General features: G+C 48.8%; 1 protein-coding gene across 2 annotated transcripts; it reads left to right on the top strand.

Moving 5' to 3' along the window:
• Window positions 1–67,184: 67,184 nt before the first annotated feature.
• On the top strand, window positions 67,185–121,204 carry LOC149353650 (LIM/homeobox protein Lhx9-like). Of its 2 annotated transcripts, none has more exons than XM_089582698.1 (5): window positions 67,185–67,316; window positions 104,873–105,180; window positions 115,054–115,454; window positions 116,500–116,711; window positions 117,187–121,204. In XM_089582698.1, the coding sequence occupies exons 2-5, from the start codon at window positions 104,948–104,950 to the stop codon at window positions 117,397–117,399; spliced, it is 1,059 nt and encodes a 352-aa protein (XP_089438824.1). In that variant the 5' UTR covers window positions 67,185–67,316; window positions 104,873–104,947; the 3' UTR covers window positions 117,400–121,204. The 2 variants fall into 2 exon arrangements, with proteins under 2 accessions (XP_089438824.1, XP_089438825.1); XM_089582699.1 differs by lacking the exon at window positions 67,185–67,316 and adding an exon at window positions 102,767–102,841.
• Window positions 121,205–144,179: the final 22,975 nt, after the last annotated feature.

Genomic DNA, 144,179 nt, shown 5'->3' with positions numbered 1-144,179 from the left:
GTTCATCCTTACCTCCTCTATCTCGCTTTTTACTTCTTGTCTTTTTTCGCTCGCGATCAGCACCATTACACGATGAACCGAGCCGAAAGGAAAAGCGACGGCGGAAATCGCTCGCGGAAAAAGGAAGGAAAGACGCGCGCCATAAGTTGCGAGCGAAAATCTGCTTTGTCAAGTTTGTTTTTTTTATTTCTTCTGGCAGAACGGACATTTCCCTTCTCACTTGAGATAAATCTACAGAGAAACCGCCCGTGTCTCCCCAGTTCCCAGAGTGCCTTCGGAATCCGCGTTTTTGAGATCCACGAAGAGCTTTGCGGCGCAAAGAAAGAAAAAGAATTCACCTGGAGCGTTTGTACCTTTAGAGAATACTTTTGAAATTCTCCCAGCGCTTGTATTTTTTCTGGTTTGAAACAGCCAACATCACGTTTAAAATGAGACTTCCGTTCTTGTGCTTCTGAGCTGCCATTCCGACGTATTGGCACAGAGGTCTACAAGTTGGCAACTGCAAAATAAAAGCGATGACAAAAGAAAGCAATCACAGTAGCCTGCAGTATTCGCATATGACAAACTTTTTTAGGCTGGCTAGTTAAATCATGTCACATATCTCTAATGTACTAGAGACTCACTCTTTGCACAATCGATTTGCACACAAGTTGTATAATCAAGAAAAGACAGTAAAGGATAAGCACGGGTGTTTGCAACGCGGCACTTCAAGTTTTGTATCAACCGGCCAAAACCTCAATGTAGTCACGTAAATAATCGAAAGCTCATTGTAGTTTGAAGATGCAATGAGGCTAGTGAAGAACGAGGTATTCTTCTTGGATCCTCCTTTTGTAACGCCCCAATCTAAGCCATGTCACTTAGGCATGCACCACGCTATTTTAATAAAATAAAAGGGGAGGGGGGATGAAATCTCCGAACTGCCTGAGCAGTATGCTAGCCTGCTCCCCTTAGCCTACTTGAACCTGCATATCAGGTGCAACGCTTCGAAAGTTTGAGACGTAGCGAGAACAGCCTCCGCTCTTACGCGCGGTAAGCAGAAGATACCGCAACCTCAGCCAGGTACTACATCGCCGCACATTGGACGACGTGTTTGTGAATGCGGCTCGCAAGCTATCCAAAATTTCGGGCCCTCCCCTGGATGCACCTTTTGAGAGCTTTGCGGTACCTTAACGAATCGGGAGAGTTCTTTGGATTACTGAAGCATCAGCATTCCAAGTACTACCACGTTGTCAGTATATACACCTTGTTTGGTAGTCTAGAGAAAGTTTTAGAAAAAGGATTAGGGCCAAAAATACATAGAATTTTGCAACCGAGCCACCCGCAAGCTTTACTTCACACACAGCTTCTGAAACTTTTCAGTTGTTAAAAAGGAACAAAACTTTTGTCGCGCTCCCAACTGCTGGGGGCTTGCATGGCGGTTTCAACTCTTTCTTGTTTTTAAAAGGATTTCTTGTTAACTCCATGAGCCTAAAAGCTTTTCTTGTTTTTTTGAAATGCCGAACCAGAAGGAGATCACTGGGACTGGACCCGAGTGAATGGGTAGCTTAGTATATATATACTATATATATACTGGGTGGCGCTGATGAACACTCTCAAGGTTAGGTTACTTGTAAAACATAAATACCCCCGAAAGCAGAAGATTTGACAGCCGTTGCCGTAGCTCAGAGGTAGAGCACCGGACGCGTAATTCGGAGGTCGTGGGTTCGGATCCCACCGGCGGCATGTGGTTGTTTTTTCTTCTGCTTTTCTAATCAATTAGCATTAAGCGATAACATGTTCAGTAATATTCTAAATTGATCAACACCACAAATTAAATAAATAAATAAAAAAAATCCCCTGTGCCCCTTGGTTTCTGTGGCTGTTGGCTTCTGTCGTATTTATAACGAGCCCCTCATTCCCCTTCCCTTGTTTGCTTAATTGCATAGCGAGGGTCTCGGTTCTGGCAGCCTTGACGCCATAGGAAGCATAAAAGGGTTCTCACGCAGCTTCCATCCTCTTCGTTCGATGACGTTCTACGTCACACCTGCGGTAACTCAGGACGTTCCACGTCCGCCGCCTATGAACGTGGGTGGCGCTGATGAACACTCTCAAGGTTAGGTTACTTGTAAAACATAAATACCCCCGAAAGCAGAAGATTTGACAGCCGTTGCCGTAGCTCAGAGGTAGAGCACCGGACGCGTAATTCGGAGGTCGTGGGTTCGGATCCCACCGGCGGCATGTGGTTGTTTTTTCTTCTGCTTTTCTAATCAATTAGCATTAAGCGATAACATGTTCAGTAATATTCTAAATTGATCAACACCACAAATTAAATAAATAAATAAAAAAAATCCCCTGTGCCCCTTGGTTTCTGTGGCTGTTGGCTTCTGTCGTATATATAACGAGCCCCTCATTCCCCTTCCCTTGTTTGCTTAATTGCATAGCGAGGGTCTCGGTTCTGGCAGCCTTGACGCCATAGGAAGCATAAAAGGGTTCTCACGCAGCTTCCATCCTCTTCGTTCGATGACGTTCTACGTCACACCTGCGGTAACTCAGGACGTTCCACGTCCGCCGCCTATGAACGTGGGTGGCGCTGATGAACACTCTCAAGGTTAGGTTACTTGTAAAACATAAATACCCCCGAAAGCAGAAGATTTGACAGCCGTTGCCGTAGCTCAGAGGTAGAGCACCGGACGCGTAATTCGGAGGTCGTGGGTTCGGATCCCACCGGCGGCATGTGGTTGTTTTTTCTTCTGCTTTTGTAATCAATTAGCATTAAGCGACAACATATTCAGTAGTATTCTAAATTGATCAACACCACAAAATAAATAAATAAATTTAAAAAAATCCCCTGTGCCCCTTGGTTTCTGTGGCTGTTGGCTTCTCTCATATATATATATATATATATATATATATATTGTTTGAGCGCCAATTTTCTTGGTTGTTTTCATTCATGACGCCATGCACCTGTGCCAGCACTAAGACATAATTGGTCTCGGCTCTAACTTAGCTTTAGGTATGCGTGTTTCACAAGCAGAGCACCATTCTCCAGTAATGTCGCCTTGTCGTCTCCTGAATTGTATGGACAGAGTTAATTGTAATATTTCTAGCTCATGACTTTTGTTCTCTTCCAGTAGTAGCTACACGAATTGTTTAGAATACATAATAACTCATTAAATAAACTCCCGCGAATAAACTTGTATCAGTTGGCTACTCACTATCAGCTAAGGCTGGCCATGTACTGGGGTCTAAAAACACATAGCGAAACACTAACAGCGCTACTGCATGCCTGAAAAGATTGAGTGGTCCCTATTCTTACTTTCCGCGAGAAATTCGCCGCATGCTGACGTGAGCACAAACTCTGTCACCTCGTCACTCGTAAGCTAAGAAAGCGGCATTAAAAGCCCAAGGTTCCAGCAATAAATGGGGCCTGAAATTTTACCGCGCCCCACAGGTGGTCGAGTTGCTATGAAATGGGAATACATGTCAGGCCGAGGTCGTTTGATCCATGTATCTGGGCAGGCTTCTAACAATGATAGAGGAAGACCAACGTTTCATGCACTATGAAAGAAACGCTCTCGACACTGACGCCGTTGCACTTCGAACTTGTTCACACACACACGCACCCATACGTACACAAAGACACGTCATGAAGCGCTGCTTTACAGTGGTCGACAGTACTCAAGGGTCTTAGAGGGAGTGCAAATGACTAGAGAGAAAATTTAAACAAACTTTCGATGTACAGAAGTTGCTCTACCTCTTCTTTGCGGTGTGCATTGATGTTTGTGGTGTCTAGCGGCTTTAAGCGAAGGCCCCTTTTTGTCTCCTTTTTATGAAAACAAAGCAAAAGTTGTTTCTTTTCTTAATATTTGACGAAGGTGGCACAAACATCTACGTTTTGTTATTCTGAACCTACCGCAGTGAGAGACAAATCCTCTTCATGGGGTTAACTGCGAGGTCACTTAGCCGAGTACCTATCAAGCCTATCAGGTGGTCTTGTTTTTCGCAGTTTTACTGGAGCACAGTGTTTTGGGCGTGGTGATATATTCGTACACAGGACAGCATAACAGGTCTCTTGGAGCGTTGTCAAATGCTTTCAAAGAATGCCTCTCTTACGTCAACGTTAAATACAAGAAAACGCCGTTCCGCTTCCAAAACGCGTATGTAGTCAGCCGTGAGGACGACATCGAATCTCGCTCGAAATTTCGGAAGTTTTGTTTAAATCTTGAAAGGACCGTTTTCTCGCCCCTCTGATATATACACCATGAAAGCAGTATGGTTTTCAGTAGGATGATATAGCTGAATGTGGTAACACAAGTTCAAACGGGTTTTGTCAACTTTACATATTGTTTAAAAGTGCTCTAAAACAGATTTGCGGTTTGAAGCTATGACCCTTTATCTGCCAGTCCTCATATATCATGCGAACACTGTTAAATGGTGTAATGCTTCTCGGCATTGCAGTTTTAATCTGGATCATATAACTGATATTGTGTTTCTCCGCTGTGCTTCTCGCAAGTGGTTCATTAACAGTGGGTTAAGCGCAGTACGAGTATTTTTTTCTGGCTCTTCAGTGTATTTTATATCCGTAAAGAGTTTGCCGCGCAGAATTAAAACCAGATATATTGTCATGCAGGCACTATTATTCCACGTTAGAAGATGCCATCTGGTTTGAAAACTGGATACGCGAACAGTACTTTCGCCGAGATAGAAATAAGCATGAGAAAACATCGCATGATGCACAGGGTTGTTCCAAGTGAGTTTAGCCCTCCACAAAAATGCCGAGGCACTAGTGTAGTAGTGCCTATAACGTCGCAAACACGCGATGTGATGACGGTAAACTGTGAGAATGATTGGGCTTCTCCGAAGAGCAACAGCGCATGGCAGTATGACCTTATTTAGGTGAGGGCTTAATCCGTTTGAAGAGGATACCTGGAAGGCGGTTCATACAGCCATGTTCAAATATAGCCGCAATCTTGTTCCAGGTACGCGCACGTAGAGCACTGTTCTACATAAAACTACTTATTTTACCGTAGTTCCACATATCTTATTAATTTCTGTATCTGGAGCGTTGCTCCACTATTTAAGCAGAACCTTTTTTTTTTTCAAGTTCGAACAGCGTTCTGACAAAAATCGTTTTCACTTTTCTTTTGTTTATTGGGTTCCCGTGAATAAATAGTTCCTCGCAGGCAACATAGACAAATTAAGCGCGCGGAAATAAAATTACGCGTGGAATATTTCGATGCGCGACACTCAACCTCATTACTCTGGAATGGCCAATGAAAATGCTACAATGAGTGAAGACACTCAAAGTAATTTTTATTGCCCTTTTTGGACGCGACACAATAGTTTGATAAAAACTGTTATATATTTGTGGTTCAGAGAACATGTCACGGAAAGAACAAACCCGAAGCAAGAGGAATATGTGATGCGCCCGATCGTCTGCCCCGGCTCAACATAGTCCGACCAGCAACCCGCACATTTTCGAAGATGACTCCGGGCATTACTCCGCCAACGGCAGAGCGGCACGCAGCCACATGATTAGCTGTCGGGCACGCCGCGTGCGCTTTTCGCCATGGCAACCATGTTCGTTGTTTTCTTCTACCCTGCTGAGGCATTAAAAAAAAAGGCCTGAGCCGGGACGTTTAATATGATTTAACAGGAAATCGGCCGTACAGGATAATATTTAGAAGTTTATACGAATTCTCGGAGCACGTTCATCGAGTTCCGGCGATAAAATGACGAACTCAAAATCCTCTTTAGCGCACCTTTAAGTTCCGGTCATTAACTGGAATTTGTGTGGAGCCAGATGGAGAGTATGTTAGTCATAACCACTTCTCCCACTTAGCACCGTAGTTCTTTAAGGAGGATTTCAACTTCGCAAAGGGCACATGGAAAGTCATGCAAGGACGTCCTGCCGTTCCTTGAGACAGCTGCTCACTCTCTGAAGACGCATATGACGGTGAACTGCCCCCCCCCCCCCCCCCCTGCCCCCGAAGACATCCGCCATGGCCCCCATTGAAACTTTACGATTGCTCCCTGTTTGTAAAGATTTGACCCGGGCACCATGCGTGACCCTGCATTTCGCTTCATGTACTGGCACTTACTAACAATAAATTCAGTGCGACATCAATTTGAATGAGAGAGAAGATACACATGACATGTACAGTGCTTATTACTCTTAAAAATAATGTAACATGCATGCAACATCGTAAGCTAACAGCGTGAAAGACGAAGACTGAATGAAGGAAAGGCAAGGGTTGACACAGTTGTTCATTCAGAGGGACACGTACAATACACAACTGCCTACAGGTGCAAATATAAAACATAACGATAACGTTAAAGAACACTTATGCTTGTTGCTATGTGTCATCCAGAAAAAAGGAGCACCTTGTTGTGTAAGGTTATCGTTCATTCCATCTTCGTCTTTCCCGCTGGTAGTTTACAATGCAGCACCAACTCATTCGTTTCGCCCTGTGTTAAGTATGCGGCGTTGCGGGATAGCAGGAAGCTACCACAAGGACGAAGCTACCCAATCTGCCCACAGCTAAAGTCTTCATGTAACCATCCCTACCTTGAGGGTTGATGCGACGTATTGTAGGCTTCGCGCGTTAGACCGGAAGCTCACGCTTACCTCGTGTATCTAGGGCAAGTTTTCGAAACTAAGCCTTCATTTTCCTGACACCTAATGTAAATCTCTGTCTTGCACCTCGTCTTTCGCGACGTGAAAGGACTTTGCTTTGGAGTCTATGGCTCAGCGTTGCTTTCATAAAACACTACTCATCCCTCATCTGTATGGCCGGCAGCCCAGCCTGTAGCGTCTGCCCACTGATGGGACATAAGAACATCTCTCTTGTCGATGTTTTTGTCCCGTGCTGCAATGCCAACGGGCTTTGCACTACACCGCCCCGATCCCCTCCCGCTGACGCAGAGCAAAATAATCCGACGGTGGCCACATCGATTGTCAACCCTAAAAGCTTGACATGAACTGCACCCCTTCCTGACAGCGTTGTATTTGCGCAGCAGGTTGCGATTTTGACGCACGAACGTCCATAATTGACGTCATCCACTGGTACTCTATCCCTATCGTTCCCCTTTGCATCACATGCCAGAGTGTACGAATTCAGAACCGTCTTCTGGTTGACCTCCCAGCCTTCCTTATCATTTTCTCTCTCGTATAACGCCGCAAAACTATTAGCCACCTGCATCATACATAGTCCTCCAGCTTATTGAACGTTCCTTCTACATAGGCAGGCTGGAACATGTCTGTTGCAGTTAAATGGTCTAAACGGTTTAAAGGCGATAAAAAATAGAGGTAAGCTTTCCATAAAATAAAATGAAGCTATCGAAAGCGAAAATACTGACGTACAGCTCGGTGCAGTGTGCACGTCTGTAGAGAGAGAGGAGAGAGAAAGGAATTTTAATGAGAGAAAAGTAGGAGAGGTCGGCCGGTGGTAGAAGTCTATTGGCAGGATATGCTCCGTGGTATACACTCAGTGGAGAAATCTGCTAACGCGTTCCGGTTGAATACTAATGCTCGTGGTGCCTGTGTACAGCTTGCTTATCAGATGTTTAGGATACACGCCAGAAAAGTAATTTCGCACAAATCACTTGGTAGGAGTTACGCTGCCCCTGTCATTGAATGCAGCTGTCATCAATACACTATGAATGCCGTCGATACGTCCAATAATAAAGAGGTCGGGCAGATAAAAGATGTTTATTCATATTGTTATATTATTTGGTGTCTTTGATGTACTCAATTCATGCTTGTTTGTGTCATATTGTTGTTATATTATTTGGTGTCATTGTTTGTCCTGCATAGGCGCTAAAGGTGTGTACTGCCGCCTGTATCAGGGAGCCAAGGCCTAGTCAGGCCTACCGCCTTTTGCTTTGGCTTCCCCTTTCATTTTGAAAGAAAATAAACACCAAACCAAACCAAACCAAAGGTACCAACCTTCGGAGGTTCCTGGTGGCGGATCGAAAGAGAGCGTACAGGGGCTTTACTGTTGTTTTTTTTTCTTTTCACATTTGCACCCTCCTCATGTATAATGCGTAATAATGTATGTACAGCCTTTCGTAAAAGTAATCTGCTCAGTGAGTTTGCTTTTGGGCCAAGTTGTACGGCTGGCTATGGATTGCCAGCGTTCTAGATCTCCAGAAGGTGAGAGGAGCTCCCGTCTTGACTCCTCCGAAGGTTAGGACCTCCACAAATGCTACCAAAGCCCCACTGCAAGGCTTAGATGCGAACCCCTTGGGCTCTTTACTCTAGACGAACGCTGTACTTGGACCATCTTTTGCAGGTGTGTGCGGCTTTTATTCACAGTGAAACTGCGAACCACCATAAGTGGGAGCGAATAAGCTGATACCGGCTTTTATATATACGAATATGATGTATAGATAAGGTTCTAGCCCTGTACAACGTTCTCCATCGTTTTGTGCTTTTTTTTTTGCCAAGTTCCTGAGGGGAAGTGATCCCCCGGAAATGGCAGCTACATAGCGGCTGGTGCTGCCGTCGGCGGCAGTATTCGCTTTGGAGTAAGAAAGGCAGCGTAGGCCTGCACTGGTAAGAATATTCTAGGCGCTCTGAAATGAAAACTTCTTGCGCTTTCCTTAAGCACTTTTTGCATTCCATTTTGAAAGAATGTGATCGGGGATCTTAGTTTCCTATCGATTCTTGCAAATTCATTCCTCGACTCGAGTACGACTGATGGCTACCACGTGTGACGTTATGTCTGATAGTTAGCAAGTAATCTATGCTCAATCACTCTCTTATCAAAGGTGGCGCTTATCAACAGCGAAACAGACAAATTAGCTATCGCCAGCATAATCCCTGCAAAACGCCAACGCAGAGTGTGCTTTTGGTCAGTGACCACACATAATCTATGCCAGATGACGGCTGCTTGCTTCAGGATATTCATTTATTTGAAGCGCCTATTTGCTTCCAGTAGGTTATGCCGAAAACAAAAAGAGTTACTTGGTTTACTGAGCGTTTTCACTGTTCTCAACTTACTTGCCTAATCTTAGAGTAGTTATTCCTCGATGGCTTTGCGCAAGAGCCTGTTGACACCGTCCCGGTCAACGCTTATGAAAGACTGCTTTTTACTAATTTTTTACTAACTGACTAATGTTTAACTTCACGCAGCAAATCTATACCATCTATAGATAATGTGGTTTGACGAACGCTTTCAAAGAAGAACGCCTTTCTCCTCCCTGCGCCCAATGGTGCCCCCCTCAGAGACCTCGCGTGTGTTCACCGCACCACATGCTTGCTTGTACTCACGCCGAACCTCATAAACCAGCCGTACGCCTTGCGGGACCAGGCGCGGTGCACGCACAGAGCGCGGAAAGGACGTCGGGTGTCGATTTCAGACCGCGCACGTCCCGATATGACGTGCCGTCCCCGCGAGAATTGGGACCAACGCGCACTCGGTCGCCGCGCCGACGGGCCGTTCGGAGGCGGCGGAGTCACCGGAGCACCACAGCGTACGCAGAGAGCGCACAAAGGAAGGCGGTCGACGGAGCAAGCGGCACAATTAACCAGAAATTATGACTTCGCTTGCGCGGCTCGGCCGCGTAACGAGAAACGGAATCCCGCTGCGCGCCGTTTATATGGAGACACGTGGGGCACAAAAGAGAGCGGACCCGCCGGGGCCTCAGCGGTTGCGGCGAAATCTGAGCGGCCAGCCGCGCTTTGCGGTTTTTTAGCGAGTCCGACAGAGGCAGAGGAGGGGAGGAGAGGCTGGCGTGGAGGGAGGTGAGGTTGTTTAATTGCGTCTCGAGTTACGGGCCCGCAGTGCCCCCGAAGCGGGAGTCAAGCGAGACGAGTTCGACTGCGGATGTTCGGGTGACACCTCTCTTATTTTCTTTCGAGTTTTCGTATTCCCTCGCTCTTTGCCTAAATTGTGCTTTCTTATTGCTCGTTCTTGTTTCTTTGCTGTTTCATTCCCTCGTTTTCTTTCTTTATCTCTTTCCTGCGCTTTCTTTTTCTTCAAGCCTTTTCATACGCTTGCACATATGCTCTGCGCAAACAGGGCACTATTTTAAAGTTTTAGTCCCTTCCCATGTTTTTATCCGAAAAGGATGGCTTCGGGCAGTATCTCAAAACAGGGATGAAGCTATTGGATAACGGGTACAAAAGGTTTCTTCAGCCGAGATCTTGGAGTAGCCGGCTCCCCGAGAAAGTGCCCTGTTCCCTCTATCCGTCTCCTAGAGAAAGCACTCGCAGGGATTTGCCGAAATTGTACAAAAACCTTGCTCGAACGATATAAACGAATGACTTAATATTTCCGGCTGTGAAGAAGTAAACTCCCATTCGGGGAATTTTCCGTTTCAGGGAAACTGAAGTATAAAATGTGGCGAAACGGTAATCCTTTCGAAGCTTCAGGGAATTTTAATAACCATTGTCGTCTCACTTTCTCTAAATTGACTGCATTTTCAAGCTCTCCAGGGAAACAGGGCCTGGAATAGGGAATTTTAGATCTAACTGAGGAAATTTTCGCTCACGACATGGAACGTCGTTACTGTAAAACTTCAGTAGCATAGAGTTCTAACGCCTAAGGAAGGGGCGCCATCATGCGCTCGCCATTTTGAATGCAAGACGAGATGATTTTACAAAACCCAACCAGCAGCCATTGCACTCTCGTTGCAATTCATGCGCTGTTTCTCCTGGCGGTGATGTCGCCAAATCACGTCGTACGTTCAGTTTTCTTTTTTGTTTTTAGTCTGAGCGTGTCAGACAGGCGCTTATGATTTGCACTTACTCGCCTTAGTTGATGAGCGAACCTCTCCGTTCCTCCTTTTGTTACGTCTGTAGCGTGGACCACGCGCACTGCGGTATTCACTCGTTGGTCGAGTACTACAAGCAAGAGGAGGAAGAGGAGAAGGGGAAGCATTTATTTTTTAAATATTTGGGCCCTGAGTTCCGGGCACTCAGCTCTGTTATAAGGGAAAGTGTAATAGAGAAACAGAACTCAGTGCAGTGATGTCTGTGCAGTTTGATCGCCAGTGATGGCGACGTCGGGGTCAGTAACACCTGCAACTGTAGGCTGCACGCAGAGGCAGCGTTGAATTCAGTAGCCGCCGCCAGTGCACCGTTGATGCTATGCTTAGGCAGCCACGAATGTGGCGGGCAAATGCCGTGGAGAACGGAAGCGGACCGCAAACCGAAACCGGAATCGAAACCGAACTCATACTTGCGGCCGCAACCGACCTCAAGTGATTTTTTTTCCCGCCATCTGGGAACTGCATTCGAACAGAACGAAAAAAGGGACAGTTGTGAACTGGTTCGGGGCAGGGTCAGGGTGGCTTTGGTGCCGAACTTCAGTCATTGTTGTCGCGCCTTCTAATAACGGAAATCCACGAACCATAGACTCCCGCACGGCGAATAACACACGACAAGTGAGGGAGGGACAAAACATTTGTAAATAATGGGCCAACAGCATAGGCTATCACATGATGTGATGCGACGAATCTACGTTCGCAGTGTTGGTTGCACACTTCGCTTCTGCAGTGTTCCATTTCTCCTCTACAATGTTCGCCTTACAACTGCGTCTTTCGATTTGATTTCGCGGTCTCCTTTGTTTCGCTTCTGTATGGCCTTACCCGAAGGTGCATCCTCGCCGCGGTGGCTCAGTGCACGGTTACGGCGTTCGACTGCTAACCCGAGAGGCGCGGGTCGCGGGTTCGATCCCAGCCGCGGCGGTCGAATTTCGATGGAGGCGAGATTCTAGAGGCCCGTGTACTGTGCGATGTCAGTGCACGTTAAAGAACCCCAGGTGATCGAAATTTCCGGAGCCCTTCACTACGGCGTCCCTCATAGCCTGAGTGGCTTTGGGATGTTAAACCCCCATAAACCATGAAACCGAAGGGGCACCCAACGAAGGGTGCCCCGTTCCGCTCCAATTCGCTTGGCGCACTGGGATTGGAGGCTTTACATAGACTGCGGCTTTTGAACAGGAGGAGGAATATACTGCTAACACTGTAAAAACTCACAAAGCTGCGACAAAGCCATTGTACACTTTAAACAGGACAGCGAGGCACGCTACTGTTAGGCTACTAAACTACTAGGATCCCTAATTCGCCTTTAGCGATTACGGAAATGCTTTAACACAGCACAACGCACTGCAATTCAGTATAGTAATGTGCCTGCAGCGGGCGTCCAGACTATTCATCTACATATTGTGACCATGCTGGCAGTGGCGCGGGACGAGCGCTCGCGCTAGGCCAGCGGCCATTAAATCATCTCTTGTTCATCGTTAATCGCACTTCATTCTTTGGCTGGCCGCCACGTAACAATATGAACTTACTTTTTTATGCCAGCGCTTCCGCCGCGGGAACGTGTTATATAAAGGAACGTAAGTTACAAAGGCAAATAAACAAGTTGCGAACAATGCCAAGGAGAAAAAAGTATTTAGACCTGCTCGTTACACTTTAATGACGAAAGCTCCAACGCATGTTTTAAGCCCATATGGATCATATATTGCCACTTTTCAGGTAGCAGGCGGTTGTACTGAGCAGCAGCTTTCTCCTTTTCTCTTTTTTGACAGTGTTTTGACTCCGTCATTAGCGCTGTTCAGGAGCAGCCGGCTCCGTCGATGTCCACCACCTCACCATTACTTTTCCATAAATAATTTTGTATACGTGAGTAGAAAGCGTGGCGGTAGTGTGGCTGTGAAGGGGCTCCACTTATGGTAATGATGGTCTGTACATGTAGGTATTTTCAATGGCTGAGAAAAAAAGTTATTCTAAATGTTGATTGTTAAGGCGCAGTACGTATTACTTCACAATGATAGGCTACCGCCATGTACCCACCGGTGATGCAATGGTCACAGGCTTTCCCGTGGCCTGGTGATCGGCTTCTTTGCGGTGGAATGCTTGGGAAAGGAGCTCTTTGACTCTACCTTGAGTGGACGAAAAACACCCTGTGCCGTGGCGCTTTTTGGCCACAAATTCAATTGCGCATCAACAGTTCATCACAATTATAGGTGACCAATATCCAGCGTGGAAATTTTAATGTCGCTTTCATAGATGTACCGCTAGATAACGACGCGTAGTTGAACTTGCTGACAAACAAAAAAAAATGTTGGCAAAACATCTTGTTCAAATATGTGAAAGCGACCCTATAGGTTGCCCCGCAGGGGTGGCGGTGCATGTTTGCTGATTATGATACTTATGGGCTGAACGAATTTGCCGTCAGAAATGGAGCCTCGCAATGTTAGAGGCAGCTTTCGTCCGTTGCGCAAAATAGCGGAGCTATAAAAAGTGAAATGCTTTGGCTTCGAGCCCTCCTTGGAGGCGAAGAGGTCAGAGCGACAACTTCAGCGCATCACCTCCTCTACAGGAGAGCCCGCTGGACGCTCACGTGAGTCAATCCACCGAATTTAGTTTTTCCCTTCACTGACTCGTTTTATTGTTGAAAAAGTGTCGATATTCTACGACTCCGATCTTTTAGGGCACTAATATTTGTGCCGTCATCACGGCAATTGTTATTTTTTGATGCTATGCTGGCTATTGAATTGATCTTTGTTGCCTTTACTTTATATCCGTGTTATTGCACCCTAAAATGCGTACATTTACTTTTCTTGCATTTCTGTAGCTAGTACTTCCTTTCGATAGTATTTTAGTATTTAATGGTCTACTCAGCGCTGGAAATTTCTCTTTTTTCAGCTTTGAAATCTTTCTTCATAAATATGTTTAACACAATGTGCGGTAAATAACTGCGCAAAAGATAAAACTTCAGTCCTTAAAGTTGTAACAGAGCCCGAGATAACGTCTGTTTTTTGGCTACTGCGAAATGGTCGACAAACTTAGGCAGACATGAGACCAGTCCTCCCTTTTACCGCCTCCTGGTTTGGTTTATACACTCCTTCGTTAGCCGTACTTTTTAGGCTTCGTTTTTTAAAAGTCAGGGCCGATAACACTGAGCACTATTTTCTGGGTTCAAATTAGCGAGAAAATCGGGTTGTTCAAGAAAAAGTTCTATAATTCAGGCTTTCCCGGGTTGCTATTCTCGTTTCTTCTAAGGGAACATAATTTTTCGTTCGCAGACATGTAATGCTCCATTTATTTTTCTTAAATTATTTTTGTGAACAATCTATCTGGTAGATTGCAAATCTGGCAGACTACACCTGTAAACTCTTCGTCACATATATTTTTTGGGGTATTGATTGAAATTAACTTCATCGCATACATTAGCATACTCACGTGCAGCATTTCCGCATTTGTGCTAGACCTGTTTTCCTTTCTTTGCAAGCTGCGAAAACATTTGCTCAACTCCACAGCGGCCATTTTAAACTCACTAACGGCCTTAAAGCCGCACGTCGTTAGTGTGGGTAGCGCTTGATTAAATGGTCATATGTGACATATGGTCGACACCTGTGCTTTTACCTCTGGCTTCTAAAACGTGCTTTTTGAACTCATATTCAGGCTAAGCCACGGCATGAATAAAAATCATGAAAATAACGTACAACATCTATCAACAATAAAAAAAAATCACGTACTGCTCAGAAATAAATACAGTATACCCGCTAGCTTTCTAATGGCGTCACCAGTTTTGCGCACTCGCAAATAGAACTGCATTTGCTTGATTTCGTATTTTCGGGTACGTGTCGGGTTTTCGTGTTAACCCGATTTTCGTGTAAGTGCTCAAGATGCAAGAACCGAGAGAAACAGCGGATTTTACTCCAAAAACGAAGATACCTATTTCTATGCTTCACTTTCAAATCAACTATACGAAGACCGGCAACCATAAGCCTCTTTTCATAAAAACACACAGTTTAAATTATGAGTCATTACCCATTAGCATCAACCAAGGCAGAGCCACACGGCTACAAAGGAAGCTACAGAGATTTCGCGGAAACTTCGTAGTTAGGAAATATTCGTCCTGGCCCAGGGATAGAACGAGGTTCTTGTGAAAGCTGCATATTGTCACGTAGTGGTGACTGAAGTCCGGCGAACAGGAACACAGCGAGAATGTCTTCGAAACGAAACTCTTTATTCGGGCTGACTTACGCCCGCAAAGAACTGAATCACTCGGCGGCGGCGTAGCAGCAAGCGTGCTCGGCGATCGTCGAACAGAATGACCGCCGCTGTCGGCCGTGCTCTTTTTAAAGCTGATAGCGAACCTTCGAGATAAAGCTTTAGAAGTTACTAGAACATTCTGACGCATCCGGACGGAGCCGATTCTAGTTTCCGCCAGAATGTTCTAGTAACTTCTAAAGCTTTATCTCGAAGGTTCGCTGTCACCTTTAAGAGAGCACGGCCGACAGCGGCGGTCATTCTGTTCGACGATCGCCGAGCACGCTGGTTGCTACGCCGCCGCCGAGTGATTCAGTTCTTTGCGGGCGTAAGTCAGCCCGAATAAAGAGTTTCGTTTCGAAGACATTCTCGCTGTGTTCCTGTTCGCCGGACTTCAGTCACCACTACGTGGCAATATCTTTTCTTTTGTAGACATGTGGCTGCGCTTGGATCGATGCTAATGAGTAATGTCCCCTTTATTTGAAGCATACTTATTCTGTCTTAACGCAATGGGCAAATGTGCAGCTCGATGGAAAGCATCATGCGCTATCAACAGTACAGTTCACGAAAGCAGGAATGCAAGTGAAATCGCAACAGTATACTGGAGCACTGGTAGGCTCAAAGCTAATTTCGTCTCGAGAAGCCTGGTGGGAGGCAGTGCAAAGGTGCTCTCGTCCAAAATGCGGAAAGTTATTTTCCATTGGGTGTGCCTTTTTGGTGTTCTTACACGTACCAAAAAGGGCCGCCGCCTCACTTACTCGTTAATTTTTCTTGACATCCGCGTCGTGCTCCTGGTGGTTTTGTAAAGGATATGCATTTGTCACTTCGTTTTTTGTTTTTTGGTTTCGTTTTTCTTTCGTTAGACTTACTCAGCCATGACAATTAGATTTCTGGTTCAGTGTTAAGCCGATCCTTCACCTGTGTTGATGAGGAACAGAGAGTCGGCATTCATGTCAGTGTTTGTATGCGGAATCATGGCTTTCTCTAGGACATTTTTTCGTGTGTTTTCCTGTTTCGTCAGTTCGATCTCACGTAAGGGGTCGTGTGCTTGGTTGTCTTATATTACAATTGAAAGTTGGCTCCTGAGTGTGTCGTCCTCATGTACTGTCGGGGACAAAGGTGACTGACCCTCCATCCCCCCCCCCCCCCCCCCCTGCCCTTCCCAAGCGCCACCTGATGATGCACTGACGATGCCTCCCGCTTTGTGCGCCGGTGCACCGTGAGCCAAGAGTGCGTCACCAGGTGGCGCCAGCATGCAATACGGCAAGGTTCGGAGCTTGGGGGTTGGAAGGCATTTCCCGATGCGCCAGTCGTCCCATAATCCCTTACACATCACAGCTTCTTACATAAATCATCAGCCCGAGCCGTCCAGGTGCTCCAGTTAGCTGCGCATTAAAAAGAAGCGATGTTTCTAGCATCCGGTGCTGCCGAATGTCGGCAGACATTCATCATCCCACTCCCGTTCGCTTCCACGTCGGAAAAGTTCAGATATCGCTGCGTTTACAGTGAGAAAAACGGTACACGAATATAGCGGTCGCCTAGCGAAAGCGAATTTCTATCGACATTCTCGGGTGCTGCTTCCTCGATCAGTGCACTTGGGCAAGCGACCTCCGTTTTTCGCCTCTCGTATGAGGGTGGCACTGGCCGCCCAGTAGAAATAGCAACAGCTAGTTCCGCGCGTATTTCGCCAACGGCGCCTTCGCCAGCAACAGGCTCAGGGCAACTGCATGCGCATCGGGCAGCGCGCACGCGTAGCTTGGCCGGAGCGCCAGCTGAGCCAGGTGTGTGTCCCGCCGGCTCACCCGAGAGAAGAGAGAACGTAGGGGAGGGCGCGCCTGTCTGCCTGCATCTCAATGTAAGACCTACGGGGTTTTCTTCGGCCTGGACTTTTGCAGAAGTCGGCAGTAAGTCTGCTGGGAAAGCCGACCCGCACGCAAGGTACCTGTGCTGTGGCGGCGAGTACTGCGGAAAACTGCGCTGTTTTTTAAACAGAAAAGAAAGTGAGAAGTGTCATTTGTATAAGAAAGAAGAAACATAATTCCTTGATGTGCGATGATGTGAAAGCACTCAGGGAGGGAGGTGAGGGATTTACGTAGAAATTTCGCTAAACATTAGTACATGTGCCCCACATGGCCGACATTCTTGCCTGCAGGGCGTAAGTAAAATGCCAAGGTACTTTTAGTCTTTGGAAATTAAAACTAATGAGCAGTCAGCTTAGGTACTTCTGGCCCTTCGTCGCAGCGATTAAGCTCAAAGAGGGTGACAGCCGTGGTCCGCAAATATGCCATCGCTATAGAGAGTGCCCGACTCGTTAAACACCCTGAAGAGAGATCTGTCATAAATTACATTCACTCCAGATATGCTCCAATGACGGCTAAGACCTCCGACCAAGAAAAGGCGTCCGACTTTCTCGCAGACTGCATGCTGCAACCCAAAGCACTAAGGACGCAGCCTCACGTTCCGGGGCCATGCCCTGCTCCCAAGTAGATAGATGCGTACCTACGCAAGCGGCCCAAGTTATTTGCCGAATTCATGACGTAACAACCGTCAATAACCTTGGCCCCGAGGCGCCCGCCCTGCTGCCCAAGCGAGCGGCCAGAGTTCCGAGAGTCACCGTCGTTCAGGAGGCCCGGAGAAAGACCGGAGGTCCTCCTCCACCCAACCGCCGCAGCGCTGTGTACTCGAGCGCGCAATCCGCGCGCGGCGTTTCCAGCGTGCGCGCAGCAGTGCGGCAGCGGCTTCGCGTCGCTCTCGTGCCTGAGCGCGCGCGATAGCAACCGCGCGCCGCCGCCCGAAAGTGGAGGGCTTTTAGAGAAGCGCCGGGACACCATTCACTTCGGCACTCTGCGCCGTCGACGCGAAAACCTTAGCACAGCTCTGGGTCTGAGTATCCCTTCTTTTCTGCTCTTTCGTGCCGGTGCGCGATCGCGCGTGTCTGCGCGCGTGCGTGAGCGCTCGCAGAAGGGTAAGGAAGACGCGGCGCCCGAGAGCAGTCTCCGCGGACGAACGCTGGCGCGCGTTGCTAGGCAACGGGATGTTCCTGCCGGAGGGCGTCGTACCGGTAGGTGCCCCGCACGGCTCCTGCAGTATAGAGAGCGCATCCTGGAGGCGGGCAGAGACGCGTGAGCGCGTAAGTCGCCCGAGTTGAGTTCACTGCATTAGAGGAAACGTTGTGCTCCGAAAGGGAAAATGCGGGCGAGAAGGGTTGTTGAGATGGCTGGGGACAATTCATTCTGCAGCTGCGGTTCCTTTGTTTCACAGTTTCTTTGCTTGTTTCAGCGTTACACGCGTGCTTCAATGAAAAAGAAAAAAAAAATGAGCGCACAGATGATGGGTGAGAAGCGGTGGCACTTCTGGCCCAGATAGGACGCACCTGGCATCGTGCTCATATACCTAACACCTCGAAAACATGTTTATAATGCCTTTCCAATGTGTAACAGCTGCTCCGGTGTAATTAAACAAGACTACGCACCGCAGGAACGGTTGTAACAAACTTAGTTGTTTGGTGGTAGGATAACGAGGCACAAGTGGACTGAGGAGCGAACGAACGAGCTGAAAACGCGGAAAGCGAAGCGCAAAACTTGAGGGAACAAATACGCTCTTTCTGCGTTATGGATACATGAAAAATTAATTAGATCAAATTGTCAGTTTATGTGAAGAATGCGGGAACCTTGTACGACGAAACGTTCCGGCTATGAAGAAATGTCATCTCTGAAATTGTTTTTTCCTGCTGCGCAAGGCCTTCAAGGAAACTGTCTGGGAAAATTTAGTCAAGCATTGATTATTACTACTTCGCAGTTATCGTAAGAATATCCCGCATTGATAACTTTAACACGCTGCGAGGTGTAGAAGGACGGCAGGTTGGGCGAGTTGGCATTCCATGGTGGCAAGAAAATTCAAACAACGCTAGACAACAGGAACAGAAAAAGGGGGAGACAAACACGGCGTGAAGCGCCGTGTCCTCCTCTTTCTTGTCCTGTTGTCTAGCGTTGTTTGAATTTTCTTGTCGCGAGGTGTAGATGCGTTTAGTGCAAGCACAGAGTCGGCGTACATATTTCTGCACATTAATACAGGAAACAGGTCACCAGACGACAAGCGCTGCCTTTTGCATATAACCTGTGGTTAGCTCGACGATGTGACAGATCCCATCCTCTAGCCCAACGAGAGGATGGTGCCTCGCGATCCCGGTTTCGTTCATAAAACGTTGGAAGACCGGCTCACAAATAGAATTGTACCGTTGCTCCGCACCGATGCCTGTCATGCATATTCGTCCCTGCTTCGGGTTCTCAAGCTTATGCAGGGGCATCAATTAGGATCATGAAAGCCTTTGTGCGCTCGCGAAGCTTTTTATTCTGTTGTATTTTCCTTTCTGCCTATTTGTTTCGAGCCGCGTGCTCCGTTTTTTTTTTTTCTCTCTCTCTTTCGCTGCAAAGAGGTTCGCCTTTGAAAACAGCCAAAATAAGCAAAGCCGAGCTCTTCAGGGAGGAGCTGGCTATGGGGAAGCTCCTGGCCTTTAATGAACTATCGATTCACGGCCGAAGGATTCCGAAGAAGAAAGGCCGCCTCCTCGAGTCCCACGTCTTTCGCTGTGATCTTTTATTTTTTTCTGAGCCCGCTCTCATTTTATTCGGTAACCTCTAGCGATGTACGCACGACTCTCTTCTTATGCAGACCGAGCTTCTTTTCGCGGCGCACGTGTGTACGAAGCCTCCACTTCGGGGACTTTTGTTTGAATATTCCGAATTTTATTATTTGTGCCTCTGTGTAGCACGGTGCATGAAAACTACCAGATGAGCATCCCTGTGCAAAACACTGAACAAAGGTACAGCATGCTGTGTGTCGCATTCCACAGCTGTTTTCAAGAACTGCAACTTGTGGGTGTCAGGCCAGCTGCAGTTCTCCATAGATTTTTTTATTATTATTGAGAATGCGCTATAGATCTCCTAATCTAAAAAGTGCGGGTGTACGGTGAAGCCTCTGAGGTTAGTCATGTGACGCGGGAAATGGCGAGAAATAAACGAGTCTTTGAAAAATTCTGGCCTTGGCCAACTTGGAGAAAGAGAATAAATATTGCCGCGACTGGGTTTCGAACCCGCGACAGCGCGAACAGATCAGCTTCGCTTGGACACTGCAGAACAAAACTATCCGATCACGCTGCATGTTCAACTGCAACAAGGTCGCGCGCTGTGCATTGCACGTTGTCGTTTACATCAACTTCCATCTGTGCGCAAGTCACGAAAGGAAAGGAAACGCGCTTTCAATCGCTCTTTCATGTACTTGGCGCAGGTGTCCACCTGCAAAAGCCTGCTTTCGCACAATATTTCGTGGTTAGAATGCTGTAGCGCCAACAATTTTTTTTTAAAGCGAACGCTTTACTACTTGCACTTTCAGCCTTTGCCGTGGCGCGGCGGTGCCACCATTGACCTTTAGTTGACCTCTGTGTGACGTCATGTGTGACATCACGCCGAAGAGAAGGGCGACCGACTCGCGCCGTCGCAAGCCGCGGCGGTGCCACCACCGGCGCCTAACTCCTGCGCTCTCCGCTAGGAGCGCAACAGGTGCTTTGTGACGTCACGCCGAAGAGAAGGGCGACCGACTCGCGCCGTAGCAAGCCGCGGCGGTGCCACCACTGGCGCCTAACTCCTGCGCTCTCCGCTAGGAGCGCGATTGTGGCGTTACGCTGAAGAGATTAGGCTCGACTCACGTCGCTAGAAAGCAGTAGCTGTGCCAACCACCAGCGGCTTAATATTGCTTCGCGATCTTGCGCCGTCCGTGTGCGACGGCGGTGCACATGAACGGCGGCCTGATTGGACATGACTGTACTGGACTGGATTGGATTGGATTGGATTAGAATAGATTAGATTACATTAGATTACATTGGATTGGATTGGATTGTATAACAGATGCATCGCCACAAGTCTAACCACAAGCACCGCCACCAGCTACACTACCAGCTGAACCATGGCGTAGGTACGGATACTGCTTTCGCAATTATCGGCCTTAACCAAGCTAAGCCACAGCGAATTTTTTTCTTACAGCCAACGACACAAGCGCAGAAACGCATAATTACACGACCAACAGTACGATTTTCAGGACCACTATTCACAACGAGTGGGTTCAGAGCCCGCATAGGGTTGATATGCATCCTTAGGAGGCTAGGTTCGAATCCACGTTTTATTTCAGCATCAGCATTTGAAGCCTTCGTGCCAAGAATCCACACAAAAAAAAGAAATAAAGGAAGCTGTCGATGACTGAACAGTACTGCTAGGAGCGCCCATGAGTATCTCGCTCCTTTTCTTCAGGCGGCGCTTTAGGTGAAATTAACGCCAGCGAGCCGTTCGAGTCGATTCCGGAGCTTAGCGCTGTCGCTCGATTTCCAGCGCTTAGCAGCCCACGTCTCAAGACGGGCGTCGCTGAGGTCGTTTGTCGAGCAGCCAGCACCAATTATTGGAGACAACACGGAGAAGCTTAACAAAATGTCTTTCGTTGGGAAAAAGCTCTTCTGATACGACTCCTGAGAAAGTAAAAAAAAAAATGGTTCTTACCTATTCCAAACTGTTCAAGTTCGCTACACAACATAGCAAAGGTTACAAAATCAGGTGTTCGTTGACTACGAACAAAAGGCAATTAAAGCTGAGAAATATACTGCAGCCCGCGTCGGCGTGAGAGAAAAATCGATAAAGTCCAGTGCCCAGCTTGGAGGCCATCGACACACAAGCGCAGAACCCCAACTCAGGATATCTGAGGACGGCTAGTAAAATCTGTGCTTGATGCTGGGACGCCGTAGTGAAGAGCTCCGAAAATTTCGAGAACCCCAGGTGGTCGAAATTTCCGGAGCCCTTCACTACGGCGTCCCTCATAGCCTGAGTCGCTTTGGGACGTTAAACCCCCATAAACCGTAACCTTATATTTTCACGATTCTTTCTAAAGCAAGCGATGAGCAGCATGCACAGGAAAGCCGTTTTGGCACGTATAGGTTATGCGATCAAGAGTGCATGCTGTTGGGCGAGTCGGTCATGCGTGGTTAAGCAAGTGTACTGAGCAAAAAACAAAAAAATGGACGAGAAGATGACAAGGACGGGCGCAGACTCGCGATTGGGTTTATTCGGGACGACATCGATATTTATATCGTCATGTCTGCCAAAACATTTACAGCGCGCATGCTACAAACCTGCTTTCTTTCTTATACAACTTTATCAAGGTGTCGCTGACGCAATCATCCTTTTTGTTCTTAATAAAAAAAAAAGCCTCAGCAAGCTCACGTGCCATCTGGTCACTACTCCGCCAACCAAATTTCGGTTCTTCCCAGCAAAGGCAGGCACGGGTTATCGTGAGTAGTCAAAGGTAATGCGCCGCAGTGCAACGGTAAATTATGCGATCAAGTGCACACGAAGCGATCGAATAATTATCGCAGTCGATATCCGAATTAACTAAAATCAAGTAATAAATTTGAGTGACCGCAATTAGGGAGCAAAGTTATAGTTCAAGAAGAGGGCTTAGTAAGGCTGGTTGGTGCATGCCGATGGAAACCGACTGAACTGAGCTAACAGACAGGACGGAAAAGTCCTTCTGTGTTCAGAGATATTCTGTGCGTTTGTGTTATTTTTTTCCATCCTGTCCGTTAGCTCTGTTCAATCGGTTTCCGTCAATGCTTACAGTGGGCACTTATATGAGGCCATAAATTCATAAAAATGCGGCCGTGCGGAAACATGGACCGAATTGAATCGGCTATAGCGCATTCCATACTGATACGATTCTTGCAACACGCACGCGTGTTCCGAGATATTCGGATCCGAATTTCTTACTTAATTATGCATGCGAAACGGTTACGAGAGACACAAAACTCGTACCTGGCGCGATGCAGCGGTTGCATATGGGGCGTTCCCAAGGTAACTCTAGCCGCAAATGAAAGAGAGCTGTCATCGTCTTCCGCTGTTGACCTACGCCGTTCACAGGGAAAATGTTTTATACATCAACTGCGTTAGTTTTGCTGCCTGCATACGCAATTACGCGGATAGGTTGGAAATTAAGAGGCGAATGCCTCGTAAACAGGTGTGCTGCGAGAATTCTACAAAATGGACAAGATTAGGCCTGCAATATATCCTTTAAGGTTGCAATAAAATCTTGCATGCTAACTAAAGTTAGTGGAAAGTTTATTGACGAACTGTAGCGAAATAGATGATTGCCGATGACAATTATCCTCTCAGTTTGCGTCATCTTGTCGGAGGGCGTGTGCGAGAAGATGGCTACCACTTACTAATCATTTTTTGTATTTTTCGTTTCTTTTTAAAGAAATCTTAAAAACCGACTCTGAACACCTCGTATACTGCATGCAGTTTGGAGAACCACTGCTTTGCTAACATATTTGGCTGGCTTACATAGCATGGGCGGTACTGCACAGCGCTCTCAAATTGTTTTTTTTTGTTCCATTTCCAGGCTGATATTAACTACTTTTCTTTGACATCGACCGCCGTAAGCAGTAAAAAAAAGGTAGGACTTCGCGACTAAGACACGACAGGAGACATAGAAACGAAAACACCATTGCACTCGTGGTTTCGTTGGTGTCGCTTTCGTTTCTAGCCCATGGTGTCGTTTTCGTTTCTATGTCTCCTGTGGTGTTTTAGTCGTGCAGTCCTACCTTTTTTTGACATCAATGAACTAGCCCACAATAACGTTTTACTAACCCTAACCAGGTCGTCCACCTTCATATTTACCAACACGTATTGGTACCGAAGGGGACAATCCATCAGTTTGCACTATGATAGCTGCTGTTCAGGTAAAACTGAGCACAGTTCGTTTGAGTGCACAGCATTTATAGACGAGAGAAAATCTTATTGGTTTCAAATGGAAGCATCTACAAAAAAAAAGGGTTCTGACAATGAAACGGGTATTCGATTCTTCGATTCTCATGCTGTTTCGAGAGCGCCGTGCATTGGACATTTTGTTTGCCTGTCATCAATATATCGGCCCCTTTGACACAGTTTAGAAACCTTTGGAATAGGCCCTTAAAGTATCTGGGTACTAATTTCATAACCAAAATTAATGTTTTTTTTTTTTTAGTGACCAAGTGGTTTGAGCATCCGCCTCGCAGCGGGAGGTGCAGGGTTCGATCCCCACTGCCGCCGGGTACCCACCGGTGATACAATGGGCACAAGCTTTCCCCATGGCCTGGCGCTCTGCTTAATCAAGGTGAAATGCTTGGGAACTTGGTCTCTGACCCCACCTCGAGCAGACGAAGAATGCCTTGTACCATGTCACGCTTTGGCCAAAGCTGCCGACGCGCCATTAAAAAAAAAAAAAATCAGCATCGTTATCACTAAAATGCATGGTTTACTGGTCTTTATTTCATTTTACAATTTTCTATACTCTCTAACGCTTTTCTGCACCTACAAAACCTAGTCCCAGTTTTTTCATTAGTTTTCTGTCTCTTTCTCCCTCTCTCTCTGTCTCTCTTGCTGTCTTCCAAGTGTCTTAGGGAAAAAAAAAAAAACGAAAACATGCGTAAAATGAAAACATGAGGTCTTTCGATTGACATTCTCAATGCGCGGTGGTATTGCGCACTGAAGTTATCATAATACTCACCGCAAAAGATTGCGTTCTGCGCATTCGTCGTACAGAGGCGCGGAAGTGCCAAAAAAATGGCCACGCACCAAGAAAACGCAATGCATGTCCAGTCCATAAGAGCGTGAGCGCCTTTGCCTATGACAAGCTTTGCATAAATCGCAGTGTGGCCTAAGCATACCTTTTTTTCACCGGAGTGCTACTCGCGAAGCAGCACAAGAACGCATCCTTACACGACAGAAGTTCGTAAGCACACGCAGTGGAATCTCGTCAACTCGTACACGCTTAATTCAAACATGCACTTTATTGATACTGATGCACTGGTTGCTGCAACATCGAGAGCCTAAAAAAGCTTCCCTAAAATGGGAACGCGGTAGAATTCGAGCAAACTTTTGGTCCTTTTAGAGTACACATTGTCAAAGTAAATCGCCTGCTTTGCATCGCATCGCGCACCCATTTCATGAGAACGGTGCGGGAGAAGAGGGTACAGACGAACCGCAATCGGTTACCTTTCGTTTCAAGTTAGCCCTGCAGCCAAAAATGAAGTATCAATGCTACTCCTATACGGGCAAAATAAGTTTCTTTGTTTTTTTTTTATGTTCTGTTTCCGGTTCGCCGCCGACGGCTATTCTCGTATTCAGCTCCTGTATAAGTCGCGGTTACGAGCGGCTTCCTCCAGCATGCTGTCTAAAGCGAGAGTTTTAGCAGTCTCCAAGTCAAAAATTATCCGTTCTGCCTTGTAAGCGTCTTTCGAAGTCTAAAGCACCCCATGCAAATGGCCCTTGGGTCTATGTATAAGCCAGCGCAAGCACTTCTACACGCTTTTTTGTCCGGTCGGTTAACATGGACTCGGGACAGCTCCCAGCCAGTGTCGCTAACCCTAGATGCTATATTACATTCTGTTGTGCATCAACTCGATGATTCAATTTCTTTCCTACGTACGTCACAGATGATGTAAACGCGTTATTTCGAGCATTCAAAGTCATGTGCACCGCACTGGCAGCCAGAGCAACTAAAACGCTGGTCCTGAATTCTTGGTAATGTTGCAAGAAACCGGTACCAAGTTGTGGTAAGTTGACGTCATGAGAGCATATACACGTCCAGTTACAATATGCGCGGGCTTAATTTATAGCATTCCACACCCTTTTTCTTTCTACCCCGCTGCGATGTTTCAGTGCTTACGGCGCTCGGCTGCTGTCCCGAAAGACGCGGGTTCGATCGCGGCGGCTAAATTTCGATGGAGGCGAAATTCTAGAGGCCCGTGTACTGTGCGATGTCAGTGCACGTTAAAGAACCCCAGGTGGTCGAAATTTCCGGAGCCCTTCACTGCGGCGTCCCTCATAGCCTGAGTCACTTTGGGACATTACACCCCAGTAAACCAATTTTTTTCTTTCTGTTTTACCCATTGACGCAATGCGCATAGAACACCAATAATAAGTGCGCTCACCATGGTGCACCGTGGTGCTGTAGTGGTTACAGAATGCTCGCTTTGTACAGTCGTGAGCAATATTTATTGATTATCCCATAATTATGCGTGACAAGGACTGTTTTGTTTGCTTTATAATTAGTTTTTCTTCTGAAGTATATTGCCTAAAAGTCGTTCTCATGTTTACTAGAGAAGAAACCAGGAAATTGGCAATTTAGAGCAAAATGTTTGTTCCCCCTCGTATTGCTCACGACTGTACCTCATGTTTTCCGGTTTCAGTCCGACCTGAGATCTCTGTCGGCATATGCTCTGTTCGTCCCTGATCAAATAAGCGTGAGTTCGAAGTCTTGAGTACTATATCGAGTGGTCCGCAATCTCCCCATACTGTGCCTCTTCTCCGTGAAGTTTGGCCAACGCCATCTTACACGATGGTCCGAATATTCATGACCACCTTGTAAGCCGGAAAATTTGAAATTTTATACCAGATGAAAAATGCCATGTTTAAGTTAGAGACTAGATCGCGTAGACAGTGAGCGGCTTAAACGAATGGCCGCTTATGCTGCAATAGCGCATGCACAAGCTGTACGTAACCAACAGAAATTTGCCCCGGTTTCCTGCTCAATGTGCAGATCATGATTACGGGTCTATAAAAAGTACTTGCAGTTCCTCTTGGATAGATGCATACGGAGGAAAAGCATTCATCACGATGTCTAAGCGCTTAACGCCTCTCAGAAGAGTCGACCAATCCCTCCAGTAGTACAAACAGAGGTGACCGTCCAGACGCCCGTGTAATCCACGAACGCGAGAAGAAAAAAAGCGCAGCGTCCTTAATCAAAAACCAGCACATGCACATGCAAACCAGCTTAATTGTTTCTCTGATGAACCCTAATCCTCGTACGCTTGTTTTCTTTTGGCACCGCTTCGCGACGTGTTCGGAGCTTGCGATGCACGCTAGTTTCCAACCTGTAATTACGCACCAAAACCAAGACACACGCACAACCCCTCCTTCGCCACCCTCCCACCTCCTTTCGCTTCCCGAGGGGAAAAGGATCTAAATGTAAGCAAGAACTGCGGATCAAGCGCGAAGTAGTTGCAATGCAAGCCTCGTACGTTTACTCACCCGCATGCAAGCGTCCGTTATTCCCGGGCGTGTGCACATAAGCGCCGTTTAAAGCGAGGAAGAGGGAGGGAGACAGAGCCGGTCGGTCGCGGAATCGAGCGGACGGCTGCGCGTGTATCAAATGCAGCGATGGGGGGGAGCAGCTGACTGCATACATTAAAGTGATACTCCGTCGCGCCTCCTCGCTTCCTAGTGCGCTTTCTGTCCCGCTGGCCTCCTCCGCGCGCCGAAACAAACGCGCCGAGACCGGACACGCTGCTGCTGAATAATGCGCGAATAAAGAACGCGGTCCGCAGCACGTGTACAGGCAGCCACCGGCTGCGGAGAACTCTCCGGGACGCAGCTGGTGCGGCTAGGCGCGGAGCTGCTTCCTCGGGGCGTCGCGGGCCTCGGCGAAACGCGCCAGTGCCTGCCAGGCGGGGGTCGACCGTGCAACGCGCGACCTCTGGAGACGCCGTTATTAAAGATATTCCGCCGTTACGCGATCTGCGAAAGATCGTAAAGCGTTTCAACGTCTGAGAGCGAGGGACTGACAGAGAGAGATTGTACGACATCTAGCAGGCAGATAACTGGTGCACGAAAACTGGATCACCGATTCGGTGGTCATGTCAGTGACACCGTTGTCAAAGGGTAACAGATCGGTGTTAAAAAAGAGGGGGGGGGGGGGGGGGGGGTCAGTATGCTAGTTCAAAGGGACCGTAAAATAGCCTTCGGCAAAACTGCGAGTTCCTCATCTTCCAGACTGTCTTCCCCGTATGTCAGCAGCCTTATACTGCTGGGAGGTACTGTGCCGATATAAAATTTCTAGTTCAGAATCGGGCGGTCCCGGTGTTGTTCCCTTCTGAGTTAAACACTTAAACAATATTTTATATTTCTTCTATTTTTCTTTCTGCAGTAAAACTGCATCACAGTGCCCATAACCTCTCTGTGTCAATGGTGTGGTATGTCGTACGGGGTTTAACGCCCAAAATTAGCTTCACACATCGGCTATAAGGAGAGCCTTAGTTACGGATTGGCTCCGGATTAATTTCGACCCTCTGATGTCCTTAAACGTGCACTGACATCACACAGCACGCAGATGTTTTTATATTTTGCTTCCATCAAAATGCAGCCGCCTCGGCCGGGATCTGATCCCACGTTGTTGAGCTCAGCAGATGAACGCCATAGCCACTGAGTCACCGCAACGGGTCTTTGTGAACAACAAAATGAGTGCACAGATGATATTTAATCATGTGGCTCGGTACACCCACGTGATTGCCACTGGTCGCCATTAAATAGGCTATTCTTGTTGAGTTCGCCATGCGTAAACGCACGAACACGGCATACCCAGAGAAGCAGACATGTCTGAGCGTGAAACGTAGCGATTATTCAATCAAGGCACGTTCAGCCTGTGCTACCCGGTTGTCAAGGTCAGTGCACTATTACATGTGGCCGTAGAGGCTTGTTACACGAAATCAGCTTGCTCGACAAGCTGAGTGCGTGACATTCGGCTAGCGCACGGCAACGTGACGTTTTATCAACTGAGGCACTATGCGGTAGCAAGCCAACACATTAATAAAGAGTACACTGACTTTGACGAAGAGGAAACGTAGTCTGCAGGTGGCTTTGTTTGATTAATGGCGGACAGTCAACTTGTTCGTTTCAACTATGCGTCCTCGTGAACAGGTACCACTCTCTCCTCGTCTAAATCTCCCGTCAGATGCTGTGGCATTTATACCTCAGTAACGCAACGAAAACAACGCTGTCCAAATAGAAGTCTCTGAGTGTGGCACGGGGACTCAAAGAAAGCAAACAAAGGAAACAGTTGCTAAGGCTTTTTACGGCCCTTGTGTAGCGACAGAGTGCTGCTCCAGCCCAGCAGGCACTGCTGTGACATCGAGTCTGTGCAGTGCCCAAATAGGAACTACTGGTTACAGATACACAGGGCGTGATGGACCTGACACACGAACAGGGACACGTATACGGGACGAGCGCTGTTCCGTGCCCCTGTTCTTGTGTCTTCCTGCGATGTGTACTTCCCTGCGCTGTGTACTTCCCTGCGTCATAAGCTAGCCCAAACTGCTACATTGACGATGTCTGCGTTTTGGGGGATAGTGAAATCACATACGAACGATTTCGTCCACTGTGTCAAAGAGCTGTAGACCACAAGCTCAAATGGCACGTTACGCTGCAGTGTTCCAGAACAAGATCTCTGTTTACCCCGAGAAGATGTCATAAGGACAGCCGTTATTATCTACTAATTCGTACCCATAAATCATTAAGGCGCAGAAGGCATACAAGGGGAAAAAATAAGCATTCGCGCCTGTTATGCTAGGTGTCCTTCCAATTATTCGAGTGGTGTCCCTGAACATAGTGACAACTATACGTAGGCGCTTGTCGGATAAGTCGCACGAGGACTGTGCGCTTTGCTACGGCATAATTTTTTGCCATGCGCTGGAGGACATAAATAAAAAAGTACTTGCGTCGGTATCTTGTTGTTAGCGTTCATTTGGGTGCACGTTGACAAAATTCCATTTCAGAATAAATACAATTGTAATAGACTAAAAACCGACACCACGAAGGGTGCATCGAGACAAATCACAAAGTTCACCTGAGCGCAGCTTTGTGCGAATTCGTAGGCGTGCGGCTCTACTGAGACGCACGTTAATTTTATTCTCGTCTGAAATCAACTCCATCCAGCAAGGTTTCCGTGAACGTACTCAGCTACTAAGAAATGATGAAAGGTATAGTTAACACACAACTCGGGAAAAGGCGACTGTAATGAGAGTGCGGTGGTTTTGCGCGAAAAAGGAATAAAGAAGACTACTTTGACTGCTGAAGCATGGCTAGCTGCCGCTGTTTCTCGAACTTTTATGGTTGTACACGCACGCATGAAAACGGCAGCCTGTTACTGCTAAGCTTGGTGCGGGCTGTAAACACAACGGGGTCCCGTGCGACAAGCTATAGGAGGTATTCACATGACGTCATCCGCAAGGGGCGCTAGCGGCCGGCGCGGCATTCGCCATGTTGGTGGTCGCGCGCGCGGCCGCCGCAGCCAGCCGCAGCGTTTGAATAGCTGGTGATGGGTGAAATGTGAGTGTATTTCGCGTCTCGCCGCACGTAATTTCTGTCCGACCCGTGCCGCCGCGTGACTGAGTGAATATTCCGTGAACTGTGCGAAGCAGAAAAGAGCGGGCACGCTCAGAAGGTTCTACTTTGTGAAAAGGTCGACCCCCCGTAGGAATGCGGAGGCACCGGCGTGGTGTGCGACGTATACAAGACTGCTGCCCCGCGTTGAATTCACCGGTATCGAGGCCCACCTTGTGCACGGCTTAAGTTTGTTGGCAGGCCAAGGAATTAAATGATATAAACCTATGAGAGGGTGCAATTACTTGACAAGCGGGTGAGTCCAAGAGCCGTGCTGTGGGTGCCGACGGCCGCGTTGCCGACGGCCGAAGTGCCGTTTTTGAAGAGGTGAGTAATTCGAAGGGTCTGTTCACTTAGCTTTAGCTTAACTTGTCATCTCTACCTGCTGAAAGTGACGTGTTACAACTGAATCTAGCGGAATGGCTGCACACTGCGTTGCTGCGAAAACGGTCTTGTGCATACGAAGCAGCGCTACGTAGCTGCAATCAAAACTGCAAAACATTCTCGCTGGGTCTGACGTTCGTGCTGCGAGCGCATGGCAGTATTTGTTTGGCCGTTCTGTTGGGTAAATAAGACAGCTATGACGCTTTGACTTTCTGCTGAAAGACCGTACGTCTGAGAAGCGTCAGCAGTTTGCGGACTACAGCTAGGCGCTTGAATTATCAATTTCTGCGGTGGCAGTTCTGGAATTTCGGTAATTAATCGTGCTGTTTATCCACGATGTGCCCTGCATGACTAGCTGACAGTTATCAACTGATATTAAAAGCTGCAAGTCGTGTACGTTCTTGCGTGCAGCGCAGCCAACCAGTTTTGCTGCCGAGTTGAGGCAGCTCGGTTATATCACGGCGCAGAAGAATTCTGCTGCAAACTTCATGCACAATACGCGCTCCACAAAGATAAGTGGTCGCTGATGTATTCAACAACGTACAAATATGTTACGGATAACTAACAGTTCAGGCCGGGTACCTCACGGCGCACCGTGACACTGCGCGAGCTGGCCTGAAACGACCTCAAACATGGCGCGCCTGCCGCGACGACGCTTGCGCCGTCTGGTAGCGCGGCCTCAGTGAATACCTCCTATACGCAAGGTGGCACGCGCGAGAAAGAAACGTGTTCACGGAAGGCGTTCGTGTTACCGCGCTGACTGATGACGCTCGACGCGTGGACAAAACAGAATGTCACTTTTACAGCCGACGCGACCACCAGCCGGTGCAGATCCACTTCGGCTCGTTATACGGTGACCCGTATGCAAAAAAAAAAAAAAAAATCAATAAAGAAATTTAAGCTGTGAAAACCTACACTTGTACACTCCGTGCCCCGGCGTCTAAATTATTGCCGGCTCCTCCAAACGCGGAGGTCAGAGGTCGTGGCTTATCTCAGATCGGCGTTCATGGTTCCGCGCTGGACCCGAGCGCGAGTGCGAGGACCTGCTAGGGGGCACCACTTATGAAGCGGCGCTCGTGTGGCGCATTTTTTACGCCCCCGGCGCCATCTGCCTCGATGGGACGGAAATGCAGTCGCCGTGGGGAGTCAAACAAATTGAGTATACGGTAACCCAGAACAAGAACAAATCAGCTTCTTACCCAGCCTGCGTCATTTGAAAGCCTGCAGGGTGAAAGGCGAGCTCAGTATACTTCCGGGATCCGCCCTCTTTCTCAGTGCCGAAGAGCAATCAAATTTCAACTTCTTAATCCCGTGTGCGTTTCTCTGCGGGAGTCCTCAGTTTTCGGGCAGGCATAGACACACAGGCTTATACGCAGTCGGCAAAATATTAACGCTGCAGCAGACGTACTATGCACGCCTGTCATGCTGAGAAGATACCGAACCCTGTCGACGATGGTCGAAGCTAATCGAACAACTTAACGGGCCCGCCTAGAAGTATATAGAATAATTTATTTAGAACATGAAACCTCTTTGTTCTCGCCACCAGCGATCACCTCACAGGTCTGCCTCATTGCTTGAGGCAATCATCGCTCTTAACTCTGCACGAATGCGTCCAGCAAGAGATGTTTGTTCGGGCTGAGCAAAATTTCACCGTAATGTCGCTGAAACTTCTTTGTCACATCTGGAAAAATTAAGGAATGAATGGATTGGTGCGATAAAAAAGAAGGTAACAGTATCCGCAAGCAGTTAGCGCTAGTGTAGCACACAGTTTGTTATGTTTAATTAGATCATCAACTGGCAAACATTTGATTCAAACTCTGAGGCGACGCGAGCGTAATACACAACATGCTGCGGCGATTTAACCTTTCTCAAGCATTACAAGCAGAAATAAGGAAAGCTATCATGCTTATTCAAGTAAATACCGCTGATGCGGCTGCTAGCAAATGGGAAAGTCGTCCCATTTTCCTCTGCATATAGCACGTGTGGAGATTTTGAGTGCTCTAATGTACTCCGTGCAATATTCTGGCCACGCCTGCCTGCATACGTAAATAGGGAGCAGGTTACAACTCCGTACCCTATAAGATTGTAACCAGAGGTTACAATCCAGAGTGCATGTGATTTAATCGCGTCATTTATCTTGGACAGAGAGCGTTGGTAGCTAACGTCATATCATTTTTTACTGAAGAGGTGGGGGGAGGGAAGGGGGGAGAGTTAAAGGGTGTTAAGATCGGCGAATACGTGACTGGGAGGAATTCCCAGCAGACATGAGTCATCGTGAAGCAAAGATGCGGCGAGGACTGGCGACGGCGGCGGCAGCGGCGACGGCAGCGGCACGGCGACGGCATCAAGTGGCCGAGTCTGCCCTCTGGTCACCGGACGCAGTGATGCTGCGAAAGGTCAAGCTGCTGCTGTTGATTGAAAGACGGCTGTGACTTCGACAGAGGTCTCGTATTTCGGACATCCGGCGGGGCAGTACGAGGTCGTTCATTCACTTGCCGGGAGACTGCGGGAAATTCCTTTCCCACGGAGGCAACGAGCAGAAGACTTGCCGCAGTGCTCAAATTGACGCATCAGCGTTTGATGACTCTGCCTCTAACCCTGCGAGAGAGCATCAGCACTGCCCCCTGCCGGGGGTGGTACCACCAGTGTCCACAAATGCCCACCTGATTGGACATCGTTTTCCGAACTTTATTCCCAAGTCAGGAATGTGGGAATACGTAGGGTATTTAATGGGATGTTGATTTGTGACCGAGACACTCCTATCTCGTCTGTAAATATATACAAATAAACCTGTTGTACAGTTCCCTCCATATCGGAGTTCGACACCGTCCTTCGGAGCAGGGACCTGCGGGGCTGAACGAGTCAGTCATCTCCAGGCCCCCTCTGTCCCCAACAAGGGTGAGCGTCATCATCAGTCTAGCTACGTGCACTGGAGGACAAAGGCCTCTCCCACATCTCTCCAATTAACTCTGTCCTGTGCCAGCTGCGAGCACTTTATTCCAGCAGACTTCCTGGTCTTCCTGATATAAAGGGTAGCGGCCGCTTATGCTGCAGCGATATGCTGCATGACAAGCCTATCGGCGCGGCGTTCTATTAAATGCCAGTGCTTTAGTTGAACGTGAAAACGCCAATGACGTTTCTAGCTTATGCCGTGCCGCAGTTATTTCGTGTAAATGGGCACCTTCAGCCATGTTAATGCATATGAATCGTAGATGCTTTCTAGTTTGCTTCACGGCCAAAAACATAGGCGTTTTGTGGTACGCAATTTGAAGTTCCGTTATGTCAGTATCTCTCCTCTTTTAACGTAAAGGCGTTTTGTGACGCAGTTTCAAATTTACAAGTGTGAGCGAACTGTGAGCTAAATGTAGTTTTTGCAAATTTTAACTTAAAACTCCAGATAATGCTAATTTTATTGATTTAGTTATTCGTTACTTGCTGCGATATTATCAGACCTCGGACGTAGGCAAACAAGGAGTGGTAACATCATGTGTATCAATGCTTCGAGGAGGCATGCACAAAAGTCTCGGTGCGTAAGAAGCAAAACATAAATTTTACTGACAAAATAGAATGACTTACATTGACCATCTTCAGATCCCAATAATCATACGAAACTCACTTTAGCCGTGTATCAGCCGCTGTGCACAGCGTTCTGTTGCTGAGACCGACGCCGCGGGTTCGATACACGGTTGCGGAAAGCACGTTTCGATGCATGCAAAATCCAAGAACACCTGTCCGCTGCGGCTTCAGCGCAGGATAAAGAAGAACACAAGGTGGTCGAAACTGGCCCAAAGCGGTACCCTATGCGTTCGTCATTAGAGACATCTATTAAAGAAAGAGATCCCATTAGGCCTCAGAAATTCTCAATCGCTTAAGTATGCTTTGCGAATATTGATAGTTAGAATATGCATTGCCCACTTGGAACCCGCATCACGCCTACCTCATAAATGCACTTGGATCACTTCAAAACAGAGCGGCCAAATTTATTCACTCTTGATATTCATACGACGTCAGCGTACCATCACTAAAAGCAGAATCCGCTCTATTACACCTTTTACTCCGTCGCCGTAAGTTTTCCGTCCACGTGCCAGCACTGTCACCTTCGCCGCTCCATTTTTTTTTCCCCCGTGCTGTTGCAGACTGGAACGGCCTATCCAACGACATCACTGCCATCATGTGCTCATTCGCGTTCGCCGAAAATGTTGCCAACCACCTTTCGTTCCATTAACACTTCGTCCACCCAACGTTTGTTTCACCTCTTATGTAATAAAATGAAATGAAAAAATCCCCGGAACGAAAGATGCCGAGAGAGACGGAGGAAAAGGAAAGGCGAGGAGGCTAACAATAAGAAGGTACGGCTAGCTATCCTGCAATGGGGGAAGGGATGGAGTGATGTACAGGAGAAAGGGGGGAAATATAGCTGAGTTAAAAACGAACACTGAAGTCGGGAAGTAAGGAGGAAGTGATTCTGCGCTCGGCAAACTAATGGTCTGTCGAGCAGGCACAATGCCCTCAAGAAACGGAACAGTGCCTGTATGGCCTTCAGAGCCGACGCGGACACCACCCAAGAATTTTCATCTCCGTCAGCGGGCGAGGATCAAGGCGGTCCACTGCCCAGATAGCCCCGAGCTCTAGTTTACCGACAACCTGAAGGGGCAAAGGCGCGCGTTGTTCTCTCTATGTGCCTATACTCAGCTCTCCTCCTCGTTTGTGCGAAGCAAAGCTCTCGATGGCCAGCTATCCCCGTCCAAACAACGCACGCGTCAACACGGGCTCGGGGGTGTCTGTGTGGCTATCGACTGGGGTTACGCTGTGTCGTTGACCCTCGAAGTCGTCAATTCGTCCGCGGGTGTGTGCGCGTGTGAGTGCGTGTGTCTCCACGCGAGCATACAGAGCGGCGGGACGCGGGAGAACCGATAACGAGCGGAGAAAGTAAAAGGAAAATATCAGAGAAGCAGGAACGGAAGAGAAGAACGGGAAACCGGGCCGAAACCTTTTTCCAAGCGGCGTCAAACTATCCCGGTTGTTGTCGAGTCGCTGCTGCTGTTGCTGTCTGCCACTGTCATCCGGCGCGCCATCTCTCAGCAGATCAAACCGGCGAGGCAGAGAGAGGCCGAAGGAAAACTCCCCGCCGCGCAATCCGGCCACCTGCGTCCACGCCGAGCAGAGATGCCGGGCGAAGCAGCGACGCCAAAGAAAGGAAACAAGAAAAAAGCCACCCGACGCACAAATAAAGGGAAAAGCGCCAAGGACAATGAAAGAAGGAGGACACGGAGAGAGAAAGACAGCAGCAGGCCGCATTAACCGACGCTGCCGCCCGGCAGAAACAAGCAAGGAGAGCGGCGCGTGTGGCTCGTGCCAGCCACGCGCCCGGCGGCCGTTGTCTCTGCCTTCTGTCCCGCCGCTGCCGCCGTCCCGCTGCGCCCTGCCCGCCGAGGGGTCAAGCGTGCCCGCTCTGCTTCTGTTCTCTCGGAGTTTTTTATCCTTTTCTTTTGTCTTCTTGTTTAGCATCGCATCGGCTTGCGCAGCGCATTTACTTTTTTTTTTCTTTCAGAACGCTCGCGGGAGTCTGAAACATTGCGCGCGCCCTCTCTCTCTTTAGTCGGGGCCTCTCCGTCTTCGTCACTCCCATTCAAGCGCCGGAGTGAAGCGGAGAAAACAAGAGCCGGCCGGGGTCGGCCTTTTACTACTGCCGTGTAGCGCCTGTCCGCGCCCGGTATTGTCAGGCATCGCAGGTCTTCGCTCCCTTCCTTCCGTTCTTTCAATTACCAAGTCTAGTCCTTGTTTGTTTGTTTATTTGTTTGTTTTTTCGTTAAAGTTCTTCGTCGTTGCGACTCGACCGCCATTGAAAAAAAAACTTCTGAGATCATTTACTTATTCGTGCTGGCAAGGGGATCGGAAGAAATGCGGTTATTCTCGTCTCCTTGAGGTTAATACACTTCTTGGCAAGAAGCAAATTCGCCGTCTCTGGACAACCTACCCCTCCGTGAAGATGTTCTGTGTCAAAGTGTCTCGCAGTTGCGATATGTTTCTGTCGAAACATCAAGCGTTTGTTCAGCATGAAGGGATTGAAGCGTGAAGCCAATTTGATTTGTTTGAAATGACATGAAACGATGACGGCAAACTTTATCACGCTACCGTTGCGCAATTCAAGTCAAATCAATCTCACGATGCTATGAAACTTGCACTAGAGTACCGTAATATGTCAGTCGCACGTCAAGTTAATGCGTCATGCTAAACTGATGAAATACTAGTATGCCGGCGTATAGCGCGCTGTCACTGATTAAAGCATGAGCGACGGTCGTTGCCATCTTCGAAGTGCAGCTTCATGATCCGGCTGTAGTTGAGTAGAAATATCATAGCTGAATAACTAAAGAGAAAATATATGTCTGCTAAATACGATATCGCCCTTTACCTGGCGGCCTTCGAGTGCGTCATAATAATATCCTGTGTTCACGTGCCTAAAAATTAGGGCAGTTAATTTTTCATAATATTTCAGCCCTCGCCGCTAAGTACTCATGAATGTAACATGGATGAGACAGGTCACAGACAGAGCGCTACTGTTCCAACTGTATTTCAGAAATGAAAGCCGTTGCATGTATACATAATCAGTATGACGGCTCTGACGAAGTCTGAAGACACTGACTGGAGAAGGTGAAGAGCTATTTATGAGGCGTTAGAGAAGCCTTTCTCATAATACTTTTCGACAAGGGCATCAACAAATTTGTCTCCGGAGAGTCAACGAAGCCAAGATCACTTACTGAGGGTCCCAAACACCCTCAGCAAAAATCAAAACTTTTCAAAGCCGATGAGCCGTGCGTCACATGTCGCCATACCAGGCAAACCTCCAAAAGGAGGTTTCACTCAAACAGGCGAAGAATATATATGTTTATATTCTACAGCGATGACGTCGCTACCGGCCATGCTTACATTGTCTCTCCTAAGATGAAATCGCAGTAGAGAGGATATTGTGAGGGAGGTCGTTGGAGCAGCGTGCATCAATTCTTCCCCTGTTTGGGCAAAACCTTCAATTGAAAGTTAGTGCTTATTCACTCTTTTCATTTCTCTTCGCTCTTCTGCTCTATGAGCTAATCACCTTCCCATCTCGCCCAGCTGTCCGTTCTTTTGGGAAAACCTGACCGTCTTGAAAAATCGCACGATGCTAAATGTGTGTTAGCTATATATTGGTACCACCTTTCATTTCGAAAATAAAGGCGCACTCCTTCGGTGTCCCGCTTTGTGGTTGTGTTTGCGTGGTGCACGTAGCGCAATACAGACATGATGTAAGTACAAGTATCTCAAGCAGCACTTGCAATTGGCCCAATATTGGAAATGGATGGTTTCACTCTGGTCCTTTGTAGGCTTGGTTTGGTTTATTGGGGTTTAACGTCCCAAAGCGACTCAGGCTATGAGGGACGCCGTAGTGAAGGACTCCGGAAATTGCGACCACCTGGGGTTCTTTAACGTGCACGGACATCGCACAGTACACGGGCCTCTAGAATTTCGCCTCCATCGAAATTCGACCGCTGCGGCCGGGATCTAACCCGAGTCATTTCAGTCAGCAGCCGAGCGCCATAACCACTGAGCCACCGCGGCGGGGCGTTAATTTGTAGGACCAGCATTTGCCAATACATTTCTAATACTTGGCCGATTAGTTGTTTATTGGTTTATTGGGGTTTAACGTCCCGAAGCAACTCAGGCTATGAGGGACGCCGTAGTGGAGGGCTCCGGTAATTTCGACCACCTGGAGTTCTTTAACGTGCACAGACATCGCACAGTACACGGGCCTCTAGAATTTCGTCTCCCTCGAAATTCGACCGCTGCGGCCGGGATCGAACCCGAGTCATTTCAGTCAGCAGCCGAGCGCCATAACCACTGAGCCACCGCGGCGGGGCGTTAATTTGTAGGACCAGCATTTGCCAATACATTTCTAATACTTGGCCGATTAGTTGTTTATTGGTTTATTGGGGTTTAACGTCCCGAAGCAACTCAGGCTATGAGGGACGCCGTAGTGGAGGGCTCCGGTAATTTCGACCACCTGGAGTTCTTTAACGTGCACAGACATCGCACAGCACACGGGCCTCTAGAATTTCGCCTCCATCGAAATTCCACCGCTGCGGCCGGGATCGAACCCGAGTCATTTCAGTCAGCAGCCGAGCGCCATAACCACTGAGCCACCGCGGCGGGGCGTTAATTTGTAGGACCAGCATTTGCCAATACATTTCTAATACTGGGCCGATTAGTTGTTTATTGGTTTATTGGGGTTTAACGTCCCGAAGCAACTCAGGCTATGAGGGACGCCGTAGTGGAGGGCTCCGGTAATTTCGACCACCTGGAGTTCTTTAACGTGCACAGACATCGCACAGTACACGGGCCTCTAGAATTTCGCCTCCATCGAAATTCGACCGCTGCGGCCGGGATCGAACCCGAGTCATTTCAGTCAGCAGCCGAGCGCCATAACCACTGAGCCACCGCGGCGGGGCGTTAATTTGTAGGACCAGCATTTGCCAATACATTTCTAATACTGGGCCGATTAGTTGTTTATTGGTTTATTGGGGTTTAACGTCCCGAAGCAACTCAGGCTATGAGGGACGCCGTAGTGGAGGGCTCCGGTAATTTCGACCACCTGGAGTTCTTTAACGTGCACAGACATCGCACAGCACACGGGCCTCTAGAATTTCGCCTTCATTGGAATTCGACCACCGCGGCCGGGATAGAACCCGCGTCTTTCGGGTCAGCAGCCGACCGCCGTAACCACTCAGCCACCGCGGCGGGGCCGAGTAGTTGTGCTGCGGTGGATATGGCACTTTGAGCTTTTTTTTTTTTAATCTGTACAGATTTTTCTTTAAGCCGAGGAAGATATATGACCGTGCGGTTTTTGCAGTTGGATTATGCGGCATGGTGGATATTACGTCTGTGCTAGTAAGTGGTAAAAGTCTATTATAGTGGAATACAACTAAAGAAAACAGCAGTTGCTAACCCGTGGCGTCTTATATTACACCACTGGCCAATCGCAGCAGTAAACGAAATCAGCTTTTTAATGTTTGACTATATCAAACGAATCAAAATGCAATAGCTCACAATTTTTTTCCTTGCGACAAGCTTCTTGTTTAGGTAACAAAAAGCGTATAAGCAGCGGACTACTTTTTTATCGTGGAGGGATTCTGTGCACGGAGGCTGAATGTGGGCGGAGCTTCACTGCAGACTTAAGTTGTATGTGACTATAGTTAACCATTGTTAGCTAATTAACTTTCTAATTCTTGGTTTCAGGGCTCAATATTATATTCCGGTGTTCGAGACCTTTATCGTCGTAGACGAATCTAGTTTTTAAAACTGCGATATTGGCATTGCGGTTCGAGATAGTGAACGTGGAATTCTGAGTGCGAAACACGCCGATACCAAAACGGACGCGCGACAGGCGCCGTAAGAGGTATGGTCCCACTGGTATGATATGTAGAACTGTGCCACGCCTGATGTGTAGAAGCGGCAGCTAGAGTCAGCACATCACGGGCAGTGCGCTGAAATTTGGGGGGCTAAAAACTGTTCGTGACCGCCTCACACTCGTGGCCTTGGCAACATTCCAGTGCATAAAGACACGGACCCTTCTGACTTCTGCATGGTGTTTAGAACCCAGCATTTGATTTCGCTAAGTCGCATAGTGGATGCGAAAGTTACAGCTATATTTAATACGGCCCTCTTTTTCTAATACGCTCCCTCGCGGTAGACATTCCAGCGAATAATCAAATATTACGCGTTAGCCGTTTGCACTCGGCGTGAACAAAACATTTTCGCCGGTGAAAACACTCAATGCGCCGGTTGTTGTTTAATACTTTTATACACGGTTTTCATGCGTAAATAAGCACGGTCGCAGTAACTTCGGGGCCAACCCAAACTGCTGTCACTGATGGCGACTTCACAGAAAGAGCAGCAAGCTCATCCCCAATTGAAATCAGTTTAATCTTTGTTTTCCCTTTTGTTTTCACTTTTGAGAAACAGCTGGTCACAGACGTGTGCATACAAGACACCCTCTTGCGTAGTTGCACGAGTCCACGAAAGCCCCCGACGCCGTCAAACTGTCTGTTACACCTTCTTCTTCATTTTTTTCCTCCTGTCCTGGTTTCCGAACGACCAATCTCTCGCCCTCGTTGGAAGCGCTCCATCTTTCGAGCGCGCGGGAGGGGGTGGAGGGAGCGAAGCCGCACGGTGAGAGAGGACGAGACGCTCCTCTTGCGCCGAAAGCGAACACGCCGAGTTCCCATCGAATGAAGGGTACGAGAGAAGAGAAGCGGCGGCTGCGCGCGTACGCTTTGTTTCACCTGCCGCCTCCGGAGAAGGTGCAACAGCAGTAGCAGCAACAAGGACGGCTAAGATTCCAAGTCGGCAAGGAGGCTCCAGGGAACAACGAGTAACAACCAAAAAGTAAAGAAGTAATATACGCGACGGACGAAAGGAGGACGGGGGGGGGGGGGGGGGGGGGTTAGTGCCGCGAGCCTCTCTCTGCTCGACTTGCTCTCTGAATACGCGTATCCCAGGCTCCGGAGAAGGAAGGAAGGTCGCGACGGCGAGTCGGCGCATGAAGCTGCAGGCTGCCAGGCAGGCGGGCAGGCACGCACGCGCCGAGTCCGGCGCGTTTATATATCCCCGCAGGTGTCTCGGAGATAAGCCCGAATGCCTGCATCGTTGCGTGTTCCAGACCACCGGTCTGCTACGCGGGGGCATGCCCGCGCCAGCAGACGGAGGGTCCCTGTCCCGTGAAGCTCCATGCATGGACGCGTTTTTAGGAATGCTTTTCGCGGCGCGCGGGCGTTCCCTCTCCATAACGGCTCCGCAAGCAAAGCGTGTAAACGCCGGAAAAAGAGCGAAAGGATGGGAGGCCGAGAAAGAGCGCGCCGTTCATGAAATGCGATGGAGGTAGTTTCAGCAAACGAACCACAGTTGCGGGTGAAAACGAGTGTTCGAGGTGTACAAACCGCCGACTTCGATGCCCGAACTTTCCGAGTCAGATTCGTGCAGCGCATATTTTATCGTGACGCCCGAATCGTTGAAGCCCGAAGGGGTGACGGTGTCGAGCTAGATACGTCGTTTAGCACTTTCCAGATGGCCCGCCCGTGAGCCGTTTTGTGGGGAGTGTACAAAAATTAGAGAACGGCAGGAAGCAAATAAAAAAAAAAGATCGTTTGATTAAATTAAAATGCACAATGCGCTTGAAAATGTGCACAATAATCTGATTACTAATTGCGTTTACGGTTTGCAAAGCTTGCAGAACGGTAGCAATGAGGAAATTTGCATTCTGGTAATTAATTCTTATCTGGTTGTCCTTCCTGATAAGAACTCTGTGATGGTTTTGCGAGGAGAAGAAAAAATATGTTTAGCGAGATGTTCTCTACTATTTGTCTGAAACCTTGGCAGATTTTTTAAGAACCTCACGCGTGTTCACAAATGCGGCAAAAGAGCCAAAGATCGTATCAGAAAGTCTTCCGACAGCATAGGTTTCATTCATACGCCTATTCGTGATATAAGCATTAAAAATTCAACGCATGATCATCTAATATTGCGCCGTCTCCTCCTTAACCCGATTTTACCACGGCATGAACCTGCTTACATTGTTAGCGGGGGGGGGGGGGGGGGGGGGGGGAGACAGAGCATCAGTATAGATAGAATTTTGAGGAGTGTTTGAAGGCGCCCTTGATGGTGTACCGGCATTTTTTCTTTTGTTCTGTCACTGATATACTTTTATTTCTAGTAACAACTTGAGAACAGGGTTTTAAGGCGGAAGCCTTTAATGCCTCATCGTTGTAAGCAGGAGCTGTCGACAGAAATATCACGCTTTTCAGTTGGTCGAAACGGTCGTGACGACACAGTGCGCGAATTTCAAACAGGGCCAATTATACTTCGGCTACTAACCATGCAACCAATTAAAGGGATCGTATAGTGATGCTCCAAGTAAGTTTGACTGAGTTTAGTTAATTGCTTACGTAACCAATTAGTCCAATTAACCTTTCCAGTCAGACCAGATAAATAAATAAAACCGAGTAGGAAATTGGCCGAGCTTGGGAATCGAACCCCGGTCTCCGGAGTGCGAGTCGAGCACGCTACCACTCGGCCATGCCAGCTCGATGGTTTGGAATGAACAAAGGTGCGTCTAGTGAATACGGTATCTCCGTTCACTCCCATCTTCCTCCCTTCCCGTTACGGCGAAGTTTAGGTGTCCACCGAGATATGCAAGACACATTTCCTTTCCTCAAAAACCAATTTACCGACGAGCAAGTCGTATTTGTCCGCGTTTCTGATTGGTCCAAATTGTCGTGACGTCACCACGCGCGAATTTTGACGGGTGTACACCGAAATATGTGAGACAGTTACTGCGCAACTTCCTTTCCTCAAATACAATTTTCGACTATTGTCTACTGAGATATGTGAGACAGTTAATGCGTAATTTCCTTTCCTCAAATACAATTTTCATTTTCTTCACTGCGGCCCCTCTTTCTTCTTTCACTCACACTTCCTCCCTTCCTGTACGGTGCGGCTCAGGTGTCCACCGAGGTGACAGAGATTTACAGCGCCATTTCCTTTCCTCAAAAGCGTTGCGTTCAAAGGGCAAGGCATCGCGCCGAACGGATGGTGGCGTTCCGTGGACTCCCTGGCAGCGCTGCAACACGCTGTCGCGTTCCACTCCTAAAGGCGAAGCTTAAGCGTCATAAATGAGCAGTTAATTAATGCACCAACAAAATGGGAAGTGAACAATCGCGTAGCAGAATGCAGCACTCAGGCTTTCGCCTTTCACCACTTTAGCCGCTAAAGTTCCTCGTAATTTTTTCCTTATCCTTGTCAGCGCGGATCATCAGCTCCGTGAACTGTTGGGACGAAGAGAGAGAAATTTTTCTTTTTGAGATATTTTGGTTTCAAGTTGTAATTTGTTATATTGTTGCTCCTTGTGATTAATTAAGGCATATAAAATATATAAAATGCCGATTCATACTGCAGTGATGATGAGAGGCACCTCTAAGTTTTTCCGCTTTGCGTTTAGCTGTGTGCTCCTTCTTTGTCACCACTCGGCCTCCGCTTAGATGATGCGTTCTTAGACTTCGCGGTGTCGGCATCCCTATGTGTCAGTACCGCAGAGTTTTCCTCAAAATCTCGTGGCATCCGTAAAAGGAACGCTTATTGAACACTTCTTTGCCTCCTTGTAATTCAAAAGAGCACTATTTGCCTCCTTGTAATTCAAAAGTTAAGACAACAGAACATGAAACCAGCCGCATAACAAGCGATTCCTTTGTCACTACACTGCATGTAGTTTAGCCGCCGCGGTGGCTCAGTGGTTATGGTGATCGGCTGCTGACCTGAAAGACGCGGGTTCGATCCCGGTTGCGGCGGCTGAATTTCGATGGAGGCGAAATTCTAGAGGCCCGTGCACTGCGCGATGTCAGTGCAGGTTAAAGAACCTCAGGGGTTCGAAATTTCCGGAGCCCTACACTACGGCGTAGGGCTCAAAACCAAACCAACTGCATGTAGTCTAACTTGGCTAATATCCCCGCCGCACGCTTTGGATGATTCCCGGAAGATAGAGGAGCTACCAGAAGCCGGATAAATTGATTGAAACTGGTTATGCGTGCGGTGCGAGGAAATTGAAGGGTGGGAATTTGAGAAACACAGAATAGTGGCCAATGGCCACGCACCCTCTAGCTGGAGATATTGTACGTATGTCGGGTAATTCACATTTTCCTACTGCACAGCCCGCGCACGCGCGCGCGCACGCACGCACACACGCACATACATGACACACACGCACAGAAAACACCACTACTGTCAGTGGAAACTTTCACTAACGTCTAACAAATACAATTTTCAAGGAGCAAAAACAGTGACTTGGAGATTGTAGAGTCACCAGGGGCGGTTGTGAGAAGACATTTGAACCAATTTGAACTGTGTTGACTATTAAGCCGGCTAAAGAGGTAGCTAACTTTCAGGGGCAAAAAGTAACTGCCTGCTTAGTTGAATCTTTAGAGTTGACCCGCCACTCACTGTCACGCCCACTTTCGTGACGTGCTGCATGTTTTGAGTGGAATCTGGGCGGGAGGGTCAAGACACGGTGTCTGCTGCATCGCAGCCACTCAGTCAAAAAGGTTACATTGAGAGCTTGAGCTGTCATGATCCTTTCCGCGACGCTTACTGTCTCCATGGTGGCGCGCCGAAGCAGAAACAGACGCCGGACCGCGGCTCACCGCTCCGACCCAGCGGGGACGCGTGCCATGTCTATGTGACGTGCGCTCCTGGTTGTGGCAAAGTGCTGTCTTCTGTCGTTCGGTTTCAGTTTAACGTCTTCGCTGCAACCACAATTCCAGAAACGGATATGGATAAATTTCTCAGAGCCAGCTATCAATCTCTAACTGCAATAGCAACCTGTACTGCACTGGTTTTAATATGAACTATTCGACATAACTAACCAGTCTATTTATTGACATCGGTGCAATATACATGAAGGTGGGTCATCTGTTCTGTTTCTTCCAAGATCAGCATAACCATCATCACCGTCAGCCTGACTGCGCCCACTGCAAGAAAAAGACCTCTCCCGTGTCCTGTGTCATCTGTGGCCACCGTATCCCTGCAAACTTCTTAATCTCATCCGCCCACCAAGCCAATTTCTTGCTCTTGATTTGTACTAGGATGTCATTAACCCGCTTTGTTCCCTCACCCACTCTTCCCGCTTCCGGTCTCTTAACGTTACACCTATCATTTTTCTTTCCATAGGTCGCTGCGTTGTCCTTAACTTAAGCTGAACCCCTTTCGTTAGCGCCCACGTTTCTGCTCCGTCCATAGGTGAGTACCGGTATAATACAGCTGTTGTATACTTTCCCCTTGAGAGATATTGGTAAACTGCCATACATGATCTGAGAGAACCTGACGATGCATCTAATTTGGCTGAGTTGAGCACGAGTGCCATAAAGTCGCGATAACTCCACACATTGTGATGAGGCGCACGTTCCAGCTTGTTATTCGCTTGCAGTAGGCAATGTGCACCGCTGGCGATGGGCTTCTATTGTTCCACCAAGCGAGCGGGCCTTTGCGGTTCCCACAGCGCCATTCAGCACGCGGCCACTACATGCTTCCAGGTTATCGTCGCGTGGCAAGCGATAATGCCTTCAAAGCGGAAGCTGCACCTCCCGTGATGGCGGGGATCCTCGTTTTCCGTGAACTAAACAATCTTGTTGCACTGAAGTATGCTTTCAAAAACGCCGACACAGAATGGGAAAGTCGCCTTTTAACCGCCGCCAATCGGCTCCAACACACACTGTTCGAGTCCGAATAACGAGAAGCCATACATGTTTCCATCGTACTTGATGCAGGGCTTGTTGGTTCATGTTACAATATTTTAACAGCGCATAAAAGGGCACACACAGGAAAGGACAGAAAGAAACGGACAGTAAGAGCGCCTCTTACTGTCCGTTTCTTTCTGTCCTTTCCTATGTGTGCGCCCTTTTTTGCGCTGTTAAAATATTGTAACATGTTTCCATCCGCTGTTTCCGTCTGTATTTGGGCATCGGTATTGGGAGCATGGTCGGGACAGTATACGGCAGCCCTCTTTGTTTTCACCGTGAGGCACGCTATGACAAACACAGTCCTCAGGAAACACATAAGAAAAAAAATCCTTATGACACCGGCGTGAACACATGCTCGGAAATGCGCTGACAGCATGTTCGTGGTAGGGGAAGCCTGCAAATATACATACGTGTCGCGAATTTATACCCTTCATATACGTTGATGCTCCCAGATAGAGGTTATTTCGTTTTTGTTCCTTCGTTAAATGCTCGTCAAATATTTTGCGTGGTTATTCTCCCGCATGCATGACTATATACGTGCTCACACGAACTTATCAGGAACAACCTGCATTCCTCCCCGTTTGAAGCTGGACTTTGCCTGCGGCATTGGCATGCAAATATTAGCCAAATTTATCATTCGGCAGAGACGTCAGTGACCGTTGCCTACACGGCCTGTACACGCGGACGCTTTGAGCACGTTTTGTACTGGAAGACAAATGCGTCGCACAGGAGCGTGCGCTGGGTATAGGTATAAATCTGGTAGCTGGTCGTGCCTCAAGCGCGACGCACGTCTCTATCCTCCCGGGAAGAAGTCTCAAGGTCGAGGGCAGCACGCAGAAGGCCAAAGCTAGCTCGGCGTCGCTGCGATGCCTCCTGCGACACAGTGTGCAAAGGCTGCGTGATGCGCCATCAGAACTGATCGTTACACTTGATCGAAAAAACTTGTTCTCCCTACTTATTTATGCGATGCTTTGCTTCTAAATGAACTCTCCACTCTTCCTTCAAACTCGCCGACAAATCTTTGCACAACTGACTTTCTCACACAACAACGAAAGCACAACTTTGTACGTAGTCGGCAGGAAAGACAAATTCTGGAGTGTTAATTTCTTTAGCAGCTTTTTTGCTATACTGTTCGGAGGGCTGAGTGCGGTGCATACCTTGAGGAAAGGAACGGGGCGAGAAATGAAGGGCACTGTGGAAATACTGAAAGGATCTGGAACGATCTCGTTCTACTTGTGTGTCATAAGATGTCACTTTCAAAGAGCAGGGAAATAAATATCAGTAATACGCGACGTGTTATGTCTCTAGCTGACTATAATGCCTGACACTTCAAGTGTGTGTAATTAAAAATTGGAGAGTAACCAAATGTCAGCTGTATACTCGGAACTTCAACCCCTAGCTCTAAACGGTACAAAACTTCAGTTTGTCGTCGGTCTCGCTACTGCTTAGGTGACACCTTAGTCTATCCGTCCTGTCTTCATCAGCTCGTCTTTCCCGCGGGAGCGGATCTGTCTACTATGTCAAGTGACAGCAGACAGTTTTAAATGACCGGTTTTACTGTCCGCTCCATGGCTGAGCGGAGCGGGCCGCTGAAGTGCGCATGCGCAGTACGTTTTTTGCTGATGAGTAGATGCTCGTTCACTGATATGCAAAGGGCGTTCACCTCGACACGCTGCAATGTTTGCAACTCGAGAGATCGTCAATTCACATCCGGTTTAGTCGCGACAAAGAGAACGTACATCGCCAGAGTCTGAATTCTTGTTGTGGGCAGCGTAAGAAGCAGGAAAACCACTGAAATAGCGGCTGAAAGCGGCCACTCCCACGAACAAAGCAGTGCGGCATTGATCTGGATGGATCACACTACCAATGTATGTCGTTTTTTCTTTAATTCAGCTGCCCGATCAGTTGTCCTTCAACTAAGTATGTTCACTTGGCACCAATAAAGTACCAGTGAAGCAACAACAAATAGATATAAACAAGAAAAGATGCCGCCGCGGTAGCTCAGCGGTTATGGTGCTCGGCTGCTGACCCAAAAGACGCGGGTTCGATCCCGGCCGCGGCGGCTAGAATTTCTTTGGAGGAGAAATTCTAGAGACCCGTGTACTGTGCGATGTCAGTGCACGTTAAAGAACCCCAGGTGGTCGAAATTTCCGGAGCCCTCCACTACGGCGTCTCTCATAGCCTAAGTCGCTTTGGGACGTTAAACCCCATAAACCAACCTAAACCAACCTAAACAAGAAAAAAAAATATTTCTCAAAGTGGTTCTAATTTTCACCGGCAGATGGCGCCACATGTCGAAAGCACTCCGTTTAGCTGTACCAGCGGAACGGTTAGCTAAATCACGCTCGCTGCGCCTCCGCTCCGCTTATGCTGAGCGTGTCAACGTAAGCGGAGCGGACCGTAAAACCGGTCAACTAAAACTGTCAAATGATTCGAAGCTTTCGAAAGCCAAAGCTACACCTTCGCTATCAGGCTCGTGAAAGAGAAGGCCTCACTCAGCACTGATTCTTCCCAGATCGAAGTACATGTAGCCATTCAGAGCACAAATCTTAACCAAGTTCTCGGCCACAGAACTCCTTAGCCAATCGACCCTTCGGCAAGGCATTCTGGGGGCTTCACACGACGAACCTACAGCCCGACTCCGAGAAACTGTTCCTATCTTCCACCGAACTCGAAAAACCGCACGCAACCAAGCTTTCCTTACGGCGTCCTTCCGCCTGTTTTGTACTCGGTTCTTTCTGTTTTGCCAGTAGATCTAGCCTCAAGTCCGTGGTGTGAAATAGGGATCTGACTCCTGTGTTGTCATTTCGTTTTCCAGCCGCCGCGGTGGTTTAGCGGTTATGGTGGTCGTCTGCTGGCCTGAAAGACTCACGCGGGTTCGATCACGGCCGCGGCGATCGGATTTTAATGGGGGCGAAATGCTAGCGGCCCGTGTATTGTGCGTTGTCAGTGCACGTTAAAGAGCCCCTGGTGGTCGAAATTATCCGGAGTCCTCCACTACAGCGTCCCTCATAGCCGAGTGGCCTTCGTACTTTAAGCCCTATAAAACCAACCATTTACTCTTCCAGATCGTCAATAGTGTGCGCTGCACGTGACCAAGGGTCCCTAAATCGCATGCGCGCAAGTGCTGTTTCCGCAACCTAAAGCGGCATCTTGGACACGTTATACCTCTGATCGAATGACGACAACGCCTTTTTTATGCTGCTGTGGATTATATTGCTTGAAAGCTATGTTTCTTTTTTTTAGTGACAGACGGGGGCTAATTTGCTCAGATCCCCTGCATAGCCATGATGCGCGCATTGAAGGCAGGTCACTACAGAGAACCTGCGCTGAAGGTTTCCATTCCAGCCACAGCCCCGTAACACATAGTGTACTAGGCTATAGTGAACGGAGGGAGAAACTTGGGTAAATACGCGGTATCTCGAAGCAGGAGCGTCCACGCTTTGTCTAAGCCACACGCAGCGTGTTTCTACGTCACTTTAGGCCTTGTAACAAGGGAGTAATTACTCACTGACATCCACCCAAGCCTAGCCATACGGCTACAGAGGAAAGCAATACAGCTTTCTCAGAAACTTCGCAGAAACTTCGTGGTCAACACAGTTCCCACTTCGAGTTATTGATCAATTCGCTCTCGCCCTACCATAAGCTTGCCGTCCCGGTTAGCTCAATTGGTAGAGCGACTGGTTCGGTGAAGCGGTGGTCCCAGGTTCGAGCCCCGGACCAGGACGAATTTCTCTTTAACTGCGAAGTTTCTGAGAAAGCTGTATAGCTTTCCTTTGTAGCCGTATGGCTACGCTCGGGTGGATGCCAATAAGTAATTACTCTCTTATTACAAATCTACTCCACCTTGGGGGATTCACCTAAACATTTGACCAACACTTTAGGCCTTGATGAGTTAAAACCCCTGGGTATAATTTCTTTAAGGCTGGCATGGTGCCGCCAAGTGAGGAACGGTACAGCATTCATGCGAGTTCTTGTCATATTAGCTGAGAATTTACTTCGCATTAGCCGCGATTCAAGTCCCTCTCGGCTTTATAGTATGTGGTGGGGCTCTGGAACAGCAGCAACATGCAGCAGCGCAGATTTTCTTAGACAACCGCAGTGAACTCCCCGCCAGCTCGCTGTCAGCTTAACGGTTAGTCTCAATAGAAATGCTGGAACGTGTTTCGTGTCGCGTCCATGGGACGATACTTATTTGCCGTAACGTGCGCAGCCTCAATGGTCAGTGCTGCTTCATGTAAGAAACCGCCTGTGCAGATAGCATCTCTGAAGCCACTGCAGGAAAGTATGCGTGCAAGTCTGTGTACTACAGGCGCGAGCAAAAGTGGAGAGACTATGCGGACTGGTAGAACTGCATGCCAGCGATGTCGGAGCGCTGTGCCTGTTGTCGGCACAAGGCGCCCTCCCTAGCACGCTAGTCTGCTCGCACGTATAGTTGCATCACGCTCAGATTCTTTGAACTTACTCGCATGCGACAGGCAAGAGATGCAGCCAAGCGACTGCCTGCAGCCCTTCAAGGTGAACTCAAGACGAATCTGAACTAGTCTTTTTAACCGCCTTCTTTTGAACTCACCGCTGACGGTGGGACGAGTCAATCAGCCTTTCAGCCAGTCCCGTGGCGGCTTGCCACTATGGCATCGGCGGAGTGATGCGTAGCGACCGGCAAAAGCAAAGAGTCCACTCGTATTTTTGTTTCCGTGAGCCTAATTTGGAGCTATGTAGCCTATAACTGGATCTATTTACTCACGGAAACCTAAAAAAATAAAATAAAAGCGAAAGCGAAGCTGATACGCGACTGCCTGAAAGGCACTTCACGCATTAGTTGACTCCACCTACCTTCAGGGGTGAGTTTAAAAAAAAGGCGGGATCCCGGACGTTTGATCCGATTTAAATTAGGAAATCGGTCGCACAGGACAATAATTAGAAGTTTCAAAGAATGCTCGGAATCTCTAGATCGAGTTCCCGCGGTAAAAAGACGAGCTCAGATTCCTCTTTAGTGCATCTTTAACGGCCGCGCATACGCTATCCTGAGTGCAGCGTGAGAAGCTGGATTTAGGTTCCCGGTCGCAGGAAGAGCTTTTATGGATAAAGATGCAAGAGTTGCAGCCTGCATCGGAGAAACTGTCCGTCCGAGCAACTTTAACTGCGCATTAAAGAATGCTTAGGACACCTTTCACAACCTATTCGCACTTTGTTACATTTAGCAGCAGATGAACGGGAGCACGTGCTACTCCCAGGCACGTCGCCAAGATTTGTTTGTTTTTCGGCATGGAGAACCTGTTAATAGGTGAGAGGGGGGGGGGGGGGGGCGCACCCTTTACACCCACCTGATACGTGCCTGACTATACTACTAATATTTTTGCTGATGATGATGATTCTGTTACTGGATTCATTCCTAGCTTTTAGCTAACCTCAGAGCAAAGGAAGACAAACGCTTGAGGTCTACGAGCGTGGAACAAAAGGACCGAGCGTGCATAACAAACAAACACGTGGTCTGTACGTCCGAAAAATAATAAATAAAAAAGAATAGGGATAAGAGTAGGCCCAAAGTCGAAGTCAGTGCGCTGCACATGAGGACGCTGAAGCAAAGCGAATGACGGCAGTCAGAAATAAACGAGCATCCCAGCCCAATGCGCAGCGCAGTGGCGAGTGGTGCGGGCCAACTGTTGCCGCCGCTGCCTCCGGTCGCGCCACGGGTGCGGCGATAAACCGAGCGGCGGGGTATCACACGCCGCCCATTTGTCTGTGACGAGTCGGCTCGGCCGACCCATTATGCATTTCGGCGGCGCCGGACGACGACGAGGCACAGAGAGGGGGAAGGACAGCGTCCGTCCGGAAAAAGCTGCGCCGGGGCTCGACGTAGTACGCGCGCGGGCACCGCGCAAAACAGAAAAGCGGACACAGCGCGCGCGCAACTGGCCTCGGAAAGCGTTCGCCAGGTGAACGGCGCCCGCGCGGCCGTGAAACCGCAACGCATGCAGCGAAGCCCTCTCCCCTTCCTCCCCCCCGGCCCCCTCTCGCTCTCCTCCTCCTTGCAGCGCCAAGCTGTTTCTTCCTCCGCGCAGCAGAACAACCTGAAAGCGCCGTCGAACGCGCTACGATAAGCAACCACGCGCCGTCGCCGAAACAAAAAGGGACGCGACGAGGGAGGAAGCCAAAACAAAAGGAAGGTGCAAAATGAAAAGAAGGCTCGGGAGAGCGGCGGCCACAGTTGTCGCTCTTCTTTAATGCTTCCTTTTTTTTTTCTTTTTGTGCGTTCAAAACGGCGTCATACACCGGTGCACTCTTCCCGTTCAAGCTTCCCTTCTTTTTTTCTTTTATTAACCGCCCCGCGCTTTCTACTGCTCAAGCGGCTGCTCTCCCAGCGGCGTCGGCGGCAGCGGCTCACCTCCCTCCACCGCCACCACCCGCTGAATGGTGCCGCTGCGCGGGTGGTGAGCGGAGGAGGAGGCCTTGTGTTTTAGCTCACTGCTGGCTTCACTCGCATTTGGCTTCGGTATACAGCGGCGCAGAGATGAGAGGAGGGGGGGGGGGGGGGGTGCAGCTTGGCTGCTGCCTGTGGCACTCGCAGCGGCGGTCGCTTTCATGAAATGGCTCACGGTGGCGTCCGCTGGACAGGTGGTTATCTTTTTTCTCTCGTTCTGCTTCTTCCCTGTCATGCGCCGCGTGCGCCAAGTGCTCGACTCGCTCTCTGTAGTACATTTTGTCTCTTTTTAATCGCCGCACTCCCAGGGTTACGGTGAAACTGTCCTCCTTGCTCGAACTCTCGCGATCCTTCGCGCTTCCTTTCTGGCATCGTTCGACGGTGAAACCTCTCGAGTTTGCTGTGTGCGCTAGTGACCGAGGACCCAACGGCAACAACGGAGAGGCTGGACATAGCGGTCCTTCGCTCAGGGAGCTCGCGTCCCGTCCTACCCTTCATCCGGGGCCGTCGACTTTCCGAGTCTTCGGGCAGAGGTTAACGAGACATGACTTCCGGCCTGCGCTCGTGGGAGCTTCGCAGGGGCAGCGCTCTCTCACCCCGGGCGGTTTGAACCGTTGTCACCATAGCGCGCTCTCCTCTAGCGCTGTTTGACCCGCTGTTTCCCGTTTCCACTACATGACGCAGGAGCGTAAGCGGCGGCGCGAAACCCACGAGTATTCACTACCCTGAAAAATAGTGGCATAAATCACTGTTAACCCGTTTGTTTACTGAGAAATCCTCCCTAAAAAGTGTACGTAGTCACAGGGATGGTTTTACGGGTATACATCTGGGCGAGGGCGGCAAGTGGGGGGGGGGGGGGGGGGGGGGGAGTCCTATTTGTGCAATGTGTTTGTGAAAAATGGGGGCTATGGTGATTTTCGCATAGGAAGTTTATCTCTCGGGGGAATCAAGCAAGCTCAGTACTGTGCTGGAGCTCGGCATTCGCGATCTTTCGGCATAATCCTTTCAATGTGCGCCTGCGATATTCGCCTCTCTGTAGGATCACCAAACATGCCCTAAGCGCTGGATCAGGGACTTCCTAGGCAGCAGATCTCCATGCACAAATTGAGCGTCACGAGCGCAGAGCGCAAGCGTACAGAGGGCAAAACGCATGTCTAGAACGACGGAACTCTGTGTTATGCAGCTCCCAAAACAACTGCGACCAGGAAGGCAAAAAAATGACGATGAAATCTCTATGACTTCAAGTGCGCATGCTTACATTCAGACCGTTTTAAACCAAACGTTATCACTAGATATCACGTGTTCAGCCCGAAACACGCCCAGAATGTGTTCTAGACAAGCGTTTTGTCCTCTGTATCACGAAGCTACTTGTGCACGCTCTCATTTTGGCTAAGCACATGAATACGTAGCGTATAGAATGTTATAACTAGGCATTCGACTTTCCGGTTTTTATTTTTTGAAAGTTTGGCGAACTTTTTGGAGGTTTTTATTTCAGAACGTAACTTGCAGTTTTTTTGTCGGCGAATATTATTTTAGACGAATGAATTACTGACTTTTTTCGCTGATTAACGTGCAAATGATAGTACTTAAAGCTATTCTAGAAGAAATTGCTATCATCATTAAAACGGTAGGTCAGTTTAGTTAAATGAGATAGCCGGGAGACTAAAATGCTTTCAACTTCCATTCGCGTTTTTGAAAGTTTAAACTTCTATTTGCGTTGGAAGTAATTACTACGAAGAACTAGGCTGACATGTTACCATTGGGATGTCCAGCTGTGTCGATCGAGTGTGGGGGCGGGCAACGACATGGTCTGCGTGGTAATGAGAGCGATGGAACTGCTACTCAATAGTGGTGGTAGCCAGAACATGATACTTTCTTTGTGGCGCCCATGCATGGTTTTGTGTCAGTTTCCTATATGCAGCTGGTTAACCTACTTAATCGGCCAACTGTTCTAAGCAGGTGATGATAGTGGACAGTAGTTAGCAAGCAAGCTGCGAGAAGGTGAGCTTCCCGGTCTTCGGAGGTAAGCTAGCGGAGCAATACCTCAAATCACACAACTGCGCTGCTTATCCGACAATATCATCGTAGCATCATGCCCCTAGCTTCCCTACTTAGTGCGCTTTCAACTTTGACTAAGTGTAACTCGTACTCAAAAGCCGGCTAGCTACACATGTCTTCCATGCCACGAATACTGACCCTTTTTGGTTAAAACCCGGTTCCGAAAATTGAATTCGGCGGATTTTTATCGGCTTCTTTTTTTGGTTTCAACCGAGAAGTCCAACCCTTAGTCATAGCCAAAAGGTAGCATGATGTACGGCAATAAACATAATTGTGCTATTCTTTTGGGTTTTCTGTACTTTATAATGCTCTTTATCGCAATAACGCCCATAAGGACCCTTCAGGTATCGAATGAATAAATGCTGAATAAGTGCGTGCTGCTAGCCCTCTTGAAAGCCCAGTAGAACAAGAGGAGAGACCAGCGAGGCTACCCACGGGGGAGCGTAATTTGAGACGCCAGGTGAGCAGTGGTATTGTGTTCTGAGACTTGGCCTTAGCTCTACCTTTCGCACTATTCATGAGTACACGCCAGTGTGTCTCTGCGTCTATTTGGCCACTGCGAAAAAACAGCTCGAAGCCAGAACGCATACGGGAAGCTCGGTCATGTCTCTTTTTTTTTATTCTTTGAACAGCTCTGGCTTGAAAACGAGGACAGGAATAGATGGGAAACACACATCTATAGTCCCTCTGTATATTCCTTTTCCTGTTTTCAAGATAGCGCTGTTCAAACAAGATGAAAAAACAAATTCGGGGGACACTTAAGCTCCGCCTTTAAGGGTGTGACGTGATGGCGCCTTTAAGGGTGTGACGTGATGGCGCCTTTAAGGGTGTGACGTGATGGCGCCTTTAAGGGTGTGACGTGATGGGTCCCTTCAGCGTCCGAAGGACTTCTTTGCACGTCACTCCGCAGACACGAACACTGTCGGGCAAGGCAGTTAAGGCCTCCCTTGAAACAAGTCGAAAGAATGTGCCTCGCTGATAAAGAAAAAAAAAAGCCTCGATGCCTAACCTGGGGGTATAATTAATTTACTTTGCATTCTTACATGTCATAATGAAGTTTGAGTCATGTTGCGAGCTTATAATCACTATTTATGTAATGCTTCAATCACTTTTAAATTCCACAGCTTCATGTATAACGTCACAGCCCTGTCAACCAATCCGGGTTTTCTCGACACATACGACGGCGAGCTCTCCGCTTAGTGGGTCCCTTGACGCTACCGCGTTAATGCTAACTGGCCCCCCCCCCCAGTTTTAGCTTTTTTGTCTTATCTCCGAACTGTTTTCCCAACACCATCTTGCGCTGGATTTCAATGGAGGCGAGAGGCAAAGCATCAGGTGGTCGAAGTTAATACGAAGCCCTCTACGCTGGCGGAACCATGTGGTACCTCAAGCGGGTAAAAATTCATATAGTAGTATGTTATGAGCGATGCTAAGGCAATAACATGTTCAATAACGTCTCGCTTTTTTTTTACCAAAAAAAAAAGATTTGATCCTTTTTGAAAAAGCAAGTAGTCGTTAGTAATGCATGCAGTATCTTCCGCAGCTGGCTGTGTTCTCTGAACGGTTTCAGAGCGAATGCCACGCCGTAAGACAATAAGTAACGTTTCTGTTGAGGTCGATGAGAAAGATGCTGATCACTCTCCTAAACTTAGCTGGGGCAGAAGGATGCCCAGATCCCTTGAAATCCATAAATGTTTTCCATAATCTTGGAAAAGTTCCTTGGCAAACTTATTCGACTGCCTCGTTCTCAGCACGGTTTATTTCTTTATTTCAGAATACCCTCGATGGTACTGCAGGGGAGGGGTATCCGAGTGTGCAAGAAAGAGAGAATTCACGAGTACCGCTGAGAGAAAAATGACCCGATGCCGATGAGCATGATGGATGTATTCTTGGTACAGGTGCCTCCATTATGAGAGGAAAGAAATGTTGCGCATTCGTTTAATGATTACACTATAGTTATGCTGAACAAGCCCCTTTTTTCCTGCTTTCGGACTAGTTTTACTTTTGAAGTATACTATCCAAAACTCATTATCAACTTTAGTAGGGAAATAACGAAAAGAAAAAAAATCGTCTTTTCGTACACACTATAGTTGCCGTTCATTTTGGAGGGACCTGTACACGGTGGCGCTCAGTTTCAGCCATACTGCAATGAAATTTACTGACAAATTTTAACCCCGCCTAAGTTGAAAGCTGCAAGTTAATTTAGCTCCATTATGAGACAATTCGCAAGAATATAATAATCGCAAACGGATAAGTAAAAGCGTGCGGACGTACGATAGAGCTCAGGTTGATAGATCCCTTTTTCAACGCTTCCCTGGCTACTTCAATCTGCTTCAGTGCAAGGGCGCTTATGAAGTGAGCGCCTGTAAACTCGCATGTTTCGTTTCACAGTAGCCATCTCGAAGCAGTTCGACGACTGGATGCAGTGCAGCGATGAGGTAATTTTTTTCTTCTCTTCTGACGAGGTTATTTATTATCATTGTCATCTTTCAGGTCTCTTTGTTGCATTTCTATTATTGCCGCCTGGAGAATCTACCTCCTGCGTGAAAATGACACGTGCTGCGAATGGCTCGCATTTTTATTAAACTATTCTTGAAAGACATTGAACAGCTGATGCATGAAACTGTCATATAAAGGGAGGAGGGGGGGGGGGGAGCAGTCAAGCTTGCCACAGAGCAGCTTTCTGACCCTGCTGGATGCATTTTATCTGCATAAAAATGCAAAATAAACATGGAATTTAATTTATCCATTCTACTTGGAATCCCGCTGTAAAGAAAAAGTCAACGGCTCGTTTCTCTCGGGTTGAGAAGATCGGGATGCCGTCGGGGGTTATGTCGAGCATTAGTTTTATCCCTTCTTGTTCTTTTCTAATGCGCGAAAGTTCGATTGTAAATGTTTGCATTAGTCAACAGCCGAGACGAACGTCTGGACCATGTATTCTAAAGAGGGCCAAATAAAGAAGACCGAATAAGAATGGTGTGTTCTGTGTCGATGCTAGATGATTACTCAGATTCTCTTCGTGAATTAATCCGGGTTTCACGAACAACACCGCAACGGGACGCAGAGTTTACCGCAGTTTCACCGAAGCTAACTAAAGTCGGCGAAAAGGGAGATTTTATGATATGCTTTCGTCGGAAAAGCCTTTTTGTCCATCTACAATTGCCTTCTCCTTGCCATTGCCTTCTGCGATTGCCCATCTACCTTCCCTAAGATTTGCACTCTTGAATTCAGTGCACTTCTGCTAGATTTCATCCGTGAAAGGTCATTTATAGGCTATATATGAGGGTTGGACTTTTCTGTTTTTATTTTTGGATAATTCGGCGTACTTCGGTATTTGCTTCCAAAACCAGTTTTCAGTTTTTATCGGGGAATAATATTTTCTTTCAATGAATCAGCGGCTTATTTCGGCGATATAATATAGACGTCCTCAACGGTTGAAAGTCACATAGAGTGTTCCTTGGCTTTTTAGAGCGTAGCTCTTAAGCGCCCGTTCGCGGGTTGAGCCACGTCGCCGTCGGCGTAACCGAGCGAACGAAAGTACCACGGCTCGCTCATAGATGGCGCCAGAGTGGTGGCGCGGGAGCGCCTATGGGTTTTAGGCGCGCTTTGAGCGCCGTCGTTCATCACCTTTGCATGAGCTACTAAAGCGGAGGTGGCGTGGCTAGGGGAGGGGAGGTCTGTCTAGGACGTCACGCGCCCATGTACACTCACGCGCTGCTTCTTCGCAGTCGCACCACGCTCCGCTCCATTGGCGGGCGGTGGTGTGAAATGCGCTGCTTGCAATAGGTTATCCGCGTACGCCATGCCACTCACAGCGTTGTCTTCCTTATATAAACCGTCTGCTTTCATAATGCAATACAAAATAGTCTCAGCCAGTTATTTCTGAGGAATGAGCGAAGTTTCCGGTAGTAGTGCTTCTTCTGCCGCTGCTGCTAAACGAGCTGCCCGAGAGAGGCTCATCGCCGCCGCCGAAAGGACCCAGGAATTCGCGGTGCCGAAGCAAACACAGCTGTGCTCAAATTTCGCATTAGCCAGCATCGTAATCATCCTTAGAATTGTTTTTATACAAGCACTAGCTGTAGATTTTTTAACTAACGCACAAATTATGGTACTTATAGTAGGATACAACTGAAGAACGCAGCGAGAGATGCCACCCAAAAGATGCCCTCCAGCCAATGGCGTCGACCGATTTTCATGACGCCGCGTATAATCAGACTAAACCGTGGGTAACCTCCTTTCATTTACCACCCCCTGCGTTGTCACGCTATTAGGCCCAATGAGTTTAACCACGACTTCATAAGAACGGGTCGACGCCATAAGCGGGAGGGTCTCCTTTGAGGAGCATCTGCCATTTTCCTCTTGAGTTGTACCCCACTTTAGAGCTGTGTGCATAGCTGTGCCCATAATGCATGTAACGGAAGTTAAACAATGGAGCCGTGAGGCGAAAACGCGAGTAGAAGTTTACTTCTGAAGTCTGGTTTGCTACGGGAGTGGATTTCTGGGTCACTCTTGGAGGGAAAGGTTTTGAGCAATTTTGGGCAATTTGGGTAATTCGCTAGCATGACCAATTGTCGGTTAGAGCTACGACGTACTAGGTGGTAACAGGCTACCCCGTAATTACCACCCCAACTTCCTTTTCCGTTTATCTACTGTGGAAGCATCATTCGAATCACGTTCTCCTCCTAACCGCTGCTGTTCATTCCACTTAGCTCGGTGCGCTTAGGGCCGGTGCCGCCTAATTAGCGCCCCAGGTTCTTACCCGGTTATCGCCTGTTACACCTTGGCAAGTAAGCCACCCGGTGTGCAGGTGAGCAGTGGCGCAGTGTCACAAGGCAGGTGCTATGGCAGGTGTTGCCATGCGATTTTTGGTTGCTTGGGTTGGGTTGCGACCCAATTTGCTCTTTCTGAGCAGCGTCTCAAAATTAAATGGGCTCCTTGCTCCCATACACTGTGGGCAGGATGCCCACCACCCGATGGGCAGAGCCTGCCACAAAACCGGCTTCATACAAACAGACAAACACACAACGCCCAAATGCGGGGTATGTCCACTGTAAGTGCTAGCGTACTAAAAACAAGTAAAGAGAAAACCAGAGATAGTAACAGATGAAAAGCTGGTTAAAATATCCCGAGAGACGGTGAAAAGCATAATGGAAAAACATACGACTCACAGTATGCCTGCGTTGCCCCCCCGAAATCGAAATTTTAGACTTCGAGGAAATTTCGACCAGGACGAAATTGTCTTCAAGTGGTGGTGGAAAACGTTTATTTGCTCTATTTTACAATATTTTTTTTTGCGGCTTCAGATGGAGTCTTCCATCTTATCATCAGGGTCGGTTCCCCTAGTCCTTGATTCTCTGAAAGCTGTAGAGCTTACCGTTGTGGCTGGGCTCGTGTGGATGCTGCTCCACTGAACTTCTCTTTGTTTTCTCTCTGCCGGGATGTGTACACAAATGGCGACGAAGGGTTTCACACTTAGCGACACATTTGCATGAACCCCAACGCATATACAATAAATACAAGTATGAACAGCAACCAGAGCAGTGAGCCCGCTGATCGTAGGTTGGGATGAATATCTCAAGTCTCGCTTGCTCGAATCGGACCACGTTTTAGCCTATAGACTGACGCTCAGAGCGCGCACATCACCACTCGCCTGGCGCGCCCACCATGCATGCCCTGCCCCACACTAAATGCCAATCCCCAGCCCGCGTTCAGCGAGGGTACCTTGACGCCTTGGATCCGACACCACGCGCACCGTCTTCCTAGGGAGGAGACTGAAGGTTGCCTGAGTGGCAGGTTTCGTGTGGCAACCTTCTGAAGCACAAAAGCGCGACAAAACTTATACGGGCCGCACCGTGCAGCCAGCTACACACTGACGAAGGGTACAACGTACTATCTATGTATGCCTTCGTACTATACCAGGCGCCCACGTCACCTCACGCAAACTCTTGCTTTCCAAGGTTCCTGTCAGCTCCCCCGATATCCTCGTAACATCCTACAGCTCCCTCAATTCAAATCTACTTCACCTTAGGTATGCCCAATGCACATTGGGCTAAGGAATTGCAGAAAAAAAGAAAAACACAGTGAGAGTGCCGAATTGTTTACCTTTGGGGCATCTATCTACAAATGGAAGCAGGTATTTCTCAAGTCAAGGCCGAAGGGGGTAGTCTCGACTACCCCTTCATCACCAGCACATGTTGAGAGTGGCTGGAATTGCACCCTCTCTAATACTGGTCACACACACCGCGACACTGAGAACATCAGTCGCGGCCGCCGCGGTGGCTCAGTGGTTTTGGTGCTCGGCTGCTGACCCGAAAGAAACGGGTACGATACCGGCCACAGCGGTCGCATTTCGGTGGAGGCGAACACTGCTAGAGACCGGTGTACTGTGTGATGTCAGCACACGTTAAAGAACCCCAGGTGGCCGAAATTATCTGGAGCCTTCCACTACTGCGTCCCTGATAGCCTGGGTCACTTTGGGACGTTAAAATCCATAAACCGTCGACCATACAACGTCGGTCGCGATACATATCAGAACCGGCACGCTACGCCGGGTGCGTCTTGCGCCGCACAGCAGCGCGGCTGCACCCTGCGCGATGGAGGGCACGTTTTTGCCGTGGTACTCTGTGCTTCTACAGAGAAACGAAACTAACGTAACGTGCAACGGCATTGCGGAAAACTCCACTTCACGGTTATTAACGAGAAAATGGTCACGAAGTGCGGTGGACTATAACAAAGAACTGACTGAAAGTTTGCGTCGTCGGTTTTAGAGCTTGGGCTGCAGAACAGTTCTGCAGAACGTGTTCTACTGCAGAACAGGCTTCCCCACTTTGTCTTCGCTTGTTGCGGATCGTGGGCAGAGCACAACTGCCTGAAACGCCTACGTGTCGGTGCACCGAGGTTCCCGAACAACTGTGTGAATTTTCAAGCCACATATGCTGTGGGTTAGGTGTGTCACAGGGCGCACAACTCCAGCTTCCCACAATTTTCTTTTTTTTATATGGAACATTTTCGAACGTGGCAGGAAGATCGAGAGATAGATAGAAAGGGGTAAGTGCAAGGATTAATGCAAATCTCAACCTTGCCACCTCCTTACGTGCATTAATTACTACTGCAAACAGCAATAAACATCTTGAGACGAAGGAGACAAAAAATGAGAGTTCAAATAAAAAGAGAGAACTCACAGGATAATTATGATACTCGTTAATGCGTTATTAGAGTGCATATTTTGCGGCTGTTTCCTGCTGTTGAAAGAAAACGTTTTGTGCTCATTTTTTTTTACGCTAACAGGTATTGAACACATTTTTTTCAGGCTGCACATGTTTTCTTTTAAATTCTTTTGTTTATTCATTTTTAGAACATTTTTCGAGGAGTGCTTTTCAACGTGACGAAGGTCACCTTGTGGTCTGTGAAATGAACTGCTATGTAAACTGACTCTCGTACAATGTTCGATCTCAACCCTACAAATTCGCACCATATTCGCAATGGCGTACCTTCGTTGATGTATTGTATATTCCGTCTCAACTGGGACGCATTGCAGGGTGGGCATGGTAATAAACAAACAAGCAGAAATAAAAGATTTTTATAGTATATGGGGTTCAACGTCCGAAAGTGACTCAGACCATGAAGGACACCGTAACGGAGGGCTCCGGATCACCTGGGGCTCTTTAACGTGCACTGACATCGCACAGTACACGGACCTTAGCATTTCGTCTCCATCGAAGTGCGACCGCCGCGGCCAGGATCAAACCCGCGTCCTTCGGGTCAGCAGCCGAACACCATAATGCCATAAATAGAAGAATTCACGCAATTAATAACATCTAGAAGGCTAAATAATGAAGAAAAAGGCGGAAATATTGCCATATAGTTAGGCTATTTATCAACATATTGACTAGCTGGCAATGTTCGCAGGGACTCATTCTACTGGTTTACACAATTCACATGTTATTGACTTGTTATAAATAAAGAAGGGAAAGGCAGAAATATTAATTGCCTTATAGTTAGGCTATTTATCAACAATTTGACTAGCTGGCAATTTCCGCACGGACCCATCCAACTCATTCTACTGGTCTAAACAATTGACATGTTATTCTACTGTTTAAACATTTCTCATGTGGTTTCAGCGGGATGATGCTTAATGGATTAGCTCGCCGGGTAGTGCGTGTGGTAGAGCAGGTATGTAAATATAGTCACGTGATATTGCTACAACGCCACCAACACTGATCTCAACCGGTGAAAGAACCGTTACTAGCCAATCCAGAACTGTTCGAGGATAGAGAGACCCCACTTTATTTGCGCGACTGGAGCTGTCGTTTTTGCTCCGGGGTGAAAGACAGTAATTGAGCCGAAGCATGAGCGAACTGTTTTAGAGAAGGGGACAGCATAGCTCTCAGAGACGCGGTTGAAACACGTGGGCTAGTGCAGAGAACTCTTCGTTAATGATCTTGACATACAGGCCATAGCTGGAAATTCAAATGCCCGGTTCTGAAAAAAAAAAAAAAGAACTGCGGACCGTCGGGGACCTGTTAGTCGTGACCATTAGAAAAGTCCGGAGGGTGCGCCGAACTCGCTTGAGATCGACGACATACAGAAAGGGCACAGTGCCCTGGGCATAAGCCCGACGGTTCCGTGGAGCGCAGGCGCTATTATCTGGGCTTTTGTCCGCAGCACACTCCCTTCTGAAGTCCTAGGTCGAGGATGTAATCTCGACTCTTGCCCTTTCCTTCCCTTCGGTTTCGCCTTGCTCGGCGGTCGTATATCATGCGATGGCATAGAAGCCTCGCTGGGGTGAAAACCCGGCGACCGCCGTGGTCACACCTGGCAGGTGGCGACACCTGTCACCTGCCAACTGCCCTCCTTTTCCTCTCATCCCCAGCTCCTTCTTCCACTCTCTCCCCTTTGTAGGGGAGAGACACTATAGGGGAGAGAGATACCGGACTAAGAATGGCCCAGCTCGTGTGAAAAGGGCTAAGACTGACGCAGCAGTTATTGATAATAGAAGTGACCAGGAACAGAATCAGAAAAGCAACATAATCAAGAGAGGAATACAATTGGAGGTGGAATATAAACAGAGCTGGGATAGATTGGGGAGTGAAAGAAAAATGCTGTCGCATTTCTTCCCCATAAATCCAATTGATAGCACCTAAATTTTTCCACTTTTTTTTTTCTTGACAAAAGGCTCCTGCTGCCTTTCAGTCGCGGGATTCACTTCGGGTGGGTGTTACTTTACAGGTTTTCAGCACGCAAAGGTGATTGGCCAGCTTAGAATGGGCATCAGAACCGTTGGTATGGCAGACTTCTTCAGCTGCACGGGCTTCCAGTTTTACAGCGCAAGCCATTTTTTTGATGACATGCGCCGGGGACACACGCCAAGCTAGTAGGAAAATTCTTGGCGCACCTGGCGTGCTCGTGCTGCGCGGGTTCGCAGCGCGCTCAAAAGATGGCGCTGGCGGCGCTCGCTGTCGTGTCGGTGGCAGTGTGTGCACGGGTTAGGTAAGAATTCCTCCACATACAGATTCACTCGATTGAGGAGGTTCCGGCTATAACTCCTTCCTGCGCGAGAGAGAGAATGGCTTCGTGGAAGCTAAGAAAGGAGGGTAATACTCGGCGTCAGTTCCTCGAAAATAGTTAGATTAGGCCTAATCTCTTAGAAGACACCTGTCAACAAAGTTCAGTCGCTTTTTGAACCAACTCCATAACCACCCTGATTAGCCTGTAGGGAGTATACAACGATTCCATAGTGATACAGTGGCCGTCATTTTTGGTGCATATAGCACAGTGAAAGGGCTGCAGGCGCATTTCATTGATTATTACAAAGTGTTCCGGCTAGCACTGCGGAAGCTGCGTATTATAGCACAAAATGGCGCCCGTGACATGAAGTCAATACCTCCCATACGTTACCTAAAGCGTGCCCCGGCTGTATCCATGCTGGAGGCACGCTTCCTGGGCTTAGAAGAAGCTGTTATTATCCTGTCCATTCCCTGGACATCATCATACTCTGGAATAATATGTGGACTCCCTTGCAAAGGCCGGCCACGACATTGAAACTCCAATCTCCACGGCAGTAGTAGTATACGACTGCCCAAAATCCATTGTCCAACAAACAGTTGCCGCTTACCACCCTGGCCGCAGGATTGTGGCATGCATTCCTTTCAAGAAACTTCCCAAAAAACTGTCCAGGTGCGAACGATCTCTCCTCTTGCATTTCAGAATTGGTTGCATCTGCAGGGCTAGATCCAGAAACTATTGTAATCGCCTATAGTCGGACGTAACCCAAAAACAAAGCCGAAAATGCCCCTCAAAGAGGGGCTCCAGCCAGTGGTGTCGACCGAGTGTGATGACATCGTGGTTAATCCTCTTAGACCTGCTTACGTAAAATCGCAGGGGTTGGCAGATGAAACGGGATTAACCATGACTTAATCGTGTAAACCACGTGTCATGAAAATCGATCGACGTCCTTCACCTGGAGGGTCTCCTTTGAGGGCCATCTGTCCCTTCGTTCTTGAGTTGTATCCGACTATTGCCCCTCCCTGACCTATCCTTCCTTTGGGGATACCGTAACACTCCCTCCCCTCCTGCCCTGCTTATGAAGATCATCTGAAGCAACTTACCTTCAATCGTCTCCACCGTGGCCGGTCAGCGGAAACAGAGATACAGCTGTTCGACTTCTCGCTTGGGGGGGGGGGGGGGGGGGGGGGGGGTGAGCAGTGGCCCGTCCCACCAAACGAGAAATTTCACGTACAAAAAACATGCTGAATCCCATTTTTCTGCTGAAAACAGTCCAAAAACTATATAGTTCAATTGAACCCCCCCCCCCCCCCCCCCCCCCGCTCCCCTCACCGCCCCTCCAAGAGTGACTCATAAAAACCACCCCTGACTATGGGGCTCCGTATTTCATTCACTTGGCGTGCAGGCTATCCCTAGAGTTCTTCCAAGAGGGTTAACAATTTTTTACTTTGTGTTGTGCCCTGTCTTTCCAGTCGACTTCACAAGCAGTCAGAACTGCAGCTTTTGCTGAACACCGAACAGTGGGCAAGGTCGCGATTCCGTGATGCAATTACTGTGCGGTGTCGAACCTATTAGGTTACCAGTGCAAACCTCACCAGCCTCGAAGCATTGAGTGAAAAACAGTGGCAGCACCAATGACGCAAAACTTTTGAAACCACCCAGGAAAATTTCTCTCGCAAGAGCTGACGAAAGTACCACATGGAATTTCCAGGATGGCGGGCAGCGTGGCGAACAAGTTAGAAACCAAGAATCGAATGACTAGAAAATGGCAAGGCTGAAATTCCCATCGAACATAACGGCTTGTAAAGCTAGTGAAGTGGTTTTCCACTAGTTTTACTAGGTTTGGGCACAGACAGGCAGCTATGAAGTTTATATGCCATACAAATCGGTAGAAGTCCTCGGCCAAAACAGCAGCAATAGTTGGTAAAAGCTCTGGTTTGGACTTCAAGCCACCTAGCGCCGTGGAGACGGCCGATGCACTGTGTAAACCTTAACCATAGCACCTGCCCTCTTTTTCTCATGACAAAGAAAAGTTTCTTCTTCGTCCTGTGGTTAGCAATGTTGTTGGTTTTGTTAAGGAAAATACCAATAACTGTGCCTAAATTGCCTTGCCAAACTGGCCTAAAGTAAGGCATTGTGTGTAGGCTGAGCTGCGATCACCTATCATGCGCCGTTTCAAAAAGGACGCAGCCTGTAAAAATCGTCTGTCGTTGGCAGTCGCCAGGGCTACTTCATTATTAACTATCGCAGCAGAGCACGCTAATGCTAAGCGATAGATCCCCGGGTTTGAACGTGCACCGAGCTTTGTGCATTGGATCCCTGAGTAATGGATTCTACGTCTAACACTCACAAGCCTGCACGGTTTTAGTACAAGGGTGAGTGCAGGTAAGAAAGCAGTATGGAGGAAAAATAAAAATAAAGGAGGAGAGAAACATTGGTTTTGTGTCTTCAATCCGCCATTAAACTGCGGCGTGCGGTGCTGTCGCATTTTTTTTGCAATTTGAGACCATGTTTTCGCTCGTGTGCCGTTTCTAACAGCGGGCTGTGTATATTAGCGAGAGGAGAAGTGCCGAAAGGCCCGAGAGTACACTGACACGAATGTGCCAGGAGGGGAGAGATAAATACAAGCCCAGCCGTACGCACAGCAGCAACACGAATGTAAAGACGCGCGGGCACGAACACGCGCCCACCGAGAAATGAAGTGGTGGCATATGCAGCGCTGCGCCCTCCCCTCCTGGCCCCTTACGAGCTTGCAGGGCAACCGGGCCTTCCCCTCGGCCCTCGATAGAGGTGGGGGGTGCAAGAAGCAGCGGCAGCAGCAGCGGCCGGGGCGGCGGGAGCAAGAGCGCACACACACGCAACACACGCACAGGGAGAACCTCGAAAAAAGCGGCAGCCTGCTCGGCGCGCCAAGTGGGCGGGGGCCCCGTGACGCGAGTCCCTCCTTCGCGGCTCCCGCAGCCCCACCGGCAGGCGGTGCCTGGGCCGAGCGCGCCGGCGGGATTTTATTCGCGACCGGGGCGCTGCCGCGGCCGCTTCTCCCTACTCGCGCGGCCGCCTGGCTGGATCCACCGGCTGCTGCTGCTGCTGCTGCCGCCGCCGTCAGCGCTCCACTCTCCTGTTCCGCGTCGCTGCTGCTGCTGCTGTTGCCGTCAGCGGCTGCTCTCGCGCCCTCCGCTTTCGCATCATCCCCTTCGCCGACACCACCATCAGCGGCATCGATCGGCCGCTCTCTCGTCGCCAGGACTTTCCCGCCGGACAGACCGTGTCTTTCGTTGTCCTAGTGTTCCTCCGCGGTGCGCGTCCGGAGACAGCGGCGACGACCAGCGCATCCTCCGCTCCGCCGCCGCGCTCCGCCGCCGCTCTCCGCGCCACGACGCAAGTGGAGAGCGCTGGATACCTCGCGCCAAGGTGGGCACTCATTGGATTTCACCGCGATGCTGGCTGTCGGTGACGGCAGTCGAGGGACAAACGAGGCAATGACGAATGCGTGGGAGCGCTGGCATTCGTCTCCCGACCATGCCCGTCTCGTTGCCGAGTGCTTTCGGATCACTTGTCTCTTTTGTTCCTCGCTCGAGTCTCGCGTCTTGGTTTCGCTTCCAGCCAATGCTCGTCGGTGTGCGCGCGCGAAGGGCGATATAGAAAGCGCCGAAGGTGAGACGTGCACAAGCGCTCGCTAACAGCTGTTTAGGGAGCGCTTGTATTCCTCACCTTTGGATGCCTCGCGACAGCGCGTCAAGGTAAGCTTTTCTTTGCTCCTCAGTCGCGTTGGTGATGGAGATAAAACAACCTGGCTACCTCTGAGGTCCCCGACTCGTGCATTCTGTCGAGGTTGAATACTCTCAGATAAGAGTGATTTCACTGGGAAAACACTCCTGACTGCTTGGGAAGTCAAGGACAAAGAATGCGCGCTGTTCCGGCTAAGTGCTCAACGCATAATCTAGAGAATCCTTTGGTGGAGAATCACGCTGAAAAAGATGTCAGGCGGCTTGTTTGGGTTAAAAGGCGAATGGGTGTCAACTGTGGGGCTTTAAACATGATTCATTCACTCTGCAAGTGCAAACGCCCGAAGCGGATGCATAGCATACCGTGTTCACTGAAGTGTTCCCTCAACAGCCATAGTAAATCTGCTTGTTTGACCTCTTATACCTAAATATTACGCTTCAGTTCCCATAATGCCGTGCTGGAGCTATGGTACAGAGCGGGGAAGATGTCTAAGCGCACCACAGTAACACTGCCAAGTTCAACGCAACTTTAAAGACTCATTTCGACGAATGATCTCGTTTTATGGCTTACCGTCGCAGCTGCTATTTTGATGCGAGGCGTAATGCTAGCACCTTTCTGTTGGTCGTCTTATAGTGAGCCGCGATACAAAGCATGCCAACACCTTGTAACGCGTCCACATATAGCTACGCGCCTGCATTGCGAGGGAGCGCGCACTGTCTGCCTAAACCTCCAATGGTCGGTATTATCGCTGCAGTTTCCGCATGCACGCTTTGGGAGGATGGAAAGCTGCTTCCGCACTTTGTCTGTCCCACATAACGCTGCACAATCGCACTCAAAAAGGCTCCGATCCATCAACAAGAGTGCACTCGCGGTCGTATGTAGAAGGCGTGTCACCCGCGACCCGCTCATCTCGGGTCGCAAACTCGACGGCATGATGTTTGTGCAGAGCTGGCAGCGTTGGTTAGCCGGTAAAGAGCGTCAAGAGTGATTTGCCCTCTAGCTTTGTCTATCTCGGGCAATCTTTAGTCGACGCGTTTGCGCTTCTCTGTTCTTAGTTGCGGCCAGTGCATGCGACCGTTATGGGCCGAATGGCTGGAGTGGAAACCTAGGCGACAACATTGCAGTCTAGATGCGCGCAGCTTTAAAAGGCGAATATGTCCGTTCGGATGTTGAACTGGAGGAAGCACATCCGTGCGGGATATGTGCCGGAGGATAGCTATGACGCAACAGCATGAACGGCGGCCAGGAGTCTGTAAAACTACTGAAGAGCTTGGTCCAAGCAAGCACTTTCGCCCATTGATGCCCTGAGGCAATAAATCTCATTTAAAAAAAAAAAGAAAGTACTTTCGCTGAGAAGCGCTCCCATTTCACACTTTATAACATTGTTTTGCACAGGTGTGCTTGCGGAGCTGTAGAATGTGACCGCGGTCGACACTTGAAACAACGGCCATACATATTTATGGCACTGGCTAAGCCTAGGTTTTCGCAGGCGACGGCATTTTCGCTTTTTCAGCAGTGAGCGCGTGGAAGCGGTGAGAACTTGAGCGAGCGGGTGACGTCCCGAAAAAAAAAAAAGAATTAAATAGCGCGAAGAAGACGTTGCGGCAAAATGCTCGAGCGCCTGTGACGTTACACCTCTTTGGTTGGAGCTCCTTTCAATGTCAACTGAAGGAAGAAGCTAAGAGGCAATGAAAACACAAACAACGTAAATTAAAAAGCAGGCGACTCAGTGCACCACCGCGTGCTTCTTTATTTGCGTGGTTTGTGAGAAGAAAATGTAAACTGCTGATAAAGATGCAGGTACGAAAACGCCTTTTCTATTCTCTTCCATGGCAAAACGAAGCTACAGAGACACTTGCATCAGTATGTGGCTCAGCTAGCCTGTAGGCTCTTTCAATGTTATACCGGATTCGAAATTGGCAGAGCTGAGATACAGTTGTGGCTAACTGTAGGCAAAGATCTGGAGGTAACATGTGCCTCGTAACGTACTGCTGCTAAAATTGTAAACAACGACGGGCATATTTGCTACTTTCATTGTCCGTTTCAGTGCCTCTTGCCGCTTGAAGAGGTGGTTGCAAAAGAAACGACGCATCTTTCAGCGATATATAAAAAGTCCGGGGAAACACTGCCATTTTTCAAGTGCAGATCCTTTGCTGACGCAAATGCTGCATCCAGCATTTGCATCAGCGGAGTGTTTCCCACTCTTTTCCATCATTTCACCTGCACGCTGAGTCTAAGGTATTGCTTCAATGCAGCGCGCTGCAGCTCCTGACTGCGCAATATCACGGCTGACAGGACGCGCGCATGCGTAGAGAGCTGTGTGACGGGCGTTATGCGCATGCGCACTCCTGGCTACCGGAGAGAGAGAGAGAGAGAGAGAAAACTTGATTGGCAGCAATACGTTGGTGAAGTTCTTGGGTACTTCAGCCTCTCCAGGTGGCCGGCAGTTTGAGTCTGTCGGCACTTTCCCACCCGGCCGCGGCGGCCGAATTTCGATGGAGGCGAAATTCTAGAGGCCCGTGTACTGTGCGATGTCAGTGCACGTTAAAGAAACCCAGGTGGTCGAAATTACCGGAGCCCGTCACTACGGCGTCCCTCATAGCCTGAGTCGCTTTGGGACGTTTAACCCTCACAAACCAAACTTTACCTGTTGGGGAATCGCGACATTGACGACGTGTGCAAGTAGTAAAACTATTCAGTGACGCTGCACTGTCTCGTTTCATACGCCGCTATGTGTACAAACGCGTGGATGGCTTTATATATATATATATATATATATATATATATATATACATACATCAAAAATTATTTCTTGGCAGCTGATTGATTAAAATAAGATCAAGTCACCAGAAATTGAAAAACATAAGATTTAGTTCACGACGTTTCGTCTGGAGGACCAGCCTTTTTCGAGTGGTCTTCCAGGCTGGTCCTCCAGCCGAAACGTCGTGAATGAAATCTTGTTATGTTTTTCAATTTATATATATATATATATATATATATATATATATATATATATATATATTCATACGGTCATATTTGCGTGGCTAAGTTAGCCTCCCGGACGTTTAAAGCGACCACGCACCACGCATGACGCTCTTCTTGCGGCCTACAGAACTGCATGTGCAGCGACGGTGGTGGCGACAATGACGAATCTGGTTTTAGCTCGTGCGCTGCTTCAGCACCGCGTGGCAGCCGGTGTCTAGCGTAATATATCTATTCTTTTTCTTCTATTCTATTCGATGCTTATTTGGTCCGCTTCGCCAACTGGCAGATTCCGGCGACAGCAGGGACGTGGTGTCGACTGCGCCAGAGACCGTGGCAATGAAAATAGAATGGAGATGGAACAGAATCATTATATTGTCCCGGCGTCTTTCGCGGAAGAATTGACATCTACTATGGACGTGTTCGTGTTAAGTCGGCGCTCCACTGTATGCGAACGAAGAAATAAGTGGGCAAACAGAAAGCACGGATGGCGTTAGAGTCCTGCGATTGCAACAAGCACCAGCTGTTCGCCTTTCTTCATACGTACGTCAACCTCGCCTGCGCAAAGTGGCACCGCTGGAATTTGTTCAGACACGATTCGAAGAATTTCGCTGGTTCCAGGATTTTATGCAACGAAGGCCGCATTGCATCGGACAGGTGTGACGGATTTTATCCACGCGCGAAGGGAAGAAAGGGGCAAACAACGCCGAGGAGGTCTTCAAAGAGCACAAGGTTATATACTTTCGTTCCTTTTCTGTTTTCGTTCACTACACGAGCGAGTGACGCCTTTGTCCCTTTCTGACATATTCTGACAATTTTTTCGTGCCCGAAAGGAGGCGGAAGAAGAGTCGCGATAGTGAGGACTTGCGCACGAAATGAAGCGCGTGCAAACAATGTTGAATTTCACTCTTGTAATCTCCGCTGCTGATGCGTGCAACGTTCACAAAATTGCAGCGAAGAGACCATTCATCGTTTATTTCTGGCGAACGGTTTCTTCACGCGCACTGCGCAGCAGCGACAGCTGTCGAGATTCCACTTTCAAATTCTGTGTCGATACTGCGTTATATAATTTGCGGATAAACCATCGAAATATAATGCCCTTCATCTGATCGTCCTGACGTCCCTTTGGAGGCATTTCCTCGACACTGTTACATTGTCCTGGAGAGCTTTTTTGGCAGTTTCATACCTCGCAGCGCGTTGAAATTTCTTTCTATTATGTGGATTTAGATTCGCTTCCCCTAGTAGCCATCGACAACAGGCAGCGTAACTTCCCTTGCAGCCCTCCTGCTTGCGTTGTAGTAAGGACTGCAAATTTTTCCGCTCTTTCCGTGACTGTTGGCTTCTGTCGTGCACATCTCAGTACACGACTTATAAGCGCGCATAGATAGCCGAGCATCGTACGCACCGTAGTGGTGCAATATCTGAATGTTTTGTGCTTATAGGTGGCAAGCCGCCAAGCACGTATGCATCTGAAATACGTCTCGACGCAAACCTTCCATGTGAGGGACAGTGAAAATGCCTAAAGTCTAGCGCCCGTCGGAGAACGGTCAGGAGAGGGAGCGGGGGTTATGGCGAAGCGGTGTTCAGTGCGAGAGGCGTTTCTGCACTCAAAAAATAGGGTCTGCCTCCGTTTTTCGCAACAGCGCAGTTGCTCATAGGCTGGGCGGTCGCCTTGCCCACGCCTCTTCCTCAATCAGCCACCTGAAGGGAGCAGGCAGGGAGGAATGCGCTTTTAGCCCTCCTCTGTGGAGTGAAAGAAAACCCCTCGATGTTGGAAATGCCGCCTTGCGCCGTGGATACTTTCACTCTCTCTTTCCGTTCCAGTTCACACACTTACAAGTGTTCTTCACATAACGGGACAGCAGCTGAAATCGAGGACCTCTTTAGAATGCGAAATCGGAGTGCATAAAAACATTAATATGGCCTGGGTGGATCGATGATACGAGCATGCCCTTTGAAATGAGGAGGAGGCGGATGCTGCCAACTGGTATTCCGCATTGTTCCTCACTCTAGAAATTTGGTTGCTCAGAGCCATTGAGCGCCGGATATTTAGTTACTTCGCTTTGAAATAAGCATTTTCAAGTGTGATATCTAACGACTATTTTAACCACGGCGCTTTTAACGTATTCTACCCTTCAAAACGTTAAAACATTGGTCAGCGGTACGGACCCCCACCCCTCCCCCTCCTTTCCCCTTTCTTTCCTCTTGCTCAAGTTTGAGCATGAAGCACTTTCTTCCTCTCTCTCTTCTACCGCGCTACGCTTCGTTTAAGTGATTTTGTTACCCGTCTCTTAAGCCACTGAGCTTCCAAGTTTCTTGCACCTTCTGAGAAAGCGAATCCACGCTTTTTCCACACTACCTTTCAAACCCCAAGCTTTAGGAAGGGCAACTATTGGCGCATCTGCTGCCAGGTGAATACAGAGACATGCTAGCAAAGAATGTTCATTGCTTTCACTGCGTAGCCACGCGGAAAGCATGGGTTGGCCCATTGGAAAAAGTTTCCCTATTAAGTCAACCTTCTACGAAAGTCTGAGCTATAGCATTCAAGAGTTTGCCAGTGCCTTTCGACTGGTGAGCTGAACGTTTCCTAGCTGATTTTATTCTTCGCCATCAGATACAGTTCTATAGCCGGCTTCGTTTTCATCGCACTTTTCCAGTAGACAGCCTCGACAAATCTTACTTTCCGTTTGACTTCTTTTCCTTCGTCCCCATTTTGAAATGTTTATCTGTAACCTAAGGCCGAGCAGTCTAATTCCTTCTTACTTTTTTTTTTAAATGTGAATCAGTGTTCTCGGTGCTCAAACACATAAAATTTCCTTAGCTGCCCATATCTTCTTCGCTAACATTTCTCAGGCCTCCTTGAAAGTAGATTTCACTCTGTGATTTAATCACTTGAAATGATGTCTCATTGTACTGTTTATAGTTTCGTTATGCGGGCCCTACTGCCGACTTGGTCTGCCGCTTCATCGGAATTCAGGCTTTACGCATAAAAGCTCGCTACTAAACACAATTCTGAGTGACGCTACCCTCTCGCACGCATTTCCGCTTGCACTTCAAAGTACTTTCTGCTTCATATTGTCGGTAGAACTGAAAGCGGTGTAGTTTATAATTCATAGCGACGAAAAAAAACAAGGCTCCATAAAACAAGAGCCATGGCAGGAAGGCTATACGATAGGGGTGGTGACTCGCCCCTTTTCCGTATTTCCTTCCTGTCATCCTTCGTCTGTTTGAGCGCTCTATTTTCCCGTCGTTTCTACGGCGGTGTTTTTGTTGTTTTTTGCTGTCATAACCGGTCGGTGTTTCCCCAGATGCACATGGCCCTTTTTGATCCATGTCTCGAAATATTTGCGCTCCCCTACCCTGGGTCCCTGGCGCCCCGATTGTAACTGTGATGCTACCTAATGGTCACCGCTTGAGCAGTATATTTACTCAGCTGTATGAAACCTGGCTTCGTCAGCATCAGCAGGAGCATCACTACGCCGGCCGCAGGACAAAGGCATCCCCCATATCTGCAATTAACCCTGTCCTTTGATAGCTGCGGCCATCGTATCCCCGCAAACTTTTTAATCCCATCCAACCACCTAACCTTCTGCCGCCGCTTCCCTTCTCTTGGTATCCAGTCCGTTACTCGCAGTGGCGATCGGTTATCTTGCCTTCGTATCACATGCCCTTCCCATGCCCATTTCATCTTCTTGATTTCAACTAGGATGTTATCAACTCTCGTTTGTTCTCTTACGCACTCTGCTCTCTTCCTGTCGCTGAACGGGCAACTCCGGAGTTTTTTTTTTTTTTTTGAACATTTTAAGTTGAAAATCGCGTCTTATTCTTCAGAGTCCGCTCTGTCCAGTACAAGGTACCGTTTTTGAAAATAACGAGTAGAATTATTTTAAAACCGCAAAACTAGGAAACCGAAACTGGGTTTCGACGAAACTATGACCTCACGACATACCAACCTACGACGTCACGGATACTATCCCGAAATTTATCGTGCGCGCGTTGATTGGCTGAACTGGCGGCATGTAAGCGACAGCTTGGGTGATTTTTTTTTTTTTTTTGCGTGAACTGACCAAAAACAAGCGCAAAATTTTGTCCTTCAGAATATACATAGCGAATATCAACGAATGTGCCAACCTGTGCCGGTCACACACGCGAGGTTGCTCGCATAGAAATCTCCGTATTGACTCCTCAAAATGGAGCATTTCAAAAATCACTTGCGCTGCATCAAGGCGTCGCCCAGGAGCGAAATTTAGCACAAATGAGCAGGAAAGTACGGAGAACCTACCCTCAAAGTTTCAATCAAATCCATTGGGGTACAAAAAACGCCAAAGCTGCCCATTATGATTTTCCTTTCTATGGCTCACTGTGTTGTGCTCAATTTAAGTTAAACAATTTCCATTAGCCTCCACGTTTCTGCCCCATAGTTGAGGGTTAGGTGCATTAAAATGAAGACCTAACGCCTCGCTCTCTTTTGCACAGGTACCCAAAAAGGAGTTGAATGTCTCTCAGTGTCACCTAACAGTTGCCTTGTCGTCTGTGTAACATCTGACCGGACACACTTGAAAGGGCCACCGTTGACAAAGCCTGAGCACGAACGACATGCGCGATTTCTGAATGCATAAGAACTGCGTAACTGCACGCACTGTCCTCGGTGAGCCAATGTTAAACGCCGCTGTACGACCATTTCGCTCATAACACCAGAAAGACTGCAGTATATTCCCTATGGGGGAGGTCCAAAGAGCTAACTGTATAAGCACACGCATTTGAACGGCATCAGTTGTAAAAGGTCGCCCCATTCGAAGAAAGCATTTTCTCTTGTGGTCGCCCTATGTTTTGCTGTAATGTTTATTTGCGAATTGTGATGTGAGCGATTCAAGATTGCGAGAGAGCGACTTCCTCGCATGTGACAAAGAAACACACAAACTGTACGTCGCGGGCGGTTGACAGGATGTCTCCCGGGCTTCAGCAGATGTTTCTATTATGGCGCCAAATGCTTTTCTACAATGTTTACAGTTTGTAATGACGTCGACAGTGTCGCCAGCAGGCGTGGGTGCACGTTAACCGTAACGTGCTGTCGAGAGGTCGTACCTTTTCCCTGTGTCTAAATTACCGCAATCAGTTTGTCGATGCGGAGATAATCTGTTGAGCTGCTGTAATTCAGCAATACATATTTTCGCTCTGAAGTGAAGTCATGTTTCGCGGTGGACTCACTGGAAAACCTAACCAGGAATGGTGGTTGGCAAGTCTTCTCCATGAATTTCATTCCTGTCTTGTTATTTACTGCATTGACTTGTGGGTACCGCTGACCAGTGAGTCATGGCGGCGCTGGAGTCAGTAAAAAATCCTCCCGCCTAAAAAAAAATAAAAAAGAAGAAAACCTGCTTTCGATTGCAGTCAAATCGGCTTTATTTTTTAATGTCTGGCGGTGCCACCTGCCGTGGAGAGCATTCGTCTCTATACAAGAGTTATTGTGAATGTTGCACTCGAATTTGGAAGTATTAGTATGACACTACATTATTCGGTTGAATTTGCTACATATACGAAGCCACGCCCTTTCATGGTAGGATGCATTTTTACAAATGAAACCGTTATGGGCGATCATAACGAAACATTAAAACTCGTAAAATCGCTGCTGCTCGTACTAAGCTACGGCAGTATATGTGGGGTTGTGGCGTTCTTAACTTTCACCTCGTTTGACAAAAAACTAACGCGCTCGCTGTAAAGCATGCGCACCGTACTCGCTAAACTGATAGGGGTGTGGAAGTAGTTCTTTTTTTCAAACCGAATCGAATACATTGAGGTAAGCTTGGCTAACGAATCGAATCTGAATAGTGTAGTCAAAAACCAAAGCGCATTGGAGTCGAATAGTGAATGATCCGAATCGAATACAATTTGAATTTTTGGTCATCATTCGCTACACTCGTACAAAACGAATATTCATGCGTAACAGCGAAGCAGCTAGCGACGGCTCTGTCGAAAGGACACGCAAGTCAGTACATTGACTCTGTGACCATGACGTCATACGCGTGTGGGAACATTACCTTTTGCTAATGATGACGACAGGAAACAAGCGAGCGCCAAATCTTAGCTGAGGAGAGGGAAAAGAGTTCGGACAATGATGGCCTTCAATATCGGGCACGAAGGCACTATTTGGTAAACCTGGCTATTTGCTACACCGGTCGCGCCTTTGAAATGTAGTTAAGGTTATATATATATATATATATATACGAGACCTCTTACGGGAAGTTTGATGCTGACAAACAAATAAAAAGCTCAACGCAAGTGTGTTCCCGAGTCGTATACAATAGAAGCCGGTCTAGAGAAAGTAATTGCTGCAGGAAAGGAAACCACACGATTGCGACTTCTTCGCTGGAGTGCGGTGCGGTTGACATCTTCGACTGTATATAGTAACTGTCGGACAATGACAGCGCTCAGCTGTGTACCCGTAAGAAATAAACAGATAAACAGAAGGCAGAACAATCCGACGCAGGCCACACAACCATACGTTCCAGGAGCTTTTCGTCGAAATAATAACACCCGTTGCGTCCTGGTGCTGTAATGAGGCTCGACTTGCGCACCCTACAGATATATACTGAACACTTTCACGTCGGGTTGAAGGCTATTAGGCGACGCGTTGCTGCAGGCGCATCTGTCTTTTGCGGGAGAACTGTAACTTCCCCGTGTCGAGCAAAGGGCCGTGGCTTGAGCTATACACAATAGAAAGGGAACGCGAGAAAATGTGACCTTGCTGCGGATGAAACTAATTGCACATTGAAGGTGAAACAATGCGCGACCTTAAAAAAGCAACAATTCCCGCATCTTGGGAGTCTGGTGAGAAAAGAACAAAAGCCGAGGATTGACGTCCGCGAGGCCCTCAGATATAGCGGCCTCCTCTGAACTAAACGACTTTAAAATTCTTCCCTAATTATCTGCACGATTCTCGGAAAGTCGACGACCTCGCTTCAGTCTTAACGAGGATCGGGCGGTATCTCATATCGCCCCTTCCCAAATATCAGCGCTCGCCGACTAAATGCTGCATGCTCTTTGAGGCGCGCATCCATTTTGGTGACCAGAGGTGCCCGCGGGGTTTGGCTGACAGATGAAAAGCGAGGAAACGTTCCGTTTTTTGTTTTTTTTTTCGCTGCTAAATAGTAGCTAGCGGCACCGCTCCGCGATTCCGGGGCCTCTTCGCTTTTCGTCACCGGTGAAAGCTCAGCGGGACGAAAAGGGAACGGCATTTCGTGCACTGATTGGCGGCCGGAGCCCGCTCTCTGCAAGTGTCAGAGTGTAAGGGGACGAAGGTCGAAGAAAGGACAAGGATGAAGGGTGCTGCACGGAATAGGGAACGCGCGTCGGCAGATATTCGCAGCTACACCTCATACGGATTCCACTCTCCTATTGATTTTTTCTTTGTTATTTTTTTGCATGCACACAAAGGCATGGCGCTCGTTAGCGTGGAGCAGGACAAGAGCTGACTACTGTGTTCCGAGTGAATAGCGCTTATCTTATGTTCTTCTGACATACGATGCCTGCTTTGGGAATGCGTCAGGTGCAGTTGACTGCGGCGCATGCACTTTTATGCGCTCGGGGACATGTAGCTGCGTACGTAGTACCACCACGGGTGTCGACATGGGTAACGAGCATGCCGCACATGCAGGATGTATCGCAGAGGCTGTTACATGGAGGCTCGCGGCCCAGAAGGCTAGCATCGACTTACTCCGGTAGTTACTTCCGTAGGTGGGGTACGGTAGCAAAAACAGTGCGAAATAAGAGCGGAGAGAGCGTGAGTTGGGAACGGGGCGAACCTTTTTGTACGCTGTTGACGAGAATGTGGTATGTGTGTGTTATCGCGTTATCGTGCGTTAGAACTGCTCGTGCGTGTTATCGCGTAACGGCTTGTGGCTGGGTGAACCATTATCCAGCGTCTCACCGTGTATGAGACTAACCGGCATGACCGCCTTAGCTAATTGGTTATACCGGGATGGAACATTCACAAACGTACCTTATAACAGCGCGAATCGCATATGCACGGCGCATAGAACGAGTTTTCGTAGGCACGAAGAACTCCCACTAGGTCGATTCGTTAGCGACTGGCTGGCGCCCGGACACTGACCGGTCACGATAGCCAGCGAGGTGATATAGCTGGGCCAATCATGCAGAAATAGGTCTCGCGCACGAAGGCGCAGTACAGCTTTGCGCATCCGCGCACTTTTGCCGCGGCGCTCTGATCATAATGTTCTGTTAACCTTCAACTTCGCTATTCTTCTCATCAACATCATCATCAGTTTGTCTGCGCCTACTGCAGGGCAAAGCCTCTCCCATGTCCCTCCAATTAACCCTGCCCTTTGCCAGCTGCGTCCAACGTACCCCCGCAAACTTATTAATCTCATCCGCCCGCCTGACTTTCTGCCCTCTCTGCTACAGTTGCCTTCTGTTGGAATCCACTTCGTTACCCTTAATTACCAGCAGTTATCTTGCCTTCGCTTTACAGGCCCTGCCCTAGCTCATTTCTTCCTCTTGATTTCGACTAGGATGTCGCTAACCCGCGTTTATTCGCGCAACGGTATACGCGAACCAATTCCCGTTTCCGCAGCGCTGCAGCGCGGCATCCCCGTCCGCGGCAGATCCGAGTGCGGCAGGGTCGCTCGCGAGCGTTGCGTTGTTTTCGGGCCGGAGAAAGCTGCGTGCCGATGATGCGCGACCATCTGGACAGGGGCACTGCGCGCGCGGGGCTTTGAATGGGGCGCTGTTGCCGGTGGCGCCGCTTGGGCGCGGTGAACACCCCCCCCCCCTCCACTTCGGATGCTGCAGCAGGTGTGTGCATGGTATAGCGGCGGTTCGGATTTTCCATGGAGCCAAACAGAGTATCCTTGTCGAGAGTTGGGGAGAACATACAGAAAATACAAGGAAAAGGAGCAGAACGAAACAAAACGCCGTTTCACGGGAACAGTACGGTGAAGCAATCGGCGCTGAAAAGCAGGGAAGCATGAGAGGAAAATTACGCTAGTAGTATTCGCCCAGCTTCAGATTAATGCCTGAACTTTAAGGCCGTGAGGAGGCAACCTTGGCGGCTATGAAAGTGGAAATATTTTGCACGATCAAGCAGCGCGTTTTCCAAGTTGCACGCTGTCGGCGGTCGCAATTGATTCCTGATGCAAGACGTGCGATGTCCACCGGAGGCAGGCTGTGGGTAGTGGCCATTATTCTGTCTTGTCTTCGCCGAATAAAGAACGGCGAAAAAAAGAAATGAAGTGCATGCGCATAAAGGCTTCACCGTATCTGGTGGCCTTCCTTTTGCAGAGCGTGAATGCTTCCGCAAAACTCCGCACTGTACGACAAAGAAATAAGCTCGCATTGAACGACAGACATCGCGTCTCAAATGTTTTAAGTTCTGACGTCTCGTTCTTCAAAAAAAGGTTTCAGAGAGAGGAAAGAGAGACCCTTCAGCGGTTCGCGCCAGTTCCGCTGAGTGTACAACTAGAAGGCTATCGTTACACATCGGTTATGGTTCGAAAAGGTAATACAAATCTAGGTGAGATTCGCCAAGATTCAGCGTTTGCGCAAGCAAAAACGATACAGCAGTATTCTTGAAGTCTCCTCCTTCCATGCACGCACAGGGAATGGTGGAGCCGCACGTAACGAAAGCGCCCAATTAACTCACTCTTCTCTGCGTCCTTCTATGTCTCTGGAGTCACAGGCGATTCAGCTAGGTTCATGCGAATGGCAACCACATCTTTCTCCTTCAATAAGTGCTCGGTAGAGGGCATAAAACACATAAAACAAAATCCTCAGGACGGTTGCTACCGTGTAATGCAAGATTCAACGGCTGGTGAATTTATTATTGTTTGTCTTCTTACCTGGGACTGCATGTGATGTCACTTGTGACGTCACTGTGTTCCAGCCACTCAGCGTGGTGCGTTCTAATGCCGTCGTGCTAGAGGTCACTGCTTGGCAGGATTGAACAGCGCACACAGGACGAGGACACAGAGAAGAAGCGACAAGACACAAGCGCTGACTATCAACTGTATGGTTTATTGGAGTAACATGTATATGTACAAAACAACAATCTGACAACCAAGTGCGCATGTTTCGCAGATAAGATGACTGTCATCAGGCAGCTTTGTCCAGATATGCTATTTCGCGGGGATGAATGATGACCGAAGGGGTGCTTAAGCACGTATCAGAATTCTTTTTGAACGAGGTAGGCTTCTTTTAATTCTCTTGTTAATTTTCCTCTGTGCTTGTAGAAAGCTGAAGCATTACTGAACAAAGGCATGCAAGGAGAGCGTAAAGGGGGCTTGTGGCTGCATTCCTTATGCTGCATTCCTGCCATGCACCAACTAGCTCAATTCTCCGTACCTCTACAGGTCACTGCTTGCTGACCAAACCCAGCGTGGTGCGGTTATGCGAGCGCAGGAGAGCCACTAAACCACTAAACAGCTGTCGCTAATAAGCGCTAAAGAGCTTGGGAACCCAGCACTTGGCGATCCCAAGGAAATAGCGGGCCCCAACGATACGAACGCGCACACCGGTGGCTTTTAGAATGAGGGTTTTCTGGAGGCAGGTGCGCCAGGCTTGGGTTCGTTTATTAGGTGCAGCGCCATTACGGCCAACAAGAGAAATGCTAAGGAAAGTGAAAATAAACGCAAACAATGTTTTTCGTTGCCTGCACCGCACCATTGGTGCACCGAACAAGTGACACGATCATGTTCGTGGTGCAGTGAGTAAGCATCGAATTGAAGCTGAGACCGTAGCACTTTGTGGTGAGCTCCGCGTGCATAAGGACACTAATGCACAGGAATCCTGTCCGTGTTTGACGAGTCACTTATCAGAAAGTCCGTCGTGTTGTCCGCAGGAAAGAAACGTCTGGGGCTGTTAATGCTCGCTTTGGAGAAATAGTATGCGAAACAGCACAGAGACACGGACAAAAGAAGGAGCGCGCGCACAAACGAGGCTCTGTCGGTGAGCTTCCCCTGCCGTCCGTGTGCCTGCGGTGCTTCGTCACTTTGGGACCCTGCTTTGTCTGACGCTCAGCTGGCATCGAAGGGGAAGCTTGATGTGGCGCCAGCAAATAAGGAGCCTGGCGGCAGTGCGCACTTGTTTGGGCGGCTACCAACACTGCAGCAGATATGGGGGGGGGGGGGCGGCACTAACAAGCCACTAAACGCTTTTATCAGCGAAACGCACTGGCCAAATTATACATATAATAACCTTTCTTTCTGCACCAACTTACACGTTATGCCAACCACTGAGTTTCACAAATTTAGCTATAAGAGGGGAACTATACAGACGGGAAACAGGCGCTTTCATCGCAGGAACTCTAAGAAGCGGCACTTGTATTTGGCTTGGCTGTTGGGCAGAAAACGTAGATTCAGTCGTCACAATAGGGCCCTTCCTGAGGCAAACCTCAAAGAAGTGCTTTGATAATTTTCATATACGAGCCTAACCCTGAAAATTCGCTTGCGTTTAAAATGCGCGCTGTTAACAACATTTACTGTTAACACTGTTAAACACAACAGCAATTCCGCGACGGCCTCCACGTTTTCGCTCAAACACTAGACAAGCCAAGTGCGAACTGTCAATGTTAGCATTCCCGCGGTGGATGAAGTGAACTTTTGCACCCTTCCATAGAAGATGGCGCCACGTTTCCCTCTGTAGGTAAGTTTTAGAAACTATATCGTGCCAATTTATTTTGAGATGAAACTCGTGTACTCTTGCTCAAAAGACTTCAGTTCAAAGCAGGTACTTTCGACCCGCATATTGGGAAGTTGCGGCTCCCTTAAAGTTCCACAGTCCGCAAGAGTGGGGAAAAGAGTATTCCTACGATTCCAGAGATTTTGAACCTCGGGCGGGCTGTAGCTGCCTGACGCTACGGCTTCAAGGCAAACCTTGTGGCCTGATGATTTTTGATCGAGAGTGTACACCATCTCGAGCGCCTTTCGCATGTACATGCTTTCATACAGGACTCCTCGTGGGCCTATATCTATAGACAAGCGGTTCATGTTTGAGGGCTTGAAAATCGGCTTGAAATTCTATCCAATGCGCTTTTGTTTACATTCGGGAAATGTTGCCCAAGCGCAACATTTCCCGACTACATGTGTTTCTCTCTTTACGGCGCTCCGTATGCGCTGGGCGACCTACACCTAGTGTTTTGCTCCTGATATGTGTGTTTGTTATGTTTTTCATACCTTCATCACTTCTATTGTGGTTTCACCGACAGCGCACGCACGCTACGTATTATGCGCTATGCGCTGACAGTTCTTCGCTTCGCTGTAAGCTGGGCTTGATAAAGACGGATGAGGACGAATGTCCTTGCGGGTTCCGCGAAAAACGAGGATTAGAGGAGGCAGAGCGCGGCTTCCAGGGAAGTCATTTTCGCGATTCGGGAGCGAAAATGACAGCGACACAAGAGCGGCGCGCGTCGTTTGTCGTGACGTCGAAAGATCATAGGCCCGCAGGAAAAAAAATAAACGAGGATGAAAAAGACAGGACAAGAAAAGCGCGGAAGCAAAATGAAAAAAAAAAAACATTATTAAGAGACTTTTCTCTCCAGGAATACCGTTGCCCTTAGGAGGCCTAAGGTCAACATTAATAACAAAGAACGCGCTCGCGAAGTATACGGATTAAGAAGAAAAGGCAAATGTTGGGACTTTATTTGGAAAAGTTTATAATGTGCGCTATATGCACTGCTGTAATTGTTGTACGGCTGTCAAATGGGTCGCTATGGTACCTATATGCTGTACACAATCGAAGCTCTTACGGAAGTATTGTTTGTTTAATGCAGCATAGAATTCTAATGCAGTGTCAGTGTAACTAGCATAAGGCGCGCAGGATGTCGCAATAAGTTTGTAGCCTAATTTTATTTCAGATTTTAAAAAGTACCCTTTATAATACTTCTGAAGGAACCAGCGCACAAAACACAACGGACAAGAAAAAGGCGGTACACGACGGACCGTTGTGTCCGTTGTGTTTTGTGCGCTGGTTCCTTCAGAAGTATGTATTACCAACTAGCCCAACAACAAGTGTAACCCTTTATAATGTCATTTTCGACGGGTTTTCTGTCACCCTCTAGAAGCAGCGCAAGAGAAAGTCTGCTATAAATGGTGTGTAACCTTTTCCGTATGATGAAGGCTATCTATATATAAGGAAAGGGAAATGAGGGGCTTGTTATACATATGAGAGTAGCCAACGGCTACAGAGCCCAAGGAGCATAGGGATTTTTTTTGTTAAATTTGTGGTGTTGATCAATGGAGATTATTAGTGAATATTTTACCCCTTAAAGATAATTTATTAGAAAAGGGGAAGAAAAACAACCACATGCCGTCGGTAGGAACCGAACCCACGACCTTCGAATTACGCGTCCAACTTGGCTACGGCGACGGCTGTCGAATTTTTTTGCTTTTGGGGGTAGTTCAGTTCACGTGTGACCTAACCTTGAAAGTTTACGCCAGCGCCACCCTCGTCCATAAGCGGCGGACGTAGTACGTCCGATATTACCGCGGTATTACAGCTGTGTTACCGCTGTGTTACAGCGGTATTACCATTGTATTACCGCTGGTGCGACGTGGAACGTCATCGAACGGTGAGAGTGGAAGCTATGTGAGAACCCTCTTATGCTTCCTATAGCATCAAGGCTGCCAGAACCGAGGGCCTCGATTCTGGAAGCCTTGATGCCTTAGGAAGCATACGAGGAAGCATAGAAGGAAGCAAAGGGGCGATTAACCCCGGCAGACGAAACGCTCTTTTTGGTGTGATCCGTAGCGTCAATATAGACCCCTTCTTCGTATCAACCCCACTTGTGACTTCCGTATGCCACGCAATTTAGGTAGACGTGATTGTAATTGCTTGCACCGAATTCGCCTGGACTTTGCCTTCACCAAATTCTATCTTCATAAAATTGGTGCATCAAGTAGCCCTCTGTGCTCGACATGTGGTGTGCGCGAGGATCTTCAACAGTTGATCTGGTGCAGCCATATCTTTAATAACCATTGTAATGCACTGTTAAGTGCTTTAGGACTCCGTCAGGACGAGCCCGTGCACCTGGAGCATGTCCTTGGACCTTGGAGTGATGCGGCTTCGGCTGCGCGAGGTACAAAAGCATTCTTAGAGTTTCTTAGGGACGCGGGTTTGGTGGACGCCCTTTGATAATCATGTGTGTTTGTGAGTGCGTGAGTGCTGAGTATGCTTGATGTCACCTTTCACTCTTTCTTTTTTCAGTTTTCCTATCTTTTTCACCCTCTTCTTTCACTCTCACCTGGAATAGCATGATAGGCTAATAACCAGGCAGACCTCTCTTGTATTCATTAAGTCTCTCTCTCTCTCTCATTATCCCTATCCGAACAACTGCCATCCGTGAACACTGAGTCAGAACACTGGAACCGAAGTGAAAACCGAACTGCTAGCGCACCAAGTTCGCGTTTGGCCTAACTACGCAATGGACCATCGTTTGTTTTTGTTTTTGTTTTTTTTTCTGGGGAATAAAGCTGGGTCGATATTAGACACTTTGCTACGTTTTTTTTTCCCCGCTGCCAACAATAATTTGACATTCGGTGAATTCTGACATTTTCGCCGCTCCCGTGAAATCTGAATTAATGGGATTTTACTGTATATGCATAAACATAGTAAGATAGCCAGATTCTATGCATAACGCACAAGTACTGCTGAAGCGACAAACGCTCGTGGTTGAATCACGCACTAATTTTCCGGCTAGACGACTGTTTGGGGTTCACATGCCGTTAACATAACTTTGTAGAATATCGTCAGAAGCCAGCATCACGGTTCCCGTTGAGGTGCAGATAGCGAGCAAGGCCCTATAAGCAGCGCAGTATTAGACATGTGTATGCTAGCCATAGGCGAGTTTATTAAACCATCTTCTATGGAGGCATGCTCAGTATATCACCATCTGAATTGAGTGTAATCAAGCAAGAGGCGGCGGTTCCAAACTCAGCTAATAGCTGATGACGTCAGCTGCGTCGGCGAATTTATTATGCCCGCGCACTGCATCGCTAACAACGTGTAAGACTTCCTCTCAATATTCAGCTCTGCGAAGGTGTCTGACGCATTATCCACGCACCCAGTGGAACAGCAACCTGCCTACGCGTTTCTCGAGCATTACTAGGAATCGACAAGTGGAGGGCACCTTGCTGCACGAATGCAATCATGCAGATGAGGAGACCAGTATTCCATCATCCTGTCCGCACTCGCAATATTAAGCGGGCCCTATTATGTCGCTTAAAACAATTATGCCGCATACGGGCGGCAGCGAGGGGCTCACGTGCTGCGCAACTGAGCCCGAAGACCGTGACGTCATAACCGCGCTGTCCAGTTGCAGCGTTCTTCAACAACCTGGAAATCAGGGCCTTCGCCAAAAAATCTGCACCAAAAATGATTGGGCACCACCGATTGTTATCCGCTGGTGGTGCGCCATAAAGCATGGAGGGCACGCGCCAAGCTCCGCACCAGTAGACTTCTCTATAACGAGGTGCGCCAGCAAATGCTGCGATTTTGGACGCCTCGAATGCTGGAGCGGCGAGATGAGGATTTATGTGAGGTCCAAAGTGCGCTGCTCTGTCAGGAGGCGCTGCAAGCATGGATACGTGCGGTATGCCGGCCGCCATCGGTTTCGAGTCGAGCGCAGGAACGAGAACAAGCCAAGTGGCGAGACATACGTGTATATTGCCAACCCGCCATGTTGCCAACACACAGCCGCCCGCTCGCATCACGCGGCTTAAAACTGAAAGGTTTGATTAGAGCCACAAAACAACGGCTTCTCGCAAATCACTGGCTCTGCCTTCACCCCCCCTATAGTTCCCTGCTTCCCTGCCCTTCGTCTTCGGTTGGACTTGTTAGTTAATTAGGGTCATCTTTCGTTCAGTCTTTCGTGCTTCCTTCTCCTGGAAGCGAAACCTACAACGCCTAACATTCCGCGGATGCTTTAGAAGACAATTACTGCTGTTCATATAGTTGCACCCCGCATAGAGTGTTAGTCCTGACAGTCTTGTTATAGCGCAGTTTCGCTGCATTGGACAACAATGAATCGTGCTTCAAAAAGCGTCAATTTGTCGCGCTCGCGCCCTTCTGCCCGTCCTTACAGGCGTCTCTCCGGCCCCGTATGAATCCATCTCCGTCGGAGTGTGTAAAGGAAGAATTTAGGCGTCGCCAATCAGGAATTCCACTTTTGGATGCGTGCGCCGGAATCTGGACTTTTTTTCGCCAAACACTTGGCGTTCAGGGTTTCGCATCTTCTCCGCCCCGCGTCTGCCGTTCGTGTTGCAGCCGTTAGCAGGAATTTCGGACATCTGGACAATTGTTGAAATCGTGTCTTGTGGCAAATCTAATGGTAAAAGAAATAGACAGTGGTTTTCAGCAGTGTTTAGATTCTATAGGTGATCTCCCGCACACATCAAATGCAGCGATGTCTCGGTGTGTCGCCTAACGTTTGTTCCAAAGCCGTTCAAGGTTTAGGGTATGGGCGTCTATGGAAACAACGAAAATTTAGAGCCCTTTTGGATGACAAAAACGCAATTTTTTGACAACCTGCTGTTCAAGTCGTTTCACCAGCGGCTTCAAATACAACAGGGGCCGGGGTTTCCGTTTTCAGTGCCGTGTTTATCGAAGCAGAGGAAAGTTCTCCAGGACAGATATTTTCACAAAATGCCTGATTTATGTCACGCTGCACGGCTATAAGACAAAACTTTCACACGCACTCATACATCGCATCGTAGACGGGTGGTCTGCACTGCACTGCACACATGAAGAGGTTTTCAGATCGAACCTCTTCTTCCGCCGCGTACTTCCTTTTATATAGATAAAAGGCCAGCGCACAGGCGCCCGCCAGTTGCCTAGGGGTCCTATTCCAATGCGAACGCTATCAAGCTTTCTTTCATTGCAGAAACGCGGGCAATAACTCGACAAAGCATTCTTCAGCTTCTCATCATTGCAGCGAAAACACGCCGCTCCTGCGTAGACGCCGCCACGCGAAATAGAACAAAGGGTGCCGAGAGAACTCCCCCCTCTCTAATCAAGACATGGTAACGCATGTAGTGGCAAGGTATTGTGGAAGGCGGTGCGAAACTTCAAGACATGCCTTATATACAGGCATTTGCAATTTATATCACTGCGCCTGATTTTGCTTGTCAGCGAAAACGGCGGCGTTCTTTGAATAACTTCTTTAAGCGATTCCACCAGTATTAAAGCGCCGTCCGATAAATTCAACGTGAGACCACGTGACGCGTATACTAGCCGAGTGGTAGCGTTGGAGAAGATAACACCATTTCTTACGATGCTTGCGCATCCGGAAGCCGTCTCTTGACATTCTTGCGCGCATTGAATAATGCATTTAGTCGTAGGAAGGCAGGCCTGTCAAGTCTTGACAAATGCACGTTTCAAATTCCCAAAGTTCGCCATACGAAGAACGTCTTCGCCAAAGCCGCGGCGCTCACTTCCCTACGAATGTCATTTAGAGTTACGCGCCGCTTCCTGTATTACTTCGCTTTCAGCGGGCTATACCCGTCAGATCTGGGTTGTTTCAGCTGGCGGCTCCAAGCCGTGGCATATACGCGCATTTAGACGCCTTCAATCTTGTCTCCGCCGTTGTCGAATTTCCTCGGGCTTGTGACGGCGCCTCTGCACACGTCGCAGAGCATCAGTCGGAGTAAACACATCCGCATCTGTCTAGTATACCGCGTTTCCGCGTACGCCGCATTGCGCTCACGCGGCCTTTTCGCGGGCGCAAAACAGGTGAAATAGCTGTACGTACTACGTTTAGCAAAACTTTAGTATAGTGGCACGTGGTTGCCGCACGTAACAGCTGCGAATTTCACCACCTGCGCTTGGAAATAATCCCCGTCTACGAAAAATAGCACGAAGAAAGAGCAAATAAACACATGTTTAGTTAAACGAGAGGAAAGAGAGTTTTAGCATGGCGAAGCCGTACTAGTGTGGACGTATACCGGATTACCCGACCCGGCAGCTCACGCTCAGTGGCCCCACGTGGCCGTACCGCTGTCACTGCGCATGCGCTGGAGGCGCCGGGTAATCCGGCATACGTCCAATGCTAATACGTCGCCGCTGTGCTAAAACTCTATCATCGGTGGCGCGGCCGAACTGCGTCAGGGTTATCATAAAGCAATGCTGAGGTCTGCGTGGCGTACTTGCAAGAATTGACTTATGGATCTGGAGATGCTTAATTTGACGAAAAACGCGCGGGTGGAACGAGGACACATCAAGGATACAGGTGACAAGGACGACTGAACCATGCTCTATTGTGATATATTCCAGCGGCTAAAAAGACAGGGACGAAGGTAGACGAGACAGGACGAACGCCGGACTTCAACTGAGGCTTATTTCACAAACAGCGATAATATACAAAAGGGGGCGCGACAAGTGAACAAGGTCGGCGACAAGTGTGGCGTGCGTGTAGTATTTTCGGCCCCGGAAAAGCTGGGACGCATGTGCCGCCTGGTGAATGACGCCAAAAAGAGGCCTATGTGCAAAATTAAGCACATCAAACCTCTTGTTCAATGTGAAGTTGGTGTTGTATACAGCATCCCCCTCGCCTGTGGCAGACGGTATATCGGACAGACGGGACGCTGCCACAACGAACGCTTGCTAGAGCATCGCCGGAAAGCTCATTCGTTATCTGGCGGAGGTCACCTAGCTGGCCACATTCGCCGTTGCTCACACAAGCCAGCATGCAAGGCGTTTTTAGAAAGGACAAGTGTGATGCGCAGATTTAAGACTCAAAAGAGCCGATAAATTTTTGAAGCGTTCAGTATTTTCAATGATAAAGAAAACTGCGTCAGCAGCCCTTCTGTGGCGCTACACAAAAAAGAAATAGATTACCTGAAGGCAAACGGGTGGATTCAGCCAGGTAGGCGATAAATAGTAGGTGCGCCGATGTGGAAAACATGAGTGGCATGGCAAAGGAGCCTTCTGCATTTTTTTTATTATGGGTTAATCTTGTCACGGATTACTTTTCCTTGCGCCCCCTTTTGTATATTATCGCTGTTTGTGAAATAAACCTCAGTTGAAGTGTCCGGCGTTCGTCCTGTCTCGTCTACCTTCGTCCCTGTCTTTTTAGCCGCTGGAATGTATCACAATAGTACTACCAACCAACTAGCCCAACTTTCTATGCTTAATGAACCATGTTGTGGCGCACTTCCAGCCTCCCTAAAGACCACAAGGCTTTGAAGGACAAGGGGGCGGGGGGTGGGAGGTATCGCTAACCTTATAGAGATTTATAGCTGGATTTAGTGCTCCCCAATACACGGCTGAAAAGGAAACCATGTGGCCTGAATAATTTTAACCCAAGCCGTACCTACGTGTTTTCCGGCATGAGCAAGGGAAAAGGCAACGAGGCGCTCATGTCTTAAACATTAACACAAAACACGACGGAAAGTGGCACGATACGAATTTAGTTGGCGTGTGCATAAACATTTATGCAGAACGAGAAGATATCTGCTTTTGTAAAGACGCGGCAAATTGAAAACGATTGGCGTCTTGATATTGTGGCTTGTAGCAATCCGAAACTATGGTATCGCCCACTGTAGAAACACATCACACGCGTCTGAACGATCGCGAGGCGCCCCCAAAATAGCCTGTATATGGTCTGACTAAAGCGGCTCACATTTAGTACTTACGCTCAAGTTACATGTGTAGAGTCAAGCTTTTAAGGGGTGAGGGAAAGAGGAGATGAGCAATGGTGGCTAGCGGCCATAGATTATTACTCTCGCTTTGACCATAGCTATGGTGCGAAAGCGCTCTTCGCGTGGCTTCCAACGCGTGCTAGTTTTCAACAATTTTTTTGCCGGTGTTCTTTGCATATATAATACGATTTTTTTTTCCTGCAGTGTTCTGCATACCCCCCCCCCCCCCCCCCCCCCCCCCCTTATACTCAGAGTGCATTTTTTAGCACTTCGCGGCCCGAGGATTCTCAGAGGGGACGTCTTCTGCATGCTTACCTCTAAATTGCGCTATTGCCGTTGAAGTCGGTTTTGAAAGCACAGAAGCCCTCCTTAGAATTGTTACAATGATTCAGCTTAGATTATTTGTGTCGTTAATCTCAGGCATTTGCGATCCATGCCTCACACACATTATGTCCCGCTCGTCGGCATAATTAACATGCAGTTGCGCAATTTGTTAAGAAATGTACCGGAGAGCCGTATATACCAGGAAAGAAAATAACTAGACGCAACTAATAGCGTGGAAAATGTGATGGTGTCCGTGCCTCCTGGTGGTTTGCATTGCAACAGCTTTGTTGTTGCCGTTCTAATCTACGCGCCGTGAGCGAATAACTGGAACTTCCATCCACCGGCTACTTTGTTTCTCAGCCGTCAACTATGAAGAATAGATGATAGTAGAGGTGAAGCTCGCTTCAACTGACAGCCGTAACCGGTGATTCTTTACAGCACTTGATGCGATGCGCGTATTGATGAGACAGCGGCCGCGGTGTTGTGACACTGTTCGTTTCCATCCTGCTCTAAACTTTGCGTTTCTCTGGTGGCTTCCTGCAGAGAACCGCTTACTGATTCGATAAATGATTAATGCCATGCCGCACGTGTATAGTAGTGAGTATATGCGTACACCGTATTGTGAGCGTATGCCCTGCTTTTTTTTATCGCTCCGTTTTAGTGTGCGGCATTGAGAAGGAATATGCAAATGAGAGGTCTCCAGCGGGAGCGAATGCTGCAGCTGTACTTATGACGCTTCAATTTCACAACTTCCGGAGTCCAAGCGCCGCGAATGAAGTTATCGGTTTCGCATCGGCTCTCTGCCGCATATGCTCAGTCCGCCCTAAAGATGACGCTTCAAACCTAATGTTTCAGATCTAAGTGCGCACTGACGCTCCTGGGGGCAGCATGCAAGAAGCACCTCCGTTCCGCGGACCACAAACTGTTAAACCTCTTTAAATAACCTGGCTATACCACTTTTCTTGAGTAAAAACATCGGAACTACTATCATCCCATAAGCAGCTTAGTTTTTGCTATCGCAACGCCAGAGCGGCGTTAAATGCGCTTAGTCATAAGATTACACCGTTTAATGAGCTAATTTACATCTTCCACCTTTACCCCATAGCGGTTGCGATCCTCAGTAAGGCCATTTCTGATGCAAATCTATAGCCTGACGGCTTCAACTGCTTCCAGGTTTATAGCTCAGTGTAGCTCAAGTTGAGGATACCTAGAAACAGATATGTTTTATTTGAGCCAGAATTATATCTAGCTCGTCAAATAAATTTAGAAAAAAAGTTCTCGGTATATGATACTTCAAAGAGCGTGACACCGCACCCGCAAGTTTCCTGCCTATCGGACATGATAAATGACGAATTGCTCTGCCATTTCAACGCTTTCCGCGACGTGTATAAGACAGCGGTATTGTTTGTCGGCTTAGCGGGAGGAAAAAAAAAATTGATGGGCGGTTCTCGGAAAGTGCTGCAAGGACATCCCGCTGAGCGGCTTTGAGGCATCACCGGCTCAATGAAAACAGCAAAGAAAAGGGATTTTTTTTTTTTCGAAAAGGCGCCGGGCGCATTGTAGCGTCAAAGTTAGCGCCCCGCCCAAGAGTATATCAGGGGACACTTGGCTCCTGCTTGCCAGTTCCTTGACGGCAGCTATCGGCACGCTCATGCGCCACTGCCGGCATCGTTTAATCTCGGCGACGAGTGACGGTCGATGAGACCCTTTCTTCAGGGAGGCCTTCAAGGAGATTTTCAGCCCTAAAGGACTGGTGGCTGAAGCCGGTGCCTGGAACGGCAATTCCATCGAGCGGCTGGTGGTCTTGAAGCGTCGCTTGGGATAAACTCAAGGTTTGAACAGTTGCTGGTCCTTTGATAGCGCCTCAAATAATTTAGGATGTGAGTGAAGCTTCCACAAAGGTCAGTGAAGATCGTCATAACGCGTTGAGACTTTTCCTTGAGTAGTCCTTTAACGAGCTAATCATTGAAGCTGTTCGGTTTAAATGCATGGAGCACCCGAGCTGAAATCTTCAAATGTGCTTGATTGCAAGGCTATAGATATGCTCAGAAGGTGAACGACAGGAAGGCGAATTCTCGAATTTCGTCGCCAATGCCACGCTGCGCCTGTGGCTCAGTATAAGAGGGCATCCTGTTTCTTAAGACAGGGTACGGCCCCAGTGAATCTCCTCCTGCTTTGTGGCAGAAACGCTTTCGTATATGTCTGGCAAGCCAGATTTTCGCAGCAATACTTTTGCGTACGCACTGCATAGTTCACCTGAATACTGTCGAAGAGCGTCCTAACTTTACAAGTGCACACATACGTGGCCACGTATCGCATTCTCTGCATGCTTGGCCCCGTAGGCAGCAGTGTGGCTTAGCATGTTGTCCATCCGAGCTTGGAAGAGGAGAGGGAGTCTAAGATGCTGCAGACGAAGAATAAGACAGGCTCAGAAAGATGCATGGGCTTCTATGGAAGCTCCTGTGATAAGAAAAGCAGACGAAAGGCGCGACATCCGTCAACAATAGCAAGCGGGAACAGTGGGAATGCACTTGTGCAGCAGTTGCAACCAGCGCTTCACAGGTGTATTCGCACTTCGTCTTTTTTTTTTTTCGGTTATAAGTCTCAGGCCGAAGTGCTCATGTCGTCCGGCCTTACTTTCTTAGGGCAAAAGAGCTGGAAAAAATGCTTGGATTTGTATTTAAAAGTTCGGATGCTCGCCTATACCCAGCAATTATTCTTTGGCCCTTGTGCAGACCAACACATCCATAACACTTTTTTCTTGCATAGCAGGCCTGACCACCGCCTTGATCATTTGCTGTGCAAGAATTCAAGGCTGTGAGGGCTGAGGGCGATTTGAAAGATTCGCAAGGGAAGTATGGGCCAAGAAGTGCACCAATGTTGCCCGTAGTCCGAAAACTCGAGCAGCCGCTAACTCCTCCTAAATTGCCTCTGGAGTTTGCTGGTTACACCTCTACTTCGTAGGGAGTCGAACAGCACTCCCCTCAGAGACAAATGGAGTCGGAGGATGGTTTTGCTCCCTCCACTTGCACACTTTATCAACACTGCGATTTCCTGCGGCCGTCTTCTGTCTAAAAATTCTTCGTCAATCACTGCAATTGCCGGCTGTCAACTGCGAGGTGTTCTTTCCAACGGCAAGGAACTTCAGCAAAGCAGTCAGCTTACTACTGCACTTTGTGAGCAATAACTACTGCCGGATCGCTAAGTTGATTAAGAATTGTCTGCGTTTCTTTATTATGGCCTTCACGAGTCTCATTCCGCCTTCCGAACACTTGTTTCGAAACCACGGTTTCACGAACAAAAAAAATATTCACAAACGAGCATTGCTTTAATTCATGCAAAATGCATGCATGAACTGCCCACGCACGTCTACATTTTGCCCCTAAAGGTGACTGGAAAAGCTTTAATTGCAGTGTTATTCTGGTGGTGGTATAATGCAAAAAGTGGTGCTTGGTAAGGTGCAGCGTTCGCTTTTTGTTTTCTTATTTTAATGCTGCGAATTATGAAGAGAACGTCAGTGTGTTCCGTTCGCATATATAAAATGTTCAACGTACGTTATGACCTTCCTTCAGAATTTCCTTTCTTGCGGTGCGAGCCGTTCTTTGGATTTTCTCTTGATTTATCAGGCTTGGCAGCCTCAATTGCGGCAGCGATCTCTGAACTAACGACCAGCTGAATCCCTGGGCTTCTCGGAATGCATTAATAGGTAGCTAACATTCACCGCGATAACTCATCTGCGACAAGTGTGCGAATTTACGCATAACAGCGAACATTCCAGCCATAAAAGTCAGGCAGTAAAGAGAAAAAAACTACGCGTAATGCGTCTGACTGCCGACCAGTAGTTTTACAGTGCAATTCCCCTCTGGCCTATTCCTTTCTTTCTTTCCTTCTTTCTTTCTTTCTTTCTTTCTTTCTTTCTTTCTTTCTTTCTTTCTTTCTTTCTTTCTTTCTTTCTTTCTTTCTTTCTTTCTTTCTTGCTTCCTTTCTTTCTTTCTTTCTTTCTTTCTTTCTTTCTTTCTCTCTTTCATTTTTTTCTTCCTTTCTTTCATTTTTTTCTTTCTTTCTTTCATTCTCTCTTTCATTTTTTTCATTCTTTCTTTCATTCTCTCTTTCATTTTTTTCATTCTTAATTTCTTTCTTTCCTTCTTTCTTTCTTTCTTTCATTCATTCTCTCTTCATTTTTTTCATTCTTAATTTCTTTCTTTCTTTCTTGCTTCCTTTCTTCCTTCCTTTCCTTCTTTTTTTCTTTATTACTTTCTCTATTTTTTCCTTACTTCTTTCTTTCTTTCTTTGAAACCCTCTATTGGCGCAGTATATATGCACCCAATGGGAGTGCGTTACTCGCTTAGTTCCATCGGGCTTATCAAGAGTGTGGCGATTCTAGCGTGGGACAAGCAACTAGTTGCTTTTTACAAAGTGATTACTTCCTCGATTATATTTGCTTGAACCCCTTTAGTTTCAAGCGTGTGCATGTTTCACGTAACATGGGAACCTGCGGTTTGCTCAAGTTAGATTTTTACAGTTGAAGCATCTTTCGGCCAGCATGAATATTCTCCTGCGCGAATTGCTGTTAACAACAATATATAGGATGTTTATTGCCTATAATGTGCAGTGTTTAAATTTTTTTTTCGAAGGTTATTTGTATCCGTGTTTAAAATATCAGCAGCAGACGCTGCCATTTACATTAAAAAAAATCGCTAATTGTTCCTAACAGCTGAGCCTGTAGCCAGAGCATTTGGCAGCGCCTTGCAGGATAGTACAGAGGCTGGTTTTATCTTTGTTGGCTTCTTTCACGAGCATCATCTTCTTCCGTTGGCACTGAATGATGACGGACACGGGCAGTGCTATTGTTCACTGGAACGGTGGATTTTGTAACCGCCCACCCTCGACGCAATCTGAAAGCGCGTTTTTGCGGACATAGTTGTATAAAGCACTTTTTGCGGTGTTAGTGGCGATCGTTGATTGTTTGCAGGGCGTAACACAGGGACCCGTGACCCCGTGCCCGTCTTCGAGCACAACGCACGGTGAATGCATTTCTTGGCGTATGCGTAATAAGCGACTTCTAATACGTCTACTGTTGACGTACAGACAATGGGTGAATATTTATTAACAATAATCAATTCTATGCGAACTCGAAAGAGCTCGGATGCGAGCAGGCGAAAACAACTTGCGGCACGTTTGTACTCACGAATGAAACTATATCTCCCCGCGGAGCTCTCTTGCGAAAATGAGCTCAAAAACCTGCTTAATCGCGAAATGAAAACGATCGTGGCGTCGTAATACGCACCTGATCCTAAAGAGAATCATTTGGCATTTCTTGTTATACTATTGGTAAAGTTGCTCCACATTGCCTGGATGATTGTCGGAGGAGTCGCTTGTGCGCGCATGTGTGCGTGCGTGTGTGCGTGCTTGTGCGTGTGTGCGCGTGCGCGCGTGCACGGAGAGCGCTTGTATCATTCTTTGCTTTGGTTCCAGCATGTTCGTTTTGCCGAAGGAAACGGGATTCGGACCCGTTTTTTTTTCTTTCCCCCGCAGAGCAGACGCACGCTATACGGCCAGGCTAGCATGGATTATAGAGAACGAAAGGCGTTTGGTTTTATTAATGGGTAAGCATTAGAAAGGCCTGTGCAGGCAGAAATGGCGACCGCCGTCACGCGTGACGCGAAGCGAACCTTGTGACGTCATCACGACCTGCCCGCCGGATTGTGAGCAAACTGTCTACCGTGGCAGGTGGCAGTTAAATCACTGATTGGACGCGAGAGGTCGCTCGGGGTCGCTCGGGGCCAGTGGCGCAACGCTTAAACGCTGCGCCACTGCGCCAGGAGCGGTATGAGGACTCCCCACCGATCTGTGAGTGTTAAGTAGAGAATGACCAATTCCGCATGTATGAGCAATAACCCGTCAACGCTATCGCGTCATATTTTTAAGGCGGAGCTGCAGCAAAATCAGGAGTAAAAGAAAATGCTCACGCATTCAGACGATCCTACGAAGATGGCCTAAGTGTTTTTCTAGTTGGTTTTAAACGGTGAAAATGGACTTGTCCGGATCATGTATTGCCTGGAACTATAGAGAGGGAGAGGAAAACAGAAGGACGGAAAGGCAGGGAGGTTAACCAGGCGATGCCCAGTATTCTACCCTACACGTGCGGAGGAGAACAAAAGTGAAAAAAAAAAAGCAAAAAAGCGGCAACGAAATGAGGATGGGTCAAAACGTAGTTGGAAGGAAGAGTCGGGGAGTTGCATATATTGAGGGTATTGGGATTTCACAAAGCGCATGTGACGGGATGTAGGAGCAAAAGGTGCCAGCTCCGAGCATCGGGAACTTGGGCAATTTGCTGTGTAATACGTTGAGCTTTTCTCGAGCTGCGCCAGGAAAGCTTCCTCGACAATTTTTGGCTGTCTTCAATTCTCAGAATGAAGCATGGAGATATCAGCGTTATCAGCCGCATCTGCTGCGCTTCGCGGCTCAGCTGACACCATCTGTGAAGGCTGCCACGTGGCGCTGCTCGCTGAATATCGAGGCATGGTTTCACACGAGGACTGGATTTTTCAAGCATCTGTTTATTAGATTTCGACAAATACGATGCGCGTGCCTCGCGCTCTACAGCGCAGAAGATAGATGATATTTGTGGCCCACGCCCGTTTAAATTTGGCTGGAATTGGTGGAGGCTTCCTAAGCCCTGGTTCTTGTTTCTTCCGTAGTATTTTTGTCTCTGACGAAATGCGACCGTTGTTCTGAATAAGGTGTGAAAGCACTTGTGGTGATCTGTTTGGCAAGCCATAAAAGGGCCCGCCGCGCGCATCTCGATTGTTGTCGCTGCAGGAGGCGATTTTTGTGGCTTTCATTTCTTCTCGTGAACGGCCTTGCGCTGATGTTTCTCTAGCGATGGTGCTCTAAAGATGGGCGACCGTTCGTGAGAAAAAGTAATACCCGATGGTGCGGCCGTCCTGTCGTAGAATGCATCGAAATAATTTCTGCTGGGTTGAAAAGGCCACAGCCTCAAAACGACGCCGTCTGGCGAAGCTGTCAATATGTTTCTTTCCGCATGAGTAATTGAGGGCCTCGTCTTTTGCCTGCGAACGCTCGCTGCGCACGCCGCATCCGCTGTTGCCAGGAAGTCGGAGGAGATAGAACGAAAATTCATAAAGGATCGCTCCGAATGTTGCTCAAGGAACGTGAAACATATATTGACTTAATCGCGGCACGAGCATTCTCCGTTGCTCCAGCCGCTTCTTCTGCGCCTAATCTGCTATTTAGTCAACTTACGCCGACGTGTTCATGGACGAAGTCATTGAGAAACCGCATGATGAGAGTACGCAATGTTCCCGTATACTATACGGGAGTGCAACTCCGAGTGCACTCGCATGGATATATGCATAAATAGCTATACGCCTAAATAGCCTAAATATGCCTAAACAGCTGGGCGGTGGTGGCGTCAGCGTCATCGTGCCTCCGTTTTAGAAAGCGCATTTTTTGACGTACGTTTTAATACCGCGATAATAATTTCTGTATAGACCCGAAAAAAAAAAGAATTAAAGGAGCGATTGCTCATTACCCTCTATTCTAGCGCAGCCATTCGGCTACAGTCGAAACAGCTTTCTCAGAAGCTTCGTAGTTGAAGAAAAATTCATCCTGGTCCGGGGATCGAACCCGGGACCACCGCCTAACCGTAGCAGTCGCTCTACCAACTAAGCTAAGCAGGGCGGCTAGCAGGGGGTTTTATTTCATCATTAGAAGATTTTTCTGGCGAATGGCGGAGAGGGAGAAAGGAATCTAAGAAAGGAAAGGCAGGCAGACAGGTGAAAATGTGACACCCACTAGGCTATCCTACACGTGGGGAAGGGGATGAAGAAAGTGAAGGGAGAGAGAAAGTTGAGGTTTCAGACGCAGACCCGGTTCAGTCAGTTCGTTGCGTCTACAGTCTCTGTACTCTTGAAGAGTACCAGCTCCGTCCGGAAATACAGACGGACATTAAAAACAGATCTCTTGAATTTGTTAAAACAGTGCAGTACAAATTTTCGTTCGCCATCAGCGAAGTCCATTACTACCGCGGCCTAACCACATCATTACTGCTTTCTCGAGATCCTCAGACATGTTTGGTGGCATGTGCTCCATTACTGAAGCTCAATAATAAAAAAGACAATAAAAGTAATGAAAAGGAAAAGAGAAGAGGCAAGGGGATATGCGAATTAACGGGAAAGAACGTCAGAAGAAGAGAATAACGGCTTCTTCGCCACCTAGAACTGAGCTCATTATACTTTGGTAACGTCAGAATGCTTTCTAGAAAAGCTAGCCAAACACTTCTCAGAACAGAATGTCAATTACTTGGCTAGCAACGTCCTTCGGGGCTTCGCATTTTAAAGATAGCAGGGTACAAAAATCGGTCATATTTGTCTTCGTCAACAAAGAGACTACGGGTGGCCCTGTGCGCTTTGTGCGCCGAACGGTGATATTCCCGAGAAAAGAGCAGTGGCCTAATCAGAAATAAAACATGACAGGCAGACGCGACCGAGCACGATAGAAAGGAGAAAGGTAGCAGGCGCCACGCACCCGCCGACTTGAGTATAGACTTCACGTCTTTGCGTAATTAGAAGCAGAGATTTCTAACTACGGTATAGTGCATCATACTATTGTATAGTGATCTTCAGTTACAGCACTGAGACCTTTGAGGAGTATAATTGCGAAACGAATAACTGCCTACCGCAGCGCGCTGAGAAGAAGACCGGATCACGTAAGCCGAGTGAATAAACTAGAAATGTGGGAAAGAAGAGCAATATGGAAGTTAAATAAAAGCAAGACAGTAGGTAAATGCGCTGACGAATTGTATTCATGCTATGTTCAAAGGCGCGGATTGGAAAGTTACAACCTAATCAGAAGGAACACGGCATTGTATTGCAAGGGCGATTAATTCTGGCATATAATTTGATTTATGGGGGTTTAACGCCCTAAAGCGACTCAGGCTATATGAGGGACGCCATAGTGAAGGGCTCCAAAAATTTCGACCACTTGGAGTTCTTTAACGTGCACTAACATCGCACAGTACAAGGGCCTCTATAGAATTTCGCCTCCATCGAAATTCGACCGCCGCGGCCGCGGGATCGAACAAGCGTCATTCCGGTTAGCAGCCGAACGCCATAACCACTGAGCCACCGCGGTAGCTGGCGTATAATAAAAGTATTTGAATAGTGCGTGGGAGCTGCTTTCTGCAGTTTTTTTTTTTTTCGACAACACATCTCAGACACCTTGGCAGAGCGCATGCATATGTGATGCATGCTCTAGTCAGAACTAGGCACATAGTTTATATTTGTAACGGGGTTTAACGTCGCAAAGATACTCAGGCTATGAGGGACGCCGTATATGAAGGGCTCCGGATAATTTCGACCACCTGGGGTTCTTTAACGTGTACTTACATCGCACAGTACACGGCGCTCTAGAATTTCGCCCCATCGAAATTCGACCGCCACCAGGTAGATGATTTTCATGTGCGAGAAATACGCTCTTCCCGATCTTTCACGACCGTCTAGGTGGAGAATTCGTCGTCACCGTTCCTGGAGACGAGCGCAAAAATTTCCTCGAAGTGCCGCCTTAAATGCCGAGTTTTATGCATACCTAAGAGCAGTGAGTCGAAAGCAAGCTACTTCGCAAATGTCAAAAAGCGCTCAGGGCTTTCAGGTGGCGAAAGTTTAGATTCCTACGGGGAAGAAGATTGGGGCGAAGGCAGGTGGGGGGGGGGGGGGCTGAGTTGCGCGGAACGCGGCTCGTTATATATCACCAAATGCCACTATTTTCGCCGTGTCCTTCCGTTCCCAGTTATCGCGTGCGATAAAATCGGGGGTACGCCGATTATCGCGCGTGATAACCTGCGTCGAGCTCTCCGTTCGGTTCTGCTTGCGCGTTGGGAAAAGAAAAAAAAAAGAGAAGAGACGAGAGAGAGAGAAAATGCTAGCCGTGAACAGGTTCTTAGACTATCACCAGCCTTCTTGAAGAAAGTCTAGGAACAGACATTCTAAATTCCGCTAGCTACGTTCTGAGAACTCTCCCGGGGCAATCTAGCCCCTATATACGTATACACAATCGTGATGGATTGCCGTCGGTGCTTCGAAAACTCTAACGAGAAGGAACGTGAGGCACTTGAAACTAAATCCCTCGGGACTATTGAATGCCGCAGTATTGTCCTTAAGTCCGATTAGCGCGGGATTCGCTGGCACTTACTTCTTGTTGTTATCGCTTCGCGCGTTATTGCAAGGAGCTGCGTTCCGTATAATACTCCGTCGCGACAGGGCATCTGGGCGATTTTGCACAGTGAACTCGACACCGCGTACCTTCTTCCAATACTTAACATCGCCGCCAGGCGGCTTGCGTGGCCTACGGTCGCGGGCGAGTGACCTTGAACACGGCGCTTTGGCACTGCGATATATTTTCCCCACAGAAAACTTCTCGCTTGGGGTAGGCGGCAGCCGCCTCCCTTCTTCCTTAAGTCCGGCCTTGTTCCTCTGGTATATGCATACATCGGAGGATATATTTCGGCCATTAAATGCGAGGGTCTATACCGAACACTACTCGTGACTGCGTGGAAGTGATTTTGGCCACGTTTACTTTTTATTTTGCCCCCCCCCCCCCCCCCCCCCTAACCCGACACCCTTTGGGGGCTTACCCCTTTTGTCAGCAGAGCAGGAAGGGAAAACGCGGTATCTATGAAGGCGGATTTTGGGTCGCGAAAATTTTCCTTTAATTCAGCTTTCATGCACTGCACTTCACCAAGTTTACCATTGTGCAGACACCGTTCGCACACCAAAGCGAGTCACAGAGCATGCGAAACTTCGTCATCGAAATGACTGCGCGAAGGAAAGCGAGCGATAGACGATGAAGGGCTTCCTTCCAATGAGGGTTCAATGGGCGTCGCCGCATTGATAATTTGTGCTGCTGTGTGCACTTATCGCTAGCGCGGTGGAACCGGCAGTGGAGCCGGTTTGCAACAGTCCAGAGAGGAGGTGTTTCGACATCCTCCTCGCAAGGTAGAAAGGCGTATAGCTCTCGTTGCTGTTTCGTACACCCGCGCCTCTCTCGCTCACCGGCGGTCAGTCTCTGCAGAGACTTGTCTCGAGCGCGCATAAGAATTGAGCACGCACTGAAAATCAGTCTCGCTTTTTCCGCGTCATAAAAGCATGCAGAAATATGGTCAAGCCAGTGCTCGTCTGGGATCATCATCACCAGCTTGACATCCACTGCAGGACAAAGGTTTTGCCTTCACTTGAAATGGAATTCACACCGGCACCCTAAAGGACCATCGGAAATCTACCCTTCTGCCTGTGCCCTTTCTTATACCATTAATTCATGCTTATTCCCTGACCCAATCTTCTCTCTTCCCATCCTGCCTTTAGTGGAAATGGGAAGTGAGGAAGCTGAAAAGCGTGCACATTCGGAATGCTGGGGACCAAAGGCAATTGGCGCAAAGAAAATGCAGCTCACTACGTTTTTCTTCTCTTTGGACTCATGTGTCTTTGCACGCTGTTGTTGTTGTTGCTGCTGCTGGTCTCCTCCGCAGCGTTGCGGTACACTTTACTCCGCGCTGCTCCATCACCACCTTCCCAGTTCCCGTTTCATGCACTTTTTTTTTTTCTTAATACCTCCCTGCTTCAGTAGGCAAGTGTGCGCGCACCACCGACGCGAACTGCCATGCTCACGGCGTATACGTAACAACATAGAAGCAAATACAACTTGTCGCGAAACCGCATGCTAGCGGCGGCGGCGGCTTCGCGAGCATTTATCTCGAACCACGGCATCCTGACGGAGACAGGTTTTCTCCGAAGCGGCAGCGCGTCTGGAGCGACCACGCTCGGTGTTCATGTGTTTCTTTTTTTTGTTCCCTCTACTCTCGCCCTCTCCTTCCGCTGTTCGGGCCCCGATCCATTCCCGCCGCTTTTGCTCGATTGCGCGCCGCTCGTCGTCGTTTTGTTAAAAGGTTGTCAGCGGCGCCTTCTCTTGTATTCGGGCCGGAAAAGAAGAAGCCGCCGACTGCGCGGCATAAAGATAATGCATCGCCTTCCCTCTCCCCCTTACTCTCTCTCTCTTTGTCCCTCCTTTCCCCTCGTCACTACGGCTGTCACCTAAACGTGAGCCTTTAAACAAAAGGACAACGCCTCCGAGTATACTCCTAGATACCTTATTATTTTTCCTCACTTCTCCGTTTCTCGCCACCTTGCGAAGAGCTGCTCGCCCGCGCCGCGCGGTTGCAGTGTGTTCCGTGCCACAAAAAAAGGAGTGAGTATACATACATGCCGCTGCTCGGTCCGATTCCTTATAAAAATGGTCTATCGATAGTCTATAGACCTCTTATGGACTCTATTGCCTTCCTATAGATATTTCTTTTTGTCTATTCATAGTCTATAGACTGTCTATCGACACAACTCTGCTAAAAGTGCATGACGCCATAAATCTATAGATTGTCTATAGACTGTCCATAAAATTTGCATTGCCTACAGACAGTTCTCTAGGAATTGTTTATGGAGAGCCAATTGACTTTATGGACACAAGTCTATGAACAGTCTATAGACTGTATAAAAAAAAATTTATAAGGGATCTCTCTATAGCGCTACCTTCCAGAATTTATCTGCCGGTAGCTTCGGACGTATGGTGCTTCACGATTTTGAATGAATTCCGACCGGTGCTCGCTTTGATCCTCCGGTATACTTTCCATTTATTGTATACATTCGGCGTGCTATGTGTCGCAGTTCGCGGCTCCTTTTATGTTGTGTTCCCACTAGTCTGTATTGCGCTAGTTAACAGAAACCGCTGGAAGAAAACATTTGAAAGAATGAGGAACTGTTCGTGTGATAGTACACTTTCTAATATTATAGCAAAATCTTGTGAATGGGAAGAGACGGCAAAGAGCCATCCCGAAGAGCCAGGCGGCTATGCCGTACTTACAATCTCTTGTGTAAGCTCCATTCTTTCGGAATAATCATGTATGCGTGTGCGGCTTGGATACTAAGATTGATGAAAGTTCAGCGTTTGTGGAAGATTTAACTTTGCTGCTGCATTGGAAAGAGAATGTGGAAACATTCTCATTTCATTCCTATATGTAACACCGGTCCGGGCTCAATTTCATGCGGCTATAGATTAAGGGATGACGGAAAACGTTAGCACAGCGGCGGAGTACGAGCGTGCACGTATAGCGGACCAGCGGGATGTCTGTTGCGCATGCGCAGTGGCAGGTACGCGTCCCCGCGTGGTTTCTGCGCACGCGCAGCAGGTGCCTTAGGTGAGGTGGACAACATCCCGTCAGTTGTTCCCGTATGCAATGGATGGATTCGTCGGGTTCCTTCAACAATGAGGCGCGAGCAGCAGCCAATACATTTCCATAACTTTTTTCTTCTCACCTGGGAGTGTCTAATGACCAACTAATGATAGCATCGGAGATTTCAAAAGAGGAGGAGTCGGGAGATTGGCGTGTTCGTTCGTAAGCAGGTGCACACAATATTCCACCAGCTATTGGTATGACTGTTGACCTGTCCCGTTCAGTTTACGTTGTACTAGCTCGAATTAGGTTGTGATGATAGCGCTGCCTGCTGCTCTCCGAGGCTCTTAATGTGCAGGGCAAAACAATATAGAAGCCGACAGCTTTTGATCAGGCAGTCTTCGACTGCGCTCCGTGTATGCGATAGGCATGTTGTTTTGTCTAAGTACTTACCATGACCCATGATTCCCTTTGTGTCTTTTCAAGTTGGGTGCCAGTTGAAGTAAGTTCGGTTATTAAGGCGCAAATTGAGTGCTTGCTTTTGTACCTATACGAACCGCCCGTCTCAAAATTTCTCAGGGTTTTCACCTGGGCCGTGTAGCGGTGGTCTAGCGGCGCCCATGTAGTTCAAAGCCAAGAAAGGATGAGGAGGAAAGCTCCCCTCACCCATCAGGGGTTCGAAAGCGCTGCAGAGGCCTTACGGCAGGGTCATCAAGCAAACCCGGGGTCAGGACTGTTATATCCATTAGCTGACGCCGGTTAAAGGAGCAAAACTGGGACAGTGATGATGATGCTTTGATTTTTAATGACAAAACGGCAGCTTGGGCGAAAAGCGCCGTGGCTCACTTGTTCTTGATTTCGGCACAGCGACATTACAGGGGACGACACATGCGCTGACTTCCAAACTTAATGGCGCAATGTTGCCATTAAAGCTGGAAGCCAGCACATGCGTTGCTGTTCGCGATCACGAACGAAAACAGCGGAGGTTGTTTCAGGAATGTATGTACTACACGCTCCGGCTGGAAGGATGACCGCTTGGCCCTTTTCCGCTGCAGGGGCGAACCACCCGCGGTCGTCGGCGCCCCCCGCGTGGCGGCTGCAGGAGCGGCGGTGCTGAGGCCGCCTTCGCGATGCCCGTGATCAGCCCGGGCCCCGACGAGGCGGCCGTCGCCCAGGCCCTGGCGCCCCCAAAGCTGTGCGCGGGCTGCGGCGCACCCATCGCCGACCGCTTCTACCTGCTGGCCGTCGAGCGGCAGTGGCACACGCGCTGCCTGCGCTGCTGCCACTGCAAGCAGCAGCTGGACTCCGAGCTTACCTGCTTCGCCAGGGACGGGAACATCTACTGCAAGGATGACTACTACAGGTACGCCGGGTTCGCCTTCACCGCGGAGATGGCCACGAGGGGCCGCAAAGTGTAGGAAGGAGAGAGGAAGGAAGGAAGGTCGGGGAGGTTAACCAGAGGGAGGTATGGGTCTGCTGTCCCGCACTGGGGAAAGGGATGGGGGATAAAAAGGAGAAGGGGTAAAAATAGCCAAGTAGGGACTTTGCCTATCGCGCAGGCAAGACGCATTCGAAGGAGAGGCAGACATAAATGACAGCGTCATGAGCAGCTGTACATCAGCAGTATTCGGATGCGACTAACGGGAAAACAACTCCTGGTTTTAGAATAGGCTGACCTCATTGTTTAGGAGGATAGGGGTAGAGCGGAGCGCAAGTCCGCATGAGCAGAACGCCAACCCAAAGGGCGTTATGGTTCTGCGCATGCGCACCGCTGTACTCCCATCCACCCAACCAGTAGTAGGGTCACCCTACTGGAGAGCTCCCTTATAAAGGAGCGTGGAAAGTGTTAAGGGGGAATCTCTTACCTTTCCATTGCTCCCCCTCTTCTCAAGAGAAGGCACCGATATAGTCCGCCGGCTGGCTTCTGTTTTTCCGAGTACTGGCTTGCCATTAAGACTCCTACCTGCATCAGATGCCAGAGGGTGTAACCGAGTTACTACGGGGAGTCGCTGATGAGCTCTCCTGCAGAGTGCACAGTAACATGTCTTGGTGTGCGACAGTATTAAAAAAAAGTGTTTGTTTTATTCTCGTTCTTAGAGCGTTTGGAGCCAGCTTTAGTTTTCGTTGAAACCTTGGGAATGTAGCTTCCAGATTGAAGAGCGCGAGTTAGCATTTCGAATGCACAGTTAACCTCTCAAAAGACGAAAACACCAGGACCGAAGGAAGGAAACACATTGAACGACACTGCCACATCTAGTAACTGAGATATTTATGGGAGAACTGTTGTATTCGAACGTTTGTTTGCGTACAGCGAGCGCTAACTCGTACTAGAAAACCTGCATAACACACGCATAAAATTACGCTTAAAAACGCTCGTAATAAAAGCCAACGCGCTGAATACAAAACAACACAAAACCAGAGGAGCCCAGCAGCAGAACGTCAGGCTTGTGGGTGCAAAAAGAAGCGCGTGAAGTGGAGCGGCACAGGGACCAGCTGCGTCCGCGTACGCCAACGATGTCGTAAAATCTGCGCAGCCGCTTTTTCCGTGCTGGGGAATACCCTGACGCAGCAATTTCGCCCACTTGTCGGCTGCGGTGTAGTCAGGATGCGATAACAACTTTAACGACGCTTTCCGCCACCAGTAGTTGGCATCGGCTCACCGTGCGTTTTTGGACCAGCGGTTGCTGCTCTTACCGACTATGGGCTGTGGCTGTACCTTCCTGGTTTCCTACTGTCTATTCTCTCTTTATGCTCCTTTTTAATTTTTCCAGCCCAGGATGGGGAGGTGTTGGAGGTTATTTCGAGCCGTCTCTGTGCTTAGGAAATCAAAACCTGTCACACCGTTTCCTTCAAAGAGCACGTGTCACGTCTAACCTACGTCCCCGAGCACAATCACTGCGTTTCATTCAAAATTAAACAGTACTGCCTTGCCTATTATGCCTGTGAGCATCATTCATCCGTCTGTCTTAGAAAATACGCGGGCATTCAAGGCTGGGCCGTGACCAGCGCAAAAGTGGTGTGGTAATGAGAAATGGGGAGGTTCGTTCTCCTAAAAACGGTGGAGGACGAGCAGTTTGACGCGCTTCTTTAGGACGCCATGATAAACAGAGATATCTAGCTGCTGATAAATAAAGAAGCGGCGGTTCAGACTGGCTACCACAGGATATTTGATCAGTGTGACTCACAAAAGCTTTACGAGCCTCACAACACTTGCAGGTTGGCCGCATTTAACAGATGGATCGCATTAAGCTAGAGCCACCACTGAACGGCAAATTATACGTAGCGGCACCAGAGCCGCCATTCACGAAGGCTTTGCCAGCTGTATACTGACGCCGTATGCGGCATGTGCGCTTTGCGCCGACGTTTCACCGCCAAATAACGGGCGCGAGTGTTTGGACCAAAAAAAGGAAAACAAATAGTGTTTTCTCGCATTCTGCGCTAGCGGATCTGCAGACACATGGTGTGTGTAGACGCGTGTTCAGCTGCTGGGCTTGCGTCGCAGCGTCACTGCCAAGGTTAGAAGCAGCACTCTGCGGAAGAGGAAAAAAAAAAAAAAAACTCCCTGCCAGTATACTGCGCGAAGCCTACAGCCATGCTCGCTCGCTGTTGCCAGCGTGCACTCTCACGCGATCCGGGTGTGAGTTTGGAACAGTGGATTCCTCTGCAAAAAATTAAATAGAAGCAAAGCAGAACACTTGGCGCAGGTCTCAATTTTACGAGCGAGAAGCAGTAGATACGATTTTCTATAATAAAAGAAAAAAAAGGAAAAGGTGCCGTTCCCGTCCGGGCATTCTTAGAAAGCAAACGTATTGTCATCCTAGTAATGGCAGCACCTGGCCAGAGAGACCTTGTACGTGCATGGACTGACTCGAAAAAAACAAGAGGTTTCCATCGGCTGTAGCATGGAGGATAATCTGCTTCCTGTATTGCTGCACTTTCCCGCGCTTTCGTCGGGCGCGCAGCCAAATGTGGCCCGTTGTAAGAGCGCGGCTACTTCGAAGGACAGGCGAGGCTGCTATGGGAAGTATACCGTGTCGAGCGGAATAGGCCGCCCCTCCCGGCTGTGCGGATCAAGAGCTTCTTGCTTCTTACCCTCGCACCGTTGGCGAGAGTCGAAACTGGACAATAACAGCTTTCGGCGAATCGTCGAGCTCTCAACCCGTTGGCACAGTCCTGAGAGTTTAGTTCGCACTCGTCGTAATAGATGATGGCTTCTTCTTCATCACCAAACTTCTTAGTGGCCTACCAGTAGTTCCTTCCTCGAAAACAGGAAACCGACGATAAAGGATGCGCTGGTCGGCAAGACGCTTGGGCCACAGAATTGACACACTAAAAAAAAAAAAAAAGACGAGGGGGGGGGGGGGGGGGCTGCTTGCTCTAGACTCCGGTCACAGCTCTTGCGTTTCCGTTAGCGCTCGTGCATATCTCAAAATTCGTGAGCAGCGTATCAGCATCAGAGTCGCGTAGCATCAAAATGCATGGGACTCTTGTGGGTGTGAGCTATCGAGATGCTTCTTTCTTCGAGACGAATGGGCCTTCGCTCGTTGCCCCTGTGGCGTGCTAAACAACAGATGATCTATCGGGCTTCCACTTTCGGCGCGTTTTGTCCTCAAAACAGAGTTTTTTCGGTCGAAAACTCGGGTCTTCATGGCTGCGTTTCGACATTGACGCCAGAAGAAGCAAAATGATCATTAACTGTCTTGGTTAAAAACAACTACAAATTAGTTTAACGTATTAACGTGCTTCATTCTACACGTTTCCTGCGAAGCTTAGTAGCCTATTTAATGCTCGATAAACAGAAGGGATGTCTGAATTGAACCCTCTAATAGCTTCACTAAAAAGCAAGCATGGCAATGGACATTCCAATCGCCGAACACAATTCAGAAACGGTTAAACCCTATTCTCAACCACGCTGCTCATAAGTGCGTCGAAAATGGCGTCCAGATCTGATGGCGACAATTATTTGCGTCACCTACTCTAAAGCTCTTGAACAGCGCGTTCACCTTCATTGGCTCCCTACGCAGCTCCGCGCGCTGAATGCCCGCAACAAGGACGTGTGTTTGATAAATCGTGCCTCTCTTTACTCGAGATATCCCCGACATATTTGCGGAGCACTGCCGATCGAATCAAAACAAACGCGGAAAAATTTGGCGCTCTGTATAAGCTAGGGGAGAAATGAAACAAACACGCATACCTGCGGCGCAGTGTTCGAAGGAGACGCGATTGTTGTCTTTGCCGAGCTGATCGCCAAGTCTTTCCAGACGCGAGCGCCCCCTACAGGTTTCCTGTCGATGCGCATTGCGCGTATCGACAGGAAAAGTGAAACAATAACGTAAACAACGCGTATAAGAACGCGCACATGGAGAGGCTTATCTGAGCCCGTTCCAAAGCTGTCGTATATAGATGCAGTTCTTTCGCCGCATTTATTTTCCCTCAGCGGCCGCATATGTGGCACGTGCCGCTGTGAGCAAACACACGTGGAGAAAAAAAAGACGTGACGGGAAGTTTTTTTTTTTTTCTCATTTCCCTTGTCAGTTTTCTTCATCGGCCCTGTACACAGCCTTTACATGCCTAAGCTGCAACGTACTGGGCAACTATTCAAATCGATTGGCTGGCGATGGTCAGTCGAACTCAAGGGACACTAACTGGCTTAGCGACAGGCTTCATGACAGAAAGAATGCGGAGTGAAAATAAATGGATTTCCAGGGTCTTTCTTCCTCGCATATGCCTTGCATATTTGACGCAGCAGCACAGTTTATCTTTCAGGAGCACAGTGGTCTGGTTTGTACTTAAACGCACGTTAAGTGTGCTTACAACTGTAATTAGTGCGATTGAGAAGTGCAAGATACGAGACCTCGGACCAGGGATTGTGAAATATTATGGCTTCATTATTTATTCGAGGCTCGTGGTTACGGTACAAAGTGGTCATAATGCATCCGCTTCTGTCGTCAAAAATGTTTTCTTTTCTTTCCACTACTACCACACATTTACACTTTGGTAACAGAAGCCGTCTTGTCTGCAAAGCACCCATCGCAAACTCAACTATACTCTCTTTTTGAATCAAAACAGCTTCAGTTTCCTCGCAGTCACATATATAATGGTTTTTATTCGTGACCGCTATCGCTGTCACCTTCAGGAGCGAAAGGCGATCCTGCGTGGATGCCAGTTGTATCACACGAAGGCAAAACGCTGCTCGGCTGTCTTGCTACTTCGTTAACATTAACACGTGACACGATTGCATTAGCACGAACTCCTTGCACTCTTCATGTTTCCGTGTGCATAAGTCCCCCTCAACTCTCCTCCTCACGAATCACTTCCAAATCTCTGCTTTTGTCACTTTCTCCGCAAGGTACTGGAATGCCATTTCTTTCTGTAAGCGCTCTGTGGCACCATTTCCATTAGCGCAAGGAGCGAACACCAAGGAGCGCACAGGAGCAGCGCGCAGCCGACTCGGGTCCGCGTGCTTCCCCGTCCTCCCCCCACCGAGCGAACGGCAGCGCCCATCATGCACTCGCTGACCACCAACAAACTGGCCGCTTCCTGGAACCCGTAATGACCGGACGGGTACCGCGCCCGGCACTTCTCGGCGCGCCGCTATAACGAAGACATCAGGCCGCTCGTAAACGACGCGCTGGAGAAGCCACCCCGTGGGAAAGTCGCGAGGGGAAGCGGGGCGCGCACGCTGCGAGGAGACCCTGGGTGCATCGAGGGCTCTTTGTGCACGCACGCTGCGCCCATCATGGGCAGCATCCCTTTTACGACCGTTCATCATGGCAGAGGGGCCCCCGCTCGCGCCTCCTCGAGCCGACCCTGTTTACGGCTGCCCGCATAAGGGGGCGGCCGCGGAAAGGCACTCTTTGTCCACCTGACGACGACGCTCGCTGTGTGCGCGCGCCCGTGCGCGCACTCAGGTCTTGGTGCCTTCTCCTTTTGTGCGGGGCCCTGAGCCTCGATTTCTTCCTCATTTGCGCGCGAGTCCCTTTTCGGAGCAGGCCCTCCCGCGCGCCGAGCGGCTAGACTCCCCCTCTCTGTTGACCCTTCTAGCTGAGGATCGCCCGCGGCTTTGCTGTCTTTATCGGCGGATCCCTCGCGCCGGACGACCCGCCAGGCCCGGCATGGTGTCGAGGTGAGACGCTGCGGGCGCCCTTGGCGAAAGGTGCGCCCAGGTGATCACCGCTGTGTACATGGCAGAGCTGCGTGGGAGGCCGGCGTCCGGTGTGCGTCGCTAACGAGACGTAATTCGCCAGGGCTTCTACCTTTGCACGGCTTCCTGTCGATGTATCCTAGGTGCTGTCCTTTTGTTGCCTTGGGTCGAGAAGGTGCATTCTGAACGGAAGCATGCCTCGTATTGGGTATGTCAACGCGGCCCTTTTCCGTGGGCACACGCTTGCAGAGCACTTGTATCGCCAAGTCTGTGACGTGGGTGGCCACAAGAATCATCGCTGGTGGCATATCTAACCTGCTTGCTCGGCTACTGTGTCTGCAAAAAGGCAATAATTAAAGGAAAGAGGCGGATGGTGCACGAAAGGGTTTCGAAACGACGCTTTTGCTTGGGGCCTTTCGCACGTAGTGAAAAAAAAAAAAAAAACTTTCGGGAGCAGCAGCAAAAAGAAACCTTCACTTAGGAACGCCTTGCTGAACCACCCACCATGGTAATGTCTGGCGGCCTTGTGTGGGCGTTACACAAGCATGCACGTGAAGACGAAAGCAAGGACAGAGTAGATGTTCTGGCAAGTTGCAAATGAACGCCCGGGGTGACTCCTTCATGCCTGGTCAGAATATGACGGAAATCACCATCATCAGCATAAAAGGCGTAGCGATGGCTGGTTGCCAGCAGTTTTTGGCTGTGACATTTTAAAGGTCTAAATATGACGCAGGTATCTTCAAAGAGTTTGTTTTAAAAATTAGGAGCTGTTAGCAGATGAAGTAATAGAGTTTAAAATGTGCTAAGGCACACTTAAGTGCCATCACAAAGGACGAGCGGCACAAAACAAGCGCGTGTCCTACGCCCTCCTACATCTCTGGCTGTCCTTTAGTGCGACTTCACTACTGTCCTTTAGTGCGACTACACTACTAACGCATTCATTTTGTGCCACGAAACAACTTGATTTGCAAGCCTTTTCAGGATAATATCCAACAGGACTTCTGAGAAACGGCCAAAGCTGTTGATTCCCCCTGCTAATTAATATGACGAAAAGAAGGAAAGTCCTTAATCAAGCTGTTGCGTGAGAAACCTTCGATAGCACATACACCCTTCACTCGACAGCGGTTTCTACACGCTCAGGGTAAGCGACGTGAACTGAAACTTGCAACTAGCGCTTCGGCACAGCACACTTCTCAGCCCTGGCGCCATCCAGGCAGTGCATCGCTGCCCTGCCTCCTTGCAGTATCAAGTCACGCGGCGCTCGGCACAGCCATGACCAGCTAGTGAGGCGTCATGGCTGTGGCCGCAGAAGCTGGCGTAACGCGGCTTGCGCAACCGTGTTCCGCGATGACGGCTGCGGCAAAACAAGAACGCCAGCGGCGACGGCGACGAAGCAAGGCGGTCCGTCACCTTGGCCCAGAGAGAGAGAGCGGGGTTGTCGCAGCGGTGCGACGCCGCCTATTGTAGAGGTAGCCCCCCGCCCCCCTTCGGTAACGGATCATTGCTGCACGTGCGCGCTGCTGCCCGTACCCCGGTGCCTCGCTCGCCGCCTCGGGCTGGAAGCGATGTAGACAGTTTGAGGACAGCGTCTTGCCGAGCCCAAGCGCCCTCGCGAGAGGAGCTCTCAACGCGCGCGGGCGGCTGCCAACCTTTTGTGTCTCCCAATCTGCCATCCATCTGAGCGCTCGGGGTAACCCCCTCTCCCCACCCTCCTGATGCTGCTGTTCTTTTGAGCTGCCTAATGACGGCGCACTGAGCGGCAGCTCGTCTTGGCGCCCTCTTGCCTGGGCGCGCTTTTGGGTCGTCTCCCTTCTGGCAGCCACGGACGCCGCTCCCGCCGCACACCGGCTCGCTCGCAGCGAGCGCTCTTTGAGGAGCCGAGCGTCCTCGCTCGCAGAGCTCTTGTGTGTTAGCCTGATGAAGCCTCTCTTGGCAAAAAAAGAAGAGAAAGAGAAAAGGCGGGAGCCTCGAGAGTGTCGCCGTTTTCTCTTTCTTCCCCGCGTACGCGGACCTTTCGCGCCGCGGGAGTCGCGTCGCGGTCGCATCTTTCCCGCTGTCTTCTTCCACGGGATGCGCTCCTGTGGCGAGGGTCCTCCCGCTTCGCTGCTGCCGGAGACAATGGCGCGGCGAGTCTAACTTGTCGTCGAGAGGGCCCAGGCGACGTCTCTTTCTTATCTCATGAGCGCGGGGTGCATCCCTTGCGCGTCAGCGGCTATCCGGTGCTGAAGTGTGTCTCTGTCTTGTCGGCTATGAACGGCTTTCCCCTGTTGCTTTCGGGGGTACATTTTAGCGGAAGTGCGCTTGAAGCTGGAGCCCACCTCTTACTGTCGTGCACTCTCTTTAGGGCATACGGGCATGCAGGTGCGCAAAGAGCGCATTACTCCCTGCGTACTTCTGTACATTTAGGTAGCCACATTTTAGCGCTGCGAAGAAAGCAGCGCTTCCTTTCGTTATGGGAGTCGCGCGTAGGTCCAGCGAATAAGTGGAGTCAAAGATTGTAAGAACAGCAAAACGCTGGCTCTCTTGAGGTTGGTTTTACAAGGACTAGGTTTTAGTTGAAAGAGTGCAGAATGGCAATGCTGGCCATACTGGGTGGGAAGCGTAGAAAGACACAGAAGTGATTAGATTAGACCAAGAAGAGATTAGACGCAAAGTGCTTTCTTCGACTCCTTTGCAGTTAAATAAGAACGGTCCCGATCGTTGGGTCTCAGGTCGAGTCAGTGACAATGGCGTTAGCGTAGGGATCAGCGGACGTGCCCCCGATAAAGAGAGCCGTTCTGGTTTCACCAGCACTTTAGCTTACTATTACAACAGTGTCTCTCGGCAAGGAAACTGTTGCTGGAAAGAGTTCTCGATGATGTTCGTACGCATGGTTGCTAGATTACTCTGGCCCGCGTACATGGGTGTGAACAGTTCGAAGGGAAGCACCCCGGCGCTGTAGGAACATATGCGTTCAGTTCCATTTCATTGTCTATGGATCAAAACGCTGTGTAACTGTATAACTTCACGACCACGGTCAGTTTACGCTGAACATCGCCCAGCGACACTGAATGTAAAGGTTCGAAAGGTTGCAGAGACTCCGTTGTCCTCATAATACTTATACTTACAATGAGCCGCGTTCCGGCGCTCATGCGTATAGTAGGAGCCGGCGGTAGCCACGAAGCCTCAGCCACCAGTCAACGCACGCCTGCGCTTGGCGCGGCGCTATCGTTCCACCGCAGCTCAATGAGCGGGGAACGATATGTCTACAGCGAAAACAAAGAAAGATATAAATCGTCGGCTCCGCTTAATTGGGCTCGCGTACGCCACGACAGAGGCAGGATACGCGCACTGAAGTCGAAAACTGCTAGAGCTGGGCTCCCGGACTTCCGTCTCCGCTGTTTGAAATTGAACCGGAGGCAAGTTCCTACTGGCAGAGATAGCAGCTTCCGGTTCGAGAAGCGGCGCCTGTGTAAGCGCACGCGCACCCCAGGAACGCCGTGTCGACATTCATCTCGAGCTGCCTTGTTGCTCTCAGCGCGGGCTAGTCGCGTACCGGACGGCGCGGGGGTCATTAGGAGCGCCGCGCACAGGGCTGCGGGCCACCGGAACGAGGTTCGAGTACCTTCCTCTTTGCGCCGCTTATCGCCTTGCGAGCTGTCGCGTTCTTCTCTTTAAGCTGCGTGCTTCTTTTTTCTTTCTAAATGAGAGATTCCTGGACCAGAGGGTTTTCCGCCGGATGTATATGGGTCAGCGTTCCACTGGCGTTCAGTTCTTTGAGCTGCTACACCGCACTCGGAATCATTCCTTTTTTCTTGAATTCCGAGATGCTTTTGATTAGCACACTACATATGCGGTTTCAACATGCTCGTACACACGACGCAGTAAACTGGCTTCTACGAGCGTTCTACAGCATGACTTAAGCGTGCTGACACAGGTGACGCAGTGCAGCACCAGCGCTCAGTGACCGAGTGCGGTGGTGCAAATATATTTCAGCGTGTCCGAACACTCGCAGACTAGGAAAGGTTACGTTTTATTCACAAGGACTGCAGTAGCTCGGCTACAAACAAAGAGAAGATGGTTAAACTTTCCTCTTGTCCCTTGGTCGCGCAGGTTGTTCGCCGTGAAGCGCTGCGCCCGATGCCAGCAGGGCATCTTCGCTTCGGAGCTGGTGATGCGGGCCCGGGACCTGGTGTATCACTTGCATTGCTTCACCTGCGCCTGGTGCAACGCGGCGCTGGCCCAGGGCGACCACTTCGGCCTGCGCGACAACCTCGTCTACTGCCGCACGCACTTCGAGCTGTTGGCCGAAGGATGCCAGCCCGGACTGCCGCCGCCGCCGCCGCTACTGCAGGACGACGACGTCGGCGGTGGAGGCGGCGCGGCCGGAGCCTGCAGCCCGCCGCTGGCGCAGGGCCCCGCGTACGTGCCTCCGCAGGGGCCCTACGGAGTGCGCAAGGGCCGGCCGCGAAAGCGCAAGCCCGGAGACCTGCCCGAGGGTCCGCCACACTTAGGTACGCTGCTGCTGCTTTGCTCAACCCCCGCTGAACAGCCGCAGTCAAAAGCTTATGGAAAACAGTGTTAGAGAGAAAATTTATTTTCGTCGCCGTCTTCGCTCGGAGCCTGAATTGCATGTATGCTGCATCAGTCTTCGTGTGCGGATTACACAATGCACCATTGGACCTCGATGAACGCGCTCTGGATGCAAATGATTTAAATTTCTTGGCTAAAATTGTGTTCCATAAACTTCTGACTGCGGATGCACGTGCACATTACCATGCTAAGGCGAGGACGCAGAACACGGCCGGCCCGCCTGGGCGACCGCCCACGGCCGCTGAGTTACCAATTCACAAATGCCTTGAAGGACAAATGTTGGATCACTATGTACGCTTCTGTATAATCCCGGCGCGCCGGTATATGTGATATTATCGTCGTCCTCAGTTTAGTGCGGAGTGTAGACATGAGCGAAGCTCCAGTGCCACTGGCCCTCGTTTGCGATTCTCGGAAATCACAGGTACGATGAAGCTGCGCCGTCGAGCGAGTATTGAACCTTTCGTCATCAATCATACAGGACGAAAAAACGCAGGGTTGGGCGAACGAGTTGAGTTCACGTACCTTTTATAGTTATGCGAGAGCGTTTTCCTTTGTCTGCACTCGAGTCTTCCGTTCGTCCATGTAAGCTTCGTGTGCGCGTGCAGTTCAGAGCAGGAGCCTTGTGGTGAAAACCTAGAAAGGTACACTACACTCTCTTCAATGCAATAAACCGCAGCAAAAGCAGAGTATCGCTGCTGCGAGTATATAGGTAAGTGCTTTAGGGAGACACGTCCAACACCACTTAGAGTGCTTGTGCATATATAGGACATGCGAGCGTCGAATGCGCCTAAAGTAACACGGAAGACAGCCAGAAGCTCGAGGATAAAAAAGGGAGCAGTGCATGCGATAAATATACTGGACCATTTCATTCCTGTTCGCCGCGCGACTACAGTGCGTGCGCTCTGGTCTCGTTCGCTTCACTGCATTGCAGCTTACGTGATTAATTTTCCGCTTTGGGCTGCGCAGGGCTCCAGGATCTGGCCGGCCTGGACAGCAACGGCTCATCTATGCTGCAGCAGCAACAGCAGCAGCAACAACGCACCAAACGTATGCGGACCTCATTTAAGCATCACCAGCTGAGGACCATGAAGTCATACTTCGCCATCAATCAGAATCCTGATGCCAAGGACCTCAAGCAGCTTGCCCAAAAAACGGGGCTCTCCAAGAGAGTTCTCCAGGTACGCGATTCGGCGGACTGCCGGAACGTAGATATGTCTTCCAGAAAGCGGTCAGGGCTAAGGTGTCGAGATGTATATTAACGAAGAACTGTGTACGAACAAACATAAGGATAAGTGCGCTCTTGGCGGAGGGCCTGAATTTTAAATACTTCCTGCCTTTGCTATCTGCCTTACGTTTTGCTGGTTGCATGCGCGCCATGAAGCGTTGAGGCCCTTGAAAAGGATGTGTAAAGAAGCACCTCAGCTTAGCATTAGTTATTAATTCAGTTTTTAGCCATATACATAGACACACGTGTAATCGCTTGCGTGTACCTACGACTCTTTCGGGTTTAAGTTTTCTGGCCATTGTTAGGCAAAAATCTAACCTATTCACGGTTAGAAACAACTACACGTATTTTTTTGCTCCTATACTTTCTATCATGGCACCGGCACCAGCTAAGGTTGTTTAGCTTACTTTTTGTTTTGTGCGTTGCAGGTCTGGTTCCAGAACGCCCGGGCAAAGTGGCGGCGGAACAATCTACGTCAGCAAGAGCAGCCTACGACTTCTCTTCCGGCTAGCAGTCCAGGAGGCACAAGCTCATTTTCGGAACCAAGTCCCGGAGCACCCCTGGATTATAGCAACGCTCAAACGACCCTCGTGGTGACGGCATCGCAGGAGTCGCTGGGGTCCTTCCAGGAGCTCTTTTGATGGCCCCGGGGCTAAAGTACCTATTTATTGACCGCATTCGTTCTTCTCATCAAGACATCATCATCTCGACCCACGCGCCTGGGCAGGCAGCGAAGATATGGGCGCCACCTCGAGACACCTCTGCAAAGTATACACTGCTGCAAAGGTCACACCGAAGGACCTTTCGCGCCTCGAGTTGCGACGCACGTTGCCACCCAAGAACCTTTCTGCGGGACGCTTCCTCATGTGCGTTTTACGCCAAAACGTGTCTCCAGATCCCAAATCATGGGACCTCATTCCTCGGACTGCTGCGCTTGTGCGCAACGGACTGCAAATGACTTGTGCAGAGAACTGTGTGTGACGCAAGCGTTTACGTGATGACAAGAGATGTGTAGAAATCCCGTCGCGTGTAGCCTGTTCAAAGGTCTTCGCAGTTTCCGGCGTCAAGACATCCTTGCGGCGTGTACAAGTACTTCCTGTTCTTTTTTTTTTTCCTCCGCTGTTTGTTGTGCTCAAGTACTTCCGTGACTAATATACGCATGTAGCCCTTATGCGACCACGCTTCGTTTGTTCTGTGAAAAGCTAATAAGACACCGAAACAAAACGGGATATTTTTTTTTTGCTTGCGTGGAAAGGGGGACTCCTGCGTGAGGTTTTATGACCGGAAAAATAACTGTAGACAAACTATAGAGGTAAAAGCCATCGATTGCTTTTATTTATTTGTGGCAAAATACATTCACCAAAGAGCATGATGCAGCCGGATTAGGTGTACGGCTTGCATCCGAAGCCAGGTAGTCAAGCCTGTGCATACTTTACGGCTCTCGATGACAAGACGAAGGGGGAGGAGAGTAGTGAGGAGAGCTTGTTCTTTGTAGGGTGGGAAAGCAGTGTGACAGAAGAACAATTTTTTTTTTTTCGAAAAGAATATATTCAGGTAACGCGCAAATTCCGTCGCCGTAAAGTAGTAACAAAGGAGGACAGAACGAGCGTGGTTCCATCGACGTTGCCAAAGGAATTCCTATTAGCTTCTTCAAGCCTCCTCTGTGAGACTATAGGCGCGTAACGTAAAGCATGTGTCAGATTATGGCTAGGTAGCCCGTCTGGAACTCTGTAGACTAATTACTCTGTGTGTTAGTGGATGGATCAGAGGCGACGCACGCAGTAGGAATATTGGAGCTCATCTGCGTCGCGCCTAAGCTCGGCCCATCTTGCACACGACCCTTGAGCACGAACTTGAGCGTGCGCAAGCAGGCTAAGACGAAGGGCCCTTAGCTCGACCTCTCCATGGCGTTCCTAACGCTGGAGTGATTGAGGCCAGTAAAGAGGAAGCTCTTGACGGGAACCGCACGTGATATATACTGCATAGCTAGCTAATTGCTTTTTTCCTCATTAAGCCGCGTACGAATGGACTACTGTAGCAGGGTCACCGCAGCGAGCGCCGCGGTGTCGCGCATGGCATGCTAGAAACCTCTAACAGTGTCAGGGCTCCCAAGAGAATGCCACCACTATGTTTCTCCATTGCTTAACTGCGTAGCTGGCCGCTGACCAGAGGAGGTATGAACGCCAGTAAGAGCGAAAATTTCAGTCGAGTAATGGCGTTTAGCCGATCATACGTGCATGAAGTCGCGGTGAAAAGACTGTGATTTAAATGCATGTCTTCGGGTGCGGCGTAATATCGTAACCGACGCAAGGAGGAGGCTGAATTTCTTTGGAGGAGAAATTCTAGAGACCCGTGTACTGTGCGATGTCAGTGCACGTAAAAGAACCCCAGGTGGTCGAAATTTCCGGAGCCCTCCACTACGGCGTCTCTCATAGCCTTAGTCGCTTTGGGACGTTAAACCCCATAAACCAAACCAAACCAAACCAACCAAGCAAGGAGGAAAATTACTTTGGTCGCCTGCTCGTCTAACGAGTTGCGTTCATGGCTAAGCATCCCCGGCTTTCAGCCTTAAGCTGTTTTGCTTTCTTTCCATTTTCCTTCTCAAGTCCTAATTTTTTATTTTTTTTTATACACGGAACGTTGCGTTTGCCACTGACTACTGTGACATTCAGACCTCGAGACCAAAGAGGCGGGCGGTACATTGTCTCCGCATCCTTTTTTCATCTCACTGTAAATAGTTCTGCCGCCCTTCAATGTTATCATGTTCAGTTTTGTGTCCCGCGCAACCATTCAGTGAGCATTTTTCTGCATTTTTAACAAGTGAGCTCTGTCCACGCCAGGTTTTCCGGCGAAAATTTCAGGTAACTCAAAAGATGAAATGGAAATGGGGAGAGGAGGGGGGGGGGGGGGCAGGTTAAATGTTTTTTCCCGATGCTAATTCATAATTGCGATTTCGGCTATGCTACTAACCAAAAAATGCATCATAAGAAATAAGCAGTGCAGTGCATTTATGTTGCCTGGTAGCGTGTTCGCCAAATGCAGCCGGTACAGCCAGCGATGACAGCGCCGCCCACCGGCAGGTAGCAGCCGCATTAAGGCTGGATATAAATATTCATTCAGAACGACGGCTTGACATCGCCGCTATGGCGCAGTGGATTAGTCGCACGTGTTGCATATGGAAGGTCGGCCGTTCGACTCCGCTCTCTGTACTGTAATTTTATTGTTTTTTTAATTTCATTTTTTCCCATTTTGTCCCTTTTAGGTCGCAAATCGTGATGCTTAGTGGCATATAACGCCGTTTAAGAGGATTTATTATCCCTTTTAGGTAAGCCGTTGTGACAATCTTCAGTCACCGTGATCAATTCACCGTGGTTTCATGCCTTGTGGCTGTACAGGCTGCAGTTGGCGAATACGCTGCCTGGTACCAGGTAGGCTTAACCTTTTTTTCTTCTTTTATCCATCTACTCAGAGGAGTTAAATGGCCGCGCGGGGCTTAATTCATACGCTTGCATTTTTGTAGGAAAAGATGAGATGCGTTCACTGAAACGCCCTTTGTGTTCTGTCTGTGGTGCAGCGAGAAAAATAAGTATCGCTCGTCAGCAGACTTGTCGTTCCTGAACTGCACTTGTGAATTCGTTTTTCCTGCATTTGGTGGCTTCAACGCACCCACGGCGGGTGCTCAGTGGTTACGGCGTTCAGCTGCTCAGCACGGACAGGTAGCGGGAGCGAATGCCGTCGGCGGCGGCCACATTTTGATGGAGCCGGACTACAAAAGACACCCTTGTGCTGTGCGATGTCAGTGTGCGTTAACGAACCACACGGGGCAGAAAACAATCCGAAGTCCTCCACTACGGTGTTTCTTGTAGTCCTCAGTGTAGGTTTTTGTACCTAAGGGTCCATTAATTAACATTAAAATTGCCTCAATCACAATATTCCGCTCCCCAAAACCAACTTCTGACAGACATTTTCGTGCTTAATCGTTTGCTCGAAGAGATTAAGCAGGTGTGTCGATTTTTAAACTCGGTAAGAGAGACGCCTTAACAAGTCTGCTGACGAACCAGAACTGTACATGGGTTGCCTCACCGGACATGTTTTCTTCTCTCTTCTTTCTGTCTTCTGTGCTTCTCAATCCTCTCTGTGTGCGCAACGTTGTATCTGGTGTGTCTGTGCGTGTTTGTGTGTGCGCGCGCGAAAGTGCGAGTGTGCCCTGCGGGCGCATGCCGGAGCCGCGAGACGGCTCCGTGGCGCAGTGTGTGTGTGTGTGTGTTCTTAAAGGCAAGGCATCGTGTCCTTCGCGATCTCGGCGCGTGAAACTGTCGCGAAGGGCTCGTTCCCCCGCGACACGCCCGCCCACCATTGTCAGTGTACATATCGTCATCATTCGACCGTCGCCTGTCGATCGATCCTCTCGGAGAGACGAGAAAATAAAACACAAGGCTGGCTCAACTCACAGCGTCTGAATCGTTTCATCTCGAATCTCCTCGCGAGATATTTGATTTCGTGCTGTTTGTGTCCGTACGTGGCTAAGAGGAACAAATTAAAAAGTGCGAAACTTCTTCCTTCCTCACCCTCCCACGCGCACTCGGGTTCTGAGGGGGACAAAGTGGTGATGGAGAGCAGCTTTAACAACGAAGCAGAATCCGTATATACCCCAAGGACGCCTCTAACGAAGCGGTGGCTCAGCGGCTTTGGTATTCGACTGCTATACTCAAGGTCGTAGGATCAAACCCGCAGCGGCGGCCGCATTTCGATGAGGCGAAATGTCAGTGCACGTAAAGAGCATCAAGTGGTGGAAATTAATTCGGAGCACGCCACTACGGCGTCTCTAATAGCCCACGTGCGACTTTGGAAGTTCAAATACCATACCATACCGTACCGTACCGTACCGTACCGTACCGTACCGTACCGTACCGTACCGTACCATATACCAAACCATGCCATGCCATGCCTCACCATGCTTGCGCTAAAATCATGGTATATTGTGCCAACCCTGGTATAGCGTTGATCCAACTACTGGAACTAAGAGGCAATTACGCTTCATCAGGCTGCTGACGAGAGTGGATGTACCGATATTATCTAAGGACAAACACAGCGCTGTACCCTAGAAGCGGCACAGCTTCTCCGCTCGGCACTATCGAAAGTGCAGCACTCATGCAGCGACATGAAACACCCCCTCCGATGCCATGGACTTACGTAGCCAAAAATTCTTGGCGATCGTATAACAAAGTAATCCCGCCCGTGATTCGCAAACCGGTGCACGTAACAAATATAGCAAAGCTTCAATGGATACGAACTTGAAAGTGGGAAGAGCACACGTGGTCTGATTGACTGATGACGAGAGTGCGGGTGCAAAGCTAACGCTTTCGGCAGCAGCGAGGATGTGACCATTACAGAGCTACGCAATCAAGACTGCAACGCTGCAACATTGCACAGGCTTACATCCCACGGGGTGCCCCCGTGTACCAGTTACTAAGGTGCGCGATGGACGCCCGGCCCCTGAAACCGTTTCGCCAAAGGCCTCCTCAGCGAAATAATTGTAATGATGTTCATTTGCATCAAGAGCAAGATAGAGTATGCTGGAGGCCTGCAGAAAAAGCTGTCATGAAAGCCGCCTGACGAGGCCGCATGCCCTTCATACACTGGTCATTTTACAGCGTCGCAAAAAGAGACGTCATAACGAAGTCTTGAAAAGTTTTAAGCCAGACTAATAAACGGTTTCTCAGTGATATCATACCAAAAGAAACTAGTTAACAGAAGTAGTGTACTGCATAGTATAGTGTACATTATACGAGGATCAAAGCCACACAGTATAACTAATACCCAGAATGAATAGAAGAAGAATGATTCCATGCGAAGAGTTCTAAGTCGAGGTTGTCCATTCGTTGTCCAGGTAGAGTTACTTTTCTCCTCACTGGTAGCTGCACTGGTGTGTTTTCTCAGTTGTGGGAGTGCTATGAATACTGTGGTCAAGAATGCCGTGGTTGGCGATTTGTCTTACCGTATAGGAGCTGTGCCCCTGCTTCCCTCTTGCCTGGTGAGCATTTTCCTCGCATAATTTTGGGTAAACGCGTACGCAAAGACAGCCAGCAAAACAGAAAGTTTGGATCCTAATTGTGAAAGGAATATTGCTGACGAAAACAGCTAATCAAGCATAACCGCGTCCCCCCGCCTCACTCATTTCTATCAAGGCTCAGCTCGGTAAATTATATAGAGGCAAAAATTGAAGGAGACCCTTAAGCTCCGGTTTGAAGGTATGACGCTATAGCGGTAATGAGTTAACGCGCACATATATGGAGTTGGTAGTTCTTGACTTTACATTCATCGATCGCTCGGAGTTTACTGCACTGAAACTGTTTCGATAAAGAAGCCGGCGGGAAGGGACAAAAAAAATGGAAATCAGACCTGTACTTTCTGCGGTCAACGTGATCGATTTGATATATATACATAAAAGAAAGAACAAAATAGGGGCAATATTTGGTAACCTACCCTTTATGTTTAGGTCGCGCAAAGTTCACGAACGCATCCGCGCGTATGAACTCAAGGATACGGTATAGCCTGTTGTGGGAGCGCGTCAATGGAGCGAGAGAAAAGAAAAAGGTGTCTCGCAGAGTCGGCGCAGGAAACTGACAATGAAGCCGTCTTCCCCTCGCGCATCCTTTTCGTTTACTCTTCCTCGCCAGTCTCGGCCGCTTTACAAGTGGCACCTCTTCCGGAAGGACAGCTCGAACGGAGCGCGTGCGTTTCGCGTGGGAGGATTTCCGAAGCAGTTCGCGGTTTCCGGCGCTCTTCGCGAGCTGCTTCGGAAATCCTCCCACGCGAAGCAGTGGACGTGAAAACCTGGGAACTGCTTGACACGTCTTCCTTGTCTCGCCTCTTCCCAGTCCTCCTCGCGCACCCCGCCACGGGAGCCTCGGTGCGAGGCAGCGGCGGTGGTCCGTATGCGTCCGCGTGTACCCCTTGCGCTCCGATCTGTCTCTGTGCAGTGAGTTCCGCTTGCTTTAAAAGCGGGCTCTACGGTCGCTTAATTACCGAGCATTTCATTTTCTTAATATGCGGTCCAATAATCGGGCCTCTCGCAACTTTTTCTGCATTTGTTGGGTGCGAATGTTTGCTGTCTTCTTTTTTTAGTCCTGAAAATTCTTGATTCAGCGAATGAGCTCGTACTTCGCCCGAGAACAACCGAGATTGGTGCCTCAAGGAGGAGGACGAGGGGAAATAAGAGGAAAGGCAGGGAGGTTAACCGGAAGAATAATCGGTTTGCTACCCTACACGGGCGGAAAAGGGGTGAGGGGATAAAAAAAATGAAAGAGAAAGGGGAGTAACAAGTAGCAGACTACACAGTTGGGTATGCCTGGGGCGGCCGCGGGTGACGACATTACTGTAGCCTTTTACTATTTTTTGAATGCTTAGCTTTTGCGGGACAGCGCAACCCCCAGCACATTGCTCATGCGTGTAAGGGGCTATAATACGCAGGCACGTAGGGAGTGATTTATTTCGGAGGGGAGGGGGGGGGGGGGGGGGGCGGTGAACTGGCTTTAACTTTGGATACGTGCTTGATTTTGGTTACCTGCTTGTTTGGAGTACATTTGCCAAAACTAGAGCCCAGGGTGTTAGCTTCTAAACAGTGTACTGGGGCTCTATTATAGTGTTCGTGGAAGTCGGGTAACATTCGGAGGAGGAAGGAATGGAGTTACGTCTACACCCTCAAGAGATGTTTGGAACACTGGGATGCATAGAGCCATGCGACCCCCATCCCTTGGGCTCTAAACTTTTGACGAAGGTCGTACCTACCGTATTCGCCAAAAGTGACAAACTAACGGGATTTGTTCATAAGCCTTGTAGCGAAGCACTTAATGGCGCCTCTGAAGCTCTAAATCTGTGTAAAGTAAAAAGAGCCCTTATCCCCACTATTCGAGACCTGTCGGGCTTTATGGGTGCCGTAAGGGCGCCACTATTCAGCTGAGGATAGGATAAGATAGAATAACTTTATTTAGCTCTAGCGCAAGTGTTTTTATGCGGTCAGATGAGTCCATCTCCGCAGCGGTCGGTTGCCCCTATTCCAGGGCTTGACGCTGCCGTCAGCTGAGCTCGCCGTATCAGACCGATATAGTCATCGCGGCAGCCGCTGAGGAGCAAACCCGGTTTTCTGGTTAATGTTGGCAAAGACTGTAAATATTAGTACTGGGACATAGGCCTCTACTTTCGTGAGAGCCGTTTCGGTCACAAGCTTCATTTTTTCATTTCGTGGTATTTGCACCTATGCAGAACTTCTGTAACAGTTTACCAATATCCCGCAAGAGGAAAACATATCGCAGCTGCGTCTTACCGGTGCTAACCTATGAGGCAGAAGTATGGAACGAAAGCGGGTGAGCATAAATTGAGGACAGCGCAGCGAGCTATGAAAAGGAAAATGATTGGTGCAACGTTAACGGACAGGAAGGGAGCGGAATGGGACATGGAATGAATGTCGAGTTAACGACATCCTATAGTCGAAGTCAACAAAAAGAAAAACGTATGGCAGGGTATGTTATATGGAGACAAGATAATCGATGGTCCCTTAAGATAACGGAGTGGATTCCAGGAAATGGCAAGTGGAGCAGGGGGCGTCAGACAGACAGGCGGGTGAATGAGATTAGGAAGTTTGAGGATAAAGATGGCCACGTAGCTGTCACGGGACAGGATTAATTGGAAGGATGTGGGACAGGGCATTTGTCCTGTATCGGACGTAGTCCGGCTGGCGATGGTGATGTTAATACACTGTAAGCAAAAAGAGTAAAAAGGAAGTGAGCTCTCCTCTAGCGCTAGAGGACAGCTTACTCCCCATTTTACTCCCAAATAGGTGTATTCGTGTTTAGAGTGTAGCAATCGCTGCTACGCCTACAGTTAACGTTTTAACGGCTGTTAGATGAAATTCAACAGCGACGCAAAGATTTGAGCTCAGTTGCAGAGCGCCAACACGTGTAACGAATGGACCTGCACTGTTTGTCTGTCTTCTCTAAAGTATCAGAGAGAACGCAGAAAGAAAAGAAAAAAGGGGTTAGCGCAAGTGCCGTGTCCTTTTCGCCCGTTCTTTTTTGGGCCACGCCATGGAAACACTACAATAGAGTGCACGAACTACCCCAAAGTTGCGTCTTATAAGTGACACCAATATTTTTTGGTGACCATTATCTTCCTTGCAAGATGAAGTTTGCGCAAGATCTCGCTGCCTTGCACACACGAACGAGTAATGTGCTCCGCCAAACACGCAACAAGCAAATTCCCCCTTTATTCAGATGCATTTGGTTGCAGCGGTGGCCTGAATAGGAGGCCAGCACGCGTTTTGCCCCTGTCCCTCTCATGAAGAGAACATAGGGCAAGGTTAGCTAACCTTAGTAGAGCGAGCAGGTTAACCTTCTTCTGCACACTGCGTCACAGGAAGTTGCACGCACTTCAGAATTTAGCGCGCCGCGGTAGAAGGTCCGCACTGCTGTTGACCGACATTGAACTATTGCTTGATACAACTCAAGAACGTAGCGGCAGATGCCCTCTAGCCGATGGGGTCGACCGATTTTCATGACGTGGCACCCCCCTGCGATGCCGTGCTGGCATGTTTGAGGGGATTAACCACGACGTCGTGAGAGTCGGACGGCGTCATTGGCTAGAGGGCCTTATTTGAGGGGTTCTGCCGGTTCGTGCTTGAATTGTGCATGACTGTAGTTAATTAAGCGCTGGTGGATGAATTATACTCCGCCGCTGAAAAGGCATACTACACCGTCAGGGTTAGTTGCCCAAATCGTTGAGGAGTTAAGGTGCTCCTCGCTGAAAATAGGGCGCGCGTGCGGAAGAAGCCCCGGCCTGCTGCCGCCCGGCTCTGTCGGGGTCCACGACGTACGATGGAAACATCGTGTAATGCAGGCGCGGACGCGTGGATGCTTGGGGTTTTTATTTTTTTTTCTGGTCCCTCAGTGGCTGCCGCCGACGCGGAGAGAGCCCGCCTCTGGATCTCCTCACCAGGATGACGCCCGAGTATATATACCGCCGGAACGCTTTCCCCTCAGACGCGCGGCACTCTGTCGTCAGCCCTCGTTTCTGTCAGCACCGCGCCGCCACATCGCGTCTGTGGCTGTTTCTGCTTTGCGCGACCGAATAGCGCAGTGCGCGCGCTCCTCATACTGCGCTGCGGGAGTTTTGCTCTCCCGATGATGTCCGTGCTGCGCAGTTCTTTCGCATTCCGAGTGTCATCTATAGAAGAGTTTGCCCGCAGAACGCATGGAGGGAACTGGGGGCTTTGCGGGACAAAAGGAGTCTAAATTCCGTTCAGGGCTCCTCCTCGAGCAGAACCCGTGAGGTATACGCCATTGTGGCATGTCTTATGCAGTGAGCCAGCAACTGCAATAAATAATAGGTATAGCGCGTCCGCTTTCGAGGACGCTCTCACCTGGACGTGTGCCAATTAATGTGTACCGTGAGGTATAAATGTGGCATGTCTTATGCAGCGAGCCAGCAACTACAATAAATAATAGATATAGCATGTCCGCTTTCGAGGACGCTCTCACCTGGAAGGTCTGCCAATTAATGTGCCACTAACTTGAGATTGATCGCAGTGAAAATTTTTCCTGATGCTTCGTGATGTAATATTATCTATTCACCCAGCTGTACAGCGAGATTGAGGTTGTTGCTGGCTACAAGTGCCAACAACTACCTCAACATCTTTCAACGTCAACGAGCCAGCACTACAGCGAGGCAGCAGCAATGAAGGAGTCCTCTCTTTACTGTTTGTTCTTTCACGCGCGCTTTGTAAATTGGCCTCAATGCCGAATACTTCTTCAGAATTTAAGCGCAAACTACGAGCTGCATTTGAGCAAAATTTATTTAATGATATTCCAGTAAAATTTGCAATTTATGCAGTGCAAAAACAATATCCAAGAATAGCGAACTTGTAAGCATGAAAAAAGAAAACAAGGAAACTTTAGAGCCTTCAAGAACATAGGCGAGCTAGGAAGCATATCTTATCTCGTCGCGAACAATTTGGGCATTCATAGTATACGGTATATGCCACGCCGTGCGCGTGTCAGAACGTCTCTTATCTGCCTTGGGACATTTTCCGCACGCAGGGCACTAGCAGGCGCTCCTGAACGAAGTCAAGCAGCACACATAGGTATCGATTCTAGAACGTATACTTCTACCGAAGCACCTATTCCTCGCTACAAATTTCAACGCCAAAATATAGGCTTCGCCCCAAAAGGTGTATACCCAATGCGCCTCTCATCGTCAGCGAAGTACGTTCGCAAACAGGGGTCTTTCAAGCAAAACAGGGCTCCAACTATAGCAGCGTAGCTGGCAACATACTAAGCAAGACCTTGCAAAATTGGTCCCCGACTGGCCAGCCATGCGGTCACTGGCTTCTTGGCAACGCTTCGCAGTTGCCTTTTCCCCGCCGCATCGCCTTCTATAAATGCCGCTTCTGGCGGAAAAACACAGGTGAGCACGTTTTGTACCAGGTTTACAGCAGTCGCCAGAAGACTGCGCCGAGAGGGAAGCCTAGGGAGCCGCCCAAATGTGCGTTCGCAAAGCTAAAAATGCAGGAAAGAAAACATCGTGGCGCCCGGGAAATGCAACAGTGCTTGCTTGCCTGCTAAAACGCACTGCCTAGGGAAAACGAAAATAATGAGTGTGTGGCGTCTGCCCAAGGCAAAACTGCGTATGCCAAGTCCGTGTTTTGCCCTTGCTCTTAGCGTTCGGTATAGAGCAGAGATGCTTGTCATTACTGCAGCCTTTGTACGTTTGCATGTGTCTAAGGGATGAAATTAGGGGTGTGCGAATATTCGAAATCATCGAATACATTTCGCATATTACATTTTTAGTATTCGAATTCGATTCGAAATTCAAGTATTCGTGTTGTTTCGAATATTCTATCCGGCGCGAATATTCGGAATTGGCCGATATTCTATTGCGAGCAGCGGTGTTCATTCCGCCCCGCAAGTCTTATCAACATAGACATATCAACATGGCGGCACCCAGAGCCATGTGTAACGTGGGCCATGCCGTAGCTGACTGTGCTAGTGAGCGTCCTTGTGGCTTTGCCTGCGAAGCTGGTATAGTCAAAGCTGTACACGAAATACTTCGCAATACCTGCCACTTCAGTGCCAAGTGAGACGGTATTTTCTGTGGTTGGAGAAGTCATTTCAGCTCGAAGGGAACGACTCCGGCCTGACCATGTGGAGCAGCTGGTTTTCCTTCACGACAACCTTTAATGTTCATCCCAGCGACGCGCTTTTGTGCTTATGGCAGGCTAGCCTTAATCAATGCTGTGTACTAGCCATTTTCTGCGATATTTCCACACTTCTAAGAATAATGTTTTAGACTTTGATACTTTCTGTGCAGCCACACACACCTTTTGTGTTAATTTACTCATTAATCGTTGAACTCTGATGCTCTTGGATGCTCAAATAAATGTTTTGCAGTGGTTAAATCCGTCTGTCCTTGATTATTCGATATTCGATTCGATAATCGGAGCTAAGTATTCGTATTCGATTCGTATTCGAAAAATTTGATATTCGCACACCCCTAGTTAAAATGTATTCCAGTGACATTTATGCGCATAAAGCAACGTCGACCGCGTAACTCTAAAACCTCGATTTGAAGCCCACTTAAATGGATATGAAGTCTGGTATGAGAACTTCATGGTGTTAATAATTCCCATACGAAGGTAAAGCTTCAGTGACAGTGTTAGGCTGCGCTCCAGGAACACATGTGAACTAGTTGACAGCAGTTTACGCTGAAGTTACGCCCCATCACATTTCATGTCTACCTCAGTTCGTTACGGGCACATTTTTCTTTTGCGGTTCAAGGCAGTTTCAAACTACACCGCTAGAACGTCAACGTTATTTTAGCCTCGCCAGTAGTGCGACAACATGTCAGAGGAAAATTTCACTTGCCAGCCGTCGCCCTCTCGGCTTATTTGCTATGGTTTCAAAACCACAAAGAAGAAAAGAAAGGAAGAACGCTGGTTTTCAGTAACGCACCGGCAGGCAGAAGCAAACTGGACCGGTTACACGCACGCGACGAGAAGACACACAGCCAGCTCTCCCACTGTGCAGCCTGAATATGCGCACGAGCAACGCACCTGTGTATTGCATACCAAAATACACACCTGTTACAGACAGCGCCCTGAGAAAAGAAAAGTGATAAGGAGGGAGCTGGGGGACGCTGACGCCGCTCACGTCAGACCAATCTTTACCGCGTATTCACTCCCAGCGTCGAATTGCCCGCGTGTAGAGAAAGGTTCATTACACCTTCAGCGGCTCAGAGCGTCGTGGTTTCTAGTCGACGGCACGGAGGTGAGCCTGCGGTCCCGTCCGCTCCATCCTCTCCCCTCCGTCATCGCTGCTGCGCCGCGGTGATAGGGGGAAGCTGCCGGGTGTCGCGCCGCGCGCAGCAGCTGCCAGCCCTTGTTAACTTAAAAGCCCATCGGGTCGAACGACACGGAGGAGGCTCGTCAGCGGTGCCGGCGGCGGCGCTTCAAGGGGCGGAGAAGAAAGCTCGCCGTCTTGTCACTCGGTCGCCGCGACTCCTGGAAAGCGCGTTTGACTGCGCCGCGGCGGTCAGAGGAGCTGCGCCCGGAGATCCCGGGCCGAGATTGCGCGGCCCAAGTGCCGCCGCTCAACGACGACCCTCGCTGGAGAGCGGGCTGGACGGCGACACGCGCGCGTGCGCTGCTCGAGTCGTGTGGAGCGGAAGTGCTTCGCTGCCGCACGCTGGGCCGGCGTCGAGGGAAAGGAAGCTGGTAAAGCAGTGACCTCGCACCCGGCCACGTGCACTGTTCACAACGCTCGTCGCCAACGAGTTTGTCACACAAGAGGAACAGTAAACGCGGGGAAGTAAATGAAAATGATTAGATAAATTAACTTTAGCCACGCGAGGATATGTAAGCTCGACCAATGGCCGAGTTTGCAGTTCTACTTTTCAACCGAGTAAAGCATGCCGAGCCTAAAAACTACCCCTTCACGAACTATCGAAATCAGTGCGCGGTTATGAAAGTGAGCTCAAGTGCATTGTGTTTAGGAGACTCCCCACAATGTGGAGTAGAGTTAAGATTAAGGAGTAATTACTCATTATCAGCAGCTGCTTCGTAGCCGTGTGTATGCTCTCAGGTGCATGCCATTGAGTAATTACTACCTTATCTCGAGATGAACTTTCAATGGGAATAGGCTATGTTTTAAATTTGTTTATAACTTTTTTTTCGTGCTCAGTATTCTATGAATTGAGCAGCCTTGAGCTCCTCACCTCACCAAGGTGGTTGTTGAAAAGATATTAATGATATGTGCAGCTGTGGTAACCCCAACGAACGGTGTCCCGCATTCAGTTTGTTTAACTCTAGGCACAAGTAAAGCCGAGACACGCACCACCAGCGTCAACCCAAAACGAGGACAGTGAAACGTCACCGCAAAAACAACTGAGTAATATTGGATGCTTGCGAACAAATGCACGCAGCAGTTTTCGCGCCGTCAAAGTGAAAATCAAATGCACAGACAGTACGTCTGCCTCAAGTAAAATCTTGTTTCGCTGCTTCCATTCGAAATGTTCCGTTCGTGTTTTATCCGACGGCGACAATACTTAACTGCGTAGCGGTTCCGCCTCGACATCGCGGTCGTACCTCATGACGCCGCGTCAGCGCAGTTCATTTAACTCACGCAACACATTTCGATGGGTATTGCTGTTTTTGTCCTTTTCGTTGCGTTGTTGGCTTCGTGGTCGCGTACGTAGGAGCTTCACATGATTGGTAGCAAAAAGTGTCATTTCTGAAATTGCCGAACTTGTACGAAATGCAGCCTCCGTCCCAGATGTACCATTTTTGGCTCGAAATTCACTGCGATTCTCCCGCTACTATTACCCGACTTCTGCTCCGCTCGCATGGGGTATTTAGCAACCCTCAGCTCCGTACTGCCCGCTCAGTGCTAGCAGGACTTCGCGCTCCTTAGGCAAGCAGACCGCGGTGGAGGCTACGCGAGAGGGGTTGGTTTTGTGGGGCAGCGAGGGGGGTTGCCGTCCAAGGCGGGAGCAGCGGTTTATGACTTTTCCTTTCAAGAGGACGGGCCCGCACGTTGGCGATGCCGCCCACTCGGGTCGAACAAAGGACCAGCGCCCCCGCGAGAGATAGGGGAGCCGCGGCCAGCCCGCGACCACCACGCGACGCGCACGCCCTCTCCTCGCGCCGGAAGCTTCCGTCGCGCTGCTTAATTATAAAATCAGCCCCAGCGGCGGCGGACAATGCAGGCGCGACAAGAGGAGCTCGCGACGGCGGGCGCGATAAGGCGACCTTGGATCCGCTTTCTTTTTCCTCTCCCCTCGCGGTGCCGGAGCGCGAGGAGCGAGTTGACACGGCCCGGAGAGGACTCCATTGAGTCGTGAAAAGAAGCCTTTTGAAACAATGCGGTGTGCGCGCTGACCCTGAACGCGTGGCTGCCGGCGCTGTTCCACTCCATCTGCGACCGCGCCGGCTGCGTGGACGCGAGTGGGGCGGCGCGGGGACCACTTTCGCCCAACGCACGCACCGCCGCCGCTTCCGTCCACGAACGGCACGCGCGCTCCGTTCCCACAGGACCGGAAGTGGCGCAGTGTCTCAAGGAGTGCGCCGTCGTCTTACGGCGGAAGGCACAGGAAGCTGCGCGGCCAGCGGTGTTGCTCCTCGACCGTAAATGCTTCGCCCCGGGGCTCGCCTGTCGTCGGAAATCGGGAAGGGGGAAGCTCGTCGTGGCCCCTTGGGGCATGTCGGCGTGCTTTGGTCATGCTTGATTCTCACGGCGGCTACCGGAAGCACGAGGAAAAAATCATATAGGTCTCAGTCGAGCCCTCTGAAGATGGTAGCGTGTTGTAGTAAGGGCCTGGAGATGTCAGCTTTACGTAATTTTCAATCCTTGAAAGCGCACTGCTGGCGTAGTTGCGAGCACTGCGTTGACCCGTGAGTTCATTCGTGATGTTCAGTCGGTAAGGCTAACTTCACTGGAAACGAGGGGCATTAGACCTCTTTAGCATACCGTGTACCGTGTTACCTCTACCGGTTCCGTAGTACCGGGAGTCCGCGCGCAGCCAATGGACATGCGCAAATACCCTTGGTGGTGCCATATGGGACCAGGCAACCGGCAGCTGCACGCGCGTCTGTAGCATCGGGACCAATCAGCGCGTGATCACTGGTGGTGCGCCGGCTTCCGGTACTCCGGTAACGGTAACACGGTGCATGGTATGCTAAAGATGTCTATTATTTCGAGTCTTGGACGTTTTGCATGTACGCCGGGTGACCCGCAGGAAACTGCCTCACGGTCGAACGACGTTTGTTTGGTATGAGGAGAGGATGTTCAGTACAACGCTTCGGTGAAAGTAGTTCCTTATGCGAAGCACTTATTTTATTAGTGCCACTATTGTCGCTTCATGTTACTAAAACCAAGAGCATAGCACGGTATAATCTAGTTGCAGATGATCGACGTCTTGAAGTCTTTGAAAGCGTGGTTCAATATATATATATATATATATATATATATATATATATATATATATATATATATATATATATATATATCGGATCCCACCGGCGGCATGTGGTTGTTTTTTCTTCTGCTTTTCTAATCAATTAGTTTTAAGCGACAGTAATATTCTTACTTGATCAACACCACACACAAAAAAAATAAATTAATTAAAAAATCCCCTGTGCTCCTTGGTTTCTGTGGCTGTTGGCTTCTCTCATATATATATATATATATATATATATATATATATATATATATATATATATATATATATATATATATATATATATCAGTTGCGCCTTACGGGTATGACGCGATAGCGTTATTGGGCTAATGCCCGTATTTGTCATTGTCTATACATTCATAGATCCCTAGGCATCCTCATACCACTCCTGGCGCGGTGGTGCAGCAATTCAGCGATGCGCCACTTCCCTGCGATGGCAGGTGCTGCCACCGGTGGGGGCTTGTAAGACACAGGCTGCTCTTCCCGAGCAAAGTCTCGCGACCAAGCATTAGTTTAACTGCCACCTGCCACGGTGGGCAGGTTGTGGCGGCGCCACAAGGTCACGTGACATAGGTGGCCCACCTGTCACCTCGTAAATCCCTTGGTTTCTTTTCTAGGGGTTTTTCGCTCACGCCGACGACGACAATGACGCCGGATTTTCCACTGAACGAGACCATTAATGCTGTCGCGTTAAAAGGCCTCACCAATCGCGCATGGCTCACAGTTAGCGCGCTAACACTGTAACGAGGCTTGGCTTCATGTGTCTTCGCTGTCGACAAACCACCGAGCAGAGTTGTTCGACCCACTGAAGATAAGTAGCCAGCTAAGGTCAAGAAACAGAGATGGAGGTTCGGAGAATAAAGAAATGCGTGGACATTAACCAGAAAAAGGCTCCGGTTTCCTACTTTGCACTGAGGGAAAGGGAAGAGCTGATATGAAAAGTACGCAGAAAATATATGCGAGTTAAAAATGAAGTGCGTAGAGTAAACACAACGTCAAAATCAGGAGTAATCAATAAACCCAACTACGCCTGCCTGCCACTTCTTCAACAAAATGAAATGAGTTGTTCTGCGTGTCCGGTGTAGAGTGTTCCTCATGTAAATATCATGTTTGGCGCACGAAAAAATTCGTACGCGACCACCTGCTCCATTCTTTCTGTTCGAAAAGCTCCTACGCTAGTATATCAGCTGTCACCTTATTAGCACTCACTCCTCACGTGCGGTTTTTGCTAACCTGAACCACTGAGTAATGAACACTGCAACGACGCTACTCGTTAGCCAGGCGTACACATCGCTCCCGGCGCCCCCTCGTCAACTGTCGAACACGATGAGCCCACTTGAGTAGGCTCAGTGCGGTCGTTTCGGCCAATGAGGCTAACCTCGCCGCCCCACAAGACCAGCCGAGCTCGAGCGGAAACGGCCCGCGGGGTCGGAACTTGCCGCGCACCCATCGGCCATTCATTCATCACCGACACTTTGGGCGCGCACTTGCGCTTTGTTCGTGGCGCCCAAATGCGCAGAGTCGTTTCGCCGCGTCTGGAAGGCGACCAGAGGTGCCCCGCTGGTCGGGACGGCTTTATTTTGCGACCCCGAAGAGCCTCGGGCGCTCCGCGACATTCTTTTGAGGCACGGCCGGTCTCTTGGACTGCGCTCAGCCAGCGGTCGTCTTCGGAGCGAAGCAGCGCGCTGCACCCTGTGGCCTTTTGCACGCGCAGCGAAGGTTTTAGGCTCTCTGCGTGAGCTCTCTGTCTGCTTCGCTGTCTTTGGGCGCGTGTTGTTTGGCGCCGGTCGCGGCTCTTGACGTTCCTTCCCCGGCGTCTGCGCGCCGAGGTATCGATGCGAACTGCTCAGCCGTGAAGTCCCCATTGTTCTTCTGTGACAGTTCAGTGCAGGTGACTCAGTCGTGTTTTATGGCTCGTGAACCTTAAAGAACACGTGACTGGCAAAGCGAAGAAGCGTGCCCGATGCGTATACAGGATGCAGCTCACGTTCGCGCTATACCTCGGATTCCCGGCACATCGCCAAAGGGGCCCCTGAGAAGTGCAGTAAAGCCACCGCGTGCAGCACACTGCTGCGACGAAATGTGCGGAATCCTTTAAGCGCTCTTTCGCTGTTGTGGCCCACTTTGGCGCGTATCTCTGTCGCCAGTGTCGTGGGGGAGAACGCAAGGCGTCGCGAGAAATAAGCGTCTACCCGATTTTTCAAAGTTGCTTTGAAAACATCGACGTTAGTTCGCTAAAGGTTTCTACGGGTGAGGGGAAACCATTCGCCTCCACAATCATGATTTCAGTTAATTCTGGGAAGTAGAGCTGTTTGACTTAATCGCATGCGTATGAGAAAAAAACAGTAGTTATTAAGAACTATATGGTGCCGCCTTGACGTAGAAAAGTATGGACCCGAAATGTGGACAAGTCCTATGCATGAGTTAAGGAAAGGAATGAAGCTTAAATCTACTTTCCACAGAGATGCGAAAATTTACAATACTTTACATAAACGGAAATAAAAAAATATAAAAATTTGTGGAAAACTGACTCTGGTTGTATCCATTTCTATGGTTTCTTTTTCAAACTAAAGCAAACATACTAATATTGAAGCAAGCGTTCAATAAACTTGAGCGCCGCTGTGCTGAAAGTTCAGTAGTAGTGAGAAAGGTTTCATTTACGTTTGTTTTCCTCGAAGTTCTTCCTAGTTTTCGAATTTCTACCGCCGCACTGGTCCACAGTTTTACGTGCGTTTCCTTGTGAGTTTTTTCCGTTATTACAGTGCACAGCCTATATTTACGATACTTCTGTAACCCGACTTACTGCACGTACGCTACAATATCCTTGGCACTAGACAGGAATTTGAATTGTGCTAAATCACTGGTTAAATAATGAACTATGCCACCTGCTTGTCCGCTTGCAGTTGGTAACATTAAATGCCACACCCCGCCGAAAAAAAAAAAAAACGTCCAGAGAGGAGCCTAAGTTTAAGCTTCTGAATGACTCGTCTCTCTACAGCAACTATAAAAATCTGTCTTAGAGTGTCGTTTGGAACCACCCGTGTCCATAAAAAAAAATAATACAAGCTCTTGAAAAATATGTCTGCGAACTTTTGGTCGCCTGATCGCGTTCATTTGAAAGCACTTAAGACACTCCATCTAGAAAACATGTCCCATTTTGATATTTAAAGTGAACTTAAATTGTAACTGAAATTTATTCCGCAACAAGGAATGTTGCGAGGTAAAAGCTGTGTAAAGAGCTTGAGAAGGAGTCTGGCATAGTGATCACCAACGAATAGTAAGTGAGCGTTAATAAATCGCGCTAATGGACAAGCGATACAAAGCAAGCACAATGAGTGCTGAAAATGATACAAGGGGCGTCTTCCAGACTCACCGCGGTGACTCAGTGGCTATGGCTCTTTGTATATGCTTAGCAAGGAGTTTTAGAATCTTTACTCGGCCTGGCTGCTTTATTTCGAAAGCATTAATAAAAGGAAAAGGGAACTCACGTGTGCTGAGGTTTTGGATGAATGCCAAAGAGTCCAAAGTCGCCGAACTGAATGCGTAGCTCTACGCTATGCAGCAGGGCATAATACAGGTGGAGCTTGGAACACGAAATACGCGCATTGTTTTGACATCGAGCGTGAAGGAATCGCAACAAATCGAGTGCCTTGTTAGGTGTAGCGTTCCGAAGGTGTGCATACAGCACATCGCATATTGTTTGCTAAGATTTCATAATGGTACAGGTAAAATGCTGCTGTTCACGGGATGAACCACTTTCGACACGATCTTAACAGATGCCTCTACGGCGCCCTTGATCAAATCCGCAAAATATAAACAAAATTAACTGAAAGGCAGTAAAACAGCCCACCGCACCTAGTGCCCTTTCTTTGCATGACCTGCGCAGCCTTCCTGCGTGGCTTCCATGTGCATCTTTCATCCCAGTTTATAAAGAGTAAGCAATAAACAGATTATAATAATCCCAGAGTGATACCAGAAAACGACCGCCACTAATGCCTGCCATTATATAGGCAGAATGAAAACCTTCCATGTGATTTTAAGCGCTGTGTTCGTTCAGTGAATTTTTGATCCCAAATAAAGTCGTTATTAGCTAATCGAAGCCGTACACTCAAGGTGTGAAATGAGCAACAATGGAAACTTGACTACCAGAATGCGAACGCTTCGCGGTGAGTGCGAAACGGGGCCTCAAGCCTCAACAGGCTTTGACTGCACTAAACTCTGAATTGCATTAACCAAATTCACAATTATAGGGTGTAACTTCACCTGATGACCACGCAGAAATAGAGAGAAAAAAAATTGATTTTGTCAAAGCTCCAGCGTACTTCAAGAGGCAATTTTGAAAAGATTTTTGTTTCTCACACGCATTACACTCCTATAAGACAAAAGTGGGGTGTCCGCACTCGTCCGCAACAGGCAGGCAAAGTCTGCTGGAGGCCAAAAGCGCTAGGCGCTTTGCGATTCCCTGATTGATTACCCAATGAGTGGAATAAAGGCTTGCATCAAGAAATGATTGTTATCAAAGACTCCAACTAATGGCAAATTTTAGAGCGCAGCTCTTAGGTGCCCGTTCCTGCGTTAAGCGGGGTGCCTCGGCGTAACGAGCGAACGAGCGCATCGGATTCGATCGAGGGTAAAAGAGAGCGAACGTAGAGTGCAGCGGATGACGTTAGACGGCGTTAGCATAGAGAGTGCGTGGAGAAAAGCAGTCCCCGGAAGGCAGGCCTCGCAGCGGGCACCCGCGGCATAGAAAGAAAAAAAAAGAAGCAAAACATTGCTATGGAGCACACTTGGAGGCTCGGGATACCGTTACCGCTCCTCAGCTTACGGCGTCCTCCTCTCCCCGCGACCCTGGCGAAGAGGCGCGCAGACCTACGGTTAGGAATGGCTCGAGCCCTCTCGTGAAGTCAGGTCGAGGGAGACGCAGCTTGACGCGAGCTGCAGCGCCTACTCCCTTTCTCGGAGCCGCCGCCGCCCGCTTCCAGAAATTCCGTGCTTGGTTTTTCGACAGCGCTATACGGATTGTACAGTACGGTGCACTTTTAAAGGGAACATTCAGTCGTGTGGCTTCCACGCTTCGCGAAGCGCTGCCGCCCAGAAAGTACGAGAACTGACGGCACAAGATGCATGCACAGTAAGCATGGCGGCTGGTCTTTCCGCGCATCCGCCTGATGCCGCCCATTCTCGCCGCATCTAGGCAACAAGGCTTCGCGAATCGCGGAGGCCACGCGATCGCATGTTCCCTTTTACAGTGGACTGTACTGTACTCCCGCGTCGACGGCTTGATTAATGTGCCTACCGCCTTCGGCGTGCGGCGCTGATCTCTCCCATCTTCCTCCCAAACTGCCTGAATGAACTTCTTACCGAAATTATGAGGATGAGGGCCAGCTGTGCCGGCCGTTGCTCGTGGCATTTTGCCTTGCCGCTTTAATTAACATGCACGGAATCGTCCTTATCCCGTTTCCGACCGTTTTTACTGAAACAGTGATGTGTGACACTTTATGTGAAACGGTGTAGCGTAAGAGAAAATACGCGTAGTGCGTAATACGCTGTGTTACGCGTGAGCAGCTACGCGCGATTGATGGTCAATCCCTAGAAATTTTAGGAATATGGAGGAGAAGAGGGGAGACAGCGAAGAAGGGAGTGAAACCACTGCATTAGATCCCTGTCAGGCGGCGAATTTAATGTATTTTCCGACGAACGACACCAGCCTGAGCTTGTATCCTTGCTTGCGTCGTTGGCGCGTGTCTGAAGCTGTAATGTCATTTGCGAATGTTTCCGGTGATTATTCACCCGAGGAGATACCCAGCTATAAGCTCAGCGGCGGCTGATAGCTGCGCCCGCTCTATGTCCGCCTCAGTTCGACACTGCGTGTTCCGACTGCCGTCGCCTACGGCTGAAATGACGCACCAGCTGCGCTCAAAAATCACATTACCGAGAAGCGTAATCGTCGGCCACTTTTTTGTTTTTCCACATGCGCTGATATTTAACCGCCTTTATAGGCGGCCTCATGGAGCGTTGCGCAAAGAGATTAGAGGAGGAAAACTGCAGATATGGGGCAATAACGCCCTGTACCCCCCTTTCCACAGGTTGGATTCCACAGGTGTATGGCTTCCACGGGTATAGGCTCCCACAGGCATATACAGGGTGTTTCACCTAAGACTTTCTGCAATTTTTAAAAATAAGCTATTTGAATTAGATGCGCGTTTTTTCTGGCATAGCATTGTCAGTGGTGTAGTACATCATAATTCAACTAAGACGTGCTAACTAGCAGGCTTGTTAACCAATATTTAATAGTTAACTTTTAAACTATTACCGTTGGGCTCCTTAATTATTGAGAGGCATGTAGCCCACCGTAAATAATGTCCATATCCATTTTTAGAATTTCGAGAACGCGATTATCCTCGGCGCTGTGGCCCAACAAATTTTGGCTATTTCGACGAGTTAGGTTCACTAGAGAGGCTGCTTTGCCTGCAAGCTTCTCAAACCGCATGTATTTTGGCGCGATGTAGGCGAAATTTGTTGGGCCACAGCGCCGAGAATAATCGCGTTCTCGAAATTCTAAAAACGGATATGGACATTACTTACGGTGGGCTGCATGCATCTGAATAATTAAAGAGCCCAACGGTAATAGTTTAAAAGTTAACTATTAAATATTGGTTAACAAGCCTGCTAGTTAGCACGTCTTAGTTTAATTATGATGTACTACACCACTGACAATGCTATGCCAGAAAAAAACGCGCATCTAATTCAAATAGCTTATTTTTAAAAATTACAGAAAGTCTTAGGTGAAACACCCTGTATATGGCTTCCACATTAATGGCTGGCTCACAAGCGTATGAGAACATCGCACTCATAGATTCCGCTCAACTGTAAGAAGTTATAAGTCTCGAACGCAGACGGCACGTGGTGTAGGTATTTGTTTCTTAATCGCTCCTGCCTTGGAATTCCTTCATCCCTTCTCTCAAAGCGCAGTTCAGGTGTCGACTCAAAGCGAGACAGTTACCGCATCGTTCCTTTTCTCAAACAGCCCTTCTCCGCCAGTAGTTACCAAGCCTTCCTTTTTTTTATGATGTTCTCTTTACAGGATCTTGAAGATGTGTCTAGCAATACACAGCTAATCGGGTCTCAGTTTCGACAAATTTTTCTCTATTTACGGATACTCCCTTTCGCAGAGAGTGTTCTCGGCCGAAAGGCTGCTCGTAGAGAGGAATGTTTTTAAACGTTTACCGCATTTGAAGCCGTATATACGACTTCCTTTATCCATTACGTGAGCCTTCTAACGAACGAAATGCATACAAATTTATGAGGGTTTCGCTAGCGCAGCGCGCTTGCACGTGCGCTGTAAAAAAGCTGGAAGAACGCCGCGCATGGGAGCTACTGGTTTCTACATTAATGAGCTGGAATTGAATTTCGATCAATGCGTTCTTGCCGGAGAAGTGCTTCAAATGCTGTATTTAAATATCTGTGGCCTATATTGTCTTAGACAGAGGGCGTAAGCATGAAATGTGTAGCCGTAAAGGCTTATTACTTTCTAGGACGGCTCATAGATGGCGGTAGGCGCACTCGGCTTTTGGCCAGGTCCTTCGGCTGCTGGACATGTCGCCGCCATCAGCCGTTCGTCTTCCAGCTGGACACCGCGCTTGCTGTCCCTCTCCGCTCTAGGGGCTTTACCTGCCGTCGCAGGCGGTCGCTTATCTTTATCGCGCAAGGCAGACCGTTCAGCATCCCTGCTCTCGCTGCTAGAAGTGTAGTAGCCTCGCCAACTGCTCGGCCTGAGCGACGCTTTATGCCGCTTTCTTGTGCGGTTACATAAGGCTACCGTTGGTGTTACGGGTGAACCTTTCTATTTCTTAACTCATTAGGCTCCATTACACGGCCGCGGTGGCAGCTCCACTGCCACCGAGGATTTGAAAGCGCAGAACGACTCCTGAAAGACGATGAAGACGAAGATATAAAACGCGTAGCTCGAGAGGCTGTAACAGGATCAGAGCATAGTATTTGTGGGGGGAGTGCAAAATCAAGAGGTGCCACGTGCGAAAAAGGTCTGTTAATAGACGCCAAGGGCAACAACGCGGAAGTGATTCGGCGATTGCGGGCAACAACTGAGCAAGTGGCGACAATGATGAGTAGGGTATCAAACCACAAGCACGGACTTATAGAAAAGAGAACATGAAACTAATACAGGTTTTTATTTAGAGCAGGATCGCTTACACAGCACCATATCTGAAATGGAAGAAAAGTGAGAAGAGCGAGCTGCGTCGTCATAATACTCAAAGTATAAAAAGAGCATTTGGTATCCCGGTCTACGCAGGAACACAAAGATTGCTACATATGGGCATTCACTACAGTGTAGTCGAAATTATTGAAGGGCATTCGCTATCGGATACGGATATCAGGAAGTAGGACAGGAAGGGACGTACTCGATAGACTACGGCTCCCATGCATTTGGTCTACGGAGGACAGAGAGGACTTGGGAGATCAGCTTACAAGATTGAGGTGCAGCAATTGCGAGAAATATGCACCCCGGATATCCTAAGAAAAGAAGGAAAGCTAGGGCGAATGCCATCAGGAGAACATGGGGTGCAATGAAAGACGCAATTAGCGTGGACGCGGCAGGACTGGTCAACGGGGATATCAACAATAGCATGCACGGATGCACAAGGGAAATTAGTTAATGTGGCATCAATTCGACGCCAAGCAATCGCCCAGGCTGAGGAAGCAGCGATCGCTTTGGCCATGGATTCCAGGAAGGTCTCGTGTGTAATTACGGACTCCCAGACTGCATGTAGTAACTATACAAGAAGGATTGGTAAACACGCATACAGAAAACTCAGAGCTAAAGAAGATACAGACTTTAAATCCACCATCATATGGACTTCAGGACACTCTGCGGATGTTGGAAATGAAGGCGCTCACGCCGCTGCCCGCGCGCTATTACCCCGGGTCCCCCAACATTCGCAGGAACGTAATTATTCTGAACCACCCTTAAGCTATAGGGATTTACTCCAGCATTTGAGATTTACGAGGAAGGTATACGCCGAACTACACAAAAATCTTACCAGGGAGCAAGGGGTCATTTTAAGGAAATTTCAATCGAATACATATATATAAATACCGTCAAATTCAGCTATATGTTTCCAAATTCGTACCATCCGCATTGCACCTTCTGCGGTGAAGTGGCTAACTTATACCATATGGTACGGGCATGCCAGAAATAAAAACACCGCTATACCAAGAACCAACAACCCAACAAGTGAGTACTGGTAGGCGGCGCTGTCCAGCTCACATTCGGAAGACCAGATTTCGCTGGTGAACCGAGCAAGAGCGGCGGCAAAAGCCAATGGGCTCCTGGAATGAGGGCTCACCCAACCATAGTATGCATTAAACAGTTTTTCTCGCTCTCTCTCCCTCTCTCTCTATAGAGAGGCTACCGATTAAACTACGAAGTTTCTGTGAAAGCTGTATAGCTTTCCTTTGTGGCCGTTTGGCTGCGCTCGGGTGGACGTCAATGAGTAATTACTCCCTTATTACAAATCTACTCCACCTTGGAGGATTCCCCTAAAAAACATTTGGTCAACACTGTTCCCACTTCGAGTTATTGATCAATTCGCTCTCGCCCTACCATAAGCTTGCCGTCCCGGTGAGCTCAATTGGTAGATCGACTGCTCCGGTGAAGCGGTGGTCCCGGGTTCGATCCCCGGACCAGGATATAGCTTTCCTTTGTGGCCGTTTGGCTGCGCTCGGGTGGACGTCAATGAGTAATTACTCCCTTATTGCTACCAATTAAAGCGTCGCGCCAGAGGGTGTGGTGATGACTCTAGTATTCAGCGCATTCTCTTTGTGCTGGTGAGACTGTTTAGCCTGTGGAACAGCTGCATGATGAATCGACATGCAGAACCACCGCGTTCAACGATGACCCTGTTCAGAAAACATTGCGGTTTGGCGCGGGGAGTCTGTTTAAGATTAACTTCTCCCATCACACCAGTCCTCAAGTTTACAGAAGTTTTCATTCAACACAGTTTGCTGCGAAGCACTGTCTATAACACTGTACAAGACAGAGTCGTCGGGAAACAATTTCATTTTCGCACCCTGATCGACACTGTCGGCAATGGTACAATGGTATCTGTATCAGCAGATCTAAATCCAGCATATTCTACATATTGGGTCCTATTACTTAAGTAGGCCTGTAACCATCGAATCTAATTGTCAGGAATCCCCACTCTCTCGATCAACAAAGTGTGCAAGACGCGGTCCAAAGCCTTTGATAGGTCAAGGAATATGGCGTCAACCTGTTCGGCACTGTCAATAGCCGGGACAAAATCATGAATGACCGATGAAAGCTGTGTAACAGTTCAAACCTATTTTCTAAAGCCATGTTGACTGGCAGCAAAAAAGTCTTTTGATTCGAGGTGGTTATAATTGTGATGGGCTATTACGTGTTCCAGTAACTTACAGCTAGTGCATAGTAAAGAGATCGTTCTATAATTGGTAGCATTTAATTTATCACCCGATTTGAATATTGGAATTAATCTGGCTGTGAACTAGTGAGTTGGTAATGAACTTTGCTTAATGATGCGTTGCATACAATGAAAAGATAATGAGATCGTATTTCGAAGTATCGATTAAGAAATCTGTTCGGTATGCGTCGGGCCCGTGTCACAATTTTACTTTAATGTTTAGCCAGACTGAAAATACCCTTTCAAGACTAAGCTCTAGGTCAGGTATTCCAGCAGCAGGGGTGAGCCGGACAACGTTCTGAGCTTGCACATGTGCGGCGCGTGATCCAGTAAAGACGAGCTGGAAAGTACCGCTGTATTCTTTATTCGAGTGTGACAGTTTTTCCTTATCTGCTTGGCTCGCCGCACGCATAAGATGTCTATAAATATGCATGTGCCAAAGCTATAGCGTCCTCGTT

The sequence above is a fragment of the Amblyomma mixtum genome, chromosome 3 (assembly GCF_055824585.1).
Source record: "Amblyomma mixtum isolate Tamu chromosome 3, ASM5582458v1, whole genome shotgun sequence".
Taxonomy (NCBI): Eukaryota; Metazoa; Arthropoda; class Arachnida; order Ixodida; family Ixodidae; genus Amblyomma; species Amblyomma mixtum.
The sequence above is the reverse complement of the archived record's forward strand: the minus strand, read 5'-3'. Positions and strand labels throughout refer to the sequence as shown.

Bases quoted from the DNA above. Each gene is read 5' to 3' on its own strand.
- LOC149353650 (XM_089582698.1), top strand. From the start codon at position 104,948: ATGCCCGTGATCAGCCCGGGCCCCGACGAGGCGGCCGTCGCCCAGGCC. The intron at 115,455-116,499 runs GTACGCTGCTGC...TGGGCTGCGCAG, and splicing joins CGAGGGTCCGCCACACTTAG to GGCTCCAGGATCTGGCCGGC. The intron at 116,712-117,186 runs GTACGCGATTCG...TGTGCGTTGCAG, and splicing joins TCTCCAAGAGAGTTCTCCAG to GTCTGGTTCCAGAACGCCCG.